The sequence below is a fragment of the Pangasianodon hypophthalmus genome, chromosome 8 (assembly GCF_027358585.1).
Source record: "Pangasianodon hypophthalmus isolate fPanHyp1 chromosome 8, fPanHyp1.pri, whole genome shotgun sequence".
Classification (NCBI taxonomy): Eukaryota; Metazoa; Chordata; class Actinopteri; order Siluriformes; family Pangasiidae; genus Pangasianodon; species Pangasianodon hypophthalmus.
The window spans coordinates 4,124,769-4,248,351 of NC_069717.1; the positions used below are offsets into that span (position 1 = coordinate 4,124,769).

Below are 123,583 nucleotides of genomic sequence, written 5' to 3' on the forward strand. Positions count from 1 at the left end.
AGCAAAGACTGAGGAGGAGGAGGAGGAAGAGGAGAGGAAGAGGAGGGTTTAGCTTCTGGTTTCATATGTCAGTAAGAGGCTGTGTCCCAAACTACATTCTAGAGTACTAAGTAGTTACTGTGAGAAAATAGTATTAGTATAGTAGGTCTATAACTATTTTATCATCTAGATTCATAGCATATATAGTCATATAGATGTGGCAGAATGAGGATTTGGACGTGTATTGAAATGCATTATGATTTTTACTAATTTGATTCTTTCAAGCAAACAGTATAAGTGAATAAAAGTGTGAGCTTTGATTCATATGATTTACCACCACTGAATCAACAGTGACATAGCCTATAGAGAACTTTCCACCTCAGTTTTTTCCCAATTTTATATTTAATTTCCATTTTTATTTCCATTTGATCTAACACACATCATAATCTGAGACTGTGATTCACAAGATAAGGCATGTAACATGTAGAACTACACACAACATCCACAAGTCAATCATCTCAGCATAGTAAAAAAAAATGAATAAAAAGTTGCAACTTATATGGAACTATATCAACGATTCACTAGTAGTGCTTGCGAATCGATTCGCGTGATCGATTCAATCAAATGAATCATTCAGTGAAGTAGTAGAATGAGTAACAAACTGCATACTCCTGTACTGAGTAATGTCAGAAATAATGCTGTTTTTATACTGTTTAATGCGGCAGGATTCAGTTCCTGAGGTGTAGTCACTGTTTTTTTACTGATTCAGTTCTTCTGAATAAACCATTTTATGTGAATCGAACAGTGTGAGTGCTTGATTCGTTTGATTCAGTGACCTGCAATCTAAAATAAAAATGTGTTGGTTACATCTGTGACACATGTTCACATTTCTGATTCACTTTATATCACTTTGTATATAATAATTTATTGGTAAGATTTTGAATTACAGCCTGATATGTGGATCATATTACATTTCCTTTGATATGCTGACTTATCATTTTAACTGATGATAGGACACATCATATAAGCACACGGTCAACATATCAATAACAAAAAGAAACAAAAGTAAAAAATGAACAAGAACATCACAGAATTTTGATTCATTGTTACAGCTGAACCGATTCTATTAAACGAGTCGATTAAAAGGAATCGATTCGATTTGGAATCGCACATCACCTCGCAGTAGAGCGCGCAGGAGGGAGCAGGAGGGAAAAGGATCCAGAAGGAAGGAGCTGGGAACTCGGAGGCCACTTTGGAGTCGGGATTGGAGTCGGGATGTGACTGTACACACACCGGACAAACCGGAGGACACCGCGAGCCACAAAAAAAAAAAAGCCCCTGGATTTTAATCCGTGCCTCGCGAGCTTCACGGCGTCTTTGTGGCAGTAAAGCGCGTGCAGGAGACGCGCATCATGCGGGTTGGAGAGCTTTAGAGCTTTCAGAGCTTGCTCAGAGCTGAGTGTGCACATTTCCCGGAGAGAGCAGAGCCGACCGGATCCTATGCGCTGTGTGGAGACGTTAATAACGGCCACACGAGCCGGAGCGAGCCGCCAACTTCTCCACAAACGTCCGTGTGAACGGGAAGCAACTTTTGACATGGCCATTGTTCTGTTTTTGGCACTTGGTAGTCGGTGATATATTACTCCAGGCCTGCATTTTGAACAAAGACGTGGCAGGAAGATGGATTAAGAAACTTTTCTTTATTGTTTGCGGTAACTGTTCCATGTCTTTTTTTTTCTTTAGTAGTTTTCTTTGACACGATGGCAACAAAAAGGAGTGTTGTAGTCTTGTGTTATTGTCAGAGAAGATCAAACGTGTAGTGTAACGACTCTTATTGAACAAAAAAACCACACACACACACACACGCACGCACGCGCGCGCTACTTAGTTTTTAAAAAATGCGCATTTTATTTTGGGGTATGGTTATTTTCCTAAAATAACTAATCAGGCAGCACTAATCCCAGGCTGTGTGTATGGTGTATGGCTTGAGTACAGCACCGGGACTGAACCGCTCTCTTTGATGGAGTTTTACGCCGTCCAGAGGGCCTTGGATGGGATTTTCACTCCGCAGCTGGATGGCACGCCGGCGGATCGCTACCGTTTGACCGGGACACCGTTCAGCTTCCAGATCGCGACCGAGCGACCGGGACGATCCGGTCTGGACGCGAAGCTTCCAGGAAGGGCACCTGGAGGCAGAAGCGCACCTCTTTGAGGACTGTGATTCTTTTTTGTTTGTTTGTTTGAGTGTGTGTGGATTGTATCACCTATTGGAAGTGTAAAACCCGTGTCCCTGCCCTGCAAACGTGATTGCAGGCAGGCATGCAGCTGAACCGGCCCCGGAGCGCGCTGATCGGCTTCAGCCCGCCGCCACCGCCGCCGCCGCCGTCCGACCCGCACCCGACCTTCTCCAGCCAGTTCAAGACGATGCGCTTTTCCTACCACCTCAGCCCGCAGCCCGGATCCCGCAGAACCGGTGAGTGCCCTGCTGCTCTGCTTGGATCATGCATTCACACGCACTCCCTCGCATAATCTGACTGAAGCGCTAAATGCGTTATATGCAACACCTTGGAGGGTAAAATGTCATCGCGCGCGTCCTTCTGTACACTGAATCCACTGCACACTGCACACCCAGCACTGCTTATTTAGGCATTTAGGGCATTCAGAGCTTGTCTCAAGGACACACGCTGTGCATGTGGACACACTTTTAGGGCTTCTCTTGATACACAGTGTTTTTTTCACCCCAGCTATGACTCACCTGCAGGAAGACGCAGTTTGATGCGCACTCCTCAGTGGTTCCTTTACAGACAGGAGACATCATTTTTTTACACGATTTCACGCAGAACCTTAAGGGTTCCTCCAGATCTGCAAAACTGAAGAATACTCAGGATGCAAGACGTACCTGCATTATGCAGCACGCATAGAGCCAGTGCACGTGCATTCAAATGTGCCTTGTATTTGTGATAATCTTGTGCGCATATCCTAGTGAAGGTCGTTTAAAAAAAAAAAGACAAATGCTATGAAAAGCCACCAGCTGTTAATGCAGATGGTTTAGTTTAGGGACCACGCAGGGTTTTCATGTAGAGCTATCTGAAGTGACATTGATGCAATTAGTAAATCGAATCATAGAGAATCCAGAAGATGCATGGTTATGATGGCATTCACGTGGCTCCCTGCCCATGCACGAGAGAGAAAAAACCATAAGAGGTTGTATGCACACACACACACACACACACACAGAGCTGGTGCCGCACTGCCATGTTTGTGCTTGTGAGCGCGTGTCACTTTGGGCTATTTGCTCGAGCACTGCGCTGTAAAATCCAATTAAGCTCTGGGGAATGGAGCATGCGTCCGGAGCGCATCTCTCTCTCTCTCTCTCTCTCTCTCTGTGCTGACCTGCAGATACACACATTGTGTTGTCCGTGTCACAGTATGTAAGGAGGTGGGGGGGTGAGATGGAGGCATTTCCTGCATGCAAAGCTTTTCTTTAAATTGGCCGTAGAAATTTATTGCCTATTGATTTGCGGTCATGTGTGAGCGTGTGTGTGCGCGCGCATGTGAGTGCGTGTGCGCGCACATGAGCAGATGTAGTGCAGATGTAAAAGGAGGCGTTATGTTTCCAGCTTAAGGCGGCGCACTTAATTATATATGAATCAGGATTGTGATTTTGTGCCCTGTAATTAGTTCCTGACACCACGCTGAATCCAAATCACTCTGTTATGTTTAGTGTAGGAGGCATCACATTAAAAACAACACAAATGAAATATGAAATCCTCACATGACAACTCTATAACTTTTCAGTCTGCTTCACTGTAGTCTGTTATTATAATGTTGTAATATTGTTTAGAAGAGAGTGATCATTATGCTTTGTGTCAGACTTTATCTCGAGAGCAGGAATGAATTAATGAAAACAGACATACTGATAATACACTATGTGGCCAAAAGTATGTGAACACCTGACCATCACTCCTTGCCCAGACTGTTGCCACAAAGTTGGAAGCGCACAATTGTATAGAACGTCTTTGTATGCTGCAGTATTACAATTTCCCTTCACTGGAACTAAGAGGCCCAAAGCTGTTCCAGCATGACAATGCCCCTGTGCACAAAGCGAGCTCCATGAAGACATGGTGTGTGAAGGTTGGAGTGGAAGAACTCGAGTGTCCTGCACAGAGCCCTGACCTCAACCCCACTGAACACCTTTGGGATGAATTGGGACTCCGACTGAACCCCAGGCCTCCTCTCCTGAGATGAGCGCCTGATCTCACTAATGCTCTTGTAGCTGAATGAACACAAATCCCCACAGCCACACACCAAAATCTAGTGGAAAGCCTTCCCAGAAGAGTGGAGCTTATTATAACAGTAAAGGGGAATAAATCTGGAATGGGATGTTCAAAAAACACATATGCGTGTGATGGTTTGGTGTCCACAAACCTTCAGCAGCCTAAAGATTAAAACACGGCGGTGTTAGCTGTTACAGGGAATAATCAATGATCAGGGTGGTTTGTTGCATCATGAATCAGAGTTACTGTTACAACCCGAAGTTGACTGTTTTACAATAACATCACTTCCTGAAGCGTTTTGTTCCTCTTACACCGCAGTGATTTGCCAAAGATTTTTTTATTTATTAAAGACATGCCATAATTTTTATCTGTTTATAGTTACATTTACAGGTGGTTATCACTTGTTATAGCAACTGTAAATAGGTGTTCCATCATTTGCCTTTCCTTTTTCTCTCTTTTATAATTAATAAGACAAAAAAACATAACTTGTCATGTTACTGAAAAACTGCATAGCACTCTGTTCTGAAGACTCGGCAGAAAACTTAAAGAAACAAACTTAAAGCACTGACACTGAAGACTCCTTCTATAAATGCTAAATAAACGTCTCCTCACAGGAAAAATTCACCGTCTCAACAATTACGTGTTTTTATCTGTTTATGCGAAGTGTCTGCATTACAATTTCCTGTATCATTTGAATGATAACGTAGTAGAACGAGTGCATTAATAAAAACTATGATTTGCCTGGCAGCGGAACTACTTTAGAGCTGCTGTTATAGAAAATGGAAGACTACGTTCTGACCAATCAGAGTCGAAGATTCAGCAGCGCTGTTGTATAAGTTAATAATATTGTATATATTGAATATTCTGATAAATCATACACATGTGAAGGGGAAAGTAGTTGAGATTTGGATTATACTGTGAGGGTTGGGGCGTGTTTGTGTGAGATTTGAAAATAATAGCTAGAGACATAACTTACAGTGTAATTAATATCATATTAGGAGGGAAGGAGAAGCTTTACAATGTTCATCAGTTTCTTTTTCTCTCCTTGCTGGTTTCTGGTAGGTTACTGTTACTTTCCATTCTTCCCTCTTCATCTTGCTCCCTCCCCATTTCCTGACCCCGAACTTCATAACAAAAATGTTTAAAATGGGACAAAATACACTTGGGTGTCTGGCTGTTTATATACCTAAGAGGCCCGGAAGTGTAACCTATGTGTGTGAAACAGTAACAATATCCCTAATGATAAGTAAAACCTTTACGATTGTTACGTTAAATGCTATCAGTATTTCATAGATGGTTGATTTATTCATTTTATGTCAGTTCGAGCAGCGTGTTTTCATCATCCGTGCTCTTTTAAACAGAGGCTTTGGGAAATTTGCTTTGCTTCTGAGACTCCCAATATAGCACAGCCTTCCCATGACCTTCCCACCCGCCACACACAGACTCCTCAGCTCAATTTGAAGTGCATACTTTTCTGTTTTTTTCCCAGTGTGCTAGTTAGTGGGGGTGGTGGACTGGGGATGAAACCAGAAGCAGATTTCGAACTCATGATCTCTGGCAGTGTAAGACAACAATAACAATAGTAATAATAATCCTTGCAACTGGACAGATATCATAATGGAGAATGAATCCAAATCGCATTGGAAATGATTAGCATAACGATCATCCGAGCTTAATTAGATGAAGGCTTCAGTGGAAGTTTTTGGACCACACTGCATTATCTCCATCACAGAACACTGTAGCATTGCAGAAATATTTGAAACGACTCCATTCTCCAGCATGCTTTCTGTTATGCTTGGGTGAAGGAATCTTTCCGGAATGCGTTGGAGTGTAAGGGATTTTTGGTGCATCTGTAATGTTTTGTAAAAAAAAAAAAAAAAAAAACTTGCATCTGTCTCAGATAGGAGTGTATTGGTGTTCTACAAAAAACTCCCCTGATCATTGTCACATGGTGTTTGGAGTTCCTCTGCCAACTGTAAAACAAGCTTATCTCCTCCCCTGATGGAGATCATGAACATCTCGCCAAGAAAAGAAAAAGCACAACACAACTCGTTCAGCTGCAGTCACACAGCAGCTTGCCGAGTGTTTTAACGGGCAGCTGTTATGACAGCGCGGGAACCAGGTCGGGTCTAGGACGAACAGGAAGTGAGTCTGGCAGCTCGTCTCTGCTGTGTGAGGAGAATAACACTTGTGTGAATGAGTCAGGCCCTCTGGAGATCTCCGGAGTGCTGTTATGCCCAGAGTTTGAGCTGCTTGTCCATATATAGGGTGGGAATAAGAGCGGCTGTCTCTGGATTGACTAGCGAGCTCTAAAACTAAATCTTAAGTCACACTATGATTGTCTCTATTGTAAATATTTTTAAATAGAGCCTGGCAGACACAGAACAGTAACCGTAGGCTTTATTTTACCCCAGTCTGTTTTCTGTAGAGTCCAAATCATAAATTTATTAGCAAGCCCACCAGGGAAGCGGAGACTCCAGGGCACTGCCCAGTCCTACGTTTCGATTGCCCAGAAACCTGATTGATTAAACTAAAAAGTGATAGCTAATGTAATGTAATAACATATGGCAAGCTTGTTAGCTAGTTAAGTGCATTAATACAGACTAAGTGAAACAAATGAGCTTGTGTGATCGTGTTTGCTCCTTCGACAAAAAAGTAACAAGATATTGGCAGACGTTTTGGCTATAAGCTGTTGTGTTCTCTTCAAGGCATTATTTGAGTTTCTCTTTATTTTCTCTTCATATGCTCTAGCATGAGGTGACCACCGTTCCTGGTTCAAGATCGTCTGTCATCGTTGTGCAAAAATAATTAATTCGTCTAATACAAATCGTTCTACCATCAACCTTATCCTGCCTCAGCTGATGTGTGTAGTGCAGCAGGCTTCAGGATTCAGAACGTATCTGACGTAACGTGAAACGTGATAAGTTTAATCATAGCTGCATAACAAATGAAAAAAATGATTTGTGAAACTATAAGAAGTAGGATTTTTTCCCCCTTTTTTCTGATTGTTGAAAACATTTGCGGCAACTGTGAATAAAAAACATGAAATCTGCTTCTCCTGCCTGTCACATCTGTACATTACACTGTAAATCGCCAACACTTATTGAAAACGAATGATATCGTGACATTTTGATTGCATCACTCCTCTGTTTTTTCTAGCTAACTGTGTAGCTAGCTAGGTATGCATAGCTAGAGTAAAGTAGTATAATGTTTCGGTATCAATGCCAGTGTTAGCTAGCGATAATATTATAGTTTGGAAGCATGACAGATTTTTTTTTTTTAGGGAAAAATAACAAATTTCACCAGAATGTACCAAGCAAAAATAATTACATTTCCAGGACCAAATAACTGACAAATAAAAATCTATATTCTTGTCTTGTCTTGTTCTTTATGGAGGCTTTCTTTTTTATATATATAGTTTTGTATTGTGAGTCAGTATCATAAATATTGGAACCAGAAATTGCCATTGCTTCCATAAGAGATATCAATAAAATCCAGCTCTTACTCCGTCAAGCTAGCGCATTTTTATATGCGCTAAATAATTTGCAGGCATAGTGGAGTTTACTTTTTGGTCAATATAGCCGGATTACTGAGTCCAGACTGTCCCAGAGACATTTTCTCTCAGAGCACCTATTGAAGTTATATCTATCAGGATAAAAGGGAGATTAGCAGAAGTGTTCTTAAAAAGATGCTTACTGCAGCTTTAATTCCTGCAGCCATGTAGGAAACTGTGCTGACCAGGGACAAGGAGCTTGATCTTTGCCTTTAATTCAGCAGACGTACCCTTCAAGGAGTTTATTTACGCCCCATAGTCATATAAAAGCCATCTGGCCTAGAGATTAGATTACACGGACTAGTCCTTTTCTTTTCTTCGTGTGCAAAAGGAAGTTTATAGGTCAGTAGTGAGCCTTTGAGGGTCTGCAACCCTTCTGGAGCTTTAATGTCAAAAATAAATCTGTCCATTGTCCTGTTTTTGTTATTATTATACGTACAATAACGTTAAAAGGAACTGTGATCAAAGAGGCTTATGGCCGGCCTAAAGTGCTTACACAGAAACTCATGTGTACACACTGAGTGTGTTGTGTGATTGCATTTGTACAAGTTTGTATATAAATGGCTTCAGGTGAGAAAACAACAGTCTTCCATGCTCAGCACTTTAAAAGCAGGCGAAAACACTGTTATGTTAAAAAAAAAAGAGAGAGAAAAGGCCACATTTCATTACACTTCCATGTTGATTTAGCAAATCTGCATAGCGTTCATACACGGTTCATGCTTCATTACTGTGAAATAATACACTTTTTTCATCACAGGGCAAATAAACCAACCAGCAGGGAGGTTCAACATGTACTGATGAGACTTAACTGTACTGTTTCTGTTGAAAATTGTAGAAAGCTTCTCCCCCACAACTTCTTTTTTATGATAAGAATGAGCTGTGAGGCAGTAATATGCACGGCTTGGCAAGCTTTTAAAGAGAAAAGATGCGGTTAAGTCTCTACAGTATGTGCCATTAAAATAATGTTGTATATATTAGGGGTGTAACACAATGCCACTTTCTGTATCTGTATCTGTTTAGTCCAGCCAATGTTTTTCCTATCTTCAGCTGTCCAGTTTCAGTGATCCTCTGCCCACTGTAGCCTCACATTCCTGTTCTTGGCTCACAGCAGAATCCGGTGTAGTCTTCTGTTGTTGTAGTCCATCCGCCTCAAGGTTCGACATATTGTGCCTCCTGAGATGCTTTTCTGCTCACCACAGTTGTCAAGAGTGGATATTTGAGTTACAGTAGCCTTCCTGTTAGCTCTAACCAGTTTGGCCATTCTCCATCAACAAGGCGTTTCCACCAACAGAACTCCTGTTCACTGGATGTATTTTTGTATCTGTAAATCTGTAAACATTACAGATTGTTGTGTGTGAAAATCCCAGGAGATGAGAAGCTTCTGAAATACTCAAACCACCAACCAAAGTCACTGATACTGTATATACTCATTTTATATTCACAAATATTTTGACAACATATTGCAATATATTCCGTTTTCACATGGGACATCATGCTAGTGATCTACATTCTCAGTCGACTATACAGCACTTCCATCCGTCTCAGAGACAGAAGATGACAACACCAGAGCACCGTGCTACATTTACAGCGTTTTCATTCATGTGAACCGTAACAGCATAATCAGAGGAGAAAGGTGTGATGTATAAGGGCCTGAGAAAGAGAATGGTTCTTCTGTCCTTTCCTCGCAATGAGAAATCAGCTAATTACATCCTCGGAGACCTCCAGCTCCAGACAGTATGTGGCCCAGCTGGGATTCCGAGCTGAAATGCAGCTGCAGGGCACTTTTCCTCACTCCTGAGCAGCTGCTTTAAGCAGAGGGGGATGGTGCGTTCAGAGTTAATGGCTATCAGATAGAACTGACAGCAGCTTCACTCACACTCACACCAGCTGCTGGTATAAATAGCAGCCGAACCTGGCAGGTCGAGCTGGGGCACGGTGAACAGCATGAAGGAATAAAGAACCTGGCAGTGATATTGCAAAGAAGACAGCAGAATCCAAATAAATTAAAATGGAATTATGATTCCATTAGGAGTTCATTTGATTCAGATTTCACTCTAGCTATCTAGAACCAGAAAGTATTTTCTGTTCTGAATCTGTAGTGGAACCCAAGAGTTGTATTTATGCTCAATCTATGGTGGAACAAGTGATTTCTATTCAAATCTATAGAGGAACCCAACACTTGTTTTTATTCTGAATCTAGTGCAACAAGAGAGTTCATTTTGTTCTCATTCTTCTGGGGATTTCATGTTATTTTGAATCTATGATGGAACCATAGAGTCCTTTTAATTCTGATCTGTGATGGAACCAGAAGGTTCCTTATATATGAATTCATGATGGAACCAGTGATTTAATTTTATTTTGAATATATTGTGGAACCAGTGAGCTCTTTTAAAATTATATAATATAGTGGTTCTATGTGAATAAGAGAGAAGTTCTGAATCTGTAGTGGAACCTAAGAGTTGCTTGTTATGATGGAACTGGACAGTTCACTCTGTTCTCATGCTATTATAGAACCACAGAGTCCTTTCTTTTCCAAATCTGTGCCAGAACCAGAAGGTAAATTATATTCTGATTTCATGATGGAAAATAGAAACAGAGACTTCTGAATCTGTAGTGGAACCCAAGAGTTTTTTTTTTATTGTTATTCTGAATCCGTGGTGGAACCAAGGAGTTTATTTTGTTCTGTATCTTTGGTGGAACCTGAGGTTAGTGTTTGTACTGAATCTTTAGTTGAACCAAGCAGGTCACTTCGTTCTGAATCAATGGTGGAACCTGGTTAGTGTTTATGCTGAATCTTTGGTGGAACCAAGGAGTTCATTTTGTTCTGAATCAATGGTAGATCCATGATTTGTTTTTTTATCTGTGGTGGAACCAGAGAGTTCATTTTCTTCTGAATCTATGGTAGAACCTGAGATTTGTATTTATTCAGAATGGAATAAATACAGTGGAACCTGAATCTTGGATGGAACAAGAAGGCTCTTTATATTCTGAATTCATGGTGGAACCATTGATTTGATTCGATTTTAAATATAAGGTGGAACCAAAGACACCTTTCTATTCTGAATCTACACTGTGATAGAACCAGAGAATTTTTTTCTATCAATCTGTTGGTAGATATGATTCTGATTCTATGGTGAAACCCCAGAATTAAAACTATCCATACTCAGTGGTGAAAGCAAAGAGTTGATTGCTTTCTGATTTTATTATCTGGGGATTTTAAAGCGTAATCGCTTGGTAATCGGTGGAACCCTCATGTGTGTGTGTGTTCGCACCTTTAATGAGAGGGACATAATTGTAGAGAAACATCATTAAAGCACATAATTGGACATAAAGGGGTTTGTTTCCTCCTTTAGAGAGAAAAATGTTCCGCACTGACCCTTTCTGTCCCAGGGTGAGTGTTCTTTCACAGTAATAAAAAGCTCGGGAATATGAATGTGATGGTTGATTTTGTTAAGTAATACCAAATTACATGAATTTGCAATTACGTTTTTACGTTGTGGGTTCTGAAATGTATCTAAAACATACACGGTACTTTCCCAAACCTTTCAAACACACAAAATAAATTGCATCCTTGAGCAAGACACTTAACCCCTCAGTGCAGGTTACACAGTAACCTCATTCTGCCCAACCCCCAAAACCCCTCAGGTTGTTCTTTAGAGACCATCCCTATACACACCCCTAGTTAAAAAACATATAATGCCGAGTGTGTGAGTGTGTGTATGTGTGTATGTGGTGGTATCTCTTTCAGCCTGCTAGCCTGGAGAGCGGGTGATTAATCACCATGCCCGTGAGATCTTTAGCAGGTACTGTGTGAGAGTGCTTCAGCTGTGAACATGGTGACAGTATGTGAGGAAAAAGTGTGATGACTGTTCTGACAAGATCTTACCTTCCCCCACTAGCTCTGTCTGTCTTCCTGTGGAGTACTTTTGTATTAAGATTTGCCTGAAGTGAAGGTGAAGTAATATATAAGATCATAACACTGTATTTAAAAGCGACTGTGTGTAAAGGTACATCATGTTTATGGGTCTGAATGATGTACTTTCTAACATAATACCAAAGCCTAAAGCTATTCTTCATTCAGGAATAGCGTTGATTCTGCATCGTTTGCACTCGGGTAACGATTATAAACCTATTCCTCCTTAGTCAATGGAGGATAGAGAGTCGGACTTGTAACCCAAAGGTGAACCTGATGGTTGTGGGTTCGAGTCTCAGGTCTGGCAGGGATTGTAGGTGGGGGAGTGAATGACCAGCGCTCTCTTCTACCCTCAATACCACGACTGAGGTGAGACCCTTGAGCAAGGCACCGAACCCCCAACTGCTCCCCGGGCGCTGCAGCAAAAAGGCTGCCCACTGCTCCGGGTGTGTGTTCACGGTGTGTTTGTGTGTTCACTACTGTGTGTGTGCACTTGAATGGGTTAAATGCAGAGCACAAATTCCGAGTATGGGTCACCATACTTGGCTACACGTCACTTCATTAAATTAGGATAAGCAGAAAAATAATATTATGAAATATAAGTTATATCAAATCATAAATTCCTTAGCTAGCTTACCGGATAATGTCCCAGTGTCCTTACAGAACTCCATGTTTTGGTTATTTGTAAACTCTACAGTTAATACCACACATCAAATGTAAAAGAAATAGCAGTGAATATAAAGCTTACTTTTTAATTTATGCATTAACAAAAATAGATACTATCTAGAAGCTGTAGATTTTCTTGTGGAAATATTACACGCTAGCAAAGGAAAATTGGCTAACTTTATTTTAGCTATTTTAACTAAGCTAAGAAATGGTAGCTAGCATAAATAAACCCAGAGTTAGTATGAGGAGTTGATGAGCTAATAAGTAATAAATAATAATATGTATGATGAGCTAAAAGGCTAGTTACATATATTAAAACAGTCTGGTGTGAAATGAATTTATCTACTAAAAAGATATTTCTTATTAGTGTTCATGGTTGATAGCGTGGCAGGCGACAGGATTTGAGAAGCACGCTGTGGTGATAGCATTGAGCTAAATCGATTCACAAGGGAATATGGGAACAAACTAGAGCACATTGCCTTAAATACAAATGAAGTACTGTATGTTTTGTGCTGGATGGGAGGAAAAAAAAAAACTTTGGTGACCTCCATGTCAGGCAATGACAAATAAAATAGTGAGAGATCAGACATGTATTATGCTTGTCCCAGGCACCCAGGCACCAAGACTACTGATTTGTCCATATTTGGTAAAAGTTTGCGCCCATCATAGATATTGAATGGAAAAAAAAGATCTGTTTTACACTTTGTCTACAAATGAAAAGGAAACACGACAATCCAACACATCAGGAGAAAATCAACAGATCAGAGCGAGAAGCAAGGAGAAGTTTTGAGCCTTGTGGTCTCCAGATTTGGTTTAAGGAAGGCAGTCTGTGTGATTAAAACTGAAATATTGCAAATATCAGGACAGTATTTATCTCTTATTAAAAAACTTTACTACGTTACATAAGTGTGTAAACACAGTAAATTTTTTTTTCTCATTCATTCATCATCAGTAAGCACTTCATCCTGGTCAGGATCATGGTGGATCTGGAGTGTATCCTGATGTAGGAATACACCCTGGATGGGATGCCAGTCCATCTCAGGGCACCATGCACACACACACACACACACATTCACACCTAGGGGCAATTTAGCATAGCCAATTTACCCACTGTCATTTTTGGGAAGTGGGAGGAAACCCACACAGTCATGGGGAGAAATTTTGACTCATAACCCTAGTTCAGGCTTGAACCGGAGACCATGAAGTGACAGTAAATGTCTTATTGATATGAAATAAGTTTCTTTGTCTCATCAATTCGTTGTAAAGGGTGTGCAAAATTTTGCACCCTACCGTATATCCACACAGTATATCGTCTAAGGGAATACTGGTGTGTGCTGAGCAGACAACAGTGCAGTTTAGTGATTTGAATGATCCTTTGGATTATGTTAATTAATTTTCAGTGTGTGTGTCTGTGTCTGTGTGTGTGTTTATAGCTTGGTGGAAACCAAGTATCTCTACAAGGATAGGTATATGTCACTGTTTTGACCTTGTGGAGACATTTGGTTGGTCCCCACGAGGAAAATTTTTTTTTTTCAAAAACTGCAGCTTTTATTAAAAAAAATATATATATATATATATATATATATATATATATATATATATATATACAGAGAGAGAGAGAGAGAAAAGGTTTCCTTTTGGTTGCTGAGGTTAAGATTGAGGTTAGATTTGTCTGCATTAATAATTATGTCATTGGAAGGTCCTGTCAAGGATAGTAAGACAAATGTGTGTGTGTGTGTGTGTGTGTGTGTGCGAGAGAGAGAGAGAGAGAGAGAGAGAGAGATCGGATGAGTCATTTGAGCAAGGACAAGAGCCCAAATGCTGCTGGTTGCAGCGGCTACTAAGGAGAGAGGAGGAGCTGGGGAGAGAAATGGGGAGAAATCCTTGAGGAGAGATGAGAGGTGAAAAATGAGGGACAGGAAAAAAATGAAGAAGTAGAGAAAAGAGAGACAAGCGTGATTAATTACAGTGGAAAAGAGAAGAGCAGAGAAACAGGATGGGAGAGAAGTATGTCAGTGTGTCAGTGTGTGGGAATGCCATGCTGCCATGAGGAACCACAAGCAACGTGGCAGAGATGAGGGAGTGTGTGTGTGTGTGTGTGTGTGTGTGTGTGTAAGAGAGAGAGAGGACTAGCTATATAGGGGGAAGGACAAGGCTGTGTAAGTGTAGGGAGTGAAAGAGATAGTGGGGGAGAAGCTGTTTGTGTGTGTGCGTGTGTGTGTGTGTGTGTGAGACAAGCAAATGAGTAAGTGGAAACTTTAATCACCGGAGAAGCAGCACGAGAGAGATTTAACCGGCTCATACAATTCCTCGAGTGTTTCTTTTCTGTAAAACTAGTGAGCAGGAAAGTGCACCCTCAATTCACCAGAAATGTTTAGAATGCCTGTAAAAGTGACTCAGTAGGGTGTGTGTGTTGTGTGTGTGATTGGTATGTGTAGCATGTGTGTGTTTAGGCTTTGCTGTTGAATAGCACAAAATGTAATATGAGAAGACAGGAAAGGACTCAAGACACACGAAACAAGACACACTAATCCACTCAAGAGCGTCAGAGAGACGAGGGAAGCTAACGCATAACGGAGTTCAGCATATGGACCTCATTCAGCAGTGGGCAGTATTTATTGTCGGACATCATGTGCTTTCCTGCTATGTGAAAGAAGGGAAAATGAGTAATTGGCCCAGCATTGAATTCAGCCTGAATTTGAATGTAGCATCATTTCCGTTACTTCCGGTGTGTCATTCCAGTCTCTGAAATACCAGGTCAAAGTTAACTGAACTGACATTCCCTGCATTCCCAATCACACCAAAGCATATATACATTTGGGTATATATGCTTTTAAAAATCTCAGTTTGCAAAGGTAACTGATGGATTTGTTCCATAATGTGTTGCAAAACGTTCAGGCCTTGATTTCTTAGAGGCTTTGTGTGCTAACGTGATAAGCCATCGGCATTCAGAAAGAGCCTGTGAAAAGCTTGTCCTTATGAACAGAACCTAAATACCGAAATATTATGAAAATCCAAAGAGTCTTAGAGCAGTGTGGATTCTACAGTCCACAGCTAGAAAAAGATACAGCTCATATCAATGCAGATTTACCGAGCGGAATAAAACTAAGCTCTTGCTCGAAGAGTCTTATTCTGCACGGAAAAAATTTGCATTGATATTCAGAAAGCTTTCCCTGTCCAACCTCCATCCTTCTCTATCTCTCTGTCTCTCTGGGAGATGATTGTTGAGAGTGCAGGGGTTGAGATTAGTCTCATATCTCCGGCTCTTTAAAGCAGAAAGAAAGGCCTGCTAAGACACCGCAGAGGAAACTCTGATAAAGCACCTCTCAGAGTAAACACCACTTATTTTCTTAAGCCTCAGCAGCTCCCTTTGTGTTTCGAGCTCTGATAAAACTTCAAATATTGTAGGATCTTGTTGAAATTCAAAGGATTTGACTAATCTAGAAATCCAGCTGAATTTAAATATTGATGTTAACAGTGAGTGACATCTACTCAGGGTTTATTTTTCATTGAAAAATTCAGAAGTGAACGCCTTTCTCAAATTGCATACCGTCTGTTTTCAAGGATCAGTGTTTCATTTTTTTTAGCATCGTGGAGCGCCTGTGAAACTACGGCTACGACTGCTACAACTCTAACTTTAACCATAATGCTCTGAAACCTTCGGTTATGAGAAAGTTATTTGATAAGATTTCCATAACCATCAGTGTGGTCTACATTTTGGTAGATTTTTGTATTAAATATGAAGAACAATAAAGATAAGAATAAACAATATAGTAATGAAGATGCCAATGTCTCTGACAGACAGTACATGAAGAACAAACACTAAAAACAATTAGCCAGTGATAGAGGACATGAGGACACGAGAAAACACTGTATCTCAGCTATTTATCTTGATTTCTATTCCAAAAATGTAACGTATAGATCCCACAGTAATTTTCTTTGTGATTAGCAAGATTTCAAAAATCTAAACCATGACAGACCTAGTTATAATCAAATATTGCAGGAAAAAACCCACAAGTTGGAGACTCTTTATTTTTTTGTGAGTGTTTGTGAGAGCGAGACAGCTGAAGGAGGAAAGAGACTGAAAACTGATCCACCCATCTGGGAACGAGTCGATCGTGAAAGCTAACAAACAGCTGAGACTGAACACCGCCATCCTTAAAGCCCCCGAACAGCCACCAAATCAGAGCTACAGCCGTCCTTTAGACCCCAATCAGACGCTACACAGTAGTGCTAAGCATGATTGTAGTGAATGCATGAGATTTTAGGGGGAAAAAATGCTCTCTTGGTTTCTAACTAATGTTTTAAAGCAGGAGGTGTAAGACTCCAGTCCTTTAAGGTCACAGCACCTAACAGTTTAACACTGCACCTTATTTAACACCTCTGGTTTAATTCATCACTAATCATGACTTTGGAGTGTTGGTAAAACTGGAAACCACAAATCTCAGCATCCAGGACTGGAGTCTGACCCTGCTGTTTTTAATCTGAGCTTTAATCTGTAACTAGACCACAGATCCATCCCAGAGGGCCACAATACAAAGCCGCCCTTGTGGGTTGGCAAACTGACCTTGAGAAGCTGAATTCAGCTCCTGGTAGTCGTTTGTAATTCACTACCCAGTTCACTGTATCTTTCTCTTCACTTAACCTCGGCATTTATGTGTTTAACAATGAGAGGAGAAGGTCAGCGCAACTTTTTAACCTACCGTCCATACGACTGGCATGTAGTAGTTACCAGGATATTAAAAATTACTCCATGTTTGCCTGTAGCTATAAGCACTGCATTCAGGACACATAACTGTCATCACTAAAGTGAGATTTGTTTTCAAGCCCAGAAGGGTATACTGCTGCGTTCAACTAAAATTCAACATGGCCGCTCACACAGTCTACAGTAAATTAAGCATCACTTCACTACTTTAACTGATTTTACATTATTGTTTACTTTAGATCAATCAACAAAGACACATTAGTTGGTTAAATGTCTAGATCCTGGACATAAAGTTCACTGTTTTGAGAAAGCAAATACATCATAAACTCATGATCACTAATGCCTCAGAAGCAGATCCTCTCCAAGGTGTAGTTTTAAATCAATACTTCTGGTTAATATGATTGCTCGTTCAAATGTATTAAACAGTTTAGGCACGTATTTATGCTTTGCTACTGCCTTCGCTATTGAAATGCCAAGCAGCAATAAGAAGAATGCATGACATGGGTTTTAGCAGCAGTGATGATTTGTTTGGAGAGCACAAACGTGGGAGGATTAGGATGCTTCCAGGGACAACCCGCTGGGAAAAATAATAAAACACATGCTCTGTCTATTATACTATCAAATTCCAACCTCAGTAGAAACATTGATTTAAATTTTTATTAGCTGTTTGCTTAGCATGAGCCCTCTGAACAGGGAACAATAAAAAAACATCATGCCTAAACGCACTTTATGCTGGTAATAGATTTATTGTTCTCAATTAATTCTGTTTCATTTCCTCAATTATTCATCTTCAGCTTTTATATAATAGACTAAAGTTAAGGGTGCAATTGCAGTATTAATTTTAATTAGGGAGGAATGATTTATAAGCTACAGTATGTTGCCATGGCAACATTTGTATAATAGTGGCCTGTCGCAGTGGGGATTAGATAATTAGCTAAATAAAATGTCATTGAGTTTAAGCAAGAAGAACACCAGTCTACAAAACTTCAGTTTATATGCAACTCTGGTTAAGTGTAAGCAAGATTGTGGACAACGAAGTACACACAGTGTTGATTCATTCCTTGTCATTTTAGTATATACTTGGAAATGTGAATGAAAGCATGAATAAAATGATTAAGTGTACATAATTAGACCTCAGTTATGTTAATAGCGAAGATTTAAAAGTATATTTTACAGATGTAAAATTGTTACCACCCCAAAGTTGTTACCACCCCAAAGTTGATTATTTTCCAGTAACAGCATGTCCCAAAGTGTGTAATTACTCTTTTACCACAGCAATTTGCCAATGATTGCAATTTCTATTTATTAAAAAACAACACTTCCTACTTTTAAACTGTTTATTAGAGTCACATTCTCTATCTAGACGTTGTGGAACGTCTGCAAAACACGTTAATTCCTGTTATTACTTATGCTATAGCAGCCATAAACAGTCACTCTCTCACCAGTTTCTCTGTTTTCCTTTTCTATAATAATACCAAAACCGTAGCTTGCCACATTACCAAGAACGTGCAAGAAAGCGCAATGTCCTCTGTCTTCAAGACTTTCCTGTTTGGCAGTCTTAAAGTTACAGCTTTACTTCTGATGGTTGCAAAGCTCTGACTCTGGAGACTCCTTCCATACACATGAAATAAAGTCTCCTTCAGAAAACTTCACAGAATCAACGATTATATGTTTTCTTTGTTAAATGGAATGTTTTTTAACCTGTTTATTATTAGTCTTAGATTATATGGAGCATCTGCTATACAAGTATCTGTTACTAGAGAAGTGATAAAAGTATAATAACATTAATGTAAACCTTGCATCTGGAACTACTAGCAGAGCATTCAAGCATTCTGTGGTATAAGAGATGATAACAGGTCTTATACTCATAGGAATAATGATGAAGTGTGTTTAAGAGATGATTTAATAGATTATTTAATAAAGCATGATTAGATTCAGTGATTACCTCAGAGGCTTGGGATCAGTGTTACACAGGGACATTGTCCACTAGATGATGAACTGCATTGTCTTAATTTAATCCTTTCTCTCATACACTCTAGTTAATGTCAAAGTCCCGGATTGTAATTACTCTTCATTTCCATCAGTAACTTTCCAGATGAACAGGAAAAGCACAGAATGTAGGTATATTGGTCTCCACTGTCACATTTGTTGTGCTGAATGTGACGCATTCACACAAAGGAACGTTAATGACAAGCCATTCTTATTCACTCGCTTTGCACAAGTGGCGAAACTGAAGTGGCAGTCCCCATGTGCGACGTGTGTGCTGCTAATTACTCTTAAGATAACTTGGTATGTTTGTTGAAAGCGCAATAAAAGAGGGCGGGACTGAAGGGGCCAGAGGGTCGGCCACATTAACCCCCATTTCACCCAGCTGTCACAGGACACAAAGCCCGCACGCTTTTCTTGTTTCAACAGAACAAATCCAGCTCACAAAGACTGAATACAGACATGGAGCCTTATGAAAAAACTGCTTTGATAACCAAACTATTGAATATAATGGGTATCTGGCTTGTTGTATTATCTGCTTGTAACACTAACACTGGTAAAAGACCAACTATTGTCCTAAAATTATTTGTTAAGGAAATGGTTAAAAATGGACTTGTTTAAAAGGATCATTCTCAGCCTTCAGTAGTTACAGTTACATGAAAAACTTAATTAATTGTCTTATTTTAGGAGATTTGCATTTTACCTGAATATACTTTACTCAATTACATTTTCATGGGGAAAAAAATCATTTTCCTTCCAAACATTTAATTCCAGACATTTCAAATATGTGTTCCAAATCATGATTTTTTTTTTTTGTTCCTCTACCAATCAACCCTCACATATGTATGCCTATTTTGGCCCATTTTAAATAGATACAGCATGTGACATGTGCTTTTTGAACATCCTATTCCAGATTTAGTTCTCCCTTTGCTATTATAATAACCTCCACTCTTCTGGGAAGGCTTTCCCCTAGATTTTGGAGTGTGCCCACAGCCATGCTCCTAAATGTAGTGGAAAGCCTTCCCAGAATTTCTGCCCATTTAACCACAAGAGCGTTAGTGAGGTCAGGCACTGATGTCGTGCAAGGTAGCCTGGTGCATGTCAGCGTTCCAGATTATACCAAAGGTGTTCAGTGGGGTTGAGGTTCACAGGGGCATTGTCATGCTGGAGCAGGTTTGGGCCTCTTAGTTCCAGTGAAGGGAAATGGTAATGCTACAGCATGCAAAGACACTACAGACAATTGTGTGTTTCTATCTTTGTGGCAAGAGTTTGGGGAAGGACCACATATGGGCATGAAGGTCAGGTGTCTACAAACTTTTGGCCATATAGTGTATGTATTTTTTTCAATATAATTTTTCCGTTCAGATAGGTTGATAACATACACAAACTTGGTACTGAATGGCCAGATTACTGATTGCTGTAGAATAACAAAATGTATGATTGGTCAACAGGGCTCATGTGAAAGCTGTAGGTCTATTGTTTATAAATTTAACTAACAGTCGATCTTGAAAATCGAACAGAAATTCGAAATGTGATAAGATGCATTTTAAAGACTCCACAACAAATAATTCCTAAAGTATTCAACCATATGTAAGACATGATTTTTCATGGCACAGATGATATTACAGACATATATATATATATATATATATATATATATATATATATATATAAGTCATTGGAGTCTTCATTAAGGCTATAAATAGAACTGCAGGCTATTTGTCGTCTGTCTACGTGTAAGTGAATGCCCCTGGGTTCATGTTGTGTGTGTTATTATCACTAGCATGTGTGTATGTGTAGGAGCTGCGAGAGTGGGCTGGGTGACAGGAGGCAGATGGCAATCTCTCCAGGGAAATCAGGGGGTAAATCTCTCCATTTAAAACCTTCAACCTGCGCCAAGGCTGGACAGAGCAACAGCACCACAGACCCAGCAGGGGTTAGAGGAAGGGGAGGGGAAAAAAAGAGACAGTAGGGACAATACATAGCCTTAAAGGCCTTCAGTATGAATGGAGTCTCTGCTGGAGATTATTAAGTCCTGTCACAATGAGCACAGAGTCTGCGCCATTTAGAAACACGCTTCACACTATGATAAAATGCACCGTGATCATAAGAGCCACCTGCGATTAGTGTTACTTCTATAATCCTCTGCATTGGAAGCAATAGGGAAAGCCTCATTCTTTCTCTCAGTCACCCATTTTTGGGATGGAGAGATTGAGTTACCATAGCTGTGTTATGTATCAGTCCCTGTCTTCTCTTTTGTCTTATTTTAAATGGCTCAGTATCTAAATAGCCTGTATCTATAAAATGTTTCTACTACCTTTAAAGCCTTAAGCTTGAAATGCTTGAAAAAGCCTTAAGCTTTTGAAAAATCAAAATATAATCCTAATATAAGTCTAATTAATAATATTTTTAAAGAAAACATTGCTTGATTTTCAGTATTGGTTTTCAGTCCAAAGTGTCATAAATTTTGGTTTTGGTTTTGGCCAGCAATTTAAATTCAAAATGGGCTGGAAAATGTTTATAATTCATTGTAATACTAAGCAAAGTATTACAAATGCAAAGTATTTCATTATCATGCACCTCGAACCCTTGTCTTGTTTGTTTTTAGCATGTTGACTTAATGATGTTACCCATAATAACTCTAAGTAGCATCAATAGTCCTTAATTATTGGAAACCGATCCAGCATTCATTTATCTCACTTACTCAACTGTATACATTAGAATGTACAAAAAAAGATGTTCTCTTATTTCCTATAAAACATATTACAATTAATACGTATTACAGGAGATGAGAGATCTCCTGTAATACATATCTTCTGTAATACATGTGTTATTAGTTAAACAGCATACTGCTAACCCTAACTGACCCACACGGTTGTTCCACAAGGCTGAGCTGACATGAGTTAGTGAACAGATTATGGCGGCCAATTAGTTGAAGCCAATTACCAAAGTAGTTTTACTGTCCACACAGCATTATATCTCCACCACTGAGAGATAAAAGCCAGCTCTCTTCTCCTTTAATGCATATGAAGCCTCTTTAACATGCTCTTTAATACTAATAGCTTGATGCTGGTGTGAAGACAGAAATGGCTCGTCATGCTTTTTTTTTTTTTTTTTTTCAAACGAGATAGGAGACCGTTCTGTAAAACCTCTGCAATTAACACATTTCAAGTCTGAGCCTGAATCTCAGCAGGTGGACACACATCTGCTTTACTAAGGATTGGTTTAACAGTCATTCGGGCATACTGGGAAATATGTTAAGGGATGCAGAAGCTAGGCTAGTCACTAATGGCTGTTATTGTCAACATATTGATGAATACATTTTACTTGTGGTGACTTACAGTCCCACCAGTAAACATTAGGCTTCTTCAAAACCATTCAAATGAAACTCATGAGGTAATACATTAAAAATGAGAAGCATTTAAGCTTGTGACAACACTGTTGCAAGGCAGTTGAAATATATGGACGCCAACTATAAACAAGCAGTAGACTAAGGTTAATGATGTAGCTAGCTAGAAGTGATTAGGTCTTTCATATGAACAATGTGAAGGCAGAATGAAATAGAAATGAGACAAAACTGTAAGGAAATCAACATTTGCCTGAGAAGTGTGGGTTAATTACTAAAAAGAGATTTCCTCCCAACAAAATTACAGCATAATTACACTTAGCACTGAGCGCTAACTCTTTGCTAGTTAAAGAGAAATGTCAACATTGTGTCATAACTCCTGAGCTCTGAGTTACCCAACTTTGGAAACTGATTTGCAGATGATCATGATGAATCATTTCATTAAATGTGTTTAGAAACATTAAAAGAAAAATAAAGCTTGGGAATGATGTAACAGATATTGATGGTGCCTCTGGGGCATGTACATAGCTAGCATATTTAGCTTGCTTTGCTAATCTGCTAGTGAATCTAGTACAAAGCCTAGAACACAACATGTAAATAAAACAACCAATTTTCACGTGAATTATTGCATTGTTTAAAGGTGCATTAGGTAAGATTAGGTCTCTAACAGATAGGTGGGTTTTCTCTGCGACTTTATAAACCTTTGCTATAAGCTTTCCTTGTACAAGTAAGGAATAAAAAAATAATCACAGTAATGTTTAACTAGTTAGCTTTAAAAGCTATTTATACAACAGTTAGTTCCGGACCACTCATTTGATTGGTCAAGCGGCGTTCCAAGAGGGCATATATTTCCTATAGCCACAGTGGGACGTTTCATTGTGTGTATCACTCCGCTCGTCTGTGTTTGCCATGTAAAATTAGACTTCTTAGTTCAAAATGGTTACTACAATAGTGTTAGCGACATCATCAGCGGACATGGCAAACGATAATTTTCGGCTTAAGATATGAAAACTTGTGAGTTGAAAAAATAAAAGGAAGAAGGAACGCAATTTTAACAGGAATGTACAAATCATTGTGAGCTAGCTAGCAAGCTAGCTGATGTGCTGTAAACTGAGTGTGGCTTCTTCGGGAACTATTTCTGCTAGCGGAGCAAAAATAAACAGAACATTAGGCCGTAGTGTGTCCGAAATATCACTTACTCAGTATTCATTTCTTGTTTATCGAACTATTGTATAAAAGCAATATCATTCTTGCAATTGTTCAGTTGTACTGAACATCAGCACGGCTTTGATTACCTACAGCCAAATCACAGCCGTGCCGATATTCAGTATGACCGCACTCTTTCTCGTGCGATACTTCTTAAATGTAGCTATTACTATTTCTCAGGCTGGACAGTCGCACAATTGACACAAGTGTGAATGTAGGGACAGATTGTAGTCTGATGGAGGTGTGATTGGACAGGCACTGTTGGTGTTTGTTCGGTACTGTATGACTTATTTTGGACCTGCAGGTGTTCAGTCAACATGGTGAGAGTTAGTTTAACACTGCAGGTGTTCATTAAACACTGTAATTTTGTTTTCATGGCTCTGTCAGTAGGACGCGAGTTTTACTGCCGACACTTCAGTCCCGACTAGAACCTACGTTGCCAAGGGAACAGAGGAACGGTAGTGGGCGTGGCCAGTGCTCCAAAAAAAAAAATAAATAAAAAAAAAAAAAGCTGTGAACGTATATGGATGGGCGTGGCTAAGTGAGCAGGAGTGGGCGGGGCCAAGGCGGCTGGGATTTGCCCCGGTGTTGAGGCGCTGCTGCTGTCTGCGTTAATGGGGGCAGCCGGAAAGGGGTGGGGGGAAAGTACGGCGATCAAATCTGCCTTTTATTTCGTTTGTTTTGCGTATTTTTTCAAGTGTCATCGCTGTAAAACGATTTTATAGCTCGTGCATTGGTTGTAATTCAGCCCTGATCGCTTGTAAAAGGCTTTTTATTATGAGAAGAAATGTGATTTGGTGCTCCTGAAGATGGCCGGTTGCAGCGCGAGGGCTTTTCTCACCGGGTGCATGTTAACCATTTCTCTGCGCGCTGTCTCACCTCTTTTGCGCTGATTTGTCATTTCATTCATTTTCCCGTCGTTTAAGCGTGTGTGGGGAAGACAGGGCTCCCCCCTGCTGTATTTTAATGACCGGTTTCGTGCTTTGCTGCGCGATGTACATGGAGAAAACCAGTGTGCTCCGGGGTAAGAGCTTTGCACCCTTTTTTTTCAGAGCATATGTGCATTTTCAGAGCTTGATGAATTTATTGGAATTAAAAAATGTTAATCTCCATCATCTCCATGTCCACCTGCACCATGCATTCTGCATCATGATCATATTCATATTAATCTCATATTCAGCCTGCAGCAGCTGTAAGGATACAAATGCATCCGAGCAAAGGTTTGCAAATGTGCAAAAAAAAAAAAAAAAATGAATATCCCTTGCAACATCTGCAGTAAATATCTTCTGATCTCAGTTATGTTTTCAATCTGCGTGTTGCACGTCATAAATTTGATTAATGTCGCGTGCAGCATTGTTTTGTTCGCGTTTGATCTTTGATTGACAGCTTTTCTACTTTTTAGATGCAAAGTAGAGGCGTATTTCTGGTGCACATTGAGGAAGGATGCAGTCAGGGATGCAGGCATCAGGGATGCTGGCATCTAGGTTGCATGCAGTGTGTGTGCGCGCGCGCGTGCGTGTGTGTGTATGAGAGAGAGATGCTGATTCTCAGGGAGGCACTACTGCCATGGCCATCCCTGATGTCTGCATGCATTTGCAGGTTAGTCCATGATGCAGGCGCTCTGCCGCACATGAGCCACATGTGTTGCGTGTTATAGTTTCAGGTGCAGTCGTGTATACAGATGCATGCGCATGCTGCAATATCTTGCAGTTGCAGTGTTTCTCATGTCCTGTGCCACATGAATCTATAAATGCCCTGTTATGATGGGATAGAAACACTATGCCCACGCTCCCTCTGTCGTGCCATGTTGTGGTGGGCGTTGCTGGTGTTTCTGTTTCCCGCTCAGCTATTCATTTCTCCCTTTTCAAAAGCATCACCATGGATATAACCATAGCTGGCCTACTTAAAAAAAAACAGCTATCTTTGTAGTGCATGGTCTATTATGCACAGCCATTCCCTCTAGTCATGGTTGCATGAATGTAATTTTGATTGGCCAGCATGTCGTATCGATTACAGTGGATGACAGATGCGTGATGCGTGGAGGCCCAAATGTCACAGAGGGTCTATCTGATCTTTGAGATATATCAGAGCTTGAGCTTCAGGCTGCCTAAAGTCGGTCTCCTAGGTTTCTGTTTTGGTATTTGATTATCCATTATCATTTTTTTTTTATTATTAACTTGGCGGACACTATATAATTTGTCCACATAGAGCTGGTGATGGTTAAGGGTGAAGCTGGCAGTCCTGAGATTTGAACTGACAACCTTCCAGTCACTAGTACAGACATAAATCGATGATTTATGTGTGACACTGTTTTCTGAAAGCATCTGTGATCATATCAGGGAGAAAAACTAGCTCATCTGTTGACAGCATGGCTTTAAATTGAGCGGGTGTCTGAGTGCCGGCTGTGTGTTGACTGTCCTGTCGGTGCAGTCAGCAGTGACTGGATAAAAATAGTCCACAGCCTGCAATTTGCAACAAGTCTTTCACTCACTGTAGACAAGATAATATCGAACGCACACTAACATTCCGTTTGTTTTTCCACAGCGTGACTGCTGCGTGAAAGCCACACAGCTCCCTTGTGTTATTTTAAGCATAAAATAAATCCAGCCGTATCTAATGTGTCGTGTGAAACACTAATGTTAAACTAAAGTTTAAAAAATGCACCAACACTACACACAGCTACATCTCACAGATGTCACATTCAGATGTTTTCAAGGTTTTCAGGGACAGTCCCTTAAATTGGGTTATACAGGATTCATGAAATATTCATGTAAAAGTCAGATAAGATGGATGCCGTGGTCAGCAGAAGGATGACATTTTAAAATGGACCATTGATCCAGAAGCACCTGCCAGAGCAGCAGGTCAGTTTTGTTGAATGAGTCTGAATCTATAGATCCGCACAGATAGAGTCAATCGGACGTCTGTTCTTCAGAGCACAAGCTAATGGAACAAACAGCTAAACCAAAAGCAGAAAGACCGAGGCATTTCAGAAATCTCTTTGAGGTTTTTCTGTTTTGTGTTTGTGTGTTTGACTGTTATGTTCTCCTTAAAGTGACATCGGGTCAAAAATAAAACATGTAACCATCGATTTGTCTGTTGTATCGATGCCTTCTCACCTTTTACAGCAGTAATACAGTTGGCTCTAGAGCGAGATTTACCAGTTTGAACGCTGGGAAACCCCTCCTGATGACACAACTTGGAGGTTAAAGTACATTTTTGATGGATTATAGAGGCTGTGGTGCATCTTTTTTTTTAAACCATATTCCGCCAAACTCCTCCCACACAAAGTGGTATAGAATAATGATTGGTTGCTGATGTTGAGGATTCCCAGTAATTGTATGACGTATTTGCCTGTAGTATGTTTGTAGTTATACAGTATCGATAGACATAAGTCTAAAAATTATATCATGAATTCTGCTAAAATACTGAGCATGAAAGATGCAACGCTGTATGATTTTTAAGGAGAAAACACTTTGTGTGTGTGATTATAGGAAAATAATCAGCAATGGGCAAAATTCTACATTGCATCTCAGAAAGAAATAAATAGCAGAAGGCAAAAAGAAAAAGTAAAAATATATATTTATTTTAATTCCCTATTACATTTAGTGTATATTGTTCATTTTTCTTGATTAAGTGAGGTTTTGGGGCAGAACTGTGAGCATGTTGACATTTTCTGGGTTTTATTAGCTGAAACAAATTACAGAGGTGCTGAGACCAGTAGGTAAAAGGATTGCATCTTTAAAATATCCAAAATACTTCATACCTCTGCATGCTGTAAATTCTGCACTGGTGTGTAACATGAAACATGTTTGTACAACCTTAAAAAATGACCATAAAACCGGGGGTGGACTTGGCGCTAGGCAAAGATAGGCAACCATCTTGGGGCCCCAGAAGCCAAGGTCCCCCTAAAAATGCAAATTATATATATTTGTAATTATTAATGCTAAATAACATATGCTGAAATGTAAAATATTGATGTTAAAACACTGACACAAGGGCTCCATTCCTATATTTTGCCTACGGCCCCGAAATCACTAAATCCACCCCTGCATAAAACTATTTTACAATAAATACAGTCATGGTAGAAGTTGTTTTCCTGCAATTTGTTTAAGACTTGTAGAAAAAAATGTATACAGATATTGTGATAGGAGGAAATGCGTTTTAATCAGTAGAATGTTTTTAAGTTGCAGATTTTTTAAAATTGACCAAGTACTGTGCCATCTGTAAGATAAAGAATCCCCTAGAACGACTGCCAAAAACATGTTTGTTAAAACCGTGGCCTTCTTGACACTCATCTGCTTACTCAGCCATTCATCTGTCTCCATTGTGGAGTCGTCTGAAGCCCAGGACACTCCATCCTGTCTGCTCCACTGTTCCTCACTGCATAGGAATCTGTATCTCTTGCTTTCCTAAACGATCGCTTTCCTTACACTGCAGGTTCCTGGTGGGTCCTATTTGCCCATGCGTGAAAAAGAGTGTGTGTGTGTGTGTGTGTGTGTGCGCGTGTGTGTGATTTTTGCTCTCTTGATTCATGCACAGCTTCTGATGGTTTGACCTTGAGCTCATTCATGCAGCTCTCAGATTTTTACTGTAGTGCTGCGCCTCTGCATTCACTCACAGTAGATTTCAAATATGTATCTGTTCAAAACTATTTGTTCACCAAATCCATAGATTTTCTCAAGTAAGTAGTAAAAACGGGCGTGGACATTTCCATATACAGATATATACATATACAGATCTTAATGTTCACCTAATGAGGTATTCACAGATTACTCATTTGAGATGAGTACCAGCTGAGAGTGTTTTCTGCCACAGGCCTGGGTTTTAATTAGGGCTATGTGATGAAATATGATGACGTAATATTGATAGTAATAACGATAAATTATGTGTTAATACACTGTTTGTCATAATTTTTTTCTAGAACAGTTATACTAATTAGAAGCAGCTGGTTAGATGTCAGAATTTTGTACTAAAGCTTTAAAATGAAAAATGTCATTTATAATTTTTCATTTTCACTGTTAAATAATATAGTGCTGGCAGTTTATTAGCAAACCGAAATATCATGATATCATGATCGTGTCTTCAAGTACAATATTTTTGTCATATTTCCATCTAAATATGTGGTCACGCTAGTATTATTAAACATTGTAAGGTTGGTTTAACAGGACCACACATAAAACAGTTTATGAAACAGCGAGACTACAGCCAGCTAGTTGTCCAGTTTGCTGTTTATTCTGGAAATGTTTTATATTACAAACACAATACAGCTCCTTGTCCAGGTCAGTTTGAAACAGTTGTGCTGATAATGGCTGTACTTATGGCTGACAGGAGTGGAAACTGAAGCAGTGTTAGCATATTGTGTGTTCTGAAAAGCTTTTCGGCTCATCACAGTTGTAAAGAGTTGTTGTTTGTTCATTGAGACTGTGCTAATTTTTTGTTTTTTTTTTTACACTTAGTCCACGTGGCTGTAACTGTAATATATAACAAACTGTAGTGTTAGATAGATGATTTCTAATGATAATTTATTCTAACAGAAACCTAAAAGTATTTTCAAACTGTGTACATGTGTACATGCTGCTTATTCACAGAGTCGCTAAAAACCTTAACATTGTCATAGCCTATTCAGTAGCTAGCTAACAGCTAGCTGATTAATACTTGTACCAGCCTGAAACAAGGTACAAGGGAAAAAAAAAAAAAAACTGATAAAACTTATAGATAAAACTATTTTTTGAAGGTGACATACAGTATAGCCTAGCTAGAGTCAAAATACAAACACTCACCGTTAGTCAACTAGCCACCCATCATCAGCTAGCTAGCTAGACTGACTGAGATTTCAGCAGCTAATTACAGAAGAAATGTCATTTATTTCCCATGATTTTTTTTTTCTTTTCCGTTTTTAACAAAAAATCTCACAATATTTTTATACAATTTTACAATTAACTCTGATGATGATTCTGGGTTTGATGACCTCGTTGCTGTACAATGAGGAATTCCTCATATTAACACATAATTTATCGTTATTACTAGATTCCTCATTGTAGGATTTCTCGAACACTTTCTTAAAATGGCTGCTCTAGTAAGAATGCTAACTGGACATGAATTTTAGCATTTTGCACTTGTGAATGGATCTCTGAAGGTTCAATAGGAGTATACTTTAGTCCTGTATCCCTTTTTACTGTATCTTCTGTTGGACTGAAAGACCTGCATGGGAAGTGGAGCGTGAAAACGTCAGTCAGTCAGTCAGAAGGAAGCTTCACTATGTAACCAGCAGGTCGTTATGCATGTTAGCATTGTGTTAGCGTGAGGCCTCTGCACAGAGAGAGGTCTTATAAATGTACTGCATGCTCCTGAAGTGTGTATAAACAAGACATGTGCTCATGTGTTGTTCTAATATCACAATAATTTCCTAATCTTTTATCTTTTTTAATCGTATTATGTAGCACATTATCAATCTCCTTATTTATTTCTAGTGCTGTGCATGTAATATTTTTTTCATGATTTGTCGCGATTGCATGAGCTTTGCAACATAAAGACAAAAACAACTACGCTTTTTTAAACAGGGATAGCTCTGTACTGAAGAAAAAACTTCTACCTAGTGAGTGAAAACTCACTAACCTAGTGAGCTATCTAGACATCTAATGCTAGCAATATGCTGCCTGTCATGTTGTGTTATGTTAGCTAGCTACATTCGTTGTTGTTCTTCTTTCGGCTGCTCCTGTTAGGGGTCACCACAGTGGATCGTTGGTTCACGTTTGATTTGGCACAGTTTCTACGCCCTTCCTGATGCAACTCTCCTCAATTTTATCCGGGCTTGGAGTGCACTGTCGTGTGCAACGCCAGTGGCTCGGGTTGGTTCCCTGGCCGCGAATTGGAAGCAACCCGCTACAGTGTTACCATTGTTAAAAAAACAATGTAAGATAGACAGTTAACATTTATAAAGGCTTGTTAAAATCATTTGTAAAGGTTAGTTATGAAACGATGGTAATCATGAATCATGAACAAAACACCTTCCATGATTTTTAATGAACTGTAGACACAAAGTCAGTTTTGTAAATCTTTTTTTGCAAATCATGACATGTTCAGTGCTTACTTTACATCTCAGTTCATCGTTTTAACATTTGCATGTTGATAGTTATCGTACATTCACACTAACATGTGACAAAGCAATGGACAACATATACGCGATACAGAGCCACGATTATAGCGACCAGGATTTTCTCAGTTGTGTGCAAATTAGGTATGAATTAGTAAAGCGACAAATCCAAATGATTGGCTTGAATGATTACTTGGACCATTCTTATGGCTTGCGTGGTCCGACTTTTCTACAGTTCCCCATGTACAACTTTAGTTCCTACCTGTTGTTAGTTCCCATTTCAGCAATTGCCACATAACCAGAAGAGACAAATTACAAGCAATGACTTTGCTTGCCAGTGTGAACGTCTTTGTTTTTTTGTTATTTTTTGTTTATTTCAGCCCTTCCTCATTATCTCTCTACAGCCACTCACCTCTTACTTGGCCATGGCTCCAAGACATTTATTTTAATTCCTAATTCTTGTCATGTTCGTTTGCTCTGGCGGTGTAACCAGCGATTCACAACATGAATAGAGAATGTAGATTCAGTTTCGAACCTAATATGACTGTACACACAGATATTGGGTTAAAGTTATAGATTTATGAATCTGATCATGAATTTGTGATTCATTATTTTACACTTTTAATATGACATTTATTTGTGGTTACATTGGCAGAAAGATACCTCCATGTTAGAGGGCTACTAAAATACACAGCTTTATAGAAGACAGATTAGAAGACTGTAATTTGTGCTTTCTGAGAAAGAGCAGACAGAGACTGTGGAATGAAAGAGAGAATTTATCCATCTGTTTAGATGTTTGAATGACGTAGACTGGTCTAGAGACTGCAAAGGAAAAAAAAAAGAACAAATGGAAAATATCTTTCCTCTGTCTGCTTTTTGATGACTATGGAACAATAAGTCTTATGTGTCACATAAATTTTCTTTACGGGTTTATGCTTTATAACTTTGATTTATAATGCTTGCTTTGTGTTTGTATATTTTAAGGTGTATAGGGTTACGACGATGCGTTTGTAGTAGTGCATGACCATCCGTATCGCGTTTCAAAAGTGATGCTGCATCAGCTGTGAAAACACTTGATGAATGTGTAACACGTGCATGTATACATACCGTGCAAAAGCCGGCATTCGGGGCGCAAATATTTGACATATCTCACCTAAAATGGGCTTGTGGGTCAAAAATTGCCGTTTGTGTTCAGTCTAAACATCCGCACGCCGCCGAGCGCTGGAGTATTTCAAAGGAGGTTTGAGAAGTAAAACAAGGAATAAAATAAAGCAAACCCAGAAGACACTGAGCGGTTGAGTCTGTGGCTGGGATAGCTTTGTTTTTCCCCTCCTCTCCTGTTTTTTTCTCTTCCCCTTTAAGGCATTTTAACGGAGCATGTGGAAGTCATTTCAGCCTCCTGCCTGCAGAAGTGGGTACGAGTGTCGTCATATGGAACCAATTACCTCTGGGTAATGGTACACATGCCAAATTTTTTCTCTTTTTTTTTTTTTTTTTTAAAAATTGCAACATCACACGGGTAGTCTGCACACCATCCGACCTGTCTGTGGCACTTTAAAAAAAAATTCCATGCCAGATTTTTTTTTTTCTTCAAAAGGCATGAATACATTTTTATGGAGTATTTTCATGGTAGTGTTTGCCCGTATGGCTGGCACAGCTCACTGAAGCTCGTTTAGCATTTCCTTGTTCTCGGCGTCGTTATGCGACGGGAGCCGTGAAGTGTTGGGATTGATTGAGCCGCTAAACAGGCAAATCATAACACAGCATGGCTACGCTGTCAGCCGACATTCTAACACACTGACCTACATAATTCACTCCAGACGCAAGCAAGCAGCGTTCTCGCTGTTCACGTTTTCAGCTAAAGCTCCTAAAGCCGCAGAGAGCTAAAGAGCTAAATTACATGGAAATTGACCTGGCTGCTAAATTTGCTCGTGTATTCATAAAATCAGCCAACTGTAAATAAACAAACTCTTTAATTAATAGTAATGTCTATGAGATATGAAATATTAAGTTATTTTAAGAATGACTATTTAATATCTGGGACATACAGCTTGAAAATAATTCTGTCTCTTGATTTTTACCTTTGGATTTTTTTTTATGTTGGATTTTGTTTACTACATTTGTGTGCAAAACTGCGTTGTATGAATAACATATCATCAAGTAAATGTAGCACAAGCTGAATTATATGCTGAATTTATGCAACTCATTGATAGAATAATGTAAGCAAAAGATAAAATAGCTGCAAGCAGTGATTAAGGGGTCCAAGCACTCTCCTCCTGTGATTGAGTGTGGAAATGTGCAAGTTTTGACTTAATCCTTTTTGTTTGGCTCTGTCATGAAATTGTAATTTGTGTAATGGATGTTTTCATTTTGCAAAGGAGAAGTTTATTAGTCAAATGGTTTAGCATTTATCAGAGTAACAGGAGCCTGTACAGAACAGAAATTGCACTTCACTCGTCTTTTACACCATTTTAGATGTCAGTTTCAGAGCGTGAGTTTAAACTGGATCAAAAGCTACTGGTAGTGTTTAATCCGGCCCAAAAGCTCTCACTGCGTAATGACACTTTCGGGATTTTGCATCGTTGCATCCCCTCGGGTATTGTCTTGAATGTGAAAATCGCTCAGCTGTCAGGAAACATTTCTGTAAGACTGTAATCCAACGTGCATACCAAACGCATTTATCAAAGTGACTTTATTTGGATTTGCATTTAAACTGTGGGATTTCTTTCATCTGCTGCGCTTCTGTGTATCACCTAAAGTCAAGTAGCTGCCAGTGAGAAGTGGTTCTTATAATCTGAGCCTCTCTGTTTACACTGAAGCCTGTAGTGTGTGTGTGTGTGTGTATGTGAGAGAGTATGTTCTGAGAGAAATGTATGAAAGGTCTGATCATAATAATTAATGGAGGTTAAGATATTACGGGAATGATCAAAAGCAAAGTAATTCCTCCATTACATGCTATAATACATTATGTACACCCAGAAAAAGGGTAAATATAGCAACTTAAAACAGAAGTGCTGACATGTATAGCTTAGCCATTTACTAACATTACTACTAAAACATACGCTTTTCTGCTTTGTCAGCTAAAGCAATGGTTTGTCCAAAAGCAAATAAAAATCGTTAGATGTAAAAGAGATTCACTTGTGGAGAAAAGACGGAAAAGACATGTAGTGGCTACTTTTACTTTGTGCCAAATTTTGCCTTGCTGTTTTCTTACTGTTGCTTACTAATTTTACTACTTACTAATTCACTAAAAAGGTTATTTGGTTTGTCTTTTTGGGGAACTCATGCAGAACCCTACAACAGATGGTTTCTCTTTCAGAGAAGGTTCACAGTGGATTATGCGAAGAACCCATGAGGAACCCTGTTTTTAGGATTTACTACTGAATAAGTGTACAGCAAATGTGTTGACGGATGGGTTCAGTTGTATATGAAGTGTTGAGAAATGAATGATATTTAAACATAGTATGCAAAAGACTGATCTCTCTCTCTAATTGTCTCTCTCAGGCCCGTCCGCGTCCAGTCCTCGGCTCCTGACTAAGAGTCTGTCTCTGGAGCCAGGCCCATGTCCAGGAGCCCATGAGGCCCCTCAGCGTCTCTGTTCGGACCCCGGGCCCCTGGGACTGCAGCATTGCAATGGCACAAGCGAGAGCGAGCCTCAAAACGCCCCACCTTTGCCCCCAAAAACACGGCCGCCATTACCCGGTCCCAAACCACAAGGTGGATCTCTCAAGCCTCTTTTTGTTAAAACATATTTATTTATTTTTTTTTAATGTTTACAGTGTTTGGTTGATTTTATTTAAGGAATAAATGACTTGGGGGTGTGCTATTATAGGAAAATAATCAGTGTCACGGTGGCGTGGTGAGTTCAATTTACCATCCCGAAGCGTATTATTTTCCTATAACAGCATGTCTCAAAGTGCATTATTCCTCTTATACCCCAGCAATTTGCCAACTCTAATGATTTTAATTATATAATGAACAATCCCTTCTACATTTTATCCGTTTATAGTTATGTTGTGAAATGTCTGTGAAACAAGTAGAGCATTATTAAAAACCTGTAATTGTAATATCGGATCATATAAAATCTGGCCCAGCAATACTGACCCTGTCTGCATGTTTCGCTTAGATATAGTCACGTGACCTGGTCAGACTTACAGTAGCTATTGCTTTATTGATTTTGTCTCGCTCAGTGCCCCCGAAACCACCACATCTCCAACAACAGAGCGGCCGCCGACCCCGGCCCCCGGACAAACCCCTGCCCCCGCCTCCATCCCGCCCACTCCCAGCAGACCCTCGCCAATCACGGACAGGCCTGCCGCGGGCCGAGGGAAGCTCCTCCCCGACGTGTGTCCTGTCACTCATCGAGAGATTTGAGAGGTGAGAGAGAAGTGCATCCGTACAGCATCGTTCCTACATTACTGTAGTCGCTGTGTGTCCTCCCAGAATGTAATTATCACATTAATGTCAGGATGCATGAGGTAAAACATTTCCAGTCTTGCATTATTCTAAATTGTTATTGTTTTGTGTATTTTCAGGGAGCAAATCATCATGGTGCCTGATATCACAGGGGGAGTGATGTGTATGCCGAGGGTACCTGAACCACAGCCCACTACAGACTCTATTTTACCCTGCACTTCCCTCAACGAGCCCGTGGAGCCTCCTTCTGTCGAGAAGGAGCAGGAAAAAGAAACGGAGGAAGAGGAGGAAAAAGAGGAGGAAGTCAAAGAGGAAGGGGAGGTACAGGAGGACATAGAGGAGGATGATAATGAGCTGGGAGCCTCCTGCTCGGAAAAGCGACTCTCCACAGAGTCCGGCTACGGCGCCTCCGATAAACTCCTGGACGCAATGGAGATAAGAGACCTCGGCCAATCGGAAATCCCCCCTGACCGCCTGTCCCTTCCTCCGCAGCAAACAGACACTAAACTAGCTAATCGGGACAGCGGCATTGACAGCATCAGCTCTCCGTCTCACAGTGAGGAACTGTGCTTCGCCAGCGATGACAGAGAGGTGTGCATGTCTCTTCCTCGCCTCTCCTCCTCTTCCTCATGCGGTTGTGTGGAAGGACCAGCAGGAGAAGGAGCTGTCGCTGCCGTGGAGGAAGGAACGAGGGACTCGGAGGGAGACAGTGATTTGGAAGAAGGGAGCGGGGATGAGAGCGAGAACGCCATGGCCATAGGGCCTCAGCCCAAAGCAGAGAGACAGGACTCTGTTGAGGTAGTTTTTTTTTTAATATAAAACTGTAGTTAGAAACAAGAGGATTCACAAAAGATTTTTTAATTTAAACATTCTGGGAATTTTGAATGATTTTTTTTGTAATTGGAATGAATCATATTACATTTATATTGAATTTGTGGAATACTGTAATATCTGAAATGGGTGGAATTTCTTACATTGTTAATGATAGTTAAGAGAGACTCTGGATAGAAGTGTAACATTGTAGTACTATAGTGTTGGCATATTGCTAAATTGTTCACTCAGTTGCTATCAGTTGTGGCCAGAAATGAATGATTGTGGGTGAAGCATTGCAACAAGAAGTGAGACATTTAGAAATCTTACAGTGGTAGTTTAGGACATCTTCTATTATGCAACGTTTAGTCCATTTGAATGGAACTCTGTTGCATATTCCCAATTGGGGCGTTTTTTTTTTTTTAGGCAGATCACAACAATCGCACTCGGCTACAAACCAAAACAACCGCTCTGAAAGCATCTAGGCGAAGTGTTCTGAGCATGTGAGCGCGGTTCAACTGGAATGAGAACGCAGTTTGACCCTGAATCAACCCAACTGCAGGAAGTGAACCGAACATGGTGTTTGTTTTGGGTTGTAGATATGCGATGTGTTCTGAAGATCTGTAGCTACAAACAAAAAGAGAAAATAACTGCTGGATGTGGAATACAAAATGCTTTAAAACTAGTTAATCATATTTTTATCTAATCATTCATTTAGCGCCAGCTTCATGTTCTTCATGCTCAGTTGATTTTTGGGAGCTGTACGCACTTGGCACAGGTTTGATTACCTTTTCCTGTTGCTATATCTGTGACCTAAAAAAGAGTCTTGGAGTCTTTTCCAAGTACGTTTTTAGCTCTACACGCCTACATGCTTTTGAAAGTTCCCGTAGAACCAACTTTAATCCAAGAACACATCAAAAATCCTACCTCTTGGGACGCTCATATCTCTGACACAAAGCCAAAATATTATTTTCTTAACTTGAATTAAAGCCTTAAAATTCCTGTCCTGCTTTAATCAACCAGATTTTGTGAATGTACAAGATTTAGGTTATGGCACTAGATAATACCGAACTATTACGAGCTCAAAGAACTGAAATTTGGCATCATAGTGTCGAGGATGTAACTAATGTAAATGAGCCTCAAAACCAGAAGCAGCCATCTGGTTATTTCTGCTACTAAAAAATCAATGTGAAATCTAATCATTATTCATTATGAAAATGTCACTGCTCTACATTTGAAGGGGTTGAGAGTTGCTGATTTGATTGGATCTCACAGCAGGACTCCTCTTGATAACATACTCACGTTAAACCCACCCTTCATTACAGTTACACTGCTGTTCACCACATCACCACCTGCAGTAATGGTCACAGGAATACCAAGAATATTTCTGCCATACCCTCACGTCAGCTCTGTAATTTTATGCTTTACATTTCCGCCTGCATTATGGCCCTGAAAATATGGGCCTCAGAAGATCCTGCATACAAAAGAATGTCAAGCTTCCTGGAGGACACTGAGCTTTCACCACACTGTGAATGCTTTCGGACTGTCAGTCCAGATGTCCTACAGATGTGTGTGTGTGTGTTTTGCCTTGCAGCTATCAGTGCAGCAGCGTGTGTTTAACATCGCCAACGAGCTCCTCCACACGGAGAAGGCGTATGTGTCCAGGCTTCACCTCCTGGACCAGGTGTTCTGCGGGCGGCTGATGGAGGAGGCGCGAGCACGAGGCTCTTTCCCCTGCGAGGTGGTGATGGGCATCTTTTCCAACATCTGCTCTATCTACTGCTTCCATCAACAGTTCCTGCTGCCAGCTCTGGAGAAACGCATGGAGGAATGGTGAGTGAATAGAGGGCAGGAGGCAGGAGAGAAACAAGCTAAAGGCACACTCATGCTAGGAAGTAAAATATTAAATTCCTTTAAGTGGATATTTACTGCAATTAAAGGTTTTGTATCGCAGACTTCCTAGGCAAACAAACGTGGCAAAAAAAACAAAACAAAAACGTTGCATCAAGATTAACACTGGCAACTTTCTGAAGTATAACATGGGAATTTGCATTGTCGACCAGTAGCAGAATTGCTTTGGTTGCATTAGTCGGTGTAACTATATTTTACTTTTTGCGTTTTTGAGTTGCTAGGAAACAAGTCAGACAGGTAGCCAAACAAGCTACGAGCTCACAATGTTGAAATCTTTAAATCTGTAAATGTAAATGTTGTATAGGAATTACTACCCCTAAATTAAATTAGGCATGTTAAATTGTAATTAAAAAGTTGGCGCAACCATAGTCTAACCGTTCAGTCAGAGTCAAAATGGACAAATGATTTCATCACCTATCTTCAGCCTCGATCAGCCCTGTTTCACAGGAAGGTGTGAACTGCAAATTTGTTGCCTGACTGCAGCTTGAAACATGGGAGGAAATAAAGAATAGGGACAGAGATGGAGCTGAGGGAGTGATAGGGGAGTGAGAGAAAGATGAAGGAGGGGTGGAAAGAGGGAGAGTGGGGGTGAGAGTACAGAAAGTGGAAAGGTGGTTAAACATAGCCAAAGTAAGCAGGAGTGTGAGAGAACAAAGATAGTGTAAGAGCGAGAAAGACATAGTGTTGGTGAGAAAGTGAGAGATCAGACTGTTAACTGAATCCTACCACAGTGCTGTGTCAGGAAGAACATTTCCTCCAGTCCCTCAGTCATTTCATTCTCTCGACCAAAATGTACACATTGAAGTTCCCACACGACCTCCTCACATCAGAACAACGAGAAACCTCAGAGTTCCTCGAATAGTCAGAAATGTGTGAGGTTAGACACAGGTGGCGAGTGTTTGCTGTCCGCAAGCTCTCCATACGAACCCAACTTGACCCTTGACTCTTGACCTTTACTCTCAGGGACGTGAACCCGCGGATCGGGGACATCCTCCAGAAACTGGCTCCCTTCCTGAAGATGTACGGCGAATATGTGAAGAACTTTGACACGGCCATGGAGCTGGTGAACACCTGGATGGAGCGCTCGTCACAGTTCAAAGCCATCATTCACGACATTCAGGTAGGTCCAGGCCAAACCTGCTCACCATTTCAGATATCTTGTGGTTCCTAACGGGTTTTAATGTGTTCCTGATCACATTATTTTTAGATTTGTAGTGATTATTAAGGGGCTTTAATGGGAATTTTAGTGGTCTCATCCTAGGTATTTCTCCTGGTTTCTAATGGGTTTTAGTGTGTTTCTGTGTGTCTTAGAGTATTCTAGTGTCTCCTTGTGGGTTTAATGTGTTTCTGCTGGTCTTAGAGGATTCTAGTGGTTCTTAATGGTTTTACTGTGTTTCTGGTAGTCTCATTTTAGAGATTTCTGGTGGTTCCTAATGGTTTTACTATGTTTCCGGGAGTCTCATTTTAGAGATTTCTGGTGGTTTCTAATGGTTTTACTGAGTTCCTGGTGGTGTCATTTTAGAGATTTCGATTGAATCTAGTAGCCTAATGGATTCTAGTAACCATTAGAATCATAAATGGTTAATGGAACCCATTAGTATTTTCTTTCAGCGGGTTATGAGGTCAGCTCTGATGATGGTCACCACAGTGGGTTCCAGAGTTAAAATGAAATGCATTTTCCCTCTACACAAAATCTGTATACCTGTTCAGAGTACCGTGCTACACTTGTGAGGGCTTGTTCTAGCACTGATGGTACAACAAGATTCCTTTTGAATCTGGTAAACACAAGATTATGCAATAATATTTCTTCCATCCTTTCTTTCCAGACCAGCTCCTCAGTATATCTGAGAGAAACAGGAAGCAGTGTTTGCTACATTTTCTTTGTAAAAATCACCCATTTCTATGAATTCCTGTGTTCCTTCTTTGAAAGGCTTGGAAAAAATCCCATGTTTTCGTGTGTGTGGGTGGATGGCGCGGATATGAGAGCATACTCTCCTCAGCGGTTAGTGGAAGCAAGGCCTTCTGTTAAACACTCTGCCGGTCTGGGATGAGTAAGAGTATTACACTTTCCGCAGATGTGTGAAAGACGAGAATTTTTGCCAACTCCGTCTCTCGCACAGTTACAACTGGTGTTAATTAGACACCACCTTTACTTAATTCACACTCATGCTCAAAAAAGCACGCACAGGATACAATTAATACAATTAAAAACACTCACACAAAAACGGCTGACAACTCGGCGCCCGTCATCGACTGCTTTCTATTAATTAATGCTGTATGTTGATAAAAGAATGTTTTGATTAAAAATAATGAGTGTGCCAACACTTTAGTGCTCACACATGATGGAGAATGACTCATCCTCTAGACTTTTTAAAATTTCTAGACTAATGAATACTAGTACAAGCAGAAGCCTTAGTGAGTGATAGTTAAAGTAATAATAATAATAATAATAATAATAATAATAATAATAATAATGGCTTTATCTATGTAGCATTTCTCGTGGAAAAAAATGATTTAACAAGACAGAAATATAAAACAATCGAAGTACAAATAGGTGATAATGTAACGGCCTTTTAATTGCATAAAAGAGTTATGCGTTTTGTTCACTTGACTTGTTCAGTAGGTTACATTTCAGCTACATAAGCCCTTCATAACACCTGACATAAACATACGTGAAGACTTAAAAATGCTTATTACAGCACGCGTCAGCTGTCATTAGAAGTGAATGCATCAATTTTGATGCCAAGATGACAAAAAAACCTGAGTCAAGCAACATAACATGTTATGAAGCTTTCTGGCCTGACATGAGAATGCTATGACAGCTTGACATAACTCTGTAGCACAGTATACTTCTAGCATGTATTTCTGCTTATAAGAGATTTAGGAATACTATGACAATGCCATGAAACTATTAAGTAATAAGAAGTATTTTTTTTTTGAGGCCTTGTGTAGAGTGAGTGTCATTTTACAATTTATAAGACTTTTATTAAAACCTATGACACTATTATGATAGCTTTATGTATATTATTTCTTGCCCTTAAGTAGATTTTACTGATTATATGCCTCGACGCTGTATTAACAGAGTTATTTTTATTTCTCTGACGCTGAATAAGCATGAGTTTGTTAGGATGGTTGTCATGTCATATTGTAATGTCATATCACATTATATGACTCTAATGACTACAAGTTCTAACATAAGCAAAGTCAAAAAGTGTCATAATACCCTTATGTCATCTTAAATCTGTAGCTTGATATTATTATGGTATTATGCAGGTATTATGTCAACTTGACATCAAAATTGATGATAGCAGTCTTTATGACAGGTGATGCCTGTTGGAATAAGCCTTTATAACAGTTTATGTCAGTCTTCTCTAGGGCTTATCTAGTTGTCATGTAGCCTTATAAACACTGACCTTAAGTTTAATAGGGCTGGGCTATATGAAGATATAATATCGATATCATGATAAAGTGTGTCGCAGAGCCTTTTTCTGAGATATCATGAATATCATCAGTCTTTTTTATACCAATTTGAGACTCTGATTAGAAGCAACAGATTAGCTGCCATGTGTACTGAATGTTTAAAATTGTGAAATGGATTTTCTGTGTTACAAATTTTTTGGACATTAAATAAAAGAATTGTTAAACTCAGTTTCACAGAGTTTTTTTAATGCAACAACACCATTGTTTTGCGTAATATATTGAGGTACATATTGATAAAATGTCTTCAAGTATCGTGATATGATATTTTTGTCAATATTGGCCACCCCTAATGAGTAGTTCTGTTTTTCATAGCTTTCAAATAAGGATGTCTGATGAATCTCTTAAAGCAATAAATTGTAATAATGATCAGAGTTTTTCAAGGTGAAGAAGGACATTTGGGGAATTTTATAATTTTTTAATAATATTTTATTATTTTTCTGGAGTTATTTAGTCTATTTCATTTTTTAATACTAGCAGTTGCTCTGTGACTGTGTTCAGGAGTTCATACATATCTCCTTCTTGTTGGGGTGTGTGTGTGTGTGTGTGTTCAGAAAGAGGAGATGTGCGGAAACCTCACCCTACAGCACCACATGTTAGAGCCCGTACAGCGGATCCCTCGCTACGAGCTCCTTCTGAAGGACTACCTGCACCGGCTGCCCGAGGATGCTGAGGACTTTAAAGATGCACAGAGTGAGTCTGTGTGTGTGTGTGTGTGTGTAGAGTTCCTACAGGCTCCTCTAACTGCAAACAGACCTCCATTTGCTTTTAGTGGTGCTAGCTGTAACTCTGAGACGTTGGCTGTTTCTCTGTACTCAGAATGCAAAGAGCCAGGCTTGTGTTACTGGGAAAAGTTATCATGCCAAGTTACTTTGCATGGACAGGAGAGGAGCTGTGCACTTGACCTTCATGATGAAAAATCCAGCTTGGGACCAGATACCAGATACCAAAATACAGGCCATGCTACTAGTGCATCATTATAGAGAATCTGTTTCAGGAAAATGACACAACAGTAATGCAATTAGAAAATCACAAACATTTATTTAAGAAATAATGAAGCTGGAAAATACAGACTTAGCGTGTGTGTGTGTCTAAATTGAGATCAATTACTTAAAAGTGAATACTAGATGGATTTTTCAGTGAGGTTTCATGCTAACAGCTTCCACTCAAGTCATTGCTAACAAGCAAGATGAAAGCAACAAGCCTTTATATCAGGCATTGTGTATATGAACGAATGAACAGTTAAGGACTGCAGTATCTCCTGTATTTCTCAATTATTTTCAAATTGGATTTAAAACCCCATTTAGTTAACAGAAAGAACTGAAAACAGTTGGAAGTTGCCTCATATGCCATGCAAATGGTATTGCAATAAATTACAGGTCTATAAATTTGTTGTTATTGGAAACACAGAGCTGACTCGTCTGAGTATTTTAACCATTCTTAGTACATTCATTCATTGGAACTGAAATTTAATTTGAGAAGAATCCACATCAAAGCAAGCAGACGAAACTGCGAGTGTGGAGGAGTTTGGCTGAACAGAGTAGACTAATGCCAGCAGGCGTAAATGGGTCAGTGATTACAAGGTATTAGAAAAAATTCTTTAAAATGTGCCAGGCATTCATGTGTATTTACAGTATGTTTCAGTAAAGACTTATATGAGACAACAGAGTACTAGAGTGGAATTATACTTTATAATATATTACCTATTAATAACAGGAGGGTTTTCTATTACTGTTAATACTACTACTGCTATTACAACTACCAATACTATAACTAATACTACTAATACTAATACTAATACTACTATTACTGCTATTACTACTAATACTACAACTGTTACTACTGATACTGCAACTACTACAGCTACGAATACTACAGCTACTACAGCTACCAATACTACAACTAATACTAATACTACGACTACCACTACTACTTCTATTATTACTACAACTATTACTACTACAACTTTTATTACTAATACTAATACTACAACTACCACTACTACAGCTACCAATACTACAACTAATACTATTACAACTACCAATACTACAACTACCACTATAATACTGATACTACAACTACTACTACTACCAATACTACAACTACCACTACTAATACTGATACTACAACTACTACTACTACCAATACTACAACTACCACTACTAATACTGATATTACAACAGCGACTACTACAACTGCTACAGCTACCAATACTACAACTAATAGTAATACTACAACTACCACTACTAATACTGATACTACAACTACTACTACTACCAATACTACAACTACCACTACTAATACTGATATTGCAACAGCGACTACTACAACTGCTACAGCTACCAATACTACAACTAATACTAATACTACAACTACCACTACTAATACTGATACTACAACTACTACTACTACCAATACTACAACTACCACTACTAATACTGATATTGCAACAGCGAATACTAATACTAATACTACAACTGCTACTACTACAGCTACCAATACTACAACTAATACTAATACTACGACTACCACTACTAATGCTGATACTACAACTACCACTACTAATACTAATACTACAACTGCCACTACTAATACTGATACTACTACTACTAGTTCTACTATTACTACAACTATTACTACTACAACTATTATTACTAATACTAATACTACAACTACCACTACTACAACTACTACTACTACTAATAATAATAACTTTCTTTAAAGCTAATACCATTTTTTATGCAAAAAATACATCGTAAATTTGACCCATATACATATTGCTTTAGTGCTTCCGTGGGTCAGTTTATCCCCTCCATTTTCCCACCCACCAGCCAGCTCTCCTCTATCATACAACATAATTTCCTATTTTTACTCTTAAAATAGAAATTGTCATTTCTCTCCATCAGAATCTTTAGAGCTGATTGCTACAGCAGCTGAGCATTCCAACGCAGCCATTAGGAAAATGGTGAGTAGATTTTCCAAAACCCGACACATACACACACACACACACACACACACATAACACACACACACACACATATCTGGAAGCGTATGTATGAGCCGTGAGGCCTGCGTGTGCTGAACTCGACGACATCACCCTCGACTTCCTCTCCACACTGTTTCTAGAACTGATGAAGTGTTTGTGCTGAGAGCTCACACTGCCACTTAGCTGAGCTGCTTTGTAATTAGAGATGGGCATCGTTTTCATGAGCAGGGGGACATCCAGAGTCTGTCATTTAGGGCTGCTAATTGCCAGTGCTTTGCTTTCACCGTCTGTGCTCTGTGAGAGAAAATCACTCAAACTGGCAGCATCAAATGTGCTGCCCTGATTAGCCCAAAGCGTGTCTTACCACTGTTTTTTTATGCTGTTGATTTTAATGCATCATTCTCGTGGAAATATGAACAGATAGCCTTGATCTGACTTACCTGTCATTATTGTATTGTGTTTTACAAGCTTGTGTGCCTTCGTACTGTGTTTTGTGTCCTTCAGGAGCGCATGAGGAAGTTGTTGAAAGTGTATGAGCTGCTCGGGGGAGAAGAGGACATTGTGAACCCGACTAATGAGCTCATTAAGGAGGGACACATCCTCAAACTGTCGGCCAAGAACGGAACCTCGCAGGACAGATACCTCATTCTGGTGAGGGGTTTGTACCAAATAACACAGAGTTTCAAAATACGTTCTTTCTCAGCATTTGGCATTTAGCTATAACTTGGCTTTATGTCTCTCTATAGTTCAACGACCGGTTGCTGTATTGTGTCCCTAAACTCAGACTGATCGGACAGAAATTTGGAGTGCGGGCACGGATTGATGTAGACGGCATGGAGGTTTGTACAGAGTCTTCATCCAGACAAACCTTGCTGTAACAAGAATAACCCAAATAGCTGTTTGTCTACAATTTCAAACCATAATTTCCAGATTATTAATTGCACTGGAGTGCTTAAAGACAAAAATCAGTTAAATAATACCACAGCACTGTTGAATTCTCGATTCTGATTGGTCAGAAAGTGTATTCATTTTAATTTTCTATAACAGCAGTTCAGACAGTTCAGTCATTCAAATGACAGGTTTATATTAACGTTATATACGTTATATTATAACGTAACAACTTGTATAATTACTCCACATAATTGGAGTAAAAGACGTGTTGATATGGTGAAGATTTCTTTTAGGAGATGTTTAATTAACATTTATGGACAGTATCAGCTCTTTGTAACAGTCAGAGGTAAAACTGAAACTTTCCGACACAGAAAGGACTTCAGGACAGAGGTTTCCGTTTTCTCAGTAACATGACAAGCTGCATTTTTCTCTTATTAACTTTAAGAGAGAAGAAAAGAAAGACTGATTCTGCTATAACCTAAGTGATCACAGGAACTAACTTGCTTCATAAACGGATAAAATATACAATGTGTCATTCTTCAGTTAATAAAGAATTGTTAGCATTGACAAATTGAGAACTTTTTTATACATCTCAGAAAATACTGAAAGTAATTGACAGTATTTGCTGAGGTGGAACTCAATACTGTGTTCCACAGCTGAAAGAGACGAGCAGTATGAACATGCCACGGACGTTTCTGGTGTCGGGAAAACAGCGATCTCTCGAGTTACAGGCCAGGTGAGTTTGACAAAGCAACACACTCTCAGCTATAAGACAGTCAAAATGGTTGAGTTGACAAAACGTTTCTGTCCAAAAACGCATTGAAATCTGTTGCTAGTTTTTGCAAGGCATGTTTCTGGGTGGAGATTGATATTTTTTCCCCCATTTGATCCAGAATTATGTGAATTAAAAGCCATTGAGAGCATGATGTGGTTATTTTATCACCAGTGTATGAAAAGCAGCACTCTGACTCTGTGTTCAATCTCTTTTCTTATAGGACTGAAGAAGAAAAGAAAGACTGGATTCAGGTGAACATTTACTACATGTCCTGTTACAGTTTTGTCTCAACAGAAATCTCTCCATATGTTTTTTGGCCCTCGTTGTTGTGCTGCTCATGATTTTTATTTCTATGGCTCATGCTTCATCTCCCGTTTATGTTTCTCAGGCGATCCAGGCCACTATCCAAAGGCATGAGCAGAGCGTGGAGACGTTCAGGATGTTGAACTGTTCGGTGCGTGAGGATGATTGCACGCCCCCCAACTCTCCGGTGAGATGCCATCTTCTCATCTTTTTTTTGCAGCCAGTTATTCAATATAGTATTTATGTGATACAATGTCATATCATAATTTAGAATTGTAAAAATAGTTCACCTCCTTCACTGTGACTGACAGGCACAGAGGCCACTCCTCCTTCACTAAGAATGATAGATGGAAAGGCCGTGCCTCTTTCACTGAGACTGACAGGCAGAGATGCCACACCTCCTTCACTGAGACTGACAGGCAGAGAGGCCATACCTCCTTCACTGAGACTGACAGGCAGAGATGCCACACCTCCTTCACTGAGACTGACAGGCAGAAATGCCACACCTCCTTCACTGAGACTGACAGGCAGAAATGCCACACCTCCTTCACTGAGACTGACAGGCAGAAATGCCACACCTCCTTCACTGAGACTGACAGGCACAGAGGCCACGCCTCCTTCACTAAAAATGATAGATAGAAAGGTCACACCTCCTTCACTGAGACTGACAGGCAGAGAGGCCACACCTCCTTCACTGTGACTGACAGACAGAGATGCCACACCTCCTTCACTGAGACTGACAGGCAGAAATGCCACACCTCCTTCACTGAGACTGACAGACACGAAGGCCACACCTCCTTCACTGAGACTGACAGGCAGAGATGCCACACCTCCTTCACTGAGACTGACAGGCAGAGGCCATACCTCCTTCACTGAGACTGACAGGCAGAAATGCCACACCTCCTTCACTGAGACTGACAGGCAGAAATGCCACACCTCCTTCACTGAGACTGACAGGCAGAGGCCACGCCTCCTTCTCTGAGACTGACAGGCACAGAGGCCACGCCTCCTTCATTAAAAATGATACATAGAAAGGTCACACCTCCTTCACTGAGACTGACAGGCAGAGAGGCCACGCCTCCTTCACTGTGACTGACAGACACAAAGGCCACGCCTTCTTCACTGAGACTGACAGTCAGAAAAGCTACGCCTCTTTTACTGTGACTCACAGACACAGGGGAGCCTAGAGGGGTAGAGTGAGAGAAACACTCACTGCCAAAGAAAATTATTTATGTACAATTTTTTAAATAAACCAGATTTAACAAAGATAATCAAAAATAAGTGGGAATGTGGAATTAGACTTAGCCAATACACAGATGCCTGGATTGATTCAGTCATGATTGCTTACCTATTTTTGCCCAAGACCAGCTGTTTTAAATCAGAACAGCTGTATCATAGACGCTGTTATTTTTACACCTCTAATTTCACCGCTGTCTTTCTTTCTGGTTCAGAACTGCACAGAGCTGGGAAAGCGTGCTCCCACTCCGATCCGGGAAAAAGAAGTGACGCTGTGTATGAAGTGCCAGGAGCCGTTCAACTCCATTACCAAGAGACGCCACCACTGCAAAGCATGTGGACATGTGAGTGTTAGCGTAAACACACAACACACTGTTCTCACCACAGTGAGGCAATGGCAGAACAACTAGCTAACACCAGTGAGTCCAAACCTCACAACTTTTTTAATTTGGAAAGCTCCAGAATGTTCTCCTCTTGTTCACACCAGTTCATTCCATTTGTCAGTTGTAAAATGACATTACAGTGTGTGTGTGAGTATTGGAACATACAGGATTACAGCAGAAAGTTAACATCCATCATCATGTTTTCAGGTGGTATGTGGAAAATGCTCGGAATTCCGTGCCCGGTTGTTGTATGATAACAATCGAGCAAATCGTGTGTGTATAGACTGCTATACTACGCTGGTGGGAGTCCCGCCCTCTCCGGCCAGCTTGACCAATAGTACTCAGAGAAGACGCTCCATTTTAGAGGTAAGACCCAAAGAACGTGCCGATTTCAAATAACCATGAGTGCTCTTTGTGATTCCTAAGAATATTAAGTTTACACCAGGTTTGAATTTACTCAAAAGCATTGCAGTGCAAAGATCGCATTAAATGGGAGAGCAGGGATCACACTGAACACTTGAGATGCTTTTGGAAAAGTTATACTATATTAACTAATCTAATCTAATATAATATAATATAATATAATATAATATAATATAATGTACTATACTATACTATACTATAATATAACGAATATAACCTGTATTAACCAGTTCTAAGTGGAGCCATGTGGTGAATACAGTTGAATGTTGCATTTGGGTTAAAAAATAAATGTTAAAATGAGTGACAGTGTCACTCATGGATCAGTGGTTAAGGCTTTGGGATATTCATTAGGTTGTGATGAGTCAAATCCCAGCACCAACAAGCTGACACAGGTGGGAATACACCCTGACTGGGACACCGGTCCATCTCTAGGAACCATGCACGCACACATTCACAAACTCTTTCACAATCTAGGGACAATTTAACGTAGCCAGTCCACCAACCGACATGTTTTTTGGGAGGTGGGAGGAAACCAGAGAACCTGGAGGACACCTACACGGACATATGAGACACCACACAGACAGTGGTTTAGTGGTTACTAAAGATGAATGAATGAATGAAGAATGCTGCTCTACTCTGATATGGTTAAGAGCTTTGTGCTAGTCTGATCTGTTTAAGAGCATCACTCTAGTCTGATCTGTTTAAGAATATCACTCTAGTCTGATCTGTTTAAGAGCATCACTCTAGTCTGATCTGTTTAAGAGCATCACTCTAGTCTGATCTGTTTAAGAATATCACTCTAGTCTGATCTGTTTAAGAATATCACTCTAGTCTGATCTGTTTAAGAGCATCACTCTAGTCTGATCTGTTTAAGAATATCACTCTAGTCTGATCTGTTTAAGAATATCACTCTAGTCTGATCTGTTTAAGAGCATCACTCTAGTCTGATCTGTTTAAGAATATCACTCTAGTCTGATCTGTTTAAGAATATCACTCTAGTCTGATCTGTTTAAGAGCATCACTCTAGTCTGATCTGTTTAAGAATATCACTCTAGTCTGATCTGTTTAAGAATATCACTCTAGTCTGATCTGTTTAAGAGCATCACTCTAGTCTGATCTGTTTAAGAATATCACTCTAGTCTGATCTGTTTAAGAATATCACTCTAGTCTGATCTGTTTAAGAGCATCACTCTAGTCTGATCTGTTTAAGAATATCACTCTAGTCTGATCTGTTTAAGAATATCACTCTAGTCTGATCTGTTTAAGAATATCACTCTAGTCTGATCTGTTTAAGAATATCACTCTAGTCTGATCTGTTTAAGAGCATCACTCTAGTCTGATCTGTTTAAGAATATCACTCTAGTCTGATCTGTTCAACCGATTTTTTTCTGTGTGCTGCAGAAACAGGCCTCTGTGGCGGCGGAGAACAGTGTCCTGTGCAGCTTCCTGCACCACATGGAGAAGGGCAGTGGCCGTGGCTGGCAGAAAGCCTGGTTTGTCATCCCTGAAAACGAACCTCTGGTGCTTTACATTTATGGTGCTCCACAGGTGGGAAATCAGCTCAACCATTTTATAATGCATAGTTTATAGTCCTGACACTCCCTCCACCCATGTGTCTCTTTCTGTCTCGCTGTTTTTTTCCTCTCTGTTGATTTGGAAAGTCTGACATTTTAAAACAAACACATGAATTCCTAGGAAAGCATCTACACACTGAGACTGAGACTGCCATACTATAATGAAGTGTCTGTTTTTGAGCACTGATTTATAGTTTCTGAATGCTGTAAAAAAGGTTCTTTAATCAATGAGATTAGACTTTCATTCCACATCACTATTTAATTCTTGACTCTGATTGGTGCAGAAGTCGATTAATTTCCTATAACAGCAGCTCTGACAGTACTGCCAGCTACAAGGCAAAGCACTGGTTTATATTAATGTGCTCCTTCTGATATGTGAATGACGGACACTCCACGTAATCTAACCCTAGTAATAAAAAAAGTACTGTTATTTAACAAAGATTTGTTCTGTAATTCTGTAAGGAGATGTTTATTTAACATTGATGGAAGGAGTCTCCAGTGTCAGAACTTTGTACAGTTTTCCTCCAGTGGAAAGTCTTCAGAAAGGAGAACTTTCCAGTTTCTCAGTAATATGAGAAGCTGCATGTTTTTGGCTCATTAAAAAAATTAACTGTTACAAATGAACTGTTTATAGCTGCTGTAATATAAGTGATAACAGGAACTAACTTGTCTTGCGGATGTCGTTCTTTAATGAGCAAAGGATAAAATTGTTGTGGTGTAATTCCTGTCACCAGCACATCATTGATTATTTTTCTTTAAATGCACAATGTTTTATTCCTTACTTATTGATGTAATGTATGGTTTACATGCGGGTCAAGGGCCAGTATGTTTTATAATAACATATGAAAAGAATTACATAAAATGGTAAATTTTTTAAATTAAGGTAATTATGTACCAGCCAATTTCCCTTCTAACGGTCTCCTCCTCGTTTGTCTACGCTTGGTGTTATGAGCAGGATGTGAAGGCCCAGCGCAGCATCCCTCTCATTGGCTTCGAAGTCTCCCTCCCCGAGTCATGTGACCGTCTGGAGCGGCGCTACGCCTTCAAAATGAGCCAGAGTCACCTGACTGTTTACTTCAGCGCCGAGGGGGAGGAGCTCCAACGCCGCTGGATGGAGGTGCTCTCCAGAGCCGGGAGAGGGGAGGAGCTACAGGTGCACGGTCCAATCTCGGAGGCTCTGGAAGAAGAAGCGGAGGAACCGAGCTCTCTAGGAGAAAGCACATGATTGGTTTATGAAATCTCTCTTTTTTTGCACACATAAACTGTACAAATGTGACAAGAAGGACAGTTATCTGCCATAAATACACACACCTAGACATGCACACATAAACACACACAGACACACACGCATACACACACAGACACACCTTCACAAGTTTTACACAAACCTGTTCTAATTGTCAGTCGTAAGTTGCATGAAATATCTACAGGTATGTTTCTCTGTGTATTGCTCATCCTCTGTGAGTGTGATCGCCCTGCACATGGTGCGCCAAACACCGTGTCAGTATAGTCACCCTGCTTTATATCGTCTCTCCTCCTCCGCAGCTGAAGAGTTCTCTGTTAGATAGATCTGCTCTTTTTTCCAGACCATTGCTGTGCTGTTTTAAATGACTGCCGGCGTTTCAGTGCTTGCAAACTCGTTTTGGGAGAAGACGATGTGATCAGGCGACTAAGTAGAAAGTAACAAACATGAACAGAGTCAGAATAGAGAAGGCCGTAGTGCGATGGACAACATTTCCTCTGCAAGGTTTACAGTTTTGTAAAGAGCAATCCAGTGGTGCAGATTAACAGGAATCATAGCTAAAATGAAAGAATTGTCTCGAAGGTGTATCATTTTCTTCTTACTAAGACTATAGTGTACAGGGTCTCCCATAAAAATGCCAAAAATGAAATCTTTTTTTATAGAACTTGCCCACCAGTTTTCTCAATACACAACTTCCTATGAGAATTTAAAAACATACATTAACCCTGTGATGCTGAACTTAAGGGACACCTTGTACAGCAATATATAATATATATGCAGTATATATGTTACGCTTTATATGGGTCAATGGGTTTGCACTGTCATACTGTATAACAACAGTATTTTATATTAAAATAAAACATTTTTTAATTGGCTCAAAGTATACAGTTCTATATACTGTATGTCTATAAATGGAAAACATTAAATTAAATATATCACACGAACGTCATGCAGATAAACAGAGAGAAAAGTATAGCTGCAAAATTTATAGACTTCATATAGAATGTTTATTTACTGGTATATAATTCTTACAGTTTGATTTTTGTACATTTTATCCAAGTAGCAGAACCAAAAAGGATTTATTTGTCTGTTATCGACATTGCAATGGGCTGAATTTATGTTCATTCCAAATTAAAATGTGTTTCTGATTTTAAAAAATTTAAAAATTAAAAAACAAAATTTAAAGAAAAAATGGAAATGTATAGGGAACCTCTCAGTTCCAAATATAATGGCAAGACATTTCTTCTTCTTCTTCTTCTTCTTCTTCCCTATTTTATTCACTTAGACCCATATACAGTACAGTAATATATACTGCATGTATATATATATATATATATATATATATATATATATATATATATATATGCACCATACATTTATAATAATATTAAGATATTAAAATTTAGGAATGTGAACATGTTCTTCGATACCCTACATTCAATATTTTTAATACTGAAGTAATATTGAAGTAGAAATTTCATTTTAAAGACCTGGCTAGGGTACATGACACTGAAATCTCTTGTCCCATTGACCCCTGTCTCTGCTGAAATTTGTTAGGCTGACCTTTTACACTGACAAAGCATCTGTTCCCCCAGACAAACCCCTAGCCATGAACTTAACCACAGAAAACAGACAACGTTTAGCATCAGATTAGCTCCATTGTGCCACCCTGTGGACATTTAGTGCACTGCATCCTTACAATATGTGGCTTAATACAATATAAACAAAAGGTGAACCTCTGCTAAAATGTAGGCTTAATAAAACTGTTATATGTCTCAATCAAACAATAGGGCTCTAAATCACAGTGCCAATAAAATCTCTCCTCTAAACTGAAAAAAGTATATTAAGAAGATGTTTGTAGAGTATGCAGTAGTGTTTGATCAGATTTCGATACTGGGAGAATTTGTAGACTGAGAGAACGAGAGAGAAAGAGAGAGATAGATGTCATGAAGCCGACTAATTTTTAATTTGTGAATTTTTTCGCTTATAAATGTAAACATGGGGTTTTTGATAAGAACCTTAAGAGTATATATAAATAAAACATGGCAAAGGTTTTGATGATACTATTGCGCATTTTAAACAGTGTTGTATTTGTGTATGAAAAGTGGTAAAAGATACAAAATTGCGTCTGTAAATATATAATTTATTGCTCAGAACCCAGTTTTGTGGGTCAGGTGTTATCTCCGAGCTCGGTGTTAAATTCATTACGTGCCATTTGGATCGACATCAGAGCATCCTGTGGAGAGTGTGTGACTCTTCTCTGTTTTTTTTTTTTTTTTTTTTATACACCTTTTATTCTTGGCTCAAAAATTCAATATGTTGTGTTTCGATCTTGTTTAAAAATTGGGTTTGTTAGCGTGATTGGGTCGAGTGGCTCATGCCGGATTGCTATAACTATTTGTGTTGTTAGGAAATGTTTTTTATCTTGCTCTCTGTTGGTCAGAAAACACTTTGCTTGATTCAGCACAGTCAGCCTCATTTTATAGTTCAGTGACTTTTCAGTCTTGCCTAATTGTCACTCACTGAAAGGCTTAACAATGATGTCAAAAAGAGAGTAATTACATGAGCAGTGGACTGTTTACCATATTTTCCAGACTTTTTAAAGGTTTACTGTATTTCCTGGACTATAAGTCATGCTTCAACTTAAAAACGGGACCAGTTTATTGTAATTTTGCATTAAACTGTCTGTAATTTTTACAAATACAAATATCAAAACCAGCCGATACTGATGTAAAAATGAATCACAGTCAAATGCCGCACTAGACCATTACTGTTATATACTATAACATTGAGTATGGAAATGCAACACACACGGGATGTATTGCTTTTCATTTGTCACATGAGGACAGACATTGTGAGCTGAGTGTATTTTAACACACCAGTTAAATTCAGTGCAGTACCAATGAAGAAACAGTGAGAATCTACAAAGTGCATTCCTTTATATGCAATGCTTCCTGGAAAATGATGCTTTTAGGTCCTGTAATTCCCTCTCTCTGATTACAGCCACGCCCCCCGAGTACAGCTTAGGGCTGTGATTGGACAGTGATTGCATTTCAGTGTGGTGTGAGTGCAACGTAGTAGACAGTGAAGTGCAATACAGGGAATCACAATCAATTCTGCCTGACGTCAGTGCGTAGTTCTTAAAAAAATAAAATCAGTCCCCTGCTGATTGCTCACTGAGAGATAAAGCGGCCGTAAATGCAGTGACGCAATGAAGGTTTTGCTTATCAGTGTGAAATGTTTTCTGTATGTCTCTGATTACAAGCAATGAAGTCACATAAACGGAATCACACAGTGAAATGCAATACAGCGGCGTGGATTTAATCCAGTGTTTAATTCTTACTAAACAATCCCCTGCTGATTTTTTTTCACTTCATGTCAAGTCAAGTGGGTTTTTATTGTCGTTCCTCTATATAACTTGTATACAATGGAACAAAATATTGTTTCTCCAGGAACGTGGTGCAACACATAACAGTACGCAAGACTACATAAAGTACAAGTACACAAGAGTGTGAGATGAGTGCAGGACAATAAACACACACAGGAGAACAATAAATACACAAAGTGACGTAAAAGCAACGCAGTGAAGGTCTCGCTGTTCACTGTGGCACACTTTCCTCATGTTACGAACGAAAAGCAATACCACCTGTGTATTACAGTGTATTTATATTTCTATGCATATATTTCATTTAGATGTCTGTGACTTACACTCTAGTGTGACTTATTTTCCAGAAAATATGGTAATTGCCTTACAGAAGGAGAGTCGTGTGTTTTCCTCCTTGAATGTGTGTATGTGTGCGAGTTCATACTTCATACTGATCATCATCTAGTCATCATCAGTTGAGCCTGCCACTCGTTCACTCATGCAGACCTCCAGCATCCCACTCCAACAAAAACGTGTTTACCTGTTGTAGGGTTTTTCATCTTCATTACACCTTCATTCTTTCTGCCATTCCTTCTTTCATATAATTCCTTTTTTACATTTGACTCTTTGTTGTAGAAAAAAATGCTTTTTTGCCAAAGTATACTGCAGGAGAGATGTATTATTGTGTGTTGTGGTTTATCTATGTGTTATCGTTTTTTTTTTTTGTTTTTTTTTTACCACACATATTTATTGTTTTTTTTTATACTTTCATATAGTTCTTGCTATGAGAACTAAAAAGCAAGAACGATTGTGTGCAGAGCAGATTCGTCATGACTATGAAACAGCAAAATTCTCAAATCAACAGGAATAACAGGAACTTGTTCCTGCTTAACACTATACTGTAATTTGAGGTTTCAGGATGCAAGATTAGATTTTATAGCCGGCTTCAGTGGAACACAGCGTAGCGTTTTTTTCACTCGAGCATCTCAACACGGCTGCACCAACTGCACATTTAACAAGAAGCTGTCAGAAGATCTGATGTGTCTCTGCTTTGGAAATGATTTTACAAACGAGCACTTCTATCCACAAAGGTTTCTGTGTGTTGCGGATTAGACACGTCGTACATTTGACAGGACCAATCAAGGTTTCTTACACCTTAGTGTAGGGAAAGTGTGTAGAGCAAGCGGTGTATGAAGTTGATCTCTAATGTACCCGTATCTTTCTAGTCTCATTTTATCCTGCAGGGTTATTCAGCAGAATAGTTTTTAAAAGTGAAGAAAGATGAGATAAATTAAAGCAGACATTATGGATGTTCTCCAGTTCTGTTTTTCATCTCTCCGAATGATTCCTGGCGATTCAGACAACATCCCTCACTACTACATTTATCTCTAGACCACATGGCCGTCTGATTTTGTTTTGCGATGGATTAATGGCTGGCATCTTGCCTCGTGGAATAGAAATGTTTTGTTTGGCTGGACGTTGTGTGGGTGTACTGAGGTTCAGTTTCATCAGTGAGGTCGCCTCCGCTTTATTGCCATCATCAGAGACAACCCAGCCTGATGTGTTTATAGATAAAACGATATGCCTGTGTTGAGTTGTTCACAAAAAAATGCCAAATCTCTGTCAGAACTAACATATTTGCGTTACGCAAAATGTGTCATTTATGTTTGTTGAAATCACTACATTGCATAGTTTCATTTTTTTTCACTCCATCATGGAATCTGTATAAATTTGCTGTACACATGATGAGTATTACTGTTATTACAAGTACTATTCTAATTATTATCGTTAATTATATTAGTGGCAGGCCACTGGGTACCATTGTATGTTGATAACCCAATCAAAATCTGTGCAAGATCATGAAAATGTTTATGAATTAAAGGAATAAAAAAAAACAACTTGAGTGGTTAATCTCACTTCAGATCACATAATGACATTTTGACTACTATTGTAACCTGAACAGTACAAGTTATTAGTGATCATTAAGCACAGCTTTCTCTAGTCATTAAAAAAGCAAAATTTATATTCAGGGTTTGTTGTACTTAGGATCTGAAATCAATTTTATTTGGCCAGGTATGTTACACATGCTAAACACACAGCACTGGTCTTAAAGGTATATTGATTTATTGGTATGCAGAGGGCTACAGGAGATAAATAAAAAAGTAATAACAGATATAATAGAACAGAGATATAGAAATGTGTTGGAATCAAGAACTCATATATTGTCATTCATATATATATATATATATATATATATATATATATATATATATGAATGACAATATATGAGTATATATATTATGCAGTATAGTGCAGTAGAATCTGGGCATTTTACAATGAAAATACTGTTAGTGCTATGATGATAATAATTAATACATTATTGTATAAAAGATTAAAAAAAAAATAACCGTGTATATAGTACATAGAAGTCTTTCTACATTTTATCTGTTTAGATGATGAAATTTCTTGTGAAATTGAATCAAAGATGGGGTCTTTCTAATATTGCATGTAAACAAGCACTTTCAGTCGGCGCCTGATTGGTGGGAAAGCGACTAAACCCCGCCCACACGCAGTGCTATTGGTCAAGGCGTCTGTCTGTCCAGTCTCTGGCGATCAGTCGTCTGTAGTGACGTCACTTCAGGGATTTTCCGTCTTCATAATGTTATCATCACGGCTGTTCGATTCTAACTGTCGGAGTCGACTCCAAGAGTCGATTCTGCACAGTCAATACATATGATAATCACAGTTGTCAAAGGTCAGCGTTTGGGATTGATTAATTTGTTGTAGAGAAAAAAAAAATTAGGCTGTCTGTTTTTGTCGTAAATTAATTTCATGATTATTTTCATCATGAACAGCTGATACTTTAGCATTTAGTTAGCATTGTAAACATGTACCTGAATCTTCTGTCAACTTAAGATTTATTGGTTCATATATTTTTTAAACAAGCTTTATATTTGACAATGTTTTCTTTCTTTCTTTCTTTCTTTATAAATAAATAAATACATAAAACCCTGCCGGAGTCAGACTGCTAAAGTGTGCGCCATAGAAGGAAGGAATCGACTCTGAAGCTTCAGTGTTGCTTGAATCAGAGAATCGACTCTTTTGAAGAACGACTCTCAGTCCAGTCAGCCTTCATGGCTAGCTACTTCTGTGTCTCTTAGCGGCTGAATGAGTCACTTCAGGCGAAGGCTTTGGAGCTCAGATCTGGTCAGAGACATTTAAGAAATTGAAAGTTGAGTAAAAAGGACATAGCTAGGTAGTTAGCTAGTTTATCTGTGTGCGACACTGTTTGAAGGCTAGTTAGCATAGCTAACTGATTGCATTTTTACAGCGTGGTTTGTTTTTCTAGAAAACAGCAGTAGTAGTCGTGTTGTTTACCGGGGATTTCTTCATTTAAAAAGAAAAACTTCTGTCAAACAAACAAGACAGACAGCTTAAATTTTTAAATATTAGCTCTAACAGTCTAGCTGAACAACTATCTTATCTAAAAAAAAGCACAGTTTCTGGGTTTGTTTTTATCCTGAGTAACTGTAGGGCTTTAGAGTGAAGAAAGAAAGCAGCACATTTTGTTCCGAGTGTGTGGAGAAATGTCCGGGTTGTCTGTAAAAACTCAGCAGCAGGGGGAAGAAAAGGACAATCCGGATCTCCTGAAGAACAGCAGACAGCTAGAGCTGCCTGGAGAACAAGCCCAGACTGTCTTTGTCATCCTGAATTCACCTGAATCTCTCAGTTTGCTCAGGTGAGTGCTGTGTTTGCTGTGCAGACTCCTGTTCCTCCTGGAGACTTTCTCATGCATGACAACAACAAACATAACATCTGAAATGTGGAACAAATCAGTGAAATGTGCACTGCATGCCAGATATTGCACATATTACCCAAGAGATGGGTGATAGGAATTGAGACTGACTAGTAAATACCTCTTACACATAGCCTTGGTTTTGTTTTTTTTTTGTTTTTTTGCATTGTAAGGATATTAAATCCTGTAAAATATTTTTATGAATCTGTAACTCAAGCCAATTCAGATATGTGGTACATTTAGATAGATATGTCCATCATGTTTGTTTACTGATTAATTGATTGATTGATTGATCAATTGATTGATTGCAGCCTTTAGATTCTTCTTCCTGAACTTTCGACCACTTGCACCGTGTTAAAATGTACATTCTAAACATTTATTAACATTACTAAAACGAAAAAAAAAAGTGCTAATTCATTTGCGGTTAGATCTGTTTTTGAGGTTTGTGTAAAATTTCAATTGAAGCGAATTTCAGTTAGGATTAGAACTATAGCTAAGAAATAAGACACAGTGGGGGACGTGCTGTTACAGGAAAACAATCAGCGATGACGTGGTGTGATGTTACTGCACCGAAGTCCAGAAAAAAGCATGATCTGATTTGTTTTATCGCTCTTATCCCAAAGGAAATTGCCAGCGATTGCAGTTTGTAATTTTTTAATAATGAGCAACACATCATACTTTAATCCATTTATAATTACATTAAATGTCATTGAATGTTCGCAAAGCAAGTTAGTTCCTGTTGCCACTTACGTCATAGCAGCTATCAAGAGTCATCCCCTCATCAGCCTCGCTTTCTCTCACGTGAAGTTAATAATGCCAAAAAAGCAGCTTGTTATGTTACCAAGAAACCGCAAAGCACAAACTTCTCTGTCCTGAAGACTTTCCGGTGGTGGAAATCTTACTGACTGTCACAAAGTGCTGACGCTGCAACATTCAGATAACGTAATAGAACGAGCGCATTAATATAAACTTGTGATTTGGGTTGCAGCAGCACTACAGTCAGACACCTTCTGACCAATCAGATTCAAGAATTCAACAATTAGAATAACTTAATAACTATAACAACGATATAAATGTTAATAAAGGTTGATTGTGAGCTTGGGCCTGGGTGATCAATGAGCCTGTTATGGCTTGATACTTGCTTTTCCTCAGTAATGAGCTAAAGATTTGTGGCAGTAGATAAAGACGGTGTGGCGACAGAAAGGAATCCATCATTCGAAGTGTTAAAGCTTGAAACTAGTTGTGCTTGCATCACGGCTCAACAAGTGCCAGGGTTCGCACTGAGAGTGAAACAACTATTGCAACTAAATGAGTTCAGGTTTGTCTGTGTGCGTCTTGTCTGAGGTTTCTGATCTTTTAGCACCTCTAAATGCATAAACGTGCTGTTTGACCTAGTTGTTGATTACAGCTGCTGCTTGTCACATTCTCTCATCTGACTAACACTTTGCTGCTCTCAGCACCAATGTGGTGGTTTTTTTATGTCTATAGTGTGACACTTTGATAGATAAATCATCCAACAGACTGCAGACTAAGCTCTCAGCATTTACAGGAAAAAGGAAGTGGGTTTTTGTGACTCTCGCAACCGGAGTGCTGAGAGAGGCTCGGTCAAAGCTTTCACTCCGACTCGCATAATGATCCTGAGGACAAGGACCTTGTTTGTGCCGGATCTAAGGGCATATAGATGGGGAAAATAACCGACCACAAAGACCGTTTATGTTCAGCGCTCGCTTAGCCAACAAACCCTGGGTGGTAAATCTTTCAATTATTCACCTAATTTTAGCCTCGACCTGATTCCATTCAAGAGTTGTTTACTCATCCATGTGGATAAACATTAATAAGGTTTTTTCACATGGTCATGCTTGTCATGGTAAATCTGTTAAATCCTTTATTTATATACTGCACTTCTGCAGACAGTTGATGAGATTTGGAGAAAACAGTTAAAATGGATAACATGTGCTGGGAAAATGAAAGTGTAAATAAAAAGAAGGGAGATAGAAGTTTAACGAAATGAAAACCCCCTTATTAAAAGTGATTTTAAGTACACAAAGGGCTAAGCATGTGTAATAGGGCTTAACCAACTCAATACTGGATTGGAATCAGTTCAGAATTGTCATATTTTCTTATCTGATCCACTGACGTGTTTTTTTTTTTTTTTTTTTTTTTTGACTCGCTTGACACACATCTTGCATGTGAACACATCTTAAAATCCAGGCTCCATCACACCTCTGATGTTTTACAACTCTCATGAGTCACATCGGTTACATCATCAGGTAATAAACTAATCAGATCATTATCGTGAAATGGAAAAACTGTGAAGTGCATATCTAATGTTTAAAGCACTTGGGACCAGAGTGACTACTCTTTTTTATATTTCACTGGGAAAATGCTTACAAAGTTCATAAAAGTACCTAAATATCAGTTTAGGGAAGACAAGACAGAAACTATAAAATATCGAGAATAGATAAAAAGTCAGGATAAATACATTGTAAATACATTAAACCTCTTGCATCATGTGAGGGGAAAAATATATCATGCATACAAAATCATACTGTGAAGGCTACAGAAATTTAAAAAATTGAATCATTGAGTAAAAAGATTCAGGTCCATATAAAGACGGGAGACGAATTAAAGGAAAAACCAACACAAAGTGTCTTAGTAAGCTGAGGGACAACGAAAACAGCTTTAATGTGGTTTTGCGTCGATTCTACAAGTTTCTGAAACTGTACTGGAAAGAAGAATGCCATTCTTCCAAAAAAAAAAAAAAAAAAAAAAAAAAAATTCCCTCAGTTGGGATTTTGATGGTGATAAAGAGCACTAACACATCTGGTGAGTGTGAAGGCCATAGCATATGAGTTACATAATTCATCCTCATAAAACCATTCAGTGAGTCCTCGTGCTGTGTGGGTGGGGGCGGGGTCATCATGGAAGAGACCACGCCCATCCGAGTAGAAACATTTCATCATAGGATAAAGGTAATCACTCAGAAGAACTGTAATGATTTGCAGTGACTCTTCTGTCTAAGGGAACGAGTGGATAAAAGATATGCAGGGAAAATAAATAAATGCCCCCAACAGTGTAATAGAGACACCACTTTTTCCTTGAATTTGTCAACTATCTGATTTTGAGATCCATTTTAGTTTTATAGTTGGCTATGACATTGAGGCCAGACTGCAGGATCAGACGTTTTACAGCACCAGATGTGGGTTAAAGGTCTTTCAGTCACTAACCCAGGACCTTTAACCGCTGAGTCTGTTTAATAAATGCAAAAGCCAGCCACAGCTTGGCTTTGGTTGGTACAGTGGCTTTCTGGTTGTGGCCTTTTAATTACCATAGATCATTAAGTCTTGCACTCAAATGAGCATGAGGAGCCAAAGTTAATTTCTTTTTACTTTGTTTTTTCCAGACATAGACACTGAAATGTTAAAAGTCTGAGAGACAATCTCACAATCCCGTCTCTAATGAATCTGTTTGATGTTAAAACCATTTTCTTTTCATTAAAAAAAAAAACCAAAAAAACACTGATACACAATGTGCTGTCCTTCTGTGACTGTTGTGCTGCGGTGCTTTGAAGAAAAGTCACAATGCAGACAGTTTAATAATTAAAACCATCACACTTGTTGAAATAAAAACTTGTGCATTTTCCTAGAAAAGAAGAGAGCCATGTTACGGCTGTTTTCCAGCCTTCATCCTGAGCTTACATCTGCGAGGAAATGACTCAGCAGAGCTGCCTGTGCTGTTTTACTGCTTAGGGTGAAGCTTTGCTGAGTGCAGGGAATCGCATGCCTGAAGGAATACCTTTGTCAATGTTCTGTCCGCATAAAAGATAACTGAACAGAAATCGTCTTTGCCTCGTGCTCATGTTAAGAAATCAGGCAGCATATATATCTGTCAGAAAGTTCCTTGTTTCTGACTTCCTCTGCATGATGATGACAGAGATGAACCTCTGAGCTGTAATTGTTATAGAAATGATTAGAGCTGAGTGATACAGCTGTATAATATCAGATAACGTTACACCACAGTACACTTTTCTGTGATCTCGCAGGTGTCAGCAGTACTTTCATAACCCTGGCCTAATAAGTGAGGAGTAAAACACTTGGGAATGTGCTGTTATAGGAAAATAATCAGTGACGGGTCTGTGTGATGAGCCGTGACACAAAGCGGGAGTTACTGTTCCCACCATGACGTTAATTATTTTACAATAACAGCATGTTCTGAAGTGTTTTACTTAAACACTATATCTTTTTTTTTTATTATTTATTAAAAAAATGACATGGCGTAGATGTTGTAGAACATCCACAAAACAAGCCATCTCCTGTTATCACTTACGTTATAGCAGCAGCAATCTCTCATTTCTCACTCACTCTGTGCGTTAGTAAGGCAAAAAAACAAATGCATGTTATCGAGAAGCCGCATAGCAGAAATTCCTCTCTACTGAAGACTTTTCCGTGTTGGGAAACCCAGAGGAACAACTTCACCTTTGATTGTTACGAAGTTACATTTGTACTCCTTCCGTAAATGGCGTAAACTTCTCCATATCGACAATAACACGCTTTTTAATCATTTTATGTGAAGCGTCTGCTATACAGGTCCCTGTGTAAATTGTTACTATAGAAACGATAATGTCAAAGCTGCTGTTATTGACAATTAATCAACACCTCCTGACCAATCAGATTTGAGAATTCAACAGATCCGTGGTATGAGGTATAAATACATTTGAGGTTAAAAATGTCTTTCTTTCTTTCTTTTTTTTTTTTTTAATATATATAAATATTTGTAGTCTCACTCTCACCTGGTCTCAAATCTTCTTAAAATGTTTTATGTTATTTTACTTGTTTTATTTCATTTATGTTCATTTCTATTTTATTTTCATTTATATTTTCATTTTTATTTAGAAATATTTATTAACATTTGTAGTCCCAATTTCACCTGGTCTCACTGCTTCTTCATTTTCCCCCCTTTTTTATTCTTTGTTTTATTTTTTTCTATTTTATTTCTGTTTATTTTATTTTCATTTTTATTTCACTTTATTTTTTTCCCTTTATATTCCTGCACACTCCGCCTCTTGGACACGCTAACACTATGATTGACTTGTGGAACTGTCCAATCACCGGGATGCGGATCATGACACTGCGTGACAGCTTAGCCAATAGCAGCGAGGAGGCTGGATTCCGGCAGCCAATCCCATCTCAGGGGGCGGGGGCTTTTTTGCGTCTGCGTAGGAAACGGTTCCGTTTGGCTGAAGCGGCGCGATGGCGCCCTCTGGCGGTTCACCACATTAAGTCTCGCTTCCTAATTTTAGAAACTATATTTGTTTCGTAGTGCGCAACTCGAACGATTTCCTGGTTCGCGAGGATTTATCTTGGTGTGGGGAGCTTTCAGACTGCTGCTGAGCGGAGCGAGTTTGTGAGATGTCCTCCTGCGCCGGTTCGTCTGATGTGGTTAGCGCGCCGGAGCGTTAATGTGGGTAACGTTACGGCACAACATGGCCACAGCACGGGCAGGGACAGGCGCAGGGACAGGCGCAGGCACACCGTCTCACACACCGTCTCACACACCGTCTCCTCCGGAGTGTTACACTGCTGCTGACGAGTTTCACCGCAGATTACACGGCACGGGGAAGTGGGGTAGTTTAGACAGACAGCACACTTGTGTAAACAGTAAAAGCGAGCTGGGCTTGTGTGTGTGTGTGTGTGTGTGTGTGTGTGTGTGTGTGGAGATCCAGCCTGGCCGCTCTGACAGCTTGCTCCGGGGTTTGTTTACATGCTGCAGGTCTCAGACGTGTGTGTGTCATTTACTCTCAACTAACACTACAGACGTGTGTGTGTCATTTACTCTCAACTAACACTACAGACGTGTGTGTGTGTCATTTACTCTCAACTAACACTACAGACGTGTGTGTGTGTCATTTACTCTCAACTAACACTACAGACGTGTGTGTGTCATTTACTCTCAACTAACACTACAGACGTGTGTGTGTGTCATTTACTCTCAACTAACACTACAGACGTGTGTGTGTCATTTACTCTCAACTAACACTACAGACGTGTGTGTGTCATTTACTCTCAACTAACACTACAGACGTGTGTGTCATTTACTCACAACTAACACTACAGACGTGTGTGTGTGTGTCATTTACTCTCAACTAACACTACAGACGTGTGTGTGTCATTTACTCTCAACTAACACTACAGACGTGTGTGTGATTTACTCACAACTAACACTACAGACGTGTGTGTGATTTACTCACAACTAACACTACAGACGTGTGTGTGTGTCATTTACTCTCAACTAACACTACAGACGTGTGTGTGTGTCATTTACTCTCAACTAACACTACAGACGTGTGTGTGTGTCATTTACTCTCAACTAACACTACAGACGTGTGTGTGGCATTTACTCACAACTAACACTACAGACTTGTGTGTGTCATTTACTCACAGCTAACACTACAGACGTGTGTGTGTGTGTCATTTACTCTCAACTAACACTACAGACGTGTGTGTGTCGCATTTATTCACAACTAACACTACAGACGTGTGTGTGATTTACTTACAACTAACACTACAGACGTGTGTGTCATTTACTTACAACTAACACTACAGACGTGTGTGTGGCGTTTACTCACAACTAACACTACAGACGTGTGTGTGGCGTTTACTCACAACTAACACTACAGACGTGTGTGTGTGTGTCATTTACTCACAACTAACACTACAGACGTGTGTGTGTGATTTACTCACAACTAACACTACAGACGTGTGTGTGTGTGTCATTTACTCTCAACTAACACTACAGACGTGTGTGTGGCATTTACTCACAACTAACACTACAGACGTGTGTGTGTGTGTCATTTACTCTCAACTAACACTACAGACGTGTGTGTGGCATTTACTCACAACTAACACTACAGACGTGTGTGTGGCATTTACTCACAACTAACACTACAGACGTGTGTGTGGCATTTACTCACAACTAACACTACAGACGTGTGTGTGGCATTTTCTCACAACTAACACTACAGACATGTGTGTCATTTACTCACAACTAACACTACAGACGTGTGTGTGTGATTTACTCTCAACTAACACTACAGACGTGTGTGGCATTTACTCACAACTAACACTACAGACGTGTGTGTGGCATTTACTCACAACTAACACTACAGACGTGTGTGTCATTTACTCACAACTAACACTACAGACGTGTGTGTGGCGTTTACTCACAACTAACACTACAGACGTGTGTGTGTGGGGCATTTACGCTCAACTAACACTACAGACGTGTGTGTGGCATTTACTCACAACTAACACTACAGACGTGTGTCTCATTTACTCACAACTAACACTACAGACGTGTGTCTCATTTACTCACAACTAACACTACAGACGTGTGTCTTTCACTCACAACTAACACTACAGACGTGTGTGTCATTTACTCACAACTAACACTACAGACGTGTGTCTCATTTACTCACAACTAACACTACAGACGTGTGTCTTTCACTCACAACTAACACTACAGACGTGTGTCTCATTTACTCACAACTAACACTACAGACGTGTGTCTTTCACTCACAACTAACACTACAGACGTGTGACGATAGACGATGGTGAACTAATATTACACAAATGTAGAAGATCATGTGAACTAATGTTACAGAAAAGTAAATGATTGTAGAAACTAATGTTACAGAAGTATAGATTAATGATTATGAGAAATGATTATGTAAACTAATATTATAGAAATGAAGATGAGCATCCAAAATATCACAGAAACTTAGATGATCGTATAAACTAATATAATAGAAATGTAGATGATTGTGTAAAGTAATATAAACTTGTATAGTAAATATACTTGTAAACTAATATTACAGAAATGTAGAGGATCGTGTAAACTAATATAAAATAAATATAGATAATTGTGTAAACAAATATAATAGAAATCTAGGTGATCTTGTAAACAAATATAATAGAAATGTAGATGATTGTGTAAAGTAATATAACCTTGTATGCTAATAAACTTGTAAACTAATACTATAGAAATGTAGCTGATCGTGTAAACTAATCATAGAAATGTTGATGCTTGTGTAAACTGATGTAATAGAAATGTAGATGATTGTGTAATATTACAGAAATATAAATGATCATGTAAATTACTGTCACGGTGGTGTAGATGAGGGGTTCTCAAACATTCTGTAACCTCTTTAACTGTAAAATAGATTCCATCAACTGCATTAGTACAGATTTATTTCATAAACATCTCTGAAATATGTACAGTAATATCCTGTGCATTTATTAGAACCAAAGATCTTTTTATTCCTGAACCTTCTACTGAGTGAACACATTAGGCCCAGGCCGGTATTCTTTATAAGCCTGCTTGTTTTAGATAGATGTTTGTATTAAACCCATTCCATTCAAGTGACCAGGCAAATAGCTAAAATAACTGAGAGCCCTAGAATAAATGTGATTTTCACCGCTGTCCCTAAACACCCTGGCTATGTTTCACGGATGCCTCTGTGAAAATCACTGATGTAGACGATCACGCAGACATTGTGTCCTTCTCCTATAACAGAGTGTAATGTAGTGTACTCGAAGCATTCTGCACAGACTGAGTAAACACCGGTTCATGCTAAAGTGTTCTTTTTTTTCTTACTGTACTCTCACTTTTTATATTAATCTACAGTTTTTTTTGTGGCCGTGCTTGAAAGTTTCAGTATTAGTTGATCTCTTCCAGCATGTGTTTTTTAGTTCTATTTTAAATGTGGTTAGCAGCTCTTGTGTAAAAAAATGTTCAGCATGTCAGCAATGTTGAGAGCATCAAAACATCCCTTCCTCTGTCTCGGTGGTTCTTACTCGGAGTTCTCGGTTTCACATGCACTGCGTGTTTGCACTGATTTCCCAGATTCAAGTCTCAGTAATGATGTGATCTGCATTAAAAGCTTGAAATGCATGGATGGGGATCAAGTCCTTGGCTGCATTTTCACTGCCAACTGATTTTCTTTTGCTGTCTTCTGAAACATTGGATATTGCTGTATATGAGTAAACAGCTCAGATCGGATATGTGTGATCTGGATATCCAACTCAGAAATATTTGATATCTGGTCATATGTCTCTCATTTAAACATTTGTATTTGATTTTCCTGTCCTGGACTTCATTTTGAAGTCATTGTTATGCCGTAGCCTAGGCCAAATCTTCAGTAATTTGGTGTGTAAGTGACTTGTGAATCATGAAGCATGGTCAGTAGAATCCAGGTGAAATAAATTGTCTTATTTATTTGTAGACGGATATAATCATGTAAAAATTGTGAGGACATTTCCTCACACTACAAGGACATTTTTGGGACCATGGCAGAGCAAGGATTCAGTCGATCTTGGCTCCAGTGCCAGCGTAAAGTGAAAATCGTTAAGGTAAAATACAAAGAGGCTGAAGACCAACGAAATCAGCAGAATCGCTTATCCTTTCTACAACCACAGTGGTGCTACTGGTAAAAACACATTACAGCAAAGGAACAATGTAAACATGGGTCAGGTTTTTTTGTATTTAAACAGGCCTGACAGAAAAATCTGATCTGTTTCAAAATATTATTGTGAATTGTGTATCCAGGCCCACAGTGTAAATGTAGCCATGGATTCACATAAACATCTCTGGTACTGGTCTAATCAGGTTGTCTTATCCCCTCTTTTTTAAAAGAAATGCTTATGAGTTCTGGCAGCATTCTGCAAAGCAGGATTCATCCGTTAGTGAGCGAACTGGTTCAGTCTTGGGCCCAAGCCAAAGTAACTTTGTTCACCCCCAATGAAAGCTGCTATAAATCAAGCGCAAACTAGCTCACTAATCCTCGAGTCTGGCTTCATGATCTACTGGCCCAATGACCTATAGGTTCACCCGAGCAGACTTTCCCTGAAGAATCGTCTCTATGTAGGTTTGCCCAGTGTTGGGAAATATTTCTTGAGTTAATGTGCTGTTCTGTTTTTTTTTTTTTTCTTCTTCTTCTCTTTCTCTCATCAGCGTGGAACCACTTTTACCCGAGTCAGGAATCGTCGCTGACATCGAGGTGGACGGCATCCTCACGTCTGATTCAGACACCTTTTATCAGCTCAAGAGTCAGCCCATTACAGTCAGGTGAGTTCAGTACACGCTATAACACATGCATTGCAGAGGGATGTAGGCAGACACTGAAGGTGACTAGAAGGTTGTGAGATCCTGTCGCATGACTGCCACAGAACCACCGTTGGGCTTTACTTGTAAATAAATGTAGATTTAAAAAAAAAGACTGTCAAATGCAAAAAAATTAAATATAATGAATTTTTAAAGTAGTATATTAGTCAAGCTTTTCTAGCTAGTAACAGTGCTGCCAGTTCAGTCATTGCTGAAAATATTGTAGGACATTCTGTGTGTTTATATATAAATCTTTTTTTTTTTTTTTGAGGAATTTTACCTCAGTTTCTCCCAGTTTGGTCATTTGCCAGTTCCTGCCCTCTAACTAGCTCTCTCCTCTGTCTGAAACACATGAAGACACCCACCACATCTTTTTCACACTGCTGCTCATGCTGTGTCACTGGACAGCTAAACACTTGTAGGAAAACGCTTTCTGCCCTCTTCCGCAAACATGAGCTCGCAGACGCCTACGATTGGTTAGTGTCGCTCTGACTGACGGGGGATCCTACAGAGAGCATCGCTAATTTTGCTATTTTGGACTCCTGGTCACGCATAGCTGTGGCATCGTTCATGCTTCATGCTTGCGATCTCCCATCAATAGAGCGAGCGCTTTTCTAATCGCTAATAAAATTAATCCAGCTGAAACAGTAATTCACTGAAGGGGAAAGGACGTGGGATGTGAAAGACGCATTAGTTATGGTAGCAGTTACTTTGATTTCCCACCGAATTAACCTAGGGGAACTTTGACCTGTGAAGTCATGAGACTTGGATTGTGGACAGGATGGTAGTCTCTTTGGTCAGTAAAAAATTGAGGAGTTGCTTATTATTAAGTTAGACTTTTGCGTTACCATTTTCTTTCTTTTGCTTGGAAAAATTGTTTTTTCAAGGTTTTTAGTGGTAAAGCTAGGCTTTTTAGCAGTGGTGTCATCTTTGTGAAGGCTATTTTTAAAAAACATATTTACACTGTTTGACATGTCAATTATTGATTATCAGGCTCAAGGAAACCAAGGTAGTGTTTTCTAGGTAAATGATATTTAAACATGGAGATTTTAGCTTTTTTCTTCTTTGCCCCATGTTTGTGTGTTTAACAGTTAATGCTGTAGTGAACATGAAAGCAGCTCTCTGTATATAATGCCTAAGCAAATACTCTGTAATCAAACTTCGTGCTGCTTCTTCCTTTCCCCAGTCCGAGCTAACAAAAGCAGCCCTGCCCCAGTGAGGAATTTTTGCTGTCGAACTGAAGATTTGATTACACCTGATTGACCAAAGTGTTGCGCAACTAGACACCTTTCAAAGGTCAAAGAAGTGTTTAGGAAAGTCGGCAGGCTGAACTCTCTCACAGCCGTGCGATATGAATGCCACGCTGCTCTCCGGCTTTGCATGCTTCGGTGCTGAGCATGTGTGAGCACATCTGCATGTTGTTGTTGCCGTTGGCTGTTTAAAGCTCTGGGACTTCCCACAGTGACTCAGCACAACGCCGGCCTTATTGGGAAAAGAGACATGGGGCTTTTACGGGAAATTCGACACTTTGGAAACATTTCAGACTTGTATGGGATTTTTTTCTATTATTCTATTGAATTTTTCTTGTGTTAAGTTTTGGGAAGGTTTCCAGATTTGTTTGGCAGTTTATCCTCTTACAGTAAGAACAGGTGGGCTGTTTTGGCTTTATTAGGTCACTGAAAAACTATTTTTAAAACTGAGTTTGCGCTCATTTCATCATGTAGAATCCTGTGATTTGATAGCAAGCCGTCATCATTCTGTTGTGATTAGGCCAGTAAAGACACTGCCAAATTAAAACATCAAACAGGTTATTCAGATTTTCTTTTGCACCAAAGCACTTCTAAATATTTTAATAAAAGTTTCCAAATTTGCTTTTATTTTTAACTTTCCAGATATGAGATGGTAGATTTGTAGAAGAAAAAGGCTTGGCGTTACGCTTAATTGATGTTACTAACAGTGTAAGTGGTGAAGTGAAAGTGAAGATACTGTAGCTGGAGGAGCTCTAGGGGCATGTGTGTGTGTGTGTGTGTGTGTGTGTGTGTGTGTGTGTGTGTGTGTGTGTGTGTGTGTGTGTGTGTCTGTGTGGTGTTAGATCGAAATGCCTGGAAAACTAGAGGTGGAAAACTAGAAAACCTTGAAAACCTCTTTTAAAAAAAAAAAAAAAAAAAACGTGCTCTAATTTTCAAAACTGTTAAAGTACAATAATTTTTGTAAAGTTAAAGTTAAGATTCAGATTACGATTAGGAATGAAAAAAATACAGTATACAACATATACCGATCGGCCATAACATTAACACCACCTGCCTAATATTGTGTAAGTCCCCCTTGTGCCACCAAAACACTCCCCATTCGCACCCATGCAAACAAAACTCCGCCCCCAGAACCTGCAGTGGTAAAATTAGCAAATACTGTCATGATCTGTCATCAGGCATGCATCAAAGCCAAGTTATAACACTATAAACAGGCAAATTCAGCGCATAATGACTGCATTGCTAGCTAAAATATAAGCCATTCAGCTGCTTGAAAGGCAAGTTAAAACTCTATATACAGGCAGAAGTTGTCTCATAATGATTTATGAGACAGTTCATGAGCGCTGTCCATTTTTTTATATACAATAAATTCTTATGACCGCTAAGCTCCAATAGTTAATACATTATTAGCTGAATGATAGGCCATTCAGCTGCTTGAAAGCTCGAAAGTTACAACTCTATAAACATGCAGAATTATTTATGAGGTTGTTTGAGTATAGTCAGCATCCTTTTTTTTATAATTTAAAAAAAAACTAAACCTTTATACTGATTGTCTTTACGTACCTGTCCGTGAACGGCGTCGCTAATTCTGTGTCTAGTTTTATCCCCTTCACAAAAAAAAAAAAAAAAATCGCTCCCTCTTAGAAAAGCACTGCCAGTGTTTATTCTGGTTTTACTCTGTTTCTTTTGTGAAGTTTTTTTCAAAGCACAGAGTGAGCTTTTTTTTTGTTTGTTTTGCTCGCATTACCTGGCTGGGCGCTTGCTGACTTGAGACTGAGGTTGAGACGGAGTGAAGGGGCGTGTCTATGAAATGACCGACTCATCCAAACACAAACAAGCACTTCAGAACAGAAGGCAGTTTCCAAGCAGGTTTTCTCAGCTACATAATACACTCGTGCTGAGGCCATGGCTTAAACCTTTATTTTTTTAACCATGCTCTACATATTTTTCTGTTTCAAGTTCATTTGTCATATATACAAGTGTCAGTGACAATGTACATTGAAATGCTTTTTGTGAGGCTTAGGCAGTCTACAGCAGTACAATAATAACAGAAATAAATAATAAAGGGGCAAGCAAGACAAATTTAAGAGACAGAAATGTAGAATAATGATTACAAGAGATTCACAATACAATAACGATAAAAAAAAAAGTTATTTGTACTAGTAATTATTGTACCTTTAACACGTGTATTTTCCATTTAATTATTTTACTTTTAAACACACATTACTCTACTCGTGCTGACTAGCATATATAAAAAAAAAATCTGATGTTGGACCAGTTTCTGCCTTTTATATCCAACTCAGTGCAATCATATCAATAGAGAGAAGCTCAGTAGTAATTTAAAGCCTAGTGGTCATTGATGGACTAGAAGTACATTCACATTTATTCCTTTGCCAAATGGTTTGGCTTATGATTGGCTTATGATTGGCTTATGATTGAGAGAGAATAAATAAATAAAAAAAAACAGGCAGTAGTTAACAAAGTGTTTTTCTCAGCGGCCCAGCAGGAGGCTTTCTGACAGTCTTGGGATTTGAACTCACCACCTTCTAATGGCTAGCTCAGACTCTTACTAATAATGTTATGGCACATGATGGTGCTGAAAGCTGTAATCTAGACCAATTTGTCCCTTTTTGCCCCCTCCTTTAGTGGCTCAGTTGCCCCCGCTGCTCCTGCTGTGACCCTGAGCACATCCGCCATGTCCTCACGGGTGTTGATGAGGCAGGAGCTGATGAGGCAGCAGGCGCAGGACCAGGAGAGGAGAGAAGCCCAGCAGCAGGCGTCCAGCGCTCAGCTTCGGCCCATCGACTCCACTCCCGCCATCTCCGTCTCGTCCTCTCTGCCCAACACTCGGCCCACGACCACACAGGTCCCCGTGGAGGTGCTGAAGGTAGGTGTGCTAATGGAGAAGAACTCTGTGTGCTCTGCTGTAAGACTGATTAAGATTTTAACAGTGATGACGTCATCATTTCTTTTTCGTGAAGTGCTTTGTTAATATTTAAAGGTGTGGTTTGTAATTTTAAAAAGCGTTTCTAGACCTTTAGTAAATCTATAATTTCAATTATTCGTTAGAAAAACTGTGATTTGCAAAATTGCCATACAGTGGATTGTTTGCTCTGCTGTTTTTCCCTATAAAAGACAATTTATAGAGCATATGTAGTTTTCTGCATATGGGGTGGGTTTTAAAAACGAAAGCTTGACAATGTTTATGTTGCAGTTGCACTTCACTTTGCAGGCAGTAGGCTCTAAAAAAAATTACAAACTGCTTCTTTAAACATGCGATTTTCATGTGTAGTACATTCTTGGTCAGATATAAAGACAGAGTGTTGATTAAGCAACAAAATAAGCGAAATTTGTGTTTATTCTGCGTCTCCTCAGGTTCAGACTCACCTGGAAAACCCGACTAAGTATCACATCCAGCAGGCTCAGAGGCAGCAGGTGAAGCAATACCTCTCCCACACCCTCGGCAACAGAGTGGCCAGTCAGACGCTGGCCATGTCACCCTCGCCCCAGTCAGGCTCCGCCCCCGAGCTGGCCCCGGCCGCCAGCAGCACTCCCAGCAGCCCCCTGGCTGTGCTGAGCCTCAGCTCCAACAAAGAGGAGGTAATTCCTAAACCGTGACAAGCTCAGATCTCTTACAGGAATCTCGTTATACATCGTACATTTGTTTATGGTTGAGTTAAATAAATTTCCTTGCTTATAAATGTCGGGATAAGCGACAAACATGACTAAATTGCAACAACACGCTACGTTTTAATGCTTAACCGTTACTGATCAGTTTATGGCTATATATAACAAATAGACCATTTGAAGTGGTTACAATTTGTTTCGTAGTGGTTACCACTTTTGACTAGTGCCACAGACTCAAAAGACCCACAGACTCAAAAGTCATCTGTTTGGATTTTGAAGTTGGGAGGATAAACGCGAACTTCTGTGTCCACTGTGTTTTTGTTGCTGATTTTTTTTTTTTCTTTTTTGAACAAGCCATGTTGAGTTTGCTAATCAGGTATGATGGTATGGGTAACTAAAATGAAAAGTCTTCTGTGAAAGCGCTACCATTTCTGAGCTCTAGCTGTGTGATTAGTCTCTGGTAGGATGAGCTGCCTTGAACGAAATAATTTGCATAAATACATGATTGGCTGCAACAGTCTTCAACAAAGGATCTGGGTTTTTTTTCTTCTTCTTCTTCTTCTTCCTTGAAAACTATGGCTAGATTTTCCCCCATACATTTTTCTCGACCGAAATATTTATTCAAGTATTCGGTTCAGTCTGTTGAAATACTTTGCTTGGTCCACATCTACACGACTTTCTGCCAGTTGAAGACCCCTGCATTAGTGTATGTCAGATTTTAGGATTTCAATAAAAATGATACTTTCACTTTTAGTAGTGAAAAAGGTAAATGTGTTTATTTTGGCCAGGATGTGGTTTTTAGTGGCCAGAAGTCCTTGTAAAACAATAGTTAACAAAACAAAGACTTATCCATAGTCAGTTTCACACAGTTTGTGGTTAGCACGCTCGGCTTGAGTTCTCTGCATGTCATTACGCTCAACAGTATGCGTTTTCATTTGGCTTAGCAGGTGCTACACATACCTTGGCAGAAACCTGTTCTTTGGCAGTTTTAGCTTCCAAGAAATGTCTGGCATCCATGTGGCATTAATAGGTTTAAATAAAATAGGGCACCATAGTAAAGTGACACAATACACCATGCAGACTGCAATTATCCCTCATATAACATTTAACATATAACATGTGGATTCATTTACAGTAGTCAAAAGACATGTCAACATTCATTTAAAATTTATTTTCTGTCACGTGTGTTTGGTTCACGCCTCCAAGGTTTGCTTTTTCTCCTTTCTTGAGTAGAAGCACTGATCCAGGGTTTTTCAATGATGTCTAGATTACTACCTTTGAAAACAAGCACTCTCATTTAAGGCCAAAAAAATTATAGTATAGAATATGTGGACTGAAGAAGAAGATTGTGGTGTTTGTTTGTTTTTTTTTTATCTTTGGTGTCAAATGTGATATGATGCAACATAAAAGCAAGAGGCAGTTAAAAAATAAGCAAATAAAAACAAAGTCTAATATGATGATATAATAAGAAATATAATGACATTTAAATGAGAGGATGGTCAGCATTTGGTTAAGCATCTAATAGAAGTCTAGTATATTGACAATGTATTGCAGCATGAATAGTCCTAGTTGTAATTATCACGTTAATCACAGCAAATCTGGTTTAATTTAACAACATGGCTTCCACGCCTGATTATTCTGAAGCTTGTAATATAACACTTAATCCAGCACATATGGTACATGAAAAATATTTATCTTATTAAGAATGAATAAAATTGCGCAACTGTTAATTGCACACACAATTTAATCTAGCCACGTAATACTGCTTTGAGTTGTTAAATTAATAAAAAAATGCTGATGTTTCTGTTAATTCGATGCGCTCTTCTATAAAGAAATCATGTTCATGGTTTAAAGGAAAGCTGACCAATCTTTCATCTGCTATGCTTACACCTCACTTTAAATAAGAGTAGTTCATAATGATATCCATAATAAGCAATATCTACGAATAAGATGCTGCCTCCAATCTTTTTCAATGTCCTCTGTGCAAAAATAAACATTTCTGTGGACTTTACAGGGACAATACATTTAATTAATTAAAAGTGTTATGTAATTAATATGTAGTTAATTGTGCTCTTGAATGGCATTCTATAGTTACAGCTTGCGTCACTGACTGAATAGGGCGCAAGTCTGTAGTAACATCTGAGGTCTGAATACAGATGTGTACGATTTCAGTGTTAACTACAGACTTGACTCTGAGTACAGCCTGAACGCGTGTCTGAATGTGTTGTGCTTTTCTGAATAATGTCTAGGGCTGGAGGTGGGGAAACTGGCCTGGTCAGGGTTTTTGTGACCTATTAAAGAACAGGAACTGAAAACTTCTCTTATTGCCCAGTGGTGCCACATGTAGCCTTGTGTCAGTCAGAGATTACTGCTATCCTAAGAAGGCTTAGAGGGTAATGATTTGATATGATCCTATTACGGAATTTAATTCTGTAGCTGACGTCTGATACACGTCGTTGTGACACTTTTTAAAATAAATAAATAAATAAATAAATAAAAATTTATGGTGGGGTTTTTTTTTTCTGTTAAAAGTAACTTTAAGTAATTGCAGTGGTGAGATCACAATTTTATGACGTGCAGATTTATAATCAGATTTGTAACTTATGTACAATCGTTAGATTACACAAACTGCAAATCCTGGCTTCTAAACACATATACAGAAGTACAGGACAGTGAAAGTCATTGCGTCATATATCCCAGCTTGTTAGGAAGGCGGGGTAGGAGAGCAGGGTCAGCCATGATACAGCGTCCCTGGAGCCACCACTGCCCCTGTGCTGTCAAATCACACGATTACTACTCTGGAGGTTTTCACTGAAACATCTCATTGTTGTAGAATGATCCAAATGTACGGCTCAAGACAGATGAGGGGGTGGGGCTAAAACAGAAAGTTCTGCAGGTTACAGATACCAACTGTGTATAATCTACAAACACAGAAAGCAAAAGTATGAACTGAATGTGTGAATAATGATCTGTCAAGAAGCGTACACGCTGATACTTGCATCACATAACTTATGATTTGTGATACATAGAATTATAATTTTAACGTCACGTTAATGTACGATTATGACCGAAAATAACCATTAATGTTCACGCAAATCCGTACTGATTTGTAATAATGACACTACAGTAAAAATCATGTTGGATGCAATGTCCAGCTTTTATAAAAATAACTTTTTGTCATTACAGTGATGGTTACATTATTTCTCTTGAATGAGCACCTTGTCCTCAGTAAGTTGACTTAGCCATGAATAGTTACTTTTGTCTCCATACTAATTTAAAAAAAAAAAAGAAAAGACTGGTTACACGTTGCTGTTGAAATTTCCACCACTTGTGAAATAGTGATATTGGGACATATATAAATGTTTAGCAACTATTAAGGAATCTGCAGCAGCTTAAGGCTATATATCAAATAAAAACACACTCCTTAACAAAGAAAATATGACTTAGCTAAAAATTTCACAACCTAATAATGAACAGTCCTGCACCTCAGAATGCAAGGAAGTCAGACCTGCTTTGTCGAGTTGCTTTAGCTCCTCTTATTAGTAGTCTGCACGACAAAACAGAGCCAGCTTAAGCTTTAAATACACCCAATTTAGAGCCATGAAATGCTAAGCTATTTAATAATTAATGCACTGTTGTTCTAATAATGGAGCAGCAGTATGTCTAGTTCCTTTAGCAGTGTGTTCAGTTCCCTCTGTAAATACAATAGCATGCTTTGTCAGGTCCTTGTGAAGTTGGCCAGCCCCTCTCGTGCGCTCACCGTTCAGTACCACATTGTGCTGGTAAATATCACACTAGCAGCCCAATGGGCCCCTGCACACTTAACACGCTTTGGGGGTTTGGCTATTGAAGCTCCACTGGATGTGCGACTCCTTCTTAACCGTCCTTAATAAACCAGAGTGTGTGCTTCAGCCAGGCTGCTGCAAAGCCATACTATGAAGTACACACTGTCTGAGGTTAATGTTTGTGTGCTGTTAAGGCAGCAGGACTTACACCTAATGGGCTGTAATGTGGTTTAGCTGATGTTTGAAATGACCTGCTGTATGTCTCATGGCAGTGTGGCCAGTGTGTCACCATGAAACTGCTTTGCTCTGTGTTTATTTTAGACCTATAAGCCTTGTGACTCAGCACAGACAGTGACCAACTCAAGGACCTTTAGGTTTTAATGTCAAGCAACTGTTGTTGTTTTTTTTTTTTCTGCTCAGCTAACTATTTGTAATTGGTTTTGTTTCTTCATTAATACACAGATTGATGGTGTAATTGATGACATCATCAGCCTGGAGTCCAGTTTGAATGATGAGTTCATGACGCTGATCGACACCGGCCTGCAGCTGCCCAACACGGTATGTCCCAGCTTCCCAAAAACATGGCGGCTGAAAGCTTTGTCATTTCAAAGCTCATTTGAAACTCTCATTGTTGATTCTTTAAACGGAGCAAGTAGAAGTTACAGAGGTGTTTTTAAGGTGTGGTAGTGGTCTGAATTGATTTGCTCTACTGCTTCGTAAGAGGCAGGTACAAAACTTGTGAATTTGTGCTTTTGACATGGAAAGGGAAACACGCTGTGCACTTCCTGCTGAAGTAGTGGGAACACTATTGTCTGGAAACTGGAAGATATAGACCCGGATTATAAGCTTAGAAACAAGACTAATGATTTAGACCACTACAATACAGACTAGGCTTGTGTGATGTTGATTTTTTTCCCTGCTTGCGACTGTCCGTTTAAAAAAAAAAATAGATAAATGATGTAATCGCCCAGACCCGATAGCTGAAAATAAGACAGAAATACCCGCATTTCCACCATTTCTGGTTGAAGGAGCATGCAGGAGGGTGTAATAATATTATATCATCTGTCCAGTCATAGCTGTTTTGCCAGCAGCTGCATCACGAAACCTCAACTAGTTCGTAGACTTGTAAGTGAATCCCCAGTAATTTACACTAAACAAAAAATAACATAGGAGTGCATCTGTTAATATTTCCAAATAGTTAACATTTTCACTCTTCTGCTGCTCTAAATCTTTGAAAGCATTTGCAGTGGCTGGCACAGGAGAAAAAAAACAAAAGAATATATTTAATCACTCTGGAATTATCATCAGCATTAACATTATTGTTAGCTCTAAATGTGCGATTTGACACTTTGTTGTAGGCCTACTTCATCAAAATTTTGTCTTTCAGCCAAAAACTGAAAGTGGAATTTTTGACCGTTGTTGGATGAAGATTCTCAGTGAAATATCTAATAAATGTTGTTAACTAATGTTAAGCGCATATTTGTGTAATGTTAGCGAAGTGGAACATACACTGATAGATTTTGTTTCATATTAACGAACACAAGATAGTTGTCATTTACCTTGACGGAAATCAAGGAAGCCCCGCAAGTTCGCTTAAGAGCATGTGAGATTGCGGGGAAGGGGGCGGGGCTTCCAGGCAGTGTCAATTAATATTGGAAAGGTTAAAACATATGCGCAGATTATTCCAGATTCCTTTGTTGATTGGCTTATCTCCAGTTTTATCGGGATAACAAACTTCTCTTCTGGTATAGTGTTGAGTGATAACTCATACTAGCGTACTCCAGATTGAAATTGCAGAGGTCCTATAAATAAATGCGTAAACGTTGGCAGGTCTGGTAATGTAATATAATTTAAGTGAACTTCACTGGATATCAAGACAGTGTAATATCGTGAGGGAAGGATGAAATCGTTATATATTAGACATGCCTAATACAGACAGTGTCAAGACATTTACATGGTGAGAGTGGAATTGAGACAAACACACTGAAAATTATAATATTTGCTTTAAATGTGTTGGTAAATTACATAGAAATTACAATTCAACCAGCTAGAATGTAGTTGTAAAGCTTCTCATAAGGAAAAGGTAAAAACAGTGACAGTGGAAATGAGATAAAGCCACTGGGCCATATTTGAGCTGAGTGAGCATAATAAGGCTGTAATACTGAAATTGCGCACATCGGTATTCAAACCTCAGACATAACTATAGCCTTAAGTGCTATTCAGGAGCTGGAAGGTGAGTTACACACATGGGATGGAGTAAAACAGAGGTGTGTCTCAGTTACATGCGATTCTGAACTTGAACCCATTTTTCTTGTGCAATGTTAGCTCGAGTGAAGAGCAGTATTAAGTCCAGCACCACTGGCTGACAGTTTGATGTAACCATAATATGTCAGCTGAAATTTATGTTTTGGGCTGTAAATGCATTCGGAAAAACACTGTGGAATGCCATTTGAGGCCAATAATAAATACTTAAGTAAGACACTATTAATAAATAGTATTGTCCCTGTAAAGTTTGTTTAAAAAAAAAAAAAAAAAGGGAGGACATTGGAGGAGACAACTTGCTTATTTTGAGGACCGCATTTTTTATGGATAAAATTATGAATTAAAGTGAACCAGATTGGTGTAGGAGATTGGTCATAAGTGTAGACTGCTTGGTCAGCTTATCGTTCCAACTGTGGGTATGTTTTCTTTACAGGAGAGTGCATCAAATTAACAAAAAACACTGGCAGTGCTTCATTATTTTGTCAACTCAAAATATGAACATTAAAAGTGTGATAAAACAGTCTACATCCTGTTCACACATTATGATTTCATGATCTTAATTTAGTGTCTTGTGGCTTCATTAATTTGTATGCAGAAAAAAGAAATGAAATGAAAAATAACAGAATGTGCTGGATCAAGTGCTATTTTATAAGCTAATGAATAATGAGGGTGGAAGTGATATTATTACATTAAACCAAATTTGCAGTGATTAATGTAATAATTAAAACCGGGACTATTCATGCTGTAATATATTGGCAATATACTAGACCCTTGTTAGATTATTTGAATGCTTGCCATCTTCTAATTTATATATAATTGTAGTAGTCATTTTTTTTAATGTCTCTTGATGATGGTCTAGACATAAACCCTGTCTTGGATGCTTGTACAAAAGTTGTACAAATCCTGACCAACTCTGAACAATGAGCATTTCATTTCCCTCAGATCCATTTCTGAATTACCTAGAAAAGACTTTGTACAACTAAAATGATAACGTACTAGCTAGCACTTAGTCTTCTGTACAAGCGTAAGGACATATTAACAGTGGAAATATCAAAATATCAACCTTTCCCACAGATTTGTTGGAACTTTACTTACATATAACCAAAATTACACTTCTTTGCAGGGGGTTCTTCCATATTGAGAAACATTACCGTTGCATCAGACGTGAAATCTGATCTTTCAGAAAGCATCTGATGTAGCGTGGGCCATTTCTCGTAAACATGCATGACTGCATGACTTTGCTTGCATACACTGATTAACTACCTCGTTTGAACATAGTATTGAATACAGATTCATACAGTTTCATATTCGTGGCAATGAGTTCAGTTCAGCTGGCATTCAGGAAGCACTTGTTGCAGTAATTCTTGTAGACATAATTACTTGATGAGTGCTGCTAGCAGCGCTCAGGCCTCGGCATGTCGCTAATAAACCGGCTCCTTTTTGGATCTGTGCGGTTGAATTTGTGCAGGAGCTCCTGGAATTCAGTAGTTCTCTGGAAACCAACATACACTTCTGACACATGGCTACCAAAGGGTGGTGCTGGGTGGGGTGCACTCTGAGTTACACAGAGGGAGGGGGGTTAGACACACACACGCACACACACACACACACACACACACACACACACACATATATATACACATACACACACATACACACATACACCAACACACACACACACACACACACACACACACACACACACACACAGAGGCATAGGTTTGTGTGTGTGTGTGTGTGTGTGTGTGTGTGTGTGTTAAAGCTGATAGCCAACAGTGAAAGCCTTTTTTTATCTGCGAGATATTTCCCCATTCTCAACGTTCCTTTTTAAAAAAAAAAAAAGCTGTGACAGAAAGAGGAACAAGTGCATGCTGTTGGAGAGTTAGGAGAAGATGAGGATTCTGGTTTTAGTGCCGGAGAATGAAAAGAAAAGGCTTAAAGCTGAGGTAAACTGGGTACTTTTTACACTCTTGATTTTTGGAAGTATGATGACAGATTCAGCAGGACGTAGTTATGTTGATGTCGTCTGTAACAGGTAGGATGTTTCTGGCTTACAAATTCATTAGCTAGATTACAAATATCAGTGTAAATTATTAGCTGTGGGAACAAGACTTAGGAGGTTGTGTCTGTACTGAGTTGTCATTGTCTCGTAGACTATATGATTAATGTCCGAGAAAGCACATGGCCATGTTCGAATAGCAAAGCACAGGCACTGAGGAGAAAGAGGAAGTTCTGAAGGAAGTTAAAATACCATTGATTCTTTGTTGGTTGTTTTTGTAGCTGAAACTTTTGCACTGAATCTTTAATCTATAAACGCGTTGTTGTTGTTGTAGTTTATTGATTCCTTAACAGTAAATTTGGAATGATAGGGCATGATATTTAACAACATGCCTAAAATGCAGAAATTACTATTAAAACTTTTATTGAATTAGGTTATGTGGATCGTTGAGTTTTTGATAGCAGCACTGTTGCTAGAAGTTTAAGACCACGATATCACACATGGCCTTGGAATATTGTTATTGTTTAAGCCCGTTCCACATTGGGTGGATTTATACAGTTATCGCATGCAGTGCAGCAGATGCATTATTATGTCTAGTAAATGAGACAGTATGATGTAAATGATAAATGGATTGAGTGTGACGGATGTAAAACTTGTCCATATGGCATGTGGAGGAGGTAAACGTGTGTTCTTGTCGGGAAAGAAGCAGAGATAAGCACAATATTTGTTCGTGGTTGCAAATGAAGCATTTTTATTTCGAAGCATTACGGGATGTGAGTAAGCCAGGGTTGGACGTCCGGTGTGTTCCTTAGTGCCAGTTACGGCTGACGCTATTGGATTTCTAAGCTACAGGTGAAGATGCCATCATAAGACTGGTATGACCGGAATGGAAAAACAACTTGGTGTTTCGCTTACTGTTTCTCATGCAGCATTGTTTTTTGTCTGATTTTGTAATAAATGATACATGATCCAGAACGGGGGTTGTCTATGACCAGATTGTGTTTGAGAGGTGTGAAATGGCAGTTCGGCGATATCACATCTATTTCGTGTTGTCCTAAATGCACATGGCACACCACGCTGTGCTGTTGCAGTGTTTAGATAGAGATAATGCAGTGAGTGGGCGGGGCCTGATTTAACACTCTGCTATTGGTGGTTTGCAGCTGCCAGTCTCAGGAAATCTCCTGGATGTGTACAGCAGTGCTGGGATGACCACACCCACCATTACCGTCAGCAACTCCTGTCCCGCAAACCTGCAGAACGTTAAGACGGAGCTGACAGGTACTTCAACCTGTTCATTGCCCTTGCATGTTTTTTCTTTGTTTTTGTTTTTTTTCACAACCCATTCAACCTTTGTCTGTTTATTTCTGCCCCATTGCTCCCTCGGTCGTTTGTGGCTGAGGCAGTTTTGCCAGTAAAGTAATTTAAAGTAATATCATGGTAGAGTATAAGAAACTAAGTTTTCCAATGGGTAAAAAAATATTTATAATAGTAATATTTTTCCTCCAGTTTTCTCCCATTTCAGCTGTAGACGATTCCTATTCCATCCATTTTAAATTGAAGTTCACACACTTTCAATTTAGAGCTCTAAATTCAGCGATTGGTTGAAGTCTGTTTGAGCTGCCTTTCTGCAGTAGTGCTACCTCATTTATACTGACATTTTCTTTTAATTGTTGTGGCAATGAACAACCCTCTGTCATTAAAACCCAAACTCCCCTCCCGTTGCTCTGGCACTTATATCGTTGCCATCCGAAGAACGTCCTGAATCTACCCAGGGACCCAGTTATATTTATACAAGTTAAAGTTGTGACAAATTTGCAATTTACAAGTGCAACATAAAGTCAATCTTACCATCTGTACCGCTTCCGTTGACAGTTGGTGCTTCACAGACATCTCCTGAGCGTCATTCTTTGAAATTAAGCAGTTATCGTGAGTGTCGCATAGATTTTAAATCTGTCAAAAAAATATAAATTGTGCTTTACTTGCCATAGTGGTAGATGGAGACAATAAGTTAATTTCCATTATAAGACCCAATTTTAGAAATCTGCCAATTATTTTTCATATTCCTGCTGAGCAGTGTGGGGTATTTGCGAAAATCTTCTCATTCCATGATGTTGTGAATGTTTTCAGATGCTGAGGCTAAAGCTCTCATCAAGGAACGGCAGAAAAAAGACAATCACAACCTCAGTGAGTTTTATATTTTTGCTCTTGCTCCAAACCTTTGACTGTGGTTTCTGAATCAAATTGAACTTTCATTTCCATATTCTCATTAGTCGTGAGCTGAAAGTAGAAGGTAACCAGTGACTTTTTAAGCACATCTGATTACTCTATGGCTTGTCATGAACAGATAATCATCAGGACTAAGGAGTTCTAATGAAAGCCTGTTTTGCTTAAAAAGTAAATCAGCCCCAAAGTATGCATGAAGATTTTTTTAAATGAGCATTAGGTGAAAGTCAGAACAGTAAAAATAAAAAAATTGGGGTGGTTTGTGTTTTTAGACAGTATTATTAATAATTAGTGTTACTACTATGTTACTAAGCGAGGTTATTCCTTCACAGTCGAGAGACGGAGGAGATTCAACATCAATGACCGCATTAAGGAACTGGGAGAGCTCGTTCCCAAATCCAGCGACCCGTCAGTATCAATCTCACTTTGCTCCTTCCTGAATGTTATGAGTGTATTTATGACACTTGTTGTGTACACTTGACACAGACTTGTACACTTTAACTTAAAAATGTAATACCACAGTGCTCTGTAAACGTTAATACTGATCCTGTGTGAGCTGGGGATTGGATCTGGTCTGGGTGTGTAACCGTGTCTCTGCGCTTGCCCCTTGTGTTCAGTGAGATGCGCTGGAACAAGGGCACCATCCTGAAGGCGTCGGTGGATTACATCCGTAAGCTGCAGAAGGAGCAGCAAAGGGCTAAAGAGATGGAGCAGAGGCAGAAGAAGCTGGAGCACACCAACCGTGCGCTGCTGCTCCGCATACAGGTATGATCTCCTTCAGTTTCTTCTTCTCTGCTTTACACTCACCTGCTGTGGAGAGTTTCACAACAGTGTACGTGCCAGAAGGTATCGGAAGGTAAATGACACTTTAAGGTGACAAAATAGGTGAAAATAAACACCTTCATTATATTGTCTTGGACATTGATTTAAGTTAAAGCTACAGGCAGGAATCAGAGCAGTGTGAAGTGCTTGAGGGCAGTGTTGAAAGTCTCACTGTTTGATAAGTAGAGAGCCAGAAAGCAAGTTATTGAGGTGTTTTAGTTTTATATGGAGGTGTTTAAGGTAAAAAGGTGACGTGAACCAAGAATCATAAATAAGGCACCACTTTAGGCTCCTTTTCTGCGTGTGTGACACCAGGAGTTACGCTATGGTGCAACAGAATTTCTCAAACTCTGTCAAGGCATGGCCTCTCCATGATTCTGCCATCTGAGAATGAAGAAACAGAAAGAAAGAAAGAGAAAGAAAGAACGACATAAAGAAAGGAAAATGAAACGGAGAGAAAGAAAGAAAAGAAGGAAAATGAATGAAAGAACAAGAAAGAAATGACAAAAGAAAGGAAAATTAAATAGAATAGAAAGAACAGAAATAGAATAGAAAAATAAACAAACAAAGGAAAAATAGAATGGAAAAATGAACAGGGGAAAAAAGATAGAAAGATTTAAGGAAAGTGAAATATGAAGAAAGAAAAAAGAACAAAGAAAAAAAATAATGGAAAGGAAAAATTAAAGAGGGAAAAGGTACAAAAAGAAAAGAATAAATAGCAAAAACAAAGGACTCTTTCTTTTTAAACCTAAAGTGATGCGTCTGGCCAATTTAACAAATTCCAGTGCTAAAGTGATAAAAGGAAAGAGATGAAATTACAGTTGTGTGTTTAGTAAATTTTTTTTTATTTTTTTTTTGTGTGTGTTTGCTGTACCTCTGGCTCTGTGTTTGATTTTTAATTTGTTATTTTTTCCCCTCCGTCTGGTTGGGATCAGGAGTTGGAGATGCAGGCTCGTCTCCACGGCCTCGCTCCCTCTCAGGTTTCAGACTCCATTGTCACCCAGCAGCAGCAGCAGCAGCAGCTCACATCTGTGCAGTCCAGCGCTGAGCCTGTCTCCAAAACACTCCTCACTCTGGGCGGCCCAACAGTAAACCACACCCACGTCTCTTCTTTACTCTCCCCTCCCCCTTCGGCCTCTCCAGTGGGCGGGGCCATGACTGTCCCGCTGGACCTGGGAACTCTGACCTTCGGTGAGCTGGATGACCACGCCTCCTCCATGTTCAGCCCCGGTCTGATGGCCGGAGAAATGGGCCTGGGCGATATTCTGATGGATGATGGCGGCGCCGACCCCCTGCTGTCCTCCGTCTCGCCCGGAGCATCCAAGACCAGCAGCCGCAGGAGCAGCTTCAGCATGGAGGAGGATTTGTGATGGACGATTGTGTGATTTAACTCTGATTAGTGGGCTCTGTTAGGCAAACTGAGCTAATACAAGGCCTAACGTCTCTATTCCTGCTTGTGCGTGTCGCAAAACTGGCCAATAGTGGGCAGTGTATCCTGAGGTCAGTTGTCATAGTAATCGTAGTACTGTTTAAAAAAAAAAAAAACAAACAAACAAAAAAAGATCAACATGCAGCATGGCTCTTGACTCCTGCGCTGATGAAGAGACGCACTCTACAACTTTTACCTCGGCATTTTAGGGGTACTGGAGTTTACAAAGGATTGTAGGAGCGGAGTTGTTAAGAAGACGACGTATGATGCTAGCAGATGTGCGTAGGTTATAAAAGGATTATAAGCAGCTGTTTTAAGATTTTATGACTCTATTGTTCTGCGTTAGAAGCAGGAGTAGGCATTTTATATTTCTGTGCTCACTGACCAAGCAAACGCATGTATCATGTACACCTTTTTTTTTTTTCTTTTAAAGCAGCACCATGCTCATCCCCCTTCTCCCATCTCTCCTCAATTCTTACAAAGACAACAACACAGTATAGCTCTTCATACAGGATTCTATGATGTGCATAAAACGACTTATGAACAGGGATCGTATTTTCTGGACTATAAGCTGCACTGGATCGTAAGACATGCCCTAGGTAATGATTAAATTTAACACTTATATGGCACGTCATGATGAGTTTTCCAGACACATGTCTGTTTAATAACGATTCATTCAGCATATGAGATCTCTGTGTAAATTAGAGATGGGAGCGTCTGTATAATTGTACAAACATTATCCCAGATCAAAAAACAAACTTGTATCTTTTAATGCAAGAGGACTGCTTTGACCTTTATCATAACAACTTGTTATAGGGATCATGTCCATTCGTGACAGTAGGCTACATGTCCTATAGCCAATATGTCCTACACCAAATAATGAAATATACTGGTCAATGTTGCCTCTATTTCATTACTTGATGTTCTAAACTCATCCCTTGTTGGTGTGGTTTGGATTGGATTGGTTTTGGGAGAATGCTTCCTAGTATGTCTTCCATAATTAAGAAAAGGTGGGAAAAGAAAAAAGAAACTTTTTCCCGTTGATTCATTTGGGATTATTTTCTGGGGTTATTAATAGAGGTCAATAATTTATAGTAGATAAAAATGTACCTCAGAGACCATGAAAAATGACTGACATGACAGATTAGAGTGGGACTAAAATCACAGAGAAAGCAAACATTGTCAGTGTATTAATTTTAATCTCTGATGTGCGGTGTACATAGTAGTAATCTTGCATAGAACGTCGACACTCGATCTGGGGAAGAAGAGCTCGTCTATGCAAAGAGTTTAACCAACACTATAAGACAGAACCTTAGACACTGTCCTGTTGTTTTAATAGGACAGTAAAGACAAGGGGAAATATATATAAAACTATATATATATGCATAACAAATGAATATTGTTTATTTTGTGAAACCTTTTTAATGTAGTTAACTCAGGCTACTCTTCATAGTAAGAAGGCCATGAACTACTCTAAAGCTGCATCCATGATTAAAGTCACGTCTGCCAACTACAATTAGGAGCGAATTTAAATTATTTATTTTAGATTATCACTGGTTACTAATGAGTCATTTTCTTTCAGCCAAAAGACAAGAAGCAGCTACATAACTGAAGGATTAAATGTATATTTTGTGTATGTTAAGGAACTGAGATATCAGCAATACTCAGTTGAATAAACAGTTTCATTAGTTACAAGCTACTCGGTGTAAATCAGTATTAACACCACCTAACGACTGGAAATTAAAGATTTGAAGCTAAACATCGAGACACAGTCAATTTCTGTACGACGTCAATTTATACAGCGTTTAACATTACAATTTATATGACAATTTAACTTTAAGGTTAATTTTTTTTTTTACATGTAAGAAGTCGATCCTGTGAGAATTTCACGTCAAGTTTTCACCTGTTTTCGTTATAATGTTAATAATTACATGACCCAACCTCAGCTGGACTCTCAGTATATAGCAGCACTGGCATATAGACAATAATTCATCTACAGAACTGAGTGCCTATAGATTTTGATTTGGCTAAAATTCTCTTCTTCACGTCATGTATCAACTTTATAAATGTTATAAAGGTAAGCAGGTGACAGCATTAGGTTAAAGCAGTAATTCTAACATGTAAATTACTCTCTTTATAAGCTGCTTAACAGCAAACATAGTGTCCTATAGTCCGGAAAATACATCTCGCTTCGGTTTTAATGTTTGTGGTACGCTGGCATGTTGGTGAGTGAACCATCTTTATGCAAACAAACCATCTTTATGCAACAAGCAGATGAAAACTATAATGAAGGCGTGTGTCCACGCTGCCTGATGGATCCTTTTAGATTCAGTTCCACCTGATTTATGAAAGGGACAGTAGCACTCTGTGCACACACACCACTGTGTAAGTGTTAACGTGTTTGTGTGTCTGTGTGTACATGTTTATATAAAGAGAAAGTGAGCTCGAGAGGACACGCATTTAAACCTCCCTCAGGAAAATGAGCGGCTTAAAAAAATGACGCATCCTGTTCAGATTTGCTTTCATTTCCTGTTGGGAGTTTTTGGCTCCCTGAGGAACCGACAGTGACGATAATGGAGTCTATTAAACTCGTTTTTGTTGTTAAAATAACCCAAATCACTGCTTCAGCACTCGATGACCTAATTCTACGCTACCATTTTCTTTTTGCCAGAATGAAATAATTGTTTTAGATCAGTTATATATCTAACAAAAATGTTAATTATTGGCTTAATTAAAATTACATAAACTATTACATTCCAACAAAGACAAGGGCAGTTTAATATATTTAGACATACTTTCTTGTACAGGTTTGTGTTTTATCATTTGCTGTGCTAACATTCATTCTAATCTCTTCACTTTTTCTTTTCTTTTTTTTTTTTTTTTTTTTTTTTTTTTTTTTTTTTCTGTAGATGCACTTTAAGTACATTACGTTGAAAGAAACATTACATTGTTTCCCACATTAACACCAAATTAATACATTTAGGTCTGAACTTCTGAACTGTCAAATCTGCTGTGAAGCATTTTGATCAGTGTTGATTTTTGCTTTCTGTCTGAACCTCCCTCGCTGTCATTATTTCAGGGGATGACCGGATGTTGAATGTTTTGCTAAATTGGCAGTTCAGATTTCAGCTCAAGTTTCAGAATTAATTACTTGTGTTCAGCACGTCTTGTTTGTGAGCCGAACTTCAGCAGGGACGATTGTGAGTTATTTTGAGTTGATTACGTGAGTGAAATATGATGCGGGCCATTAGAAGAGACATGATTTTTTTTTTTTTTTTTTTTTGGTTGCCAAAGTTCACCCAAAGTCAGTAGTTCTTCTGAAACTCCAAACTGCCTTGATGAAAAAAAATAACCTAGTATTAGTGTAATGGTTTTCCTTGTTTTCTGTATAGTTGGGAGATGTAAAGGAGCACAGAAAGGTTTCCAAATTTTGACTTAACAGATGGACTGTTGAGGTTTGGTGAAGTTTAAATGAAAACTGCACCCTGAAAACATGTTTATATTGAAATGTTCGTGATGTGTTTGGCGATTCTGGTGCTAATTTGTTGGTCGGTGCTGTATTTTCGTTACTCCCGTGACAAGTTATTGGGGGATATTGTTATTACCAACGCAGCTACAATGGCGGTTATTAGGAATAAAAATTAAAACAATCTCGAACATAAGTGATAACATTCAGGTTCCACTGTTAGCTCCGAAAAAAAACAAGAGAAAGAGCTTCTTTTCTTTTTACCCTTTTCCACTGATGTTCAATGTCATATTAAAAACAAACCCTGGACTCAATCTAGCTATACGAAGCAGTGACACCGAGTTACTACACCGACTTTTCTCGGCTAGTTAGGCTCCGAAATAACGAGCACGATGGTGTTAGCATTAAAGCAGAGTGTACAGATGAGAAGGTGAGAGCTGGACAGACTAAATGACTAAAGCGCTGCTGCATCGCTCTCTTCAGGTAGAAGTGTCGATGAAAGAAGTTTAAACTAAAAAGTTTCTAAAGAGGAATATGCAAGTTCAGGGTGGATTTTTATTGCATTTTATAAGCTTAGTGTAAGCTGTGTGTTAACGTATACCAGTGTACAGTGTGTACGATGCAGACTCCCGTATGTTTCAAACCTCTCAAAAACTGTGTCCACTTTGCCATATACTAACTACAAGTGTAGTAGTTTTCCACTGGATTGTATTGTAAAGGCTTGAATGTGACATTACAAAAAGAAGTCTATTTTCTGATATTTACTCAAATCTAGTTTTTGTAAGTGTTAAACATTAATTATCCCCCAAAATAATGGATGGATTTATTGTTGTGCGGGTAAAGAGACTGTTTAATTTCCTCAGTGGGAAATGTCGAAGTCACAAATGCCTTCCTCTTTAAAAAAAGAAAAGAAAAAAAAAAGAGCTGTTGATGTGGGTGAATAGGAACGTTTTAGGTGAAGCGAAAATGATCTAGTATGCATAAATTTTAAGTCTATGCAATAGTCCGTGGCTTGTGGTGTGTGAGACGTCGTGTCTGGCGTCTGTTATGTGGACTGAGCGCTGTCTGTGTAAAGAGCTTTCTCATCAGTGCTGTACAGAAATGCATGCTTGCATCATGGCTAGAGATGCACATCTTACGTAATATATATAAATATATATAAAATGTAGCATATTCAGAGCTCTTCAACCACTTGTATTCGCTCCACAGGAGGGAAATCACTGTCCTCATATTTAGTATATTTTTGCAAAACAATGTGGCATTTCTGTAGACATTTTCCTAAGTCTTTTTAGAAATAGCAATATGTTACGTTCATCTATTTTTGTAATACTTGAAATAATGTGCAATTTATGTTGTGATAAAAAAAAATACTAACAGCCCTGCATTAGTTTTATTTTTCCAATCATATGTACAGGAAATATTATTAATTATATTAGAATTACGACTAATGAATAAAAAGCTTTTTTTTTTTTTTTTTTTTTTGGCAACAGCAGTTCAATATGTGCATCTGCAAGAAAGGGAACGTCTGAACCATGCTGAGAGTCTCTGTGGTTATAACTCCATGTGTCCCTTGTGTCTGAACTTTGTATTTCTGTATCTTCCCAGCTCCAGTATAAAACAAACATCATTCATTTCAGTTGCTCTGTTCAATGTGTAGTTTCTTTTTTATTTACTTTTTATGGAAATATATAAATAAAGTTTTAAAATATCATTTAGTCTTGAGTAAGTCATTTCGTCTGAATGGAAGTGTGTGGGTGACCTAGGAGCCCTGGATTGAGGTGTGTGTGTGTGTGCGTGCCTGTGTGTGCGTGCCTGTGTGTGTGTGCCTGTGTGTGTGTGTCTAGGTCTAGCCTTGTCCCTTGATATAGTTCATGCTTCTGTATATGTTGAAGCCACATCATTATCATATCACTGTTGAAGAGGATGGCATTAAATACTGCAGCGGGACAATTATTTAATTATCGCTTTGGGAAGCAGATAAAAAAACTTATTTTATATAGCATCTTCTCTGGTTTTTAGTTGAATCTTAATAAAGTAGGCAATTTTGTAGCATATCTGTAAGCAACAAGATGCTTGAAAATGATTTTTAAAAAAATAATAAAAATTTCACATTTGCTTATCGTAGCATATACCAAGATATTATCATACTCCATGAGAAATACTATATATATATATATCTTTTTTAAAAAAAAAACCATGAAAGGTATTAAATTGGAGAAAACTATTGTATAAACTGCAGGTTTATATCATTCAGATTTTTTTTTTTCTTTTTTCTTTACATAAAACTACAGTGACTACATTCTTGCTTGTATATGTAACGTAATAACATCTTTAATTTATGATGTAGTTGACTGGACGTTAAACTCTAGTTTTGTACACTTTGTTTCATTTTTACTCCATTTTCTTGTCCAATATGTTTTTGTACATTTTGAATAAGGAAAAAAATGTCATATCAAAACATAGGTCCAGTATTTTATGTCTTTAGATATTGTTGCTTTATCGCTTTGACATTTTAGTCTCTAATAATATTATTAATAGAGTATTAATGTTTAATGTTGTTTAATTATGTATTAATTTTTCTAGTTTAAAAAAAAATACTGCATGCTTTCTATACATTTACAGACTCAACCTCCAACTGGAGACATCAAATACAAAATCAAAAAGATCAGTTTAAGAAGAATTTATGTGAAATTGAACTTGTGACAATGCAGAGAATGCAGACTATCAATCAGCTGATCTCTTCACGCAGGCATTCAGAAGAGAAAAGTGTGTATTTGTTTAGTTTGGAAGCAACTCTACCCATGCAAGCAATCACACTCACACCAAGGGTTTTTATTCTGACAGCAGAAGGCCAGCAGAGGGCAGAACTGTCCTGTGTGTACTTTTGAAATGTCTAGTAATGCTTATTTTTAGGTAAGTTTCTCAGTGTTGTTTGTTAGCTTGTTTCTTTTCATGCTAAACTCCAGGTCAAAGCACAGACTGCTGAGATGATAAAAACCTCCTCTGATGAGTGAGGAAACATCTTCAAGATTTAAACAATCCAGTCAACTCTTGCCAACTTTTTAAAATTTTATTTATTTTTCATTTATTTTCACTAAGATTTCTGGGCAGTCATGCTGTAAACTACAATATAAGCACAAACAACCTCACCATGTAGCTAAATACTAACCTTCTGAAGACAGCCATTTTAGACAACCTGAATGACTGTTTTTTTCTCTTTAGGGTAGTCTGGTATCATTCTGCCCTTCAGATCCTGTCTCCCAAATTTTTAAGAGGAAAGCTGTAAATGACGATCCCAGCTATTTTAGAAAAATGTTATTAAAAATGACAATACAAAAGATATGATCATCATCTCACTGCAAAAGATATGGCATCTTAGCAAGCGAGAATATCTTGAATATGAATATATCAAATTTATCTAGCATTTCCTATTATAAAATTGCTTTAAAAGAAATTATCTAAAAAAAAAACTATAAAATTAGTTTTTTTCCTATTATAAAAAAAATTTCTAAACATTTTTTTAGTAATTTCATGTTTAAAATATTCTTATTCTGTTGGCAGATACTTTTGCTTCTTTCTAGAAATAAATAATTATAATTAGCTGCCAAAAGAACTTAATAAAAATTAGTTAAAAAAAAAAGTCTAGAAATAGGTTTAATAATCTTATATTTGCTCTATGGCAATCTTATTAAAGATTTTAAGTTTGATAAACTTCCATTACTTTTTTTAGTTGCCTTGTAGCTCTGGTGCAAAACTCCAAACATGTTTCGTGTAACTATATTTCGATGTGTGTAGTTTTTTCTTTTTTTTCCTGAAACATTCCTTTAAAAAGCAGGGGGTCAGAGGGATCGGGAGGGAGGAGGGGTGTTTGGGGGTTGGGAGGAGGTATGCAGGGTTTGGTATCTGATCTCAGTGTGAATTTGTGATAAGTTCCATGGGTAGTGCTGTTTGCATTCCTGTGGCTATCATTAGTTTGATCCAAGCTTGCTGCAATAGAAAGCAGGTTGTGTTTTTTTTTTTTTTCATTACCCGGCATCACACTGTGTTAGTTTTGGCTGGGTTACTGAGTCCACCTACAGACCTGTGTCTGGACCTCCGCAGACTGAGCACTGTGTGGACTGGACTGTCCTCAAATAAGCCATTTTTAAAAAAAATATTTTGTGTGTTTGGCTTTAACCTCACCGCAGGCCGAGGTTAAGGCAGGAGACAAAATAAAGGGTGTGTGTAGACAAATGATTTGGCCATCACACTCAACCATAAGCTTTGTTCTGATTAACGAAAGCACAGATTAATTTTAAATATGTCTTCATATTTATAAAACCTCACTGTTACTATTACAGGGGGATATAAAATGTATTATAATATTGATATCGCAATATATTTACATAACCATACACTGATATTTGAGTATCATAACGTGTAACATGTTGTTGTTCGGATGTTAAAATCTATTTTCATACCAGTTGTTTTATTTTCCGTCCTTCTCCTTGTTAAATAAAATAATAATAATATAGCTCCCCTATTCATTTTAAAATATCACACTTTATTTTTGCTTTATAGCCTGCCCTTACATTTTAGTGACTAATATTCTTTAACTTACACATATTTACAATTATTTTGACAGGTCATCTGTGAACAATTCCTGCTTGATTATTAGTGCTAGCTCCGCCTTGGCCCCGCCCCTATCTTTATGATCATTATGGTCACCTGTATGCAGACTGTCTCACCTGTATTTTGTTCTGTTATCATTTCCATCTGTGCAGAAATGGCTCCAGGTTTGTAATTCAACTTTGCAAATTCTTGCTTGTTTTTGTAACCTGTTGTGAGACTGAATTCTTGTGGCTAATGTAAAATAGTCAAAATAATTTTCTTTCGCAGGTTCATTTGAAAGAAAAGGAAATACCTGCTGATGCTAAATGGTTTGAGGTTCTAAAACGAATGCAGTCGGCAGTAGTGGCATCCCTCAGCCATGAAAAATGTGCAGCACTGAGAGTTCCTGCTGGGTCAGTACCCTTTTCTCTGTCCTGATGTGTTCAGTAAAACATACAAAAGCAGTAGTTTGTTACCTTTGTAAAGTATCCTGTGTCCAACACCAGTCTGAAGGTCTCCTGAACTGCACTTTCTTTCTTTTGTTTTGTTTTCACACCTGATTCCACTTAATAACCAGCTGATGGGCTGAATCAGCTTCAAGTGGAGGAAAACACTTCAGCATACCACACTCTAGACATTGAGAAACAATATTTAGACACGTCAAGAGCAAAGCTGAAACAGTCATAAATTATCTCTATGAAAACTGAATTATACTCCCTACACCCAGGTCCAACTGTTCTTCTGAATTAAAATTAATCTTTTCTGTAATGGGATAAACTTATTTTGATATGGAATTTGCTCCTATCACTAATCTTGCTTGTACTGATTTGCCCAGTACATAAAGGGAAGCAATCTTTTTAAACTTTGACTTTGCCATGTCAGTTTTGTCTTTCTATATTTACTCACAGCAACATTGTCTTGCCCCTGATAATTAGCAAGATTGTAAATTACGTAGGCTAACCAGGATCCAGGTAGAAATCTGCATTAACTCATCCCTTCCAAGTCCCTTCCAACACTGTTAGGTCAAATCTCAAATGGCTTCCTATTCACTCTGTCACTGTTAAAAGCCCCAAAAATGTGATCGAATCAGATGATAGTGGAACAGGTGTGTGATGGACATAATCTCTGTGTAAGCTGATTGTACGCTCAGGTCAATGAGTACTCAATTTTACATCTGGTCAATGAAAATCTAAAAAATAAATCTAAATAAATCTAATTATCTTTCCTGAGTATAAGTCACTGTTATAATGAATTTGTAGCTCATATGCATTGCAGCTTTTTTTTTTTTTTTTTTTTTAGACTTGCGTGGTCTTCCTGATTTATGCATAACTGCAGCAGTTGTGATTGGCGTTGTGTTGGTAAAGCTGTTTCCTGTCTGTGTAGACCCACAGCAATGGTGGTGCTTTGAAGCGCAGCACCGGGTGGAGCTCAGGGTCTTATCCTCTCACCCCTACACTGTCATCTCAGTCACTTCCTCCACTTCCTGTTTGGCACATTTCTACAACAAACATAGCTTTCCTGCCCATCTCCGGCCCAAACCGGGAGCCCATGCATGTTAAAAACACAACCCTATGCCCAGTGGTTCACACTAAATTCCAATGTGCACTGAATAGTGTTTATCCCAATATCCATTTACACTGGGCATGATCAGAAGAGCTTGGAAAGAAAGGATAGAATATTAATAAATGGCACATTATGGTTTTTTTTTTAGAATAGGCAGTGCTGGAGCAGCATTTTGCATTCTGCTTTTAGACAATAGTCAAATAAAATTCCAACTGCATCACACCCTGTTCTTTTTGGTGGTAACCGCCTGCTTTTGTTGCACTTTTATGGCTTTCTCTATTCTCCGGAACTGTGCGTCTGATGTTTCTGTGCTGTGAGAACTGTGCTGAGTGAGTCATGGTCTCTTCCTTTTCGAGCCAATCTGCCAGCTCTCTCAGAGGTCACGGCCCAAATGGACCAGTTCAAAAACCTCAGGACCTCACATGAGAGAGTGAAGCGTGGCCCACTTCCTGCCTCAGTTTGTTTCAGCTCAAATCAGGATCTCTGTCTAGTGAAACTTGTATTTTTCCCTTGAGTCTGTTTCAGCATCATTTAAAAAAATCCCCTTGTCCCAAACATCCATAGTGTTGTGGGATGAACACGATTAAAGCCACAGTTTGAGAGTTTTTACAAGACAACATTAACTATAGGCTAAGCACAGGTGTGGAGAAGTTCATTCAGATGTTTACAAATAATTAACTATTACGCTAACTATTATTTTAATTAAAGGGTGTTTCTTTGGGTTATACTGTATATTACTGATTCTTTCATCAACTTTTCCTATTTTCAATACAATACTGAAATCAGAGCTCTGGGTATCGGCCAATACCAGACACTAATCCAAAGGCTATAAGCATGAACTGTGTGCACATGGAAGATCTGTCTTACATTACACCACTTACATTCAGAGCACAGTGGATGAGATTGCAAAAAAACATCAATGCAGTACAGATCCAGCCATTCAGGTCACTACTGGCCTTGATACAGACATATCAGACTGGTACATCTCCAATATGTTACACTATACATCATACACTTGACTTTCTAGTAGCTGTCCTTCTGTAAAATAATAATATCTCAAATCAAACACCAACATTTAGCAAAAAAAAAAGAAAGGTGTATGCTACTGCAGAAAGGTAAAGCCTCCCCAGAGACTCACAAACTCTTCACTCCTAATTTGCATCTGAAGTGTAGTCAAGATCCAAACTTCATTTTCCAGATGTTTTATTACATCATCCAGATATTAACAGCACACTGTGTTTCACTGACTATTAAAGTGCAAACCTAGAACTTATACTAAAAGTGACTAGTGCCTGACAGGAGTACATCATTTTATACATAGCTCTAGTCACAGAGGTTTCCTCTTTACTTTCTTGTTTCCCACAACTTCCTGTTTTGCTTCTGCTCCAGTTCCATCATGAACCTGCCTCCTGATCTTTGCTTGTAATTATGTGTATTATATACTACGCGATTCTCAATTCTGTGTTTACCTTTGTTTCCTTGTTCTTAATTGTTTAGTTTTTCCTGCTTTGTATTTTCTCTGCTTGTGTTTTGGGGTCTGAAATATAAACCACTGTATGTGTTAACTCCAGCTGAGGGAATTGGATCTAATTTAATCCTACAGATTTGAGCACACTGACTAAAAACCCTGACTGATTTATAGGTCATCATATATTCAGTCTGGTTCTTTCGCTTTATAGCAAACCAAGTGTCATTGTTTCCAGGCCATGATTCCAAAACACAGTGGAATTATTTACAGTTGAACATGCATTTCCATTCATTGTGTAAAACATTTTCAGCAGTATGATGTTCTGGATAATCAGTTCTCCATCTCCAATGCCTTTTTGTCTGTCTGGGGTACAGTTAGTTTAGTGCAGATGTTTATGGGGCTTCACTTCATAGCACACTGCTTTAGGAGACTTCTATTTATGTCTGCGATACACTTATCAGCTTTTTTAAAGTGTGAAGCACTTCATACCAGAGTTAAGAGGGGCATTTTAACCTCCACACTGACCTTTCTGTTTTTTCCTCTATGCAGCACAGTGCCCGGTGCCCAAACCTGAACCTACTTCAGGGCGTAATGGGCTTGAGGAAGCCTGTGAAATTCTACAAGTCCAGATGAATATGCAGCCACCTGATTCAGGGACTGGGCTATTTTCACACTAGTTTCAGGGCTGGCTTCACCAAGCTTACTGATGATCTGCAGATAGTGCAGTGCTTACGAATATAACGTGTCACTCTAGATTTAGAGTAAAAACATAGATGTGAAGAGTTATTGTCAGGGCCAATGATTATTATTTAGGTTCAGTGCTGAGTTTATGGAGCAAAAAGGAGGCATGGTTATGAAAACAAAAGCCTCTTTACTTCTTATGCAATACAAAAAATACAGTCACATTAAATCATAAGTTAATCACGAGCTAATGCAGTGCTCTGAGAGATTACTTAGAGTGCAGATATCATGACACAAAATAAACAGTTCATATGAATCATCATCAGATCTCTGATAATAAAACAAAGAACAATTGGTCTTTGTTGAGAGATCTGTTGTCTACTTTGGAGTGTGGCTAATTCCTAAACCCCTTGGAACGACTTATCTTTTGACCATGATCTTACATCTCAAACAAAAATATTTCTCCAAACAGATTCTGCTGAATCAGCTCCAGAATGCATTGTGCCCTGTTGTGGGCAAGTACAAGTGCAAATGTGCTCTACAAAAAGCTGAACTGCCCAATACATGTAAAAAAGGCACAGTTTGAAGCTATGAACATCAAAGACAATCCAGTAGTGGCCATGCATATGAATATTAATTCCTTAAATACAGTAAGGCCTCTCGCTTCACATATTCTAATACCTCTTTGTACTTCACGTAATGACATCATCATCATCATAATCATCTTTGCTTTGTGTGTGTGTGTGTGATTTAAATTCAGTGATTCATTTCTCACACAGCAGTCAAACCTTGATCTCAGTCCTCTCACTAGCCTACGGAATAAATAAGGCTTGCAACCTCCATAACAACAAACCTTTCTGCAACACACTGGTGTGATGCCACATTCCAGATCATCTCTGTAAGTGTACTAACATCGTCATCACTGGCTATTTGCTGTCTAAGTAGGGAAGCAGATAGAGCAGCACTCTAGACAGATCTCCAGGCAGTCGGAGGATTGGCAGCAGTCTTCCAGGATGGCACAGTCCAGCACAGCGGAGCACGGGTCCCCAGAGCAACATGCCAGTCCTCCGCAAGCCTCGCCACAACAGCACAGAGCGTCACATTCCATTCCACAGGCCAAACACTGAGCCAAGGCTGAGCACATGGGCAGCAGCTCACAGAACAGACAGGCTAGGACACAGTGCACGCAGCAGTCTGTAAATACACACACACACACACACACACAAACATTTTATTATGATGATTTGTCTGAGACCAACATCAAGCATTTTCAGAACACAGAATTCAGAGATGACTGTAAATATCACATACTGTACATGGCTCACATGCTGGATCTTATTAAGTCTCCATGATCTTATGATGATCTATGCTCTTTGACACAGCATTAGCGTTGAAATACCAACTGTGGGTGTTTCAGATCAGCCAAATGCTATTTAAGCTCAGAAGGGTCACCAGGTAGGGATGTGCTAATGGAAATGTCTGCCAGGCAGCATGAGGCACAAAGATAAAGCCACATGCCCAGTGTAGCTGACAGATAAGGCCAGTGCTTATTTACTGTTAACTCTACGGGTGAGGCCTCTCTCTGCATGTGCTCTGTGGCAGTTTTACTTTGCTGATATAAACACAGAATCTGGTTAACATACGGTTTAACCAAAGCTACACTATGCGGTCAAAAGTATGCGGACACCTGACCATCACACCTATATGTGGTTCTTCCCCAAACTGTTGCCTCAAAGTTGGAAGCCCACAATTGTATAGAACGTCTTTGTATGCTGCAGTATTACAATTTCACTTCACTGGAACTAAGAGGCCCAAAGCTGTTCCAGCATGACAATGCCCCTGGGCACAAAATGAGTTCTATGAAGAAACAGTTTCCCAAGTTTGGAGCGGAAGAACTCAAGTGTCCTGCACAGAGCCCTGACCTCAACCCCACTGAACACCTTTGGGATGAATTGGGACGCCGACTGAACCCCAGGCCTCCTCTCCTGAGATGAGCGCCTGATCTCACTAATGCTCTTGTAGCTGAATGAACACAAATCCCCACAGCCACGCTCCAAAATCTAGTGGAAAGCCTTCCCAGAAGAGTGGAGCTTATTATAACAGCAAAGGGGGAATAAATCTGGAAGGGGATTTTTAAAAAGCACATATGGGAGTGATGATCAGGTGCCCTCATACTTTTGGCCATATAGTGTATCTGTTGTATGCCGAGTTCTTTGTATCTAAATCAGGATTCTCCAAATCCAGTACAGGAGGGGAAATGATCACACACACAAGGTTTGAATAATTAACTGCTGATCGTTAAGGAGTAGGAAAAATCTTGATCACAAAACTCAATGTACTTCCCTTTTTATGTTTTGTCTGTTCTTACATGCATGATTTAACTAATCAGATAAACGATCAATCTCTTCATTATCTGAGCCAAAAAAGCTGACAGGGTGAAATCAGGGCACCTACACTGCCTTGCTACTCTACAGGACTTCGTTTGTATTTAAAAAAAAAAAAAAAAAGCTCTGTGTTTGGAATATTTACCATCACCAGCGACTTCCTGGATTTGACTGGCACTTGTTTTCAAACTCTGCTGGCTTTTGGAGGTGGAGGGAGGGCGCTTTTTCTGGGGTTTGTTATGTCCGTTGGACTTGGGTATGTGTGCAGAATCAGGTGCCCTTTGACCTGTAGAGGCAGTGGGTGGTGTGCAGACAGGTGGGGATCTATTAGACACAGTGTCTGGAGGAGAAAGGCCATTGAGAGGGCTGGGAGTCTCTGAAATAGACAAAAATTTTATTAGGGACATGTCATTTCCCCCATGATGACCTCCTCAGCTAATTTGCAGCATCTCACTGACTCTATTTAGGCAAGCAGATGATTGTGATATTTACATAAAGGAGTGATGTCTATTAACTGACTAATTTCATGCAGACAATATCTATAATAATCAATTAAAAAGATAAATAAATGCAATGCATTTTTTTAATACAACAACTTTTAAAATTGAATGTCCCTCTGTGCACCATACCAACCTGGCTGGAGAGAAAAAAAAAAAAGGAAACTGTGAGGATACTCATGTTACCGATTTTAAAATATTTTTAAATAATTGAGAAGGTATACGAGTGCGAAATCTCCAGAATATTTTGAGCATGTTTTCCAACACTGACAGAGATTTAATAATAATATAAAAAAAAAAACACTCAAGTGACTCCTGGTGAACTAACATTAGTGACTTGTTATACACTGACAGGACTCATTGTTGTTGTACTGTTGTCATGGTAACGTTGGCGCTAAACACCTTTCCTTGCATGCACATAAATTTCTTTTGGATAACGTGTAATGTCCATATAAACAGAGATATTTAACAAAGTGCTGTCATACATAGAAAGAGATCATTTGGAATCTGCAACGGGAATGAATTTATTCAGATTGATGAAAAATCTCTTCGTGTAAACACAGAAACTCAGTGAAACCTCAGAAGGTGCTTCCAAGTTCACTGATGGCTAAAGGTGAAATGACAACGTGAATGTTTTTACCTTTGTCAAGTTTGTGCACAATCACTGGCACATGGTTAGGAAGCAGTAAAGCCTCCTCATTCGTGATTACGATGTCCGTTAAAGAGTCATTACTTCCCCCGTAAACTATTCCATTGGCACAAGGACGCTTTGCTGAAAGAGGATCTGTCAATTAAAGCGAAAAAACAGGACTGAACAATTTTCCATATTGTTTTTCTGGTGCTGGAATGAATACACATTTGTGTGCAACATTCAGATTTAGAAACTGTTTGTAAATCGACCAACCACATATGAGAAATAAAAAAAATAGTATGAGCTCTGAAAGTAAATAAATTTTTTCCCTCATCAGTTTACAAAAATACCCCTTAATGAAAAACAATAAACACATTTTTGTAAAGTTTTGTAGATGTACTAAAATAAAAAATTGAAATATTTACACTAGTTTACAGACCCATTATGTGGTACCATTAGCAGTGATTACAGCCTTAATTCCTTTTGGCTATTTTCTTGTGTATGATCTCCCTTTTCTCTCTGCAGAAGTTCTTAAACGCTGTCAGGTTGGATGGGGAGTGTTGCTGTACCTCTATATTCCGATTTCTCCAGAATTTCAGATTTAAATCTGGGATCCGGTTTCGCCGCTCAATCTCATTCAAAGACTTGTCTCAAAGCCACTCATATGTTATTCTTGGCAGTGTTTTTTGGACCATTATTGTGTTGAGAGATAAAGCTCTATCCCAATCTCAGTTCCTGCTGCTGAAATATATCTCCACAATGTGATGCTGCCACCACCCTGCTTCGCTGTAGGGATGGAATTGGCCAGATGACAAGCAGTACCTGGTTTCCTCCATTCAGGCCAATAAGTTCAGTCTTTTGTTTTATCCTACCACAGAATTTGTTTTCTCAAAGCCTGAGAGTTCCTAAGGAGCCTAAAGCAGTTATGTACCTTTTAATGAAGAGTGGCTTCCATAAAGGCCAAATTGGTAGAGAGCTGCAGGAGTACTTGTTTTTTTTTCTGACAGGTTCTCCCATCTCCATGCAAGACCTCGGGAGTTTTGTCAGAGTGACCTACAAGTTCTTGGTCACCTCCCTGATTAAAGCCCTTCTTTCCTGTTTGCACAGTTTGACTTATCTCACGCTCTAGAAAGAGTTTCTGTGATTGCAAACTTCTTCCTTTGAAATATGATGGAAGAAACTGTGCTATTTGAGACAATAAATAAAAATATATATATTTAAGAATAAGCAGTAAATCGGTAGTCCCAAATCTGTGCCTCCTTGAATATATTGCCTGTTTTTTGCTCTGGGCATCTGCTTTGTTATTATGGAGAGTTTATTGCAAATTGATAGATTACTGAGTAAAAAAAAAAAAAAAACAATTAAAGGCTGTAACACAAAAGGAAGATAGTAAAAAGCATTACTGACCTGGCTGCTGTGTGACGTCTTGTGCCTCCACTCTGCTCTCGGGCTGGATGAGATGGTTCCTGTGGGTTTGATCCTTTCCGCTGTGCTGCTGGATGTCCATGGCCTCGGTCTCCTTATGAGGCATCTAACAATAACTCTGATTACACAGTGAGAATCAGATGCAGAAGATGGTATGCGACTACACAGCATATCATTAACTAGTCATTGTCACAACAACACTAATACTGCACAAGGCTGCAATATGCAAGGACGCTTTTCTAGCAAACTGCCAAATGTGCAATTGTGTGCTGATCTTGATCAGCCTCAGACTCTCTGGATGATGAGAATTTCTCTGGGGGTTAAAATGATTGACAGAATCACCAAATTCACACAGATCATACCACACACACCTCCTTGCTAATAAAAGAAGCTTGCTCAAATGTTTGTGCTGTGATTCTTTTCAGAGAAAAACCTCAAACATTAAAAAAATTAAATAATAATAATCTTGGCTCCTTTTATGTCCTGATAAAAAAAAGGAGTTTCTTGTAATACTTTTTAATTTATTTAACACATTGCTAAATGCAGTGGAAAACTGAAAAGATCTTATTATTGCACTTTACACAGAGACCGAAGGATCTTATTCTGACTTTCTAATAACCTAGTACATATGAAAGGCTTTACCTATGGACAACACTGCATTAGCATACTTCAGACTTGTTTAAAAATAAAACTAGGAGATTTTTTTTTCTAATGGATTGACTGACAGGCCAAATAGTCAAACCCATGTGTGATTAATTTTGAGCATTTCAGTAGATATTTCAGTTGTTTTAACACGACTTGAATCTTAAGCTTAATCTCCACGTTCGCATTGGTTTATTTATCGTGACTTGTACTTTCTATATGATTAAAAGTGAAATAGTAAAGACTAACTAAGATGTTACACTAAACAATAGATTAGATGGTATATGTTCATTCAGTGGAGCATTAATATGCTCTGAAAGTTTATAATCATGGAGATCTTTGGAGTTTTTGCATACAGAGGCAAACTCAGTCTAGTAATTTGGCGTGTTTATTATTCAAACCCAAGCCCTATTCATCATTTATAGCAACTCTACATCGCCTAAAATAGTAGAGTAAGGAGAGACCAACTCATTCATAACAGAGTCTGGGATTCACAAGGAGGAAAATTTCCCATATTTATAACCCATATAAAACCAAGACAAGTTCACACACACACACACACACGTTTACATCTTACTAGCCTTGTGAGGACCTTAATCATTAGCCTCAGTAATCTTAACCTCAGTAACCAAAAGAAAACCTCTTTTAGTTTTTTAAAAACTTTGTTGTTGCTGTTGTTGTAGTTGTTGTTGTGGGGGCAGCCAAATGTCCCCATAAGGTCAAAACTATCAGATATTCCTATTCTTTTGGGACATTTGGTCCCCACCAACATATTAAAACATGCACACACACACACACACGCGCACACACACACACACACACACACACACACACATACAGACACACACACACACACACACACAGAGAGAGAGAGAGAGAGAGAGAGAGAGAGAGAGAGTATCATGTTTCACTGGCTTTGTAAGATTTAAGAAAAACAACAAAGTACCTCAGAAAGTTGGCTTAAGTGCTTTTCCTGCGTTGTATCACTGTATGTGAACTAGCAGCTTAACATGTTCAGAGAACAACAGCCTGGGAGTTGTCACATTTTGTTAAAAAAAAAAAGTCCTGTTTCAGTTAATGTTATTTTGTTATTCAGACATGACTGTGACTGTGACCAACTCCAAAGAATGAACCAAATTAAATGTTTGTTTGAATCATTTTTTTGACAGTAAGGACCTGATTAGAACGTAAAGAAAAATGTAAAAGAAAAAATTTAAAAAAAAGAGTAGAAAAATGTAGAAATGTAGAAAATGAAACATTTATCTTACCTAGGCTTGAACAGAGCCAGTCTCACACTCTTAAATGTCCCAGTTTTTAAGTTAAAGTGACGGTTAATTTCGTTACTGTTTAAATTCCCACACGCTCGTGCAGCTCTGTGGGAGCGCGAGCTCTGTGTTGCCAGATTGGTGTGAAAGTCTCATTGTGTCATGAGATGTTGCATATTGAAATCATTGCACAGATGGGCGTGGCAAGGCTAGGCTCTGCCAACAGGAGAGAATAACACTGATGTCAGTCAACCTTTATAGTGGGTGGGACAATCATAAAACTGATGTCTATCAGAATTTTGGAAAATGATTGGTTGTGAAGTTATTACATTTGAGTTGCATGACTAAGCAATAAAATGGATTGTGTTTTTTTTTTTTTTTTCCAAACCCACACAAATGATCAGTGGTAGGTTACATTTCAACTTTAAAAGCAATGTACAGCTTGTGGCACCCCATTCATCATATTGCGGCGTCTGCGAGGATGAAGCTCGACCAGGAAGCATTGTTAAAACAATGCGCTTTCTCTTTTATTGGCGACTCACATTCACAGCACAAACACAAGCTTGATGGTGGTTAGCCACAGAACTGGTTCAGTAAAGGAAAACGGTGAGGGGTAACAAATCCCACTGGGCTTTTGCAGGGACAACGAATCCTACAAACACAAACAACATATACAGCCACACACAAACAAATAACACACGCCTACACTAACAACAAAAATACATTAGGTGTGTTTGTTCCTTGTACTGAAATTTCACATCTTTTTATGCAACTGGATAAAAAGTAGATCAGGACTGGGATCCTGTGAGACCCAACAAAAAAATGTCATGGGATCAGAAAGTTCATATAGGAAGGGGCAAGAGGTCAGATATGAAGCTCTCAGGACAAAGAAAGTTATAACATAAGAGCACAGGTTTGTTGCTTATACATTACCACATTCTTTCATTTAAATGCTTTGTTCATTCAAATGCCAGGGTTAATGTGGTTTAGTAATTTGGTTATATTTTGAGAAGCAGAACCAACTGAGCTTGTTAGAAAATATCATAGGCAGGTACCTCTACCTAATGTGTAACAACAGTGCCTGATCTCTTTTTATATATATGGTAGGAGATTGTTGGAGAGCTGGCTAGTATTTGAGTGAAAAAAAGCTAAATGGAATGATAAGTAGTTGTCAGCGTACAGTACTGTGCAAAAGTCTTAGGCACATGCAAAGAAATGCTGTAGAGCAAAGATGCCTTCAAAAATAATGCAACTAAATGTTTCTACATTTAAAAAATACTATAAAGAGCAGTAAACAGTAATAAATTAAACAAAGTCAATATTTGGTGTGACAATCCTTCGCTTTAAAAAAAATAGTAGTCTCAGGTACAATTTGTTCAGTTTTATAAGGAAATGAGCTGTAAGTGTTACTGAGTGTCTTGCAGAAGCAGCCACAGCTCTTCTGGAGACTTTGACTGTTGACTTGCTTCTTATTTTTGCAGCGAAACCCAGCAGCCTTCATTACGTTTTTTTTTTGTCTGAAAAGTGTCTCTTATGGAATCTGCTGCTTTCTTTACTGACATATGAAAATTTTTCTGTAACATTTAATTTTGTGCTGGAAAACTAATATTTGGAATCTAAAATGTTTTTGTACTGAATCAGTAATGTAGAAGTCATAAAATAAAAATCTATAACAAAGTTTGTACTAAAAAAAATAGGGTGCCTAAGACTTTTGCACAGCACTGTATATTAGAGGATGAAAGGAGAGTTGTTTAAAATGCCCAAGTGTGGAGAATAAATAAACTCATTAAGAATACAAGAAAGTTGTGAACAACCTTTCAGAGGTGACAGGGATGGCACAATTACTGAGGTCGTCCCTGACTCCATTTAGTCCATACGGACAATGTCTGTTTCTCTTCCTTCTCCTTAAAGTGGCATTGCATGTCAATTTCAGAGAACATCTGTAAATGCAATTGTCAATCCCAAACACTATATCTATACTTCAGTGGTACTTTACTTTTTAATTTAGGGAAAGTTCACAGGTGTCAGTAGCTACTTGATTTGACTATTACATTATCAAAAGTACTTAGTTTACCTCAGTTTAAGCAAACTTATAATTCCAGAAAATGTAGTTATTACAGTCTACTACAACAACAATACAATCCTGAGCACGGGTTACCATTTGTGTGGAGTTTCCCTGTATCTGTGTGGGTTTCCTCTGGGTTCTCTGGTTTCCTCCCACTTCACAAAACAGGTGAATTGGCAATGCTAAATTGCCTTTAGTTGTAAAATGAGTTTGTGAATGTGTGTGTGTGTGTGTGTGTGTGAGTATGTGCATGCTGCCCTGTAAAGGAGTAGCGTCCCATTCAGGGTGTATTCCCACCTCGTTCCCAGTATTCCAGGGATAGACTCCAGATTCACCATGATCTTGAGCACTGATTAAAATCAGGGTTGATTTCTTGCTGTGAATTTATAAAATATATTTTCCTAAAAACCAAGATCAGTGAAAGCTACACTATGTGGACACCTGACCATCACACTCTTATGTGGTTCTTCCCTAAACTGTTGCCACAAAGCTGGAAGCACACAATTGCATAGAATGTCTTTGTATGCTGTAGTATTAAGATTTCCTTTCACTGGAACTAAATGGTCCAAACAACTGAACACCTTTGGGATGAACTGGAACACCGACTGCACCTCAGACCTTCACGCCCAACATCAATGCCTGATCTCACTAATGCTCTTGTGGCTGAATAATCACAAATCCCCACAGCCACACTCCAAAATCTTGTGGGAAGCCTTCCCAGAAGAGTGGAGCTTATTATAACAGCAAAGGGGGAATAAATCTGGAATGAGATGTTCAGAAAGCATAACAGGTGTGAATGGTCAGGTGTCCACAAACCTTTAGCCATGTGGTGTATTTAATATAGTAAAGCATTATTAAAAAGTGGTGGGGAAAGTGCTGATGTGAATTTACTCCTGTCCTCATGCACATCTATGCCTATGCAAATCATGGAAAACCATCTCAAATACTGTACATCTGCCCCAGGCACATGTTCTGCTCATCCCAACTAAAACTTGTCCGACATGTTGAAAACCGCACAATCTGGCAACACACGGTCAGCTGTAGCGTGCGCGTGCTGAAGTCCGCGCGCGCTTCCTTCCTCTGCAGCTGAATCCACATCCACACCAAGGCTTTTATTTACTTATTTATTATTTTAAATTATTATTATTATTATTATTATTATTTGGTTTGGCTATTTTATTAACAGATCAAGTTAGTTTAAAATAATAAGACGATAAGCATATCATGATATGATTTTTAAAAAAAAATGATTTTGTTATTTCAGAAAGGTTTAATAAACCAGATCTGTAAACTCAAAGTTCTGAAAAAGTCCAGTTTTCTCCTTTCATATCATTCCATATAATTTTATTTCTTTATTTATATTTATTTATTTATTTATTTACAAATTTATATTACATCAGGACAATCATAACTTGTGGTGTTTAGTTGCGCGTGCGTAACATCGGTTGCTAGGTAACAGGTATGACAATAGATTGACTAGTTTAGGATTTCCTAATTTAAGATAAGATATTATCTAATATTATTGCTAAGATAAATAAGATAGGATTTTCTTATGTGATATAAATTTGTGAAAAGTCCTATTTTGTCACATTTTAATTTTGGAGCTGAAGTTTGTTTATTAAGAATTTTCTTTAATTCAGCCCCAGAGGTGCAGTTGCTATAGCAACTAATGCTTTATAGGCATATGTGGCGTGTTTACATTGTTTATTTTTTTCTTTTTAATGTATAAAAAAGATTCAACACATGTAGTTATAAAATTATTTTTGTCTACCTAAGAATATATTTGTCTGTTTGCGTGTTGTTTTTGTGACAACATTTTTGGGACTAAAATTCATTTTTTCTTTTTTCCTTTAATTTTTTTTTCTTTTTCTTTTTTCTTTCTTTCTTTATTTTTTTTATTTTAATTTCTTGTGGCTTTGTGTGGAATTATAACAGCATTTTTCCTCTACAAAAAGTTAAAAGCACTTGTTTTTCTACGCTGCTTCTTTTTACGAGCGCCGGTGGACTACTCTGCGCATGCGCGCTAATCGCAACACCGGAAGTTGAACTCCTGGGTCTCCTGCATGAGAAAATGTCTGGTGTGGTGTGGTGTTCGCCTACAGCTTAAACAACTTACTTTAGCATGATTAGACACGTTTTCCTGACAGGTTCTCCAGGTAGTTTACTAATCAGTCTGATTTTTACAACACTGTATTTTGCATTCTTGTAAAAATCCTTTTAAACACATTTACTCAGTGCATGTCAAATAGATGTCAAGGTTTTAATGTTGTTAGCTGCTGTATTTGTATTTCCTCAGAAACAGTCTATGCTTGCAGAGAGAAATACATCAGTAAAATAGCGCCTGTGCACTTGACTTGATTGTTAGCTAGCATGTGAGAGCTGCATTACAACTTTGCAGCACTAGTAGTGTTCACACATGATGATGAGGAAATGATGCTTTTCACCTTAAAATACATGGAGCAGCAGTTAAAGTGCCTTTAAAATGAAAACTGGTGTTTCAGAGCTTTTTGTATTTGTCTTTTAGTGTTATGGACACCAGTATGATAGTATATCTAGAAAAAAATCCAAAATATATATTTTAATTTTATAGCTTGTCTCTTCCAGGACAACAATTAAAATTTTTTGATGATTCATCCTGTACTAGTGTTGTGTTCATCCAATTAAATGCTCTCTAGAAAGCATATGTCCCGCCCCCAGGGTGTGTCTTGCACCACTCGAGCAGCTCCTTAAGAAAAAACATGGTTCATCTGTGTGTTTTGGCCTATGTGTCTTCCTGCACACTATTCCCTTTTCAAAATATCCTTCGGTTGGGAAAAATTGTTTGAGTTTATTCATTTGGAAATGGGGGGAATTTGTGTGAGTTATCGGGTAGCATAGTATTTTCAATTTCATTTTAAGCTTACCTCTCAGATGTGTCAGACGCCTTTCGGTGATGACCCTCTGGCTGCTTGTCACCATTATCGACCTCAGCATAACTCTGAAAACACACGGCATCTCGTTGTCTTGGATATCATTCTCATTAAAGTCATGGCATAGGTGAAGATGGCAGTGAGAAATCTTATTTAACTCTTGTTTGTCAAGCATTTCAATACGCTGTCACTCTGACTTCCTGTTTGAGTAGGAAATATGTCAACATACAGAATCAATTCACCGCTCTCAAGCCATTTCATGAGGACTTACATTAGCTGGAAACTAAAGTATTTATAAATGATGGTTTTTTTTCTGTTTTCCTGCTTAGGAGTGGGGAAAACCACACTAGTCCAGAAGGTGTGGGAGGCGATAAGCTCAACAGGTGTGAGCATCCACGGCTTCTGCACAGAGGAGGTCAGAGAAGGCGGGAGGAGAGTGGGATTTGATGTAGTCACAGTAAACGGCCAGAGAGGAATCCTGGCCAGAGTCGGGTACAGAGATCCATCTGTGTAGGGTGGTGGTCGTCCTGTGTAGCACTCCTAACTCCTAACTAAAACTTGTCTCTCTTTAATTGTAGAACTACAGCCCCATCTGGCAGACGTGAATATACTGTGGGCCAGTATGTTGTCGATCTGCCCTCGTTTGAGAGTCTTGCACTGCCGCTTTTCCAAAATGTAAGTAAATCTTCACTTAAAAAAAGACTTATCCCTGACCTCTTTGTCATACACATTTAGAAATAAAGGTACCAAACTGTATTTTCTCTTCTTGAGATCAGCTTTTTTCAAACTTCCCCACTCTATTCCATAGGAATTACATTTTTGTTGCTCCAAGGTTGTTTGTAGCAGCATAAATCACTCTTTACCACGAGTACAGAGCTATAGAAATAGCTCTTTAAATTGAAATAACTGTAACTGCTGATCACAGATTTGTCACTACACCATGCTGTACCACTCTGCTGGAAGAAAACTCTATCTGATTTACTGACACATTGAGCCAAATACATCTCCACTGCTGGTGTTCTCAATTCCAGTCCACCGCAGTTGGTTGATTTGCTGCTCAAAGACGTGTGATTCAGCTCATCAGGTAATGTGCGGTTGCGCCAGGAAATCGACTAAACTCTGTTGGACTCTGGCTTTCCAGGACCCTGATGTGTTCCCATTTGTCTATCCTGTGCATCCTGAACAGTTACAATACTATAGGAAGAATTCCTTAAAACAAAAGATCCTAATGCAAAACCCACTTCATATTGAAGTCACTGTATTGCCATGGTAACCAGATGTGTCTTATATGTTTGCAGCTATATCTGATGAATTCATCTTATACTACTAAATCATTATTCCTGTTTTCCTTCCATAGATGAACATTCAGTGTTGCACTTGGCTCAGATGAACTTTAAGTCAGAATGTATCTTCTGGCTTGTTCATGCTAGTCCTTCCTGCGTTGTTCCTCACAGGCGAGCGATGGAAGCAGGAAGGTGTTTGTAATAGATGAGATTGGGAAGATGGAGCTCTTCAGTCAGGCGTTTATCCGAGCGGTGAGACAGACTCTGGACAGCAGGGACTGCACCATCTTGGGAACAATCCCTCTTCCTAAAGGAAAACCCCTGGGCTTAGTGGAGGAGATCCGAGCAAGGAAGGATGTCAAGGTCTTTATGGTAAGCATATGCAAAATATTGCTGTTTTTGTCTATTAAAATGCATATTCCAGTGTTTTATTTTATTTTGTTCAAGCTGAAATATGTGATTACCTTAAACAATTTTAATTTCATTGTACTGAAAAAAATAGCAAGATACCTTATTTATTCTGAACTCACTGATGGATGTTTAAGGGTAGATAACGATACTCTTCAAACCTATTACCTATTACTGTGTTTTAAGACAAGTGTAATTACTTTGCTGTAATAGTTTGTTTACTCACACATATAATATTTTATATCTCACTCATACAATTAGTCTATTTTATTAATGAATTAATTTGCATTCAGTTGACTGATATTCTGCATTTTTGCCTTTTTTAACCTCACAGGTTACAAAAGAGAACAGAAATGCCATTTTGGATGAAATTGTTGCTGCACTAAAGGAAAGTCTAAAATAAAGATCTCTAAGAAGACAAGAGGAACAGTGGCATAAAACCTGAGACAAACCTACATGACGAACCAGATGCAAAAGTTTCGGCCCCCTGGAACAGTTTCTGATTAGTTTCAATATCAGTGCTGAGAGGATTCTTTCTGTCTTTTTTTAGTTTTAAGATCCTTTAATTAGATCTGTAATTAGACCTTGTGTGTTGTAGGACATCCTTCCTGCTTGTGAGTACTTTGGAAAAGCCTGAATGTTTCAGCTTTTGGTGTTATGTTTAAACTTTAGCTTTTTGTTCGTGAATCACCTCTCAGTGTTTTACATTGCTGAAAATAACCTGAGTTGGAGTGACAGCTGTGAAAGAGAGCAGCTGCACTGCTTTTCATGAAATCGTTCTAGAGGTTCTTGCTGTAATGAGTTACTTTATTCTGCAAACATCATCATGTTTGCAGAATAAAGTAAAGGGAACTGATCTGAATGTTTTTCTTCTTAGGGAGGAGAGTTTCCTTTTTATTTCTGCCTGCATTCAAATTAAAATAAAAAAAAGAAGTATTTGAAAGGAGAGCATAAATGTGCAATCAGATATTTTATTCACACCACCAGAGTCGGGCGACGCTAAAACTGCCCTTACTTGGCAGGGAAAAGGGCGATGTATAAAATTGTTCATTAATATTCAGCAAATCTTCCTGTTACCATCTTATAGAAATTTGTGCTGAAGATTTTCTTTGATAAAATCAAAGGTGAAATATTTCCGTATACCTAATCTATGCACAGTGTAATGTTCTGTTTATTTGCAGTCAAGGAAGTTTTAGGATTTTTTTTAATCTACAGAAAAAACATTTTATGCACTATGCAGTTAAGTCTGACGATTTTTGTATGTTTCTTTTCTTTTAAAAAGCATACGCAGTGCAGCTAGTCCATTTCAATTAATTTCCAGTTTGCTGACATTCTAATAGCATTTGTCCTTCCCATAATGTTTGTGTCTAAAACCTTTTTCAATTTTTTTTATAAAGACCAGCATTTTCATCTTCTGAATAAAAATAATAATAATAATAATGTTAACTAATTATCAGTTTTAAATTTGAAATTCATTCATCAGGTTTTACACTTGTAGCTCTCTGCTTTGTACAAGGTTCAGAGACATTGGGGGAAACAATCTAAGGAAACAACTTGATTTTTTTTCTATAACATTAAACTGTCCTTTAAAACACTGACAGAATGATGAAAACATGATGAATTCAATTATTTAAATGTTTTGTTAGGATTTTTTTTTTAATAGTGCAGACAGACAGTCAAGATCAAAATTGCTTTTTGATTATATTGATTAACTGTGAGCCAAATTTTGTACACACATACATTATTATTATTATTATTATTATTATTATTATTATTATTATTATTATTATTGTTGATGTTGTTGTTGTTTTTGTTGTTTAATTCTCATGTAATTTTAATGTCTGTCCAAGATTTAAAAAATTAAAATAATACAATAAAAAAAGACACTAACAAAAAAAAAAAGAAAGAAAGAAAGAAAGAAAGAAAGGAAAAAAAGAAAGAAAAGACTGACACTAATAACACAACTCAATTCATGGAGCATCCAGTAGGTGGCGGTATTTGCCCTGATGCATCATCGGGTAACACCGAGGAAGACGAAGAAGAAGAAGCATCCCGGAAGCGGAAGTAGATGGATTTTTTTCTTAGCGATCTGTTGTGTAAAGACAATGGACTGAGGCCTGGATGAGTAATATAATCTACAAAGTCTTTTATATATATAAAAAAAAAAAACTGGTATTGCATTTTTAAAACCTTTTTTAAAACTTTATTTTGTTTGCTCGGTTTATTTGGGATTTTAAACCTTTACTAAAGTAGAAATGGTGAGTGACGGTTTTGTTGTTAGACCCGAACTGCAGCCATCGTAGTTTAAAAACAATGAGCCGGAATGCTGCAGCAATGTGAAGGATAATGACAAGGATAATAAAGATACTAATATTCATATAGCACAGTTTTATACCTGACATTTTATCTAATGTGTGTATGAGGTAGCAAAGCTATCAAGTATTTAGGATACACTACTGTATGAGTCACGGTGTGTAGGTTTAAATACAAAGTACCAGCAAAGCAAAAGACCAACATTTAAAAACAGTACAAATTATACTTTCTGATGTCATTTAGCTTTTAAATAAATCATTCATCATGGGAAAGGAGTAAAAACAACAACAAAATAATCAGAATCAAAATATATTAGCTCTCATTCAGTCCCATTCAAAGTTCTGTGCAGCTGCTAATCCAGATGCACACAGAGATGCAATGCCTTTATTTATTTATTTATTTATTTTAGTTAATCCTTTCTGGCTCTTTCTCTAACCCTGGTCTTTCACCTTTCTTCCACCAGGACAGTGAAACTTCAGAGTTTGACCTGCATTCAGGACCAGAGATGAGCATGAACCAGGGCAACGCTCCAGTTTACTGCATCTGTCGCAAACCAGACATCAACTGCTTCATGATGTAAGATGTAACATTTAAACTAAACACAGCTTGTCTCGTTTCTGAATCCAGTGTACGGACATGGATGCAGCGATCCTGTCCGTTTCATCTTCAGTATGACACTGATATCAGTGTTCGGAGTCTTATAATAAGGAAAGTGGTTGCAAAGTGATGCAAAACAGTTTCGGTTCTCGGTTCATGTACACAATCTGTGTTTCATCAGTCAAAATAATCATCATTATTTTTATTTTTAATATCCATTTTGGTGGAGAAAGGGCATATATAATTAAACCGTTGTTACTGTTCTTATTATTACTATTATTATTAATTACAGTTTTTCAAACAGGACACATTGCATCAGTGGATTAGTTCGAAAACTGTCAGATCTTATCCAATACCAGTCCACTGTTTCGGGCCAGTATTGGCTCCAATACCGGTATCCTCACCGGTATTGGAGCCACCGATACTACCGATACGTGGTAGATCCCTAGTAGCTAATTAAGTAGCTGTTACGATACTCATAATGCACTATTTTGTGATTGACTCTTTTATCATACAGCGGTTGTGACAACTGCAATGAGTGGTTTCATGGCGACTGCATTAATATATCCGAGAAGATGGCAAAATCCATTAGGGTGTGGTACTGTGAAAAATGTCGCAGTGAGTATCTGCTGGTGGAGCTCATTTTAGACTTTTGCATCTTGGCGTAACCGAAAGGAGCTTGCTTCTTCTTATTATTTTTTTTTTTTTTTTGAAAAGATTGTTTTTGCTTAGCTAACTTTATCCTCTGTCCTAGGTAACGATGACTCTTTAGAGACAAAATTTCGTTCCAAGAAGAGCCGGGACAGAGAGTCAGACGGAGACGAAATGGAGAGACAGCTTGAGCATGACACGCCTGATTTTAAGAATGATCGTCGACGCGGGTCACGGGTAAAGCCATGAAGTCTTACACCACCTGTGAAGATGATTTGATTATTAGCATTTTGCAAAAAATGAAATGTGGTTTATTATATGCGCTGGCAGATTAAGCGCTCGGCACGTATGTGCGGGGAGTGTGAGCCTTGCATGCGGACGGAGGACTGCGCTCAGTGTGACTTCTGTAAGGACATGAAGAAGTTCGGCGGGCCCAACAAGATCAGGCAGAAGTGCAGGCTCAGGCAGTGTGAAGTGCGCGCCCGGGTGAGTGTGTGTCTCAGGTTTTTAAACATACACACACACACACACCTCAGACTGACCTCACCCGGTTTCACATTTGCGTCTCAAAGTTGTGGGGATGTTTCTGTGGTTAAATTCGAGCAAACGGCTAAAAAAGAAACGAACCTTGCTTAGCCTGTAATGCTGCAAAGATCATGTTGTATAAGGAACCAGTTTAACAAGAGCTCCCAGAGCTTGTTAGCTAAGTGGGATTTCCTCACACAGTGAACGTCACACTTTGATCAGGTTGTCTGATGGCTATGTATTGTAATGAAACTGACATAAGCCTGATTATTTCAGTTTATAATCAGATACCCGCTGCTAAAAATGACTGTGATGCTCCTGCACCACATTCATAATGAAATCTTTAAAGACATATTTCCTGCTTTTCACTTTTTGGGGTTAACCACATTTTAATATCTATGACTTTACTTGCTGAGGTACAAATTTCAGTTCAGGGAAAGTCTGTTTTTTTTTCCAGAGCTATATATAGTAGAAAATGTCAGAAAGGTTTTCCCAGGCTGTGATATATTTTATGATGATGTCAGCTTCACTCCAGGGCAATTCACCAGCTTAAATCAGACCTCCATCTGAGTTAAAATACTGTAGTCACTACTGTTGCTGATTAGTACAGAACAGAAACCCAGACAGAAATATGTCCTTATAATATATAGATATAATGTATAGATATAATGTTAAGGTCAAGAGACCTTGATTTTTATGTGTTCGTTCTTGACTAATAATAGCTGTCGTGGTGCCCTTGCTGTCTGTCCTTGTAGTTTAGTAGGCTTTATCTTGCGTGTGTTGCTTGTGCTGTAGAAAATGCTGCGGGTGAAGGAGGAGGAGTACTCCATGTCTAAAGGCCGAGAGCGGTTCCAGCCCGACTACCCCCTGTCAGACGAGTACAGTGAGAACGAGATGGAGCTCTACCAGCAGTACTGCGCTGGCAAATACGCAGACCATGTACGTCACTTCCACACATCAACACCACACGCTGAAGTCTAGGCACTCGAGTGTTTAAAAATGACTCATGACTTACTGTTGCTTTCTTTACAGTATATCTTTACATATACAGGACTTACTGATTAGCGATGCTCTGCAAACTCCAGATACTTACAGCTATTGAGGACTTGTACATGATTTCAAACTATACAGATTATACAGATTTCTGTTAGTCATGAAATATGTGTGAATTTTTTTCTATCAGGGATGGAACAGTGATGAAGACGATGGGTCCTACCTTGATCCCACTATGCGAAAGAGAGCTGTGAAGGTCAAGCATGTGAAGAGGAGAGAGAAACGATCTGAGAAAAAGGTTATTTCCCTACGCATTTACAAAAATCATCATCAATGTCAACAAAGAGAGGGGAGTTTAGAAGCTGCAAAAAGCCTAGAAGTTACCTGCTGACTGACAAAACGCAAAAAAAAAAAAAAAAAAACCTTTAACAATTGTTTCCAGTACAAGAGACAAAGCTTGTAAAAACTTAAATCAATTATTATATAAGGAATAAAACAATCAGGATAAGCTGATAATATTTTCCATATTACAGCACTTCCCAGAAGAAATTTATTCCTCTTATACCACAGCAATTTGCCGAAGATTACAGTTCTTTATTTATTAATGAAAAGTTTGTCATACTTTTTATCTGTTTATAGTTACATTTAAAGTCATGGTCCATCTGCAAGTTAGTTCCTGTTATCGCTTATCTTATAGGAGTTATAACTAGTTCTTATAGTTATAACTAGACAAAAGATGCAGCTTTTCATGTTACAGAGAAACCTCCTTCACAAAGTCTTTCCTGCAACAGCTTTACCTCTGACTGTTTCAAAGCGCTGACACTGGAGACTCCTTCCAAAAAAATCTAAAAAAAAAAAAAAAAAAAAAGTCTCTTCACAGGAAAAAGTACATGCTTTTTAAAAATCTGTTTATCACGTTTTCCATATAAGTCCCCTTGTAAGTTGTTACTATAGAAACTATGACATGTATTAGAACAAGTACATTAATATAAACCTTCCAGCTGGCACTACTGTCAGAGCTGCTGTTATAGAAGATTAATCAACGCCTTCTGACCAATCAGATTTGAGAATGGAAAGACAACTTCTTTATATGCCAGATGACACTTTACTTCTTGCCTCTTTGTGATCAGTTTTCCTCATTTCATTTGTCAGAAAGAGGAGAATAAGCCCCGTAAACACAAACCGAAGCAGAAGCACAGGGACAAGGTGAGGCACAGTGAGAGGACAGAAGCTCGAGACAGCGGGGAATTCAGACAGTGCCTCGGGCCAGGCTGCGTTGAATCTGCGCGTCTCGGCTCCAAGTACTGCTCTGATGACTGCGGCATGAAGCTCGCTGCCAAGTAAGACCTGAGTGATGTGCTACTTCCTTACAGAGTGGCAGAATAATACAGTGTGCTGTGTATTTTATCATAAATGTGCCTTGTGTTACTGATAGAACTACCTGTTTCTTTTCCCCTCCATCAGCCGGATCTATGAGATCCTCCCTCAGCGTATCCAGCAGTGGCAGCAGAGCCCCTGCATCGCCGAGGAGCAGGGAAAGAAGCTTCTGGAACGCATCCGGCGCGAGCAGCAATTAGCCCGGACACGGCTCACGGATATGGAGAAACGTTTCCATGAGCTGGAGGGCATCATCGCTAAGGCAAAGCAGCAAGTCGTGCAACACGACGAAGAGGTGTGTTATCACTGTGGTTACCGTGATTACTGCTTATTGCTTATATAGGCCTATACTGACAAGAACCTCATACATCTCTGTGATGGAGAACATTTTTAATGGCAGCAAAGTTGTTATAATGACCACATTTACAGTCAGTGGAAGCAGATTTTTTTTTGTGGTCTGTTAATGCATAGAACTTTTTAAATGTGTTACTGTGTTCTGCTGATGCATCCATGATTCTTCAGCATCGGCGCTTAAGTGTGTTATGCTGAAAACCATCTCTCGCCCCGGCAGGTAAACGAAGGAGATGATGACACGGATCTTCAAATTTTCTGCGTCTCCTGCAGTCACCCGGTCAACCCCAAGGTGGCGCTTCGTCACATGGAGAGATGTTATTCCAAGGTGAGCTGAATTGTTGTTCTGTATGTGTATTACATTAATTCTGCGAATGTTATAAGACTCTGTTTCAAATATATTAACACAATATTAAAAACGTATTCCTCTTGTCTTGGAACAGTATGAGAGTCAGACATCATTTGGCTCTATGTATCCCACACGCATAGAGGGGTAAGTAAACATAATTAACTTTGTATTAAAGGAATACTTTGGCCAAAAAATAAAATCTACCCCATTTCCCTCGTACCCCAAATGTAGTCCATTAGCCAAGACATGTTTGCTATCTGAAGTCAGCTACGTTTGTTTGGACTGGAGCTATGAGCCTAGTATCAGTAATGGCTAATCTTCACACACCTCAAACATCATTTGGCTCAGTAATGCCTTTTGTACATGAATATTCGTATAGAGATATTTCAAAACATTTAGCAGGTAAATTCAATTTGGCATTCAAACCTTAAGATTTTATTGTTTGTACTTATACACTGTGGCCTTGCCTGAGGTTCTTTTCTTAAAGGATGTGCAAAAGGAACTTGTAAGCTTTTATGAAACAGGTGCAGTAGGCATGCTGATGATTTAATCATACAGTTTGCACAATGCTTGTACCTATAATCTTTATTTATTTATTAGCCACATTAACCTTGGCGCTCCTTTGCAAATATAAAGAAGCAAACACCAAATACGTCTTTGATAAAATCAATAAGGTTTGGGATAAGGGAGGCCAAACTGTGGCTAAACTGTTAATGTAAAAATAAAAATAAATGAATTAAAGTAGAAATAAACTGTTACTGTAAAATGAAATGAAATTGTTTGTCATTTTTTCCCCCTAGTGCCACGAGGCTGTTCTGCGACGTGTACAATCCTCAAAGCAAAACATACTGTAAAAGGCTTCAGGTTCTCTGTCCTGAGCATTCCCGAGATCCAAAGGTAGGATTTTACACACTCCTTCAAAAATTCATCCAAAATTATTAGCTGAAATTACTTTTAGGCTATTAATAAATATTCTAAGACCGCTTTATAAACCAATCTTACTAATCCAGCCTAATTGTGGATCTGCTGTTTGTAGGTTCCAGCAGATGAGGTGTGTGGATGTCCTTTGGTGCGTGACGTCTTTGAGCCCACGGGCGAGTACTGCCGAGTGTCGAAACGCAAGTGCAACAAACACTACTGCTGGGAGAAACTCCGCCGGGCCGAGGTGGACCTGGAGAGAGTGCGAGTGGTCAGTTGTATCTTTGTTTTGGATAATCCGTAGTGCTTTGTATCAATGATGAGTGACTTACTGCTCACACTAGTGTGTTCACACATGCTCTCTCTCTCTCTCTCGCTCTCTCTCTCTCTCTCTCTCTCTGTCTTCCAGTGGTACAAACTGGACGAGTTGTTTGAACAGGAGCGCAACGTCCGAATAGCAATGACGAATCGCGCAGGTCTCCTGGCTCTTATGCTACATCAGACGATTCAACACGACCCACATTCAACAGACCTGCGCGCCAGCAAAGACAGATAGCCAGCCAGGACTTTCTTTTATACGGTCTGTTGGTTATTCCAAAAATTGTTAGAAAAAGAAATAACGAGTGTGTTTCATTAAAATGTACATTTAAATAACATATTAATACTGTTAATTGCTTTTTAAAGGAGAAGGATACTGGATGATGACACTATATTAAAGATTCATTAGATCAGTTTTGGGAGATGTTACCAGTTATCAGTGCTCTAAGCACTATATAAAGTTGCTCTGTGTGTCCATACGCATCACTTAATCAGTCATCATTACACTGTTGTACCATTTTTAAATATTAGTATACTTATTACAAACACTTATTGGTGCTTATCTTGTTTGGAAGAAGAAGAAAGAATCGTGTATCTGTGTGTAAACATGGCCGATACGTTTCATTCCTTGAAATAAACTTTTATTGTGTGGCAGTGTTGTTTGATTTGACTTTTTATTCCTGTTGTAACATAGAACGCTTCAATAGTGTTGCATTCATTTTTTTTCCATTTGATTGCTTTTATCCTTCACATTATAAAGACCTGCTGTCAACTGATGCTTTTGCTGTTGGACACTTGAATGATGTTTAATCACTTTCACAGCTTGGTGAGAACAGTGTAAGTGGAAGCTGACGTTAATAGACAGTGCTCTCGATGAAAGGATTGACGGTGGGTGACAGCTAAAATTATAGTCATTAATTCCAGTCTTTGGTCTATTTTATGTTATTTAAATCATACAAGTTGTAATTAGTAAAGTGCATGAAAAAAATAGAAAAAAAAATTGGAAAAAATTTTTTTAATCACAACATGACCAACAATTGGCATGTATGTATGTTCAAAAAATCAAGATAAAATTCTACCTCTGGTGCTACCAATGTATCTTTCTTAGACTGTTAAATTCTGTATTATTATTACTCTGTAATATTTTCAGCTGAAAGCTTTATATTAATGAGCTTGTTCTCATACTTTCTTGTTTCTATAGTAACAGCTCACACAGGGACTGGTGCAGAGTGGCCTGTCAACATAACCCGGTTAGAAAACGTGTGTATTCGTTGATATGGTGAAGTTTTTTGGTGAGGAAATATTTATTTAGGATTTTTGTAAGGAGTCTCCAGTATCAGTGCTTTGTAACAGCCTGAGGTAAAGCTGCAACTTTGAAGTTTTCTGACACTTTAATAAATACAACGCGAGATAATCATATCGTACGTCATCACTGTGCGCCAGTGGCTTAGACGCACAAGTCGGAAAAACAATCAGGTGATGATTAAAACCTGCACAGGCCTGCGTGAAGTGGCGTGATCACACCTAATGTGTCATCTATTTGTGTTAGTTATCGTAGTAAAATATTAAAAAGCAGAGAAGAATGACAAAGCCTACACTAACCCTAACCCTAACAGATGTTGTCAATAAAGCGGAATTACATTTGTAAGGCAGGAAGATTATAGCAGCACCTGTCTTCATAAGCTTTTTATGTTAATGTAAAAAGTACACTGAAAATTGTAAATTGTACAAATATCAAGGATAGTGGGATAAAAGTACACATGTATACAACTAATATACAAATCTTTTTTTTCTTTGATGCAGCAAAAGTTGCAAGAGAAACAGAAAGGCTCTTCAGGAAATGACGTCACTGCGTAAAGCATTTAACGCATTTTCACTTGTATAATGAACATGTTTATCTATCATGTATACCTACAGCACCTTCTAACCTAATCCTATTGGGAGAAGTCATTATTATAGCAAGCTTTGCCTCTTAAAGTCGCTTTTTTGTCCAAATTATTGTTTATTATTAGGCAAGTAACTTTATATTTTCAGTCCTAATACGTGTAAATATTTTTTGTTTTAAACCAACTTCATATATTTGAGCAGTATTAATGAAAATGTGGTGCCTAGGTGCCATTAGCGACTATTGTTGTCTTTAGGCTACATTTCCATTGTGAAGATCCGCCATTAGAGCGCCACCGAGCCGCAGACACTTTGATTGGATGTGATTGGATGACTCCACACGCTTTCATTTATTATTCATACATTTTCCCCACTCCTAGGAAAAAAAAGGGAAAAAAAATCGTCTACCATAAGTAGGGTAAAAGTCGCGACATGGCTTGTTTCCTCTTACCGTAATGACGCGATCACACGCGGCGGTGAATTTCCAGAAATAGAGCTTTAATCCACAACGCTCCGGCGCCGGTGGATGACGAACGAAGGCAAAATGTCGGAATCAAACACCGCAGGAGGGTCAGACTGCAAGAGTGAGTTCACTGAACCACCTCTCTGTAACACAGTCTAATGTCCAAGGCCTTCATGGACTGAATTTGGCATGTAAGAAGAGAAAAAACACAAATGTTTGTAGCAACTCTCAGAAATTTTGTATTACCCCTGATCTATAGTTTTTAGACTGAAACAAATTTAACAGGTCTACTAGAATCTGCATGAGCACAGGATTTGTGAAATAGTACTAAACTGTACCTTTCCTCCTCGCTGGGGTGGTGCCCTGAAGAGCAGGATGAAGATATTAGTGAGGTCCATGCTGCAGAAATGTGTCCCACTTCATATTTAATAGACCACGGTGTTCATTATGTTCTACACAACTTGCCAATTTCTAATCTCTGTTATATAATACTTCCATTTTAGATAAACTGGCCTGACTGAAGTTAGACTGTTTAATTAGATTAAGTTAAATATTTTTGGTTTACGGTTTTTCAGCATATAGGCGACATTCTGCTGCTCCGTATATTTTGGAGATGTGACCTTTAATATGTATCTTTCACCTGGAAATGTGGATATATTGTACCTTTAAAAACGACTTCTGGTACATAAATGGACCATAATCAATTTTCAAAGTAAAGTTTTAAAGGTCCGTTTCATGCACCTTTCTAAGTTTTTTCTCAGCAACAATGAAATTTTACTGGGAAGTACGTTTTTTGTGTGTTTAATTAATATTAGGTTGATCAATTTATCTCAAAAACAATTTATCTAAAAAATAGTCTAGACCACCTCTGATAATCTAAATCTGTAATGATGTTCCTCAAGAGTTCATTGGATGTTTAATTGTTGTGGCTTTGAAAATATTATATATAATTACAATTATATTATTATAATATCTCAGAAAGAGGTTTGATTTTGGAAACGCTTTGGATATGAGCATAAAGCTAATAAGGGATTGGTCTTTTTTTTTTTTATTATTATTATTATTATCCACTTTTACCCTTACAACTATACTCGTACAATTTAATCTCATGTTTAGGCTAAACCTAACGTGAATCTAACATCGAATTGTGTATTACCTGGTCATTTAGAGTTGACCTTTAATGTCTAGAAAATGAGTGGTTAGTATGATTTAAGTATGTGTTACAATGACTTATTTCACAGAGCTGCTGAATTCTCAAATCTGATTGGTCAAAAGATATTGACCAATGTTGACCTATTATAGGAAAATAATCCTCTACTTGAAGCAGAGTTACAGTTATGACCCGGAAGTTGATTATTTCTCAAAAACAGTTTGTGACAAATTTTTCTCTTATACCATGCTAACAATTTTTAATTTATTAACGAATGACAGGTTTGCTTTTTTTTTTTTATCAATTTACAGTTACTTTTAATGTTGTAACTATAAGTTATGTCCTGTAATCACTTACATAGCAGCTATAGACTATAAAATCGTTCCCTCACCAGCTTTATGTTACAGAGAAAGGCGTAAACTCCTCTGTCCTGAAGACTTTCCTACGGAGGAAAACCCTACGCTTCATTTGACTTGCCTTGTTAGTGATCATTGGCCGGTTGGAATGACATCATTTTCCACCTCGGGGCATGTTCGACTTGCGAAGTGTC

General features: G+C 38.6%; 5 protein-coding genes and 1 long non-coding RNA gene across 14 annotated transcripts; 4 read left to right on the forward strand and 2 right to left on the reverse strand.

Moving 5' to 3' along the window:
- The first annotated feature begins 1,023 nt into the window (after positions 1-1,023).
- Positions 1,024-52,450, forward strand: fgd1 (FYVE, RhoGEF and PH domain containing 1). Of its 2 annotated transcripts, none has more exons than XM_026928602.3 (17): positions 1,024-2,452; positions 34,229-34,441; positions 34,915-35,101; positions 35,260-35,938; positions 37,545-37,783; positions 38,825-38,981; positions 41,893-42,031; positions 44,245-44,303; positions 44,829-44,975; positions 45,071-45,163; positions 45,872-45,951; positions 46,211-46,241; positions 46,379-46,480; positions 47,745-47,873; positions 48,120-48,278; positions 49,737-49,883; positions 50,865-52,450. In XM_026928602.3, exons 1-17 carry the CDS (start codon positions 2,299-2,301, stop codon positions 51,132-51,134), a joined length of 2,985 nt encoding a protein of 994 aa, XP_026784403.2. In that variant the 5' UTR covers positions 1,024-2,298; the 3' UTR covers positions 51,135-52,450. The 2 variants fall into 2 exon arrangements, with proteins under 2 accessions (XP_026784403.2, XP_026784404.2); XM_026928603.3 differs by lacking the exon at positions 1,024-2,452 and adding an exon at positions 24,227-24,655.
- Positions 52,451-57,605: 5,155 nt separating this feature from the next.
- Positions 57,606-91,044, forward strand: tfe3a (transcription factor binding to IGHM enhancer 3a). Of its 3 annotated transcripts, none has more exons than XM_026928195.3 (11): positions 57,606-58,255; positions 68,321-68,434; positions 72,367-72,607; positions 73,096-73,320; positions 77,595-77,690; positions 82,554-82,671; positions 83,266-83,319; positions 83,521-83,577; positions 83,949-84,024; positions 84,234-84,381; positions 85,374-91,044. In XM_026928195.3, the coding sequence occupies exons 1-11, from the start codon at positions 58,104-58,106 to the stop codon at positions 85,806-85,808; spliced, it is 1,716 nt and encodes a 571-aa protein (XP_026783996.3). In that variant the 5' UTR covers positions 57,606-58,103; the 3' UTR covers positions 85,809-91,044. The 3 variants fall into 3 exon arrangements, with proteins under 3 accessions (XP_026783996.3, XP_026783997.2, XP_053091899.1); XM_053235924.1 differs by lacking the exon at positions 57,606-58,255 and adding an exon at positions 63,303-63,772; XM_026928196.3 differs by lacking the exon at positions 83,266-83,319 and having other exon boundaries at positions 57,607-58,255.
- Positions 72,519-84,240, reverse strand: LOC128318694 (uncharacterized). The gene is made up of 3 exons (XR_008302152.1): positions 83,242-84,240; positions 73,108-73,327; positions 72,519-72,652 (listed from the first exon to the last, which is right to left on the reverse strand). It is a non-coding gene; the product is annotated as an uncharacterized LOC128318694 (long non-coding RNA).
- zgc:113363 (uncharacterized protein LOC791449 homolog) lies at positions 85,829-104,617 on the reverse strand. 5 transcript variants are annotated; one of them, XR_003403564.3, is made up of 7 exons: positions 104,483-104,617; positions 102,555-102,690; positions 101,157-101,300; positions 100,165-100,395; positions 98,489-98,829; positions 94,400-94,553; positions 85,829-85,963 (listed from the first exon to the last, which is right to left on the reverse strand). XR_003403564.3 is itself a non-coding variant. In XM_026928200.3 (6 exons), exons 3-6 carry the CDS (start codon positions 102,676-102,678, stop codon positions 98,573-98,575), a joined length of 756 nt encoding a protein of 251 aa, XP_026784001.3. In that variant the 5' UTR covers positions 102,679-102,690; positions 104,161-104,243; positions 104,483-104,617; the 3' UTR covers positions 97,806-98,572. The 5 variants fall into 5 exon arrangements, 3 of the variants coding, with proteins under 3 accessions (XP_026784001.3, XP_026784002.3, XP_026784000.3); XR_008302151.1 differs by lacking the exon at positions 94,400-94,553 and having other exon boundaries at positions 85,839-85,963; XM_026928200.3 differs by lacking the exons at positions 85,829-85,963; positions 94,400-94,553 and adding an exon at positions 104,161-104,243 and having other exon boundaries at positions 97,806-98,829.
- Positions 104,618-108,545: 3,928 nt separating this feature from the next.
- On the forward strand, positions 108,546-113,371 carry ntpcr (nucleoside-triphosphatase, cancer-related). The gene is made up of 5 exons (XM_026927918.3): positions 108,546-108,700; positions 109,783-109,945; positions 110,032-110,128; positions 110,908-111,108; positions 111,479-113,371. Exons 1-5 carry the CDS (start codon positions 108,667-108,669, stop codon positions 111,545-111,547), a joined length of 564 nt encoding a protein of 187 aa, XP_026783719.3. The 5' UTR covers positions 108,546-108,666; the 3' UTR covers positions 111,548-113,371.
- On the forward strand, positions 113,263-120,190 carry cxxc1a (CXXC finger protein 1a). 2 transcript variants are annotated; one of them, XM_026928564.3, is made up of 14 exons: positions 113,263-113,402; positions 113,921-114,033; positions 114,572-114,672; positions 114,809-114,942; positions 115,036-115,191; positions 116,026-116,169; positions 116,414-116,521; positions 117,376-117,563; positions 117,688-117,895; positions 118,172-118,279; positions 118,395-118,444; positions 119,101-119,197; positions 119,337-119,489; positions 119,628-120,190. In XM_026928564.3, the coding sequence occupies exons 1-14, from the start codon at positions 113,400-113,402 to the stop codon at positions 119,772-119,774; spliced, it is 1,710 nt and encodes a 569-aa protein (XP_026784365.1). In that variant the 5' UTR covers positions 113,263-113,399; the 3' UTR covers positions 119,775-120,190. The 2 variants fall into 2 exon arrangements, with proteins under 2 accessions (XP_026784365.1, XP_026784366.1); XM_026928565.3 differs by lacking the exons at positions 113,263-113,402; positions 114,572-114,672.
- Positions 120,191-123,583: the final 3,393 nt, after the last annotated feature.

Bases quoted from the DNA above. Each gene is read 5' to 3' on its own strand.
- fgd1 (XM_026928602.3), top strand. From the start codon at position 2,299: ATGCAGCTGAACCGGCCCCGGAGCGCGCTGATCGGCTTCAGCCCGCCG. The intron at 37,784-38,824 runs GTGAGTGAATAG...CTTTACTCTCAG, and splicing joins GAGAAACGCATGGAGGAATG to GGACGTGAACCCGCGGATCG. The intron at 38,982-41,892 runs GTAGGTCCAGGC...GTGTGTGTTCAG, and splicing joins CCATCATTCACGACATTCAG to AAAGAGGAGATGTGCGGAAA.
- tfe3a (XM_026928195.3), top strand. From the start codon at position 58,104: ATGTCCGGGTTGTCTGTAAAAACTCAGCAGCAGGGGGAAGAAAAGGAC. The intron at 72,608-73,095 runs GTAGGTGTGCTA...GCGTCTCCTCAG, and splicing joins TCCCCGTGGAGGTGCTGAAG to GTTCAGACTCACCTGGAAAA. The intron at 73,321-77,594 runs GTAATTCCTAAA...ATTAATACACAG, and splicing joins TCAGCTCCAACAAAGAGGAG to ATTGATGGTGTAATTGATGA.
- zgc:113363 (XM_026928201.3), bottom strand. From the start codon at position 102,678: ATGCCTCATAAGGAGACCGAGGCCATGGACATCCAGCAGCACAGCGGA. The intron at 100,396-101,156 runs GTAAAAACATTC...TGTCTATTTCAG, and splicing joins TGTGCACAAACTTGACAAAG to AGACTCCCAGCCCTCTCAAT. The intron at 98,830-100,164 runs GTAAATATTCCA...GTGTATTTACAG, and splicing joins CCAGGAAGTCGCTGGTGATG to ACTGCTGCGTGCACTGTGTC.
- ntpcr (XM_026927918.3), top strand. From the start codon at position 108,667: ATGATTAGACACGTTTTCCTGACAGGTTCTCCAG. The intron at 109,946-110,031 runs GTACAGAGATCC...CTTTAATTGTAG, and splicing joins GGAATCCTGGCCAGAGTCGG to AACTACAGCCCCATCTGGCA. The intron at 111,109-111,478 runs GTAAGCATATGC...TTAACCTCACAG, and splicing joins AGGATGTCAAGGTCTTTATG to GTTACAAAAGAGAACAGAAA.
- cxxc1a (XM_026928564.3), top strand. The intron at 116,522-117,375 runs GTTATTTCCCTA...TTCATTTGTCAG, and splicing joins AGAAACGATCTGAGAAAAAG to AAAGAGGAGAATAAGCCCCG. The intron at 118,445-119,100 runs GTAAGTAAACAT...TTTTCCCCCTAG, and splicing joins TATCCCACACGCATAGAGGG to TGCCACGAGGCTGTTCTGCG.